Raw genomic sequence first — 144,179 nt, 5'->3', positions numbered from 1 at the left:
CTTCAACTTATGTTGCAGAAATTTATACACCATTTATACCTTATTAATCTGCTCCTCTATCCTATTTCTATTATTATTTTTCCCCACCACTGTCGCCCCCACCAATCCCTCCCCCTAAATTGCTTCCTGTTACTTCTTCCATGTTTTCGATCACACAATCCTATTATTGTTCTGCGATCATCGCTTTCTGCTTTCTTACATTGATGCCACTATCAGCGCGGTTTTTAGACTGTACCGCTTCCACTAACAATCCCTGTGTCATTGTATCATTATTACATATTTTACATCACCTATCGCTGTTTCTTTCTCCACCTGCACCTGCTCCTCTCCCCTTAAACAGTATAGACATCATAAAAAAAAACACATATCTTCAGCTCCCTCGAAGGGTCCTACAGACTCGAACCAATGGCTGAGTTTCTCTCTGCACAAATGCTGCTGGACCTGCTAAACTTTCCCAGCATTTTCTGTTTCTGCTTCAATTTACAGCATCCCCTATTAACGGAAACTGCAGGTTAATTTTCTGCAAAGAATATTGGTCACACACGGACAATTATGAATTCAATATGATGCCGTAAACGGGAGTTTCAATATCTACCAATATGAACGTTCTTTTCACATAATTTTTAAATTCCAGGAAATATATAAAGACTCCTAAAACATTTATGACAGTTTGACAATTCGGCTATATTTTCACGCATGTAATTCTTTTCGTGTACATTTTCAAGTGCTGGATTATGGGCAACGGAGAGCTGGATTTCGGTAGGGACGGACTGTATGCCAGGGGTAGGTTACAGGAAATGAATGACAGGGTCAAAAAATGAGGGAAAGACTTTAAACTACGCGACTGGGCTCGGTGTTTGAAAGTTGGGAGTGGTAGGGATTAGGGCCCGCTCCTGTATGACACCAAGACCGTGGATGCAAAGTAAGTGGTGTTGGAGGGTGTGGGGGTGGGGGGTTGTGTGTGTTTGTATGTTTTTGCTTGGGTCGAGGTGCAAGGGTTGTGGTCGCAGGAGGCTAAGGAGAGAATCGGTTCTTATTGACCCACTGTGAACAGCAGGGTTCAGACTGCCAGAGACGCTAACGCAGCAGAACAAAACAATAACTAAATCTCACCGGAAATAAATCACTGTCAGGTTTCTGAAGACATCAAAGGTGGGTAGCCGCAGCTTCGCACCGAGGGTCACGATGGGGAAAGATGAGACCCTTTAGGGACTGTACCGGAAGGTCAATGCGACGGTGGGAATAACAACGATATGGGTCAGTAGATGAGTTGTGGCGGTTGAGCGCAACCTGGTTAGTGCGGGGCTTATTGACAGAAGGTGCAGAATGCTTGGCTGGCCATTGTTGAAACCGACACTTCTAACTTAACTTGGATTATTTTCTGATCAAGGAGAAGAAGAAAAATATCGTCAACTAAACAGCGAATAAGGGAATGTCAATGGGACAAGTTCAGTGCCGGCACATACAATTATCGCAGCACACCCTCGGTTAGACTCCTTAACGTGAACGTTACCTGTCCCCGTGTCAGACACACAAAGCTGACGGTTGACTGAAAAATGCAGGGTTGGAATGAAACCGTCTGTTTGTTTACCTACATTTAGTGTAATACCGATGCATCAGTAACAATTATAATTGGAACTGAAGGAACGAACAGGTTCCAAAAATCAGTAGATAATTGTGAAGAGCCAGGTTATTTTTGTGGGAACAGCATTTAATTTGCACAGATCTGAGTTTTTTTTTGTCAGGATACTTCTGAACTGGGTGATGTCCTGCATTTCGAAATGTCGGTCTTGAGTCAAATAATTCAAAGCTGCTGACGGAATGTGTGTGCTGAAGAGAGTGTGAATTCGAGCAGTTATCGGACCTATTACCATCGGAGTTTCACCCCATGTATCCGCCGGGACCCATTTGAATGGGTCTCTTCAGAGTTTCTTCATTAAATAACGTTTCAAGAACACCAGATGTCGATGTTTCACAGAGAAATGGGTTACACAGTAATCGAGCAGGTGGGTTAATTTACCCTCACGTGCTTGCAGCTGCTTAAGTTCCCAATTAATTTACATTTCATTTCTTGATATTGTGAATAGCTATGAAACATACTGCTGTGATAGGTTTTATTTCTCACTGTGTGCTTTAGACAACTGTTTGTTTTTTTCACTTTCAATAGCTGAGTAATCGATGTCTCGGTCTCTGCTATTTCAGTCTCGTAGCAGTTGTCCTTCATATGTATTTCAAAATGCTTTGAAATGTTACGAATATTAAATTCCTTAATAAACGTACGCATTGCATTGGATACGTATTTCTGGGTTAACAGCATGAATCAGGCCATCTTGAGCTGTGAACATTGTTTTGTTTCGGGGCTTCATGTCTTGAAATATTTGGATAAAAGTGTTTCCACTGTTTCAAAATGAGACAGTTCACAGTTTTCATTTTAAAAGCGGCAGCAGAAATTCTGCCCTCTCCAAAGGCATGCTTCATTTTTAACTCTGATTTCTTCTTTTTGGTTTTCTCACTGTCGTGTCGTTTCATTCTGGCACTGCCTCAGATTTACGATTAAATTCCCCACTCAATCATTCACATCTTCTCGTAACATCATTTTAGAAGAATTCACTGTAACTGGGTCACGCTGAAAAAAAAAGCACTTTAATTGGACGTTGTATAATGTTCACGGTTACTTGAGTGATCTTCCCTCTTTCTGTACGGAGGACGGTTCCCTCCAGTTAAGTGTAAAGTTAGAGAAAGCAGAGATTAAATTGTATTTCAGCTATTTGAATCGTAGTTCCATCTAGCACTGTGCTTTACAACTGAAAGATAAACATGTTTTTTTTGTGAGGTCTGTCAGGAAGAGCCATCGAATATTTTCCTTTCTCTGTGCATTGTATATGATATAAACAGGTGGAGACATGCATCATTTGTCAACATTTTCAGCTGCTCATTGCGGCTGGACAACTGCACAAACTGAATTGTAACGCTGAAAATCTAGCGGGCGAAAACAATGGAACAGAAAGGTGTACTGGCGATTAACGTCATTGAAAGAAGAGAAACGAGCGTTGGTGAGAGAGAGAACGACTTGTGGTAAGAGAAACATCAGTCTAAAGAATGCGCAAGGTTGGACGTGTGATATGGTCGCAGCAATTACTGAGACAAACTGATCGGAATTTGTTTAAATGATGCTGCCGCGTATAGTGAGGATTCATGGTGGACCTGCTCCCCATGAGTTCAGCTAAGCAAGGCCTCACGTTGTTTTTTTTTTTCCTTATGTTGTTTGTTTTCTTTTCCTGAAGATTAATTTTCGTGTTTTTATCTCAATGTTGGCGATTCAGTGCTGAATTCAATATCGTTCTTTTAAATTCTATCCGACAACTACGTTGAAAAAGTGGCAAAGTTATTTCAAGAATATTATTTATTAAATGCTCATGAAAATGTGCTGAGGGAATTCATCACAGTTGTTATGTCTGCAGGGTGTTGGTTCTGTAACACAAATGCGAACAGGTAATCATTTCTTATTGCCCTAAGTGAACTCTGTTGCTGACATTTTTAGACAGTGACTCTGCTGAAATATGTCCCTGTTTAAATCAGCTCCTCGTATTTTGTTCAATTTGTATTGTTTCCAAAACCCTCACCTACAGCCTTCCTTCCAGCTCGTAGATGTCATTCCCCCTCTTTTACTTACAATTTCACTCAACGTCTCGTTCTCCAAATTCCTCTTCCAATGGGAGCCAAAAGCTCAAACCAACTACCGTGTAAGTCTTTTTATTTTACAGATTGCGTTATCAAAGCACTGATCGAATGCATTAAAACAGGAGAACGATTCAGCTGTAATAAATGATTTCGCTCAGACTTCCCTGCCCTTTGACTGCAGCCCATTTGAGGGTTTAAACATTTGGATTCCCCCATGTAAAAAAAAAATACTGCCTCTCGACTGGTACTGCAGAATCACTCAGTTCTTTCTGTGGCGTTTTACATATTTTTTAAAGGAGTTCATCATTCATTGCTGACATGTTTTCGAATTAAATCCAATTTAAATTTCAAAAAAACAGCGTGAAACATATGATGAAGCAATTAGTAAATTGCACCACAGGTCGTATCACCTCTTGCTTTGGACCGGCATCTTACCTGAAATATTTATGCATAATTTCCCCCTGTCCCAGTTAGATTAGTGGCGATTGTGATCCTTCCCTGAAGAAAGTGCGGTCTTTCCAAATGTATCACTGGGCACCTGCTGGGCATGTCTGTGGCCGATCTCCGTGTCGTTCTTACTTAAATGATATTTCGTTGGAATGTGCTGCTTTATTTCCGAGGTAGGTTCCTGTAAATTACTGTTGTGAGCTGCCTCATAATCAGCTTGGCCTTTACAGTCACAGTGCTTTCTATATGATTCGCAGTCGCTTTCCACTTTGACTGATTCTGGCCATTTGTTGCGAGAAACTGAAAACAAAATATTGTACCGCGAATACAGCGGCTGTGATTCTTGGAATAGTCAGCGTGGTGGGCTGTTCTAAACTGTCCCATGGTATAGTACACGTGAAAAAATAAATGTGATAATGTTCCCTGGCGTGTCATAATTAAATTGTATTTTGCTACTTCACCTGCATCGTCCGCTTATTTATTGTTTGTTTTTTTTCTGAATTTACATCTCAATGTCCCGATCATCAGTCATATTGTGCTTTCTAGTAGAATCAGATGATGACTCCGGAGTGGAAAGAAGGAGGAGAATCTCAATGACCCAGAGCTAGAGAGCCGAAAAATGTCCAGCATTTTACTTTTCCGTATATCTGGCAGATTAATTTTGTTATTAGCTAACCATCTTGTTTGTAGCATTTATCTGTTTCTTTGTGCTGCCTGTTAATATAAAAGAACACAAAGCAGCAATGCTGCCACTTTACATTACCCATAAACACCTGGACTAACTTTCTTACCCGGACTAAATTCAGTGATGAGAAGGTGAACGCTGTCAAATGCCAATCAAATTAATTCCAAAAATGGTGAAAGGTCGATTCTACTGATGGCCATCTAGCAGCGAGCGTTCTCCACACAAGTAGACTAGTGTCTGATGATGGTGATGGTGGTGCCTGGCTGATTTCTCAGCAAATAAGTTCAAAAGAAGCAAGGTGAAACCACGGGTGGAGGCGGAGGATTTTTGGGATGAGGCGGTGGGTAAAGCTTCGGCTGTTATTAGATCATCCAAGATCTCAGTCTGTTGGGGGGCGAGGGCTGCAGGGGTGGGGTGGTTCTGTGAGTGGACATTTCCACGGGGTCACGGTGTGAAGTTGGAGTCTGTGTGTCCGTAGTCATCATTTATTCACCCATAGTCGGTGGGAAGCTCTGGATGGGCCAACATTAATTGAGCATTCCGAAAAGGCCTGATAAGATTGTGTTGAGTGGTCATCCGGCTCCACTGCATTTTATGATTTGAGGTAACACCTACAATGACGTTAAGAACAGTTACAACAATTTGACCCATTGACAGTGTGGATATGGCCCTAGTTTCCAAGTCATCATGGTGAGTTGCGTGCAGGGGAACCTCCAGGTGGTCGTATTGCAATGTACATTTGCCGCTGTACGTCGAAGCGGTATTGAGCATGAGATTCCATGGTATCGTTTAAGCAGGATTGGGAGTCCGACCCTGCATGCTGTTGAAGGTAGCCACTGCTGTTGTGTTGTAGAGTTATCTGCGGCCTTCGTGTACTGCTCCCTTATAGCCAAGTACATAAATGTTTGAACGACAAGTTTGTGTGGGTTCCCCATGTGTGGGTTCCAATGTGGGGATTCCCTTTGAGAGGGTTAAGGTTTTTGGGACGTCATTTTGAAACGCGGCTTTTGTTTAGCGATGATTCTCAGTCAGGTTGAATCTGTTTTGCGAGGGGCCGCCGCAATGGGAAGGGTAATCTTGTGTGGGAATGAGTCACTGAGTTTGAATAGGCGCGCTGCCATATCAGTGTGGGGAGCATTGTGAGATCGGATTGAAGTTCCCGTGTGAGCAGGGGTGTTTGCATGAAGTGATTTCTGTGTGTGAGCCTCTTCCTGTGCGGGATTTGTTTGCACCATTTGGGATGTCCATGTGTGCGGTGGATTTCTCGCTATTCGTGAAATATTTTGCAGATCTCAAGATGTGTTTTGGATCTCTGTAGTATCAAAAGGTCCTTGTTCCCTTGAGAATACACTTCGGTTTTTGAGTTGTGTAATACTCTCTTCTTTTAAAGGCCACGATTTAATCTTCCTCCTGCACAACTTCAGGGATTGTTTGCAGATCAGAAGTTCTCAGCCATGTTTCATTCTCACTATCCTTAAATGGGAGCACTCCATTCACAATGACGTCACCATGGGGAAAAACTTGCCTCCATCTAGTCTGCACAGTATCCACATTGTTTTGAACGCCCAGGTGATATCTACAATGTGTCGCCTCCGCTCATTGGAGAAGAGATCACATTTCACTGACCTAATCAAAAAATGGAATTCCGCCACTTTGAACCACCGTTTCTGCTTCCTCTGTAATATTTTCATATCATTCATTTTGTATGCTGTTCAACACTGCACACAGCACTGCCTTTGAATCTGAACTAATGCTGTTTGCATTTTTATCATGACTGATTTTCTCAAAATCCTTATCCCTGTTAATAAAGCGCAAAACCTACATGCGTTATCAACATAGTCTTCCGGATTCACTAATTTACGGCAATGTAGCAGCCTCTCTCCAATCCACATGTTTATTATACCAATTATTTTGTATATTCGCTCCTCCAGCTCGTTACCAACGTAACCACTTCACACCGTCGAGTCATTGGCAAATTTTGAACTTGTGTGTTTAAACTCAATTATCTGCCATCACTACATACTTGTAAACCAGGCGATTAACGTTGATAAGTTAATTGTTTTTTGATATGATTTGGAATGGGAGTCATCGTACGTGGAATGCTTGGTCAGACTTTTGGAGGATCCCATTTAGAATAATGATTTTATTTACATATGTAAGGCCCTCATGGATATTGACATGGTGACAGCTGAATGGATGTTTCTCCTCGTGGGATAGACTAGAATTGAATTTAATGTTTTAAAAAAACTAAGGCTACTATCATTTTAAATGCAGGTGAGAAGATTTTTTTTCTCTCAGATGGCTCCGAAACGTTGAGCGTATCTTGTTCAAATAACAGTGGCAGCAGGAGCAGTGCACATTTTTTAACATGGATGTAGAATCACACTTTATTTGAAAGGGATTCGAAGTTGATCGGGAGTAGCTTTAATGTGGGATTGAGGCCACCATAATATCAGTCATGATCTTATGGAATGCGGAGCAGGCTCTAGCAGCAGAATGACCCACTGTTGCTCCTAGTTAGTATGTGTGGGGAATATGTTATTGCTGAACTACACCTGCAGCTGCAGTTTCCGTGTGAGAATGAGAGAGGGGGTAGTTCTGTGTGGAGAGAGATCTCTGTGTTTATGATGTTTCTCTGAGTGGATGGTGTCTGAGGATGGGGCTAGTTTCTGGGAATGGGGTGAAGTCATCTCTGTGGAGCAAGGCTGCTTCGGCAGGACTGAACAATAGCGATGAACAGCACTGTATCCTCCTCATTCTGTCTTTCACTGTCCTGTGTACGTCTTCCTCCATTATCTTCATGTGGCCTTATTTCATACCGGGTTTGATTACCAAATCAAAACACTGCCCGAGACCTCTCAACTGCTCAAGTTCTGTTCCCTTGTTCATCTCTGATTTCCATCACTTCAGTATTGCGGAGCGAGGGTTACATATGAACTACAATCATACCTCCTCCAGCTGTCATACAATCAATACAATTTATCAGATTATCTTTCAAAATATGCCTGAACCACCGTTATCCCAGATGAAAGCTGGTTAAGGTACTTATTTTCAAATCAAGCTATAACCTGTCTTCTTGGGAAATAAGGAAGGAGAAAGGAAATTGTAACTTAAAAAATAAAAAAAAAACTGAGAATCCCTGAAAACAAATCTGCTCGTCTGGAAGCATCTGAAGAGAGGGAAACAGTGAAGATGTTAAGAAACCAATGACACTTATTTCTTAGGAACTGGAGAGAAGTGGAATTCCGATGTGCTTAATGTTGTTGCAAAAAAAAGAAAGTCGAAGGGACAGTGCAACAAATTCTGGCGTCGGGGATATGCTAGAGGCTAGGAGAGATTACACTAGAAAGATGCATTGAAACATAAGACAAAGGGAATGACACTCGAATTGCTAATGTTTGCTGCTTTTGTCTAGACGAGGTGTAGATAGCAGAATAAATGCCAGCACTGCCTGAAGCAAAAAGAAATGACGGCAGAAAATGGCAGCAAAGAAATACCAGCTCTGTCTAAATGTAAAAACAATAATCATTACAGACTGGCACGGGCAAAGAATAAAATCAAAAATTAGAACATTTTTCATTGCCTGAAGTTGTTAAATTCAATTCTGACTCCAAGATGCATTAAAATGCCTAATTGGAAGCGAAGATGTTATTCTTCCAGCCTGCATCGACCTTCATTGAAACATCACAACAGACTGAGGACAGAGAATTGATCATGAGAGCAATATGGTGAATGGAAATAGCAAGTCATAGGAAGATCGGGATCATGCCTGACACAGATCATTTTATTTACCGCAAGAACAGCAAGTCTGCTTTCGGTCTCCCCAATGTAGTTGAGACTGCGCCGTGAGCAGCGAATACATGAGAGTACATTGAACAAAGTACATGTAAATCACTGTTTGACCTGGAGGGATTGGTTGAGGCTTTGAAGGTGAAGGGGAAGGAGGTAAAGTTGCATTCAGTACAGCTCCTTCCAATGAACGTGAGAGTGCCCTTGGAAACGCAATAAGGTGTTGGATTGCACCTGGAGTCACAGAGAGTGCTGTTCCTTTAGAGTGTTGACAGGCTAGGGAGGGGTCCATGTGTTTTTTGCTGGCGTAGGCTGCTGGGGTGAAGAATGAGTTCCAGGGAACCATGTCCTATTATCAGGAAGGATGTGTGCAGAATAGCTGGATATGCGTCGGACACTGTTCAGAGGGAAAAGAGTGGAGTTTACTTGGCTGGGGAATAAAAGAGAGTCCTTACTGTAGGGGAATTATGTGAAGTGTTATAACCGAGACAACTGTGGAAATCGGTGGATTTGTAAAGAATATTCGTCGACAACATATAGTCAGCTATTGAGACAGGGAATTCACGGAATGTAGGTATCGGAGGTGGATGATGTGATGGTGAGAAAGGGATGTCATCGGGAGCAAAATTGATTAATGATATGTTTACAGACATTCAGGAGAAAGCAAGAAGTGGCACGAAAACAGCCCTTGCTGTTCCAGAAAAAAAAATAATCCTGGGATTGGGTGGAATTCATTCAGGAACGTACAACATGACCACCCCCGCAAAAAGGCAGATGTAACTGGGGTCCATGCTGGCAGCAAAACCCACACCGACGTTAGTGCAACTGTGACGAGAGAAAAAAAAAACTTTTTTTTCACGCAAAGAGTAGTTGGGGTTTGTAATGCCATGCCGGGAATTGTGGTGGAGGCAGTTTCTATAGAGGAATTTAAACTATGAATAAGTGATTATCAAAATGGAAACAATGTGCTGGGTTAGAAGGAAAAGGCAGGAGATTGACACGAAGGTAAAATGTCCAGAGAGCCGGTGTAGACACAATGGGGCCGTCCATGTACTCCTTTACCGTTCGTTGGTTCTGTGATTCTTATTTTGCGGGAAAAAAATAAAAACAAGTTAATGTTTGTTTCCTCAATGACAGAACGAGTTCAGCCAGGCTGAGGTGGGGGTTTGTGGATGTGGACTGTTCGGGCCTCATTTGGTTGAAAAAACCTAGAGCCCTTAATACGCAATGTTGAGGAAGGAGGTTTAGAGGGATTGGATGTACATAGTGAAGAGTAGCAATTAGGGCCAGGTAACTGGAAAACGTTGAGGTGATGTAGGGCATCTGAATAATCACAAATATAGGTAGGGGTTTTATGAACAGTGGGGAGAAAAAATAGAGACAAATATGAAGGAATAATTTCATCATGGTAGGCACTGCTGGAGACAATGGGTTAAATAGCATAGTGCTTTTTGGGACTTTATATAAAGTAGGTACAAGTGTGCTGTAGAGTTGGGGCAACATGAGGCTGGAGGGATCAGAGGGATTTTCTGCTTTGGAGTTGACGTCGGTAGCAGGCTTGAAGACAATGGTTTGATGTTTGTTTGTGGGGTTTTGGTCCAAATGGGGTGAAGAAGAAGTATCTGAGTTTTGGTGCAGAGATTCCGGAAGGTAGAGGACTGTGTGCCAGGCAATATGCGCATCAAATTGAGTATGTAAACTTCGCTTTTTTGTACAATATGTTAATGTAAATGACTGAGCGCACAGTCACACAAAACTACATGTTTATGAAGTCTGTGATTCTGAGCCAAGCTCATAGGAAAACCAAAAATAATTTAACTGCCGATGTGACTCTACTTAGACACTCGGCCATAAACTGGCATAGTGACTTATAAACTGACATTGTGATGATAAAGTAACCAGAAAGATAGAAAATAAGTAATCACCCCAAAAATGACAAAGGGTCCTCAATCCTGAGCAATAATAAAACTCTATTTTTTGCAAAAGAAACAAAAACCAAGAGATTACCCATGTCCCAAATTAATTGAAGAGCCAGAAATTGTCGCCCTGCTGTATACACTGTCCCAATGATTAGCACGTAATCCATTGAATTTAAATGTTCGATCACCTTCAAACTAGCACTGAGACATTATGTACCCAACTATCTTAAAACTAACTCGCTACCCATTTACTGCCTCACTCCTCCAAAAGTACAAGCTCCCCACCAACGAACCCTCGACAAATAACGTTGACTTCGAGCTTTCGAAAAACTGCCACTCTCGTCCTAGCAACGCAAAAAAAGTATAGAAAGTCACATTCTGATTTGTTCAAATAGAACATGAAATACCACTGATAACATCAAGCTCTACTGACACAAGTCCCATACTGGGACAATGCAATATGTACCAATGATCTGACGGAACACCGGTAAACTGATAATGTGCCAGTTAACTTATTGAGCGCCATAAATCTATGGGCAATGGCAGACTGAGACAAAAAGAACAATTGACTCATATATATCTACCCGTACTACCATCGATGTACTGAAGCGTGTACTCATGTCATATTTAATAAAAACGGTAAATTAAGTGAACTATTCAAATAAAGCGCATAATCACTAGTTAAAAACGTCTTTAGTATTATATGAATCATCCAGCTCATTAAAAACACAGGCACAATAATATGATACGTACAACGAGAGCTGATAATGAACTATCAATAATGAAGTAAATCAACCATTTGGATTAATGTGAACCCATTAACTTTAACGGCTTCCTGATTAAATCTGACTCATCTTGCGAAGGCTGACTGGCATGTCAGCTGGACATATGAATGTCCGACATCAGCAATTGGAATCAACCACCAATTCAAAAAAACAAGCGGAAACTGTGTGAACACAGGCAAGGTCGTGGTACGGCCTTCGCTGGAAGGCCGGGGATGAGGGTGGGCCAACTTAAAGCCGGTTTGAACATTAGGCAGAAGCATTCCGTGGCTTTCGAATGGAGGCTCGGGATTGTTTGGGATTACTGAAAATGTTTCGAACATTACCTTAATTCATTTCTTGGCTTTAAAGTTTGGCTCGGTACGGTTAGGGACCAACAAATAAAATTTCCATTGTCGGCAGAGTCCATAATTGTTCCACTGAACACTTACTTTGACTCTGTCTGTGCTGGAGAATAGATTATTGCTAACGTGTGATTAAAAGAGAGACATTGGCGAAATTGAATTTGAAACACATTCACATATTGGATATGGGTAAACGCCAGGTACTAATCAAAGCAGCAAAACCAATTTGCCGAAATTCCGCCAGGGGGACAGAAAGATAGGAGCGATACTGAATAGTCGTTGATTTTACATGAAGCAGCAGTCCAGTACTGCTCCAAAGGTGTCTGTGTTAGGGAAACTGTCTTATATTTAGGCATTACTGGCATCATCAGCAGTGAAACATTAAATGCTTCAGCATTGTATATAAGCAGTGATCAAGCAAGCCAGCAAATAACAAATTAAGTATTACATTGGGGTTTTCTAATTGATACATTTTAAGGTAAATTGACAGTTGGCAAAATGTAATTCATATAAAGGGAGAAATGCAAATACCATATCAATATAAGGATATCTTGCTGATTCAAATTCATAAATTGACTCGAAGCACATGACTGTTAAAAAAACATGCACCTGATACAATAATTATACCGCACCCGCCACAACAATCAACTCAATGACCAAATCTGCAATTTTCTGAGCACCAAGCAAGTGATTTAGAATTCATCACTTAACCAAGTTACCACGACCCATCAACTCACTCCTCGCTATGAATACAAATGAATAAAATGTAGAAAAGCTACCCTGTGCTCTGAAACTGACCAAGCATCTCAGAAATCCTCCAGTATATGTCACTTTACATACTATCTAGCCGTCCTTTGGAATTTAAATTGATACACTGTCCAGCAGCCCAGAACCATTAAAAACATTCAGGACACAAACAAAAGAGGCTTACTCGTTATCCCAGGAAATCTTTATCCCTCATCGAAATCCTATCAGTAAAGTGATGCCCCTGGTCTGCTCTGGGGAGCTTGGCTACACCGAAGCATTTTTTTGAGAATAATCTCATACCCACAGTAGCTTGAGGGCGGTGTTTTTGAGGATAGGGTGGCATTTGGGTTTTATTTTTTTTTTTGGGGGGGCGATGGTAAATGCTGACATGCTGGCTGCAGATCTTCACAGTCTGAGCAATGGCAATAGTCAGTTAAACCCGCCAAGGTAGACGTTTAAAACAAAAACAGAATTACCTGGAAAAACTCAGCAGGTCTGGCAGCATCGGCGGAGAAGAAAAGAGTTGACGTTTCGAGTCCTCATGACCCTTCGACAGAACTTGCGTTCGAGTCCAAGAAAGAGTTGAAATATAAACTGGTTTAAGGTGTGTGTGGGGGGGGGCGGAGAGATAGAGAGACAAAGAGGTGGAGGGGGGGCGGGGGTGTGGTTGTAGGGACAAACAAGCAGTGATAGAAGCAGATCATCAAAAGATGTCAACAACAATAGTACAATAGAACACATAGGTGTTAAAATTAAAGTTGGTGATATTATCTAAACGAATGTGCTAATTAAGAATGGATCGTAGGGCACTCAAGGTATAGCTCTAGTGGGTTTTTTTTTTATTTATATAATGTAGCACACGTCAGACTGTCTCGACAGTTTACCGACATCTTATTTCCTGACCAACAATCAATGGCACTGATTAGATTATTTGCAGGCGATATTATGTCATTTTTTCCCTTGGATTTGTGCTGTCATCCCGATATACAGCCCCGATTCATTGGCCTGGACATGTTCAATGTTCACAAGCCTTATGCCAATATTATAAGGGAGCAGCCACGAAGCTGCTGGTGCAGACATCACCACAACGCCAGGTGCTTCCTGTCAGTTCTGCACAACAGTAAAACATACAGCGAGTGTTATGTTTTTTTCTGCACATTACGAGCTGTATTGGGATTACACACAAACATCTTCAATACTAATTACTCATCTTGAAAAGAAAACACATTTCATGTTGGAACAAATATCCCTGTGTTCTCTACTTCTCCACAAGACTAACGCTGAATGATGGAAACACGTTTATTTAAATGATTGGCAATATTTCCCGAAGAAGGTGCAACTACAATTTCGGCAGCAAGTAGAGAATGAGTTAGGAGCGGCACAGTTCCGACTGGGTAAATGGGGAAAACCGCCCAAGTAATAATGGTGGTCTCTACACATCTGTTATTGGTGATAATGGTAATCAAGCAACTGCCATTTAAATGAAGCATTTTCTTAAAGTGTGACAAAAATAGGCACCAATAAATTAGAAGACAAGGAGTTGCAGCCGATATTTAGATTTAAGGTTATTTCAATCTCAATAGTTAGCTAAATCGCTAAGTTTAGCTGCATGAATTTTAAATGTATTGACCATCATCTTATATGGAATGTCCGTCAAATTCTCCTCCACAAATCTGAAAAAATAAACTCGTTATGGGACTGCAGACAATCCAATGAAATATATAAGTAGTAGCCGCAAAAAAATCCAGTGCAAACACACGGCGTCATCAATATACGCAGAGTTATTTATCTGCGAATCTTTTAACTGGGTCCTGCGGCCTTGCAGCTTAGAAAGAGAAGTTGTAAATAGATATTTGCGTTGATTGTGTCTGTCGCTTTCCTATGGTGAAAAGTCCTCTCGACAAAATGTACCAGTGTGTCAAGTATTTTTAAATGTTTAATACGTTTAATGTATTTATGAACTTACGGTTTAATGTGCTGCAGTCTGTCTGACATTGACAGCGGTAAACCACACGCTCTCCAGCTCAAACACAGATTATAATCAGGACGCAGAAAATACATCACAGTACGTTTAAAAATTAAACTTTGCAGCTTTCAAACAAACCGAATTTCGTAACTCAAATCCTTTCCTTCCTCACAGGAAAAGGCGGTGGATGGGTCCTCGGCTCGTTTTCTCCATTAATGGGCAGGTTCATTCTCATTGGTTTGTTCGCAGGCGGCAGTATAGAGTTCTCACGTGATAACATCTATCGGTTATTTGGAAGGAAGAGTCACCCCTGTACAAAAGTTTTCAAATACTTAATTGCCGACTCAGCCGGGTTTTCGGAAGGTGTTCGAAGGAGAGCTCGGCATCTGTGCACAGCATTCGGTTCATTCGCAATTCCCATCGCAGGAACCCGCTGTCGGGACGATGCTGCGGTCCTTTCCGACTCTAACTGCGCTGCAGCTTCTAAACTGTGAGTGATTACAAATTGATGTCATCCTGTCCTATATTGAGGCTTCCACTATTATTAAACAATTAATCTTATCAATACACATGTTGATATTTACTGCTTATATTATTGAGATGGTTGGGAAGGCAATTTCAGGAGTTTTTTTTCAATATTAACAATTTTCCCTATTGTGTAGTGGGATATTGATGCATAATAATACGCAGAGCGAAGGAAGCTCGCTATCTGAAATGCCGGAGAATGCAGAAACCCTCATCACATTTAAAACATGTTCGGTTGCGCATTTAAATTATGGTTGCGCAGAAACCAAGGGGCCAAAACTGTAAAGTGGGGCAAGGCGGTGTCCGATTTTTCGACCCGCGAAGGTCCCTGTTCTCTATCGGCGTTCACCTGAGGTCCCTTTACCGGCTGGCTAGTTCGGAGTTAAAAACATTCCCAACTGAGAAAGTTGTACAAATGTAAAGCAGATGGCTTTCCCGAGAGATAGTGTTCCAGTATGGGCTTTATTTATGGAAAAGGGACGATGTAAATTTATTTCTGCCCTTCATTATTATCGTATGAATTGAAGATTGAAGTGTCGAGTTTATTGCTGACATTTCATCCAATGAATATTTTAGGCTGTTCAAGTGATTTCAAAATCGATCATTTTGAATCGTATTTGAAAGGTGTTTCTCCTGATTGGTGGTTGTTTTAAATGTCCATTTGATATTTACCTCAGGCTGATTTAAATCTGAAATAGAACATAAATAACATAGCAGATGCATTTATTGAGTCCCCTGCGTCTATTCCTTACGCACAGCTCATGAAGATTTACACTCTGATCGGACAATAACAGCTGAGCTTGTACGACGTACAGAGCCATCAATATTAGAATAACATGTAGCGGAGTCTTGGTTTACGCCAATTTAATGAGTATGAAACTGCACCTCCTAACGTGTGAGCCACCCCACACATTAATGTCAGTCGACGTCCCGTCTGAATTATGTGTGATATAGAGGCAAATACTAAAGCGTCTATAACAGTTGGTTCAGCCTTGGAGTGATTTGCAAGTTCGATAAATAATGTAAATTGATATAAGATTAAAGAGCACAATTAATATGATAATGTTTTCTATTGGTGATTAAGTGCATTCTCCAAAGATATTGTTACTGCAACCCCTTTAACTCGTGGAAGATGGCATTTATCAATGTTCCTGATTAATTTGTCAGTACATCCTTCCAAGTTATGACCACCTTGTAAAAAGGTTAAAATTCGCATTTAATTGTTTATTTTGAAGGGTTATGTCAAAAGTAGGTTGGTTCAAATTTATTCCATATTCTATTTTTTTTTTCACGGTCCCATGTGGGGTTTAATGAGGTATCGAGTCTTGTGCCTTTATTTCCTTGCACCTGCCTGAATTTTTGTTCACTTTTATGTCGATGCTTTGTTGCAGCTTTTTTTGCTGTTCCAGTGTGTCTTTTTTGTTACAATTATAAATCCCTAATTAGCGACAGTAAATGCTGGTTTACTGAAATGGAAAATCGCTGCACTCTTGTCAAGTAAACGGTAAAAGGCATATGGTTCTCTAAATCAGTTTCCATTATTTAAAAATAAATCAATGACTCTATATGCCAGATATTGTAATTTTTTGAGGAGCATGTCTTTTAAATCAAAGAACTGCTGGAGGCATGTTTTATATATTGCTCCAGAAATTATCTTCACATATCCAGGGCTGACAAAATGCTTTGTCGAAAACTGGAGTAGTTTTCCCTAAATGCTTGAATAGTTAGGGTTGTGGAGGTGAATTCTGAAGAGTTAATTTAATTGTGATTAAATCTGAGCTTGTAGACACTTTGCGCATGTGTCTACTTTTAAATCCATGAAGATCAACCGGCCACATTTTCCTCATTGCTTTTGGAGACCGGAAACTAGGCTATTTTTTTTCACAGCTAATTAACTGAATTACATATGAAACTGAGACTTGGATGACAAAAAGTCGAAACCTATCACACTCCCAACATTTAACTTTTATCTTGACGTCTGTGCCTCTTGTACAGAAACAACAGACTTGACATACAATTCTAACCTGGTAATTGAAATTCAGCGGAGAAGTAGCGGAGACTGACGCTGTTCGAATGGAACGTATCAGAGTCTGGAATGTAAATTAACTCAATGAGTGCAGAATCCGAGTCAGGGCTGAACTCACCGATGAATGACCCAATGCACATACCTCATTAACTCACTTTCCTCAGTTGAAATACGGGTCAAACCTACTTGTGATCAAGTGAAATAAGAAGGATGCAAATGTTTTTTTTTTCAGCATTTGCGGGTTGGACACGACTTTTGAACAGAATGTAATAAAATATTAATCATTGTCAGCATTAATATTGCTTGCATTAGCTTTTGCCATGAGTACAATTGTTTAATCCTATCTCCAAACAGTTACATAGCTAAAAATCTTCTTATCTTTACGTATTTGCTCTGAGTTTTGGTTAGCTTTTATTTTCTCCTAAACAATGACCTTTTGATCTGAAGTTGGTGTTTCTACTTCATACTTTTTGCATGTAGAGTCAATAAATTATTAAATTCTCTCCTCCACCTTCCACGTTCCCGATAACTTTGATGCAGAGTTAAGGGGATCTCGGGATTTTTTTTCAATTAATTTGCACCGAGGCGAGGATTTTTTTTTTTTTTGCTGCTTTGACGGGCGAAGGCACGAAAATAAATTCTGGTTTACTGAAAAGGAATAAATTCGAGTATTGTTATCAGATACATTTTTCATTTTCTGAAAAAAACATTTATATTGGTTATTTACTTAAAATTTAATAAAACAAATCATAAAGAAGCTTAAATTCTAAAATCCTAACTGTGTCACTAATTTAACGAAGTTTTCCTGCAGAGCGCAGAAAGGAGGCAGAAGATGAAATTTCTATTATCCAGAATAATTTTCACAAACCAAGCGCTGATCAGGTTCAATTCCCCAGAAGGGGTCCTATTGTGTTCAAATTTGGAATATGTGGGATTAGACGGAGCGAGATTTTAAAGGGATAAAACAAAAAAAAACTGCGGATGCTGGAAATCCTGAACAAAAGCAGAATTACCTGGAAAAACTCAGCAGGTCTGGCAGCATCGGCGGAGAAGAAAATAATTGACGTTTCGAGTCCTCATGACCCTTCAAACTTCTGTTGAAGGGTCATGAGGACTCGAAACGTCAAGTCTTTTCTTCTTCTCCAATGTGGCCGGACCTGCTGAGATTTTAAAGGGTTTATTTAACTTGTAGAAATTTCATTGAATGCATATTACGGACTGTTTTAATTTCCGTTCATTACATCAAACAGGAAAATTAATAAATCCAATATTAATAACTGCAATATCTAAATAGTAACTTGCATGTGCTTGACAAAAACTTTGAATACAGGACCAAGTACTTATCACATTTCGATTTAATCCGGAATCCAACTCAAATACCTGGTCAGTTAGTTATAATTTCTCCCCTGCTGCTCTTGCACAGACAACGAAGAGTCAAGTGCAAATGTTTCTAAACCCAGTTTGCTGGAAGCCGAACGCCTTTACTCTTAGAGAAGCATGTATAATATTTTGGGATGTTAGTTCACTGGCTGAACGGTCAAAACCTTTTAAATTAGCGGTTCCTGCCAACTGAACCCGCACACGCATTTTTCAAAAAAGATGTTTATCTGTGGCAGAGATTTCTGAATGCTGTGTGCTATAATGAGCTTAAAGATTTCAAATAGACTTATGGACAATGACTGTTAATTTTTCAAAGTTAAATTGTAAATTGAAATCGATCAATGTTGTTTGTGATGGGATAATTATGGTTCTAATGACTATTATTTGCACACTGAAAGCTGAGGAGAGCACCAAATCTCACATTTTCCCAGGAATTAACCTGTGAACATAATTGATTATTTGTTTTATATTGGGGGGTGGGTTGTCAAATATTTTTTAATTCAAATGAAGTTTACTGAGGCAGACATTTATGCGAATATTATTTAGGTGAAAATGAATGTCTGCCATTTCCAAATGCTACATATTTATTTTTACATAGAATCTTGTTGTAGTTAATGAGATATCAGATCTGAATTCTCAAACTCGTTTCCTTTTATGTTGCTTTATACCAGGCTTTAGGACGCATTCATATCTTGTGCATGTTATACATGAGGTACTTAATGAGGAGATGTTTGGACTGCCGATCAAGGGGGTTGTTATGACGTGGCTGGTGCGCAGCTTCTTTAGTATTTTTGTCATTGCCATTGCCAAGGCAATCAAAGACTACTCCAACAAACTCCTGAGTTATATAGTCTAGGTAGGCGCTGGCTTTGTACAGGGATTACAGAAATCATGCAAGTGTTTGCAGAAATCCAACTGAGGGCGGGAATCAATGTGAGATGTTCTATAACACGTTTAGCAGGGAATATAAATATGGTCGAAAATCCTCCTGGTTAAAGTAAAAACCCGAACCCATTTTAACGCTCAGTCAATTGTGTGAAGCCAACAAATAGAAAGTGACCAAGAAACATGCAGGTCACATGTCATCGGGCACCGAAGGTTGGTGATGTAAAGATATCATCGATAGTATGTTAGAGGGACTTTAGAAGGTGATCTGTGTAATGGGTATTCTCGGGATCTCCTGGGTAAACGGTGACCAGTTAATAACATGAACTTGCTGCTGAGCCAGTACTGGATGCTTCATTAGGATTGGAAAACAGATGAAATCACAAACCGCGGGATTATTTCTTCCGAAACTGGACGGGAAATCTACCCTCAGATAATGATGCAAACTTGGGTGTTTGTGAAATATTTTAGCATCAAGTTTCTGCAAACCTTATGTTCAAAAAAGGACAAAATATTCTCGCTGTTGCTTTTGAGAAATAACTTTTCTGGCCGTTTCATTGTTTCCTTACCCCATGAAACTTTAATTCTCAACATTTCATTTCATTTCAGGCAGAACTGGGAGCAGTCAGGCTGATCCATCAGGTAATAACTCTGAATTTTCGTATTATTTGAAATCTTCCTGTCCACTCGACGTCAATTAAAACTAACAGTCAGAGACAATTCAAGTACCAATTTGATCAACGATTAACTCGCTCTCCCAGTGCCTTTCAGGGAGGAATGGAAAGTTTCCTGCACTCCGGTAATCTTTCATAATTAAACACTGTTGAGGGACAATTGCTGCCTAATGCAGAGCGACCATGACTAGGGAGGTGAAGCTCAATAACAACTCAATAGCGAATTCGCGAATTACATCCAACCAGAGATGTAGGTCACATGACGTTACATTTCCGGTGTTTGGGGAGGGTGGGGCTGTCTTTCAGGAGGAGTTTCCAAGTTGCCCCCTTGCTGGATCTCAGTCAGTTAGCGCTTACAGTCACGTCCATTTCCTGGTCTCTGGGGGCTGGAATATACTCTGAACATATCGACCGACTGTCCCAGAAGGGGCATCTCTCCCACTTATTACCGATTCGTTTAAAGGGTTGAGTACAATTGTAACCTTGCGTTTGACACTTTTGATATAGTTCAATGGGAAATTGTGCGCAGGTCAATAAAGCAGATTCTCCTGCTCTGACCTGCAGAAAGTGGAGACCGGTTAGTTGGGGCTCGTGGATTTACTAGGTTATAATTCTGCTCATTTTACTGTATTTTACAGAGGCAGTGAAACTGAGACTGGCGAATGGGAGCGGTCGGTGCGTAGGAAGAGTGGAGATTCACTACAGGGGGCAGTGGGGGACTGTGTTTGGTATCATCTGGGACCTGCAGGACGCCGCTGTTGTGTGTCGGGAGCTGGGCTGCGGGACCGCGGTGTCTGCACCGGGCAGTGCTCACTTTGGGGAAGGTTCCGGACCTATTGTGACGGTGGCTGTTCGGTGCAGCGGGAACGAGTGCGGGAGTGTACATCAGCTCGCTGGGATCAGTATTCCTGGTCACACAGCGATGATGCCAGCGCGATCTACTCAGGTAAAATATACTTTCTGCTCTCATCGCACGTCGGACCTGATTTATTTGCTCTGGAATAATGGCGGAAATGCTATTTTGGGACTGCTCACAGCTGATAAATGAGAGTTAAGGCAGGACAGTCCATTTGGACTTAATGTTTATTCAGTTAGAATGTATGAGTAAAATAAATTCATTTCAAAAATTGTGTTAATTTTGCAAATAAGCTCACATCGCACTGGCACGTTGTGCCCCGCTTTGTATGGCTGCTGGCTTCTTGCTGTGACCTTCCGAGGAGGGGGAATAATGTTGGGAAAATCCCGCAAGCAATTACCCTCTCCCTCCCCAGTCACATGGATAGTTAGGGATGCTGTTGCTGGATTCAGTGAGAGCGATTGTGGAGCCCGGTTGTTCAGTTCCCGGCTCTTAGTGTATTGTTTGTTCTCCCTCCCTTTATAAATTCCCTGGCTAACGAAACCGCCAGAACTTTAGAGCACGCGGCAGTATTTGATCCAAGCTCATGTGTGAACTCTCCCAGGGAGCAGGGAATTTCCCCAAATGAAGTTGAAAATTCCCGGGCTGTTCACATATAGCTCAAGGCGCCAATACATCTGCAGGGACGGCATGTTCATGTCTGCCGTACCTCTGGTTTCCGAGAGGCCGTAGGCCGGAATATTTGGGCTGAAATTTTACACGTTGAGCAATGGGAATTGGGGAGGAAGCTTTCTGTGCGTAGAGTGTAAGTCACGGGGCAGCATGGGGATTAGCTGCAAACAGCATCCCGATGTTAACTGGACATACCATTCGTTTCAAAATGTAATCGATATTGAGATCGAAAGAAGCACATGATTTCAAACAAATATGTTAAGTGCAGTGCACGACACAATTGCAGTGATTAATCTTAACAGCGGTATGTTACTGGATGAAATGCGGAGAGTTCTCCAAACCCGCCCCCAAGAAATCCGGGCACATGGACTTCGCCTGGTCATCATCAGAACTGATTCATCAGCAGCTTACCACATTGTTGGATTCTATTGCACAGGCAGCAATTGTAAAACTGAATAAGTCTTTTAAAACTAAACTCAAGGGAGATTAAACGGAAACTGCACTTTCTAAGTTGCTGATCAATGACGAATTATCTTCAACTGTTTCCTTGATGTCCCACTTTACATCCTATGTTCAGAAGAGGAGTTTTTGACCATGATTGTTCAGTGGTCATCTCTATTCACAATTCATCAAATTAGGAAGCAACCCAGGAACACACAGAGCAAATCCAGGACAGCATCCGTAACTAAAATGATAAACTACAAGTAAGAAGTGAACACTGAGCAAATAGACACGTTCTTTTGAGAGCATTTAGCATTTCAGTTGGTTGCAAACGGTAAGATGTGGAAACAGTGCAGTGCAAAATTGTTTTATTAATTTTCTTCTTTTCTTTTTTTGTTACGTTTTTTTCCATTTAAATATTCTCATGGTGATTTTCAAATTGCTTTGGGCTGTATCTCTATTCTAAACAGGGAGCTATGGAACCCGCTTGGTTGGTGGTTGGGACCAGTGTTCCGGCCGGGTAGAAGTGCTGCACGGAGAGCAGTGGGGGACGCTGTGTGATGTTCACTTTGCTTTAGAGGACGCCAGTGTGGTGTGTGAGCAGCTTCAGTGCGGGGCGGTAAGGGAAATCCCCAGAAACTCTCCCTTTGGGCAGGGAACCGGCCCGGTGTGGAAGGAAAATCACAGGTGCCGCGGGAACAAATCCCGATTGTCGGAGTGTCCGGTTACATCCGGGGAAAATTTTAACTGCTCACTTGGAAATGACGCGAATGTCATGTGTTCGGGTGAGTCCTCTTTTTCTATTCAATCATGGAGCAAGATAATCTTTGCAGCACAGAAAGCAGCCTTTTGGCCTATCCAGTCTGTGCAGGTTCTCTGCAAAATTATCTCACCCAGTCACACACCCGATAATTTACAATAATCCTGCATTATTTTGCATTCAAATATCTGACATTTATATTTTTAAATATACGATCCATCTTCATCCACCAGATTTTCAGGCAGTGCATTTCAGATCCTCGCAGCCAATTTCTTAGACGCTGCTCTTCATATCTTCATCCATCATATTCTCTGGCAATGAAAAGCAGGTCGTCATCACCAGCATTTTAAGAGAGTGCATTTCAGATCCGCATCCTTCACATTCTCCAACAGTAAATTGCAGATCCTCAAACACCACAATCTTAAACAGTGCTTTGCAGATCTACATACGCCACATTTTCAGACAGTGCATTGCAGGTCCACATCCACCCCAGTCTCAGAAAGTGTATTTCACATCTTCATCCATCGCTTTCTCAGAAGGTGCATCCCGTATGCTCATCCAACACATTTCACGAAAGTGCATTGCAGAACCTCATGCAGATATTCTCATCCATGTGCATTCCAGATCCTCAACATCAACATTCTCAGACAGTGCGTTGCAGATCCTCACCCACTACATTCTCAAGCAGTGCATTACAATCCACATCCATCACATTCTCAGGCAGTGCATCGCAGATTCACATCACCAAATTCTCAGGCAGTGCTTTGCAGATCCTCACCAACCACATTTTCAAGCATTGCATTGCATTCCACATCCACCACGTTCTCAAGCAGTGCATTGCAGATCCACACCAGCCACATTCTCAGACAGTGTATTTCAAATCCTCGTCACCAACAATCTCGGAAAGTGCATTTGAAATCCTCATCCAACACTTTGTCAGATAGCGTACAGCAGATCCTCACCTACCACATTCTCAGACAGGGCATTGCAGATCCTGACCCACCACAATATCAGACAGTGTATTGCAGATCGCCGTCCAGCACATTCCATACATTGCATACCCGGTCCTCATCACTCACATTCTCAGTCAATGCATTACAGATTCTCATCCATCATAATTTCAGACAGGACATTGCAGATCTTAATACAGCACATTCTCAGGCAGTGCACTGCATATCCTTATTCACGACAATTTCAGGCATGCATTGCAGATCCTCGTCCACCACATTATCAGACAGTGCATTGCAGAACCTAATTACTCACGCCATGCAAAATAAGCATCCTTACGTCACCATTTCCTTTGCCTATTACAATAACTCTGTACTGGTCGTTCTTGATCCTTCCGCCAATGGGACCAATTTTTCAGTATCATTTTGTTCAGAGCCCTGAGGTTTTTAGCATTCCTTCTCCAAATGGAATATTCGCAGCTTCTCCAAACTATGGAGTAAAAGTAAGGTTATCATCTCCGGACACACCTTTTGAAGCATTTCTGCTTCTTTTCTAACGTCTTGAAACCCTCCCTAAAGTATATAGTCCATAAATGGACGGATTACTCCAGTTGAGGCCGAACTGAATCATCAAAACTTCCCAGCAGTGTACTCCGTGCCTTGATTATGAACCAAAGAGCTTGTAAATTTAATAGCCTTTTCGCAACCTGCGCTGTAAACTAAAATAACGTGTACAAATGCACCCGAGGTTCCGCAGCTGCTGACATTCCTTTAGAAATGATCCCGTTCTTTATTAATACTTCTTTTCGTCCTTTGTTTGACAATCTTGCTTCACTTGATGACATTCTCACTTCTCAAGCTCAAGGCCTGGTACAAGCCCGACTCAAGTTATTTAGCAAAGAAGTCCAGGCTGAGAATGAAGTGCAGTGCTGAGGGAATGCTGTCATCTAAAATTTGTCGTGCTCCAGATGAGAGGTAAAATCGATGCCATGCCTGCATTTTTTAGTGAAGGTTACTAAAAATATTAACAATGACTCTACTTTGAGGGAAACCCGGGAGTCTTCCCCGGTGTCCTATCCAATATTATCCCTCGAACAACAGCAAACAATGCAGCTCATCTGGTCATTATCAGACGACTGTGCGATTTTACTGCGCCCATTATGGCTTCGGCGTTACTTACATTGCAGCAGTGACGACAATTCACAATGGAATTAAATGACTGTAACTTGCGTTGAGACGTCTGGTAGTTTTGAAAAAAAAGTTATCTAATTAAAATATGAATTTCTTTACTTCCGTCAAAAGTGGACAACCGATACTTCCCTGAACTGAATTTCATCTGGTACTTCCCTACCCGTTCTAACTGCTTCTCAGTGTCCGATTGAAATTGATCCTTTTCATATTTTACAACAATTGAACATGCCCTGTACTATGAAACAAAATTGAAATTGTTCCCCTTACAATCAAGTCTGGGTGAGGAAAATATATTAACGGAAAATCAGAGTTTACCGCCAGCTGGAATGTTCTGTTTCTCCGGCCTGGAGAAACGAAACGTTGGACATGACATTATGTCCCCTTTCAAACAGCAATTCCATCTCCAAGCAGCGATTTTTCTTTTATTCCACAGGTGTTAACATTTCTGACAAGGATCTTTCGTGGCCCTTTGCCGAAGTTCATTTAAAAGTTCATCAAAAAAATATCCACCGCATTAACCTGATTAACACTCTCAGTAACATCATCAAATTACTCCAGCACGTCCGGCCAATGCCATTGTCTCTTAAGTAATCCGGCCTGGATTGTTAATTAACCCAGAATGTTTCAATGGTCTCTTACCTCTGCCCCAAGGTATCTTTCCAAGAAAAAAAAGCTTTCCCAAAGCCAAAATTAAACTTTCTGGTCTGTAGTTACTACGCTTAACCTTACCCCCTTTCTTGAACAAGGGTTTAATATTTGGAAACTACAACTATCGGCATTGAAGAAGGATTGGAAGATTATTGCCATTATCTGGCGATTTCGGCTCTGACTTTGGTTATGCTCCTTGAGTACATCTCAGCAATTCCAAGTGTCCCCCCAAGTGCAACATCAGTTACCCAAGCTAATTCCACCTCGTTATAAATAATTAGCAATTCCATTGTTTCATCTGCCTAATCTTTGACCATCATTGACCTTCATTATAAGACTGTAAGATCCACTTTAATGTTAGTGGGACTCTTTTATACACTCTGGATATTGTATATTAATCGTGGATAACAATTGCATTATCCAACTTCAATATTACATGAACTTTTTTCTGCTTCATCTTACTCCCATCTATTTTAACACCCAGGGAGCTTTGGAGTTTTTGCATATTCCTGCACTTGTCTAAGCCAATTGTCCATTTCGATCGTGAGTCATTTTCAGAGGTGACCTGCGCCTGCACGTCAAGAAAATTATTTACCACAATGTATGTTCAGACACCTGAGACTCTGTTACAATCCCTGTCACCCTTTTCTTGAATAAGACTGCACTATTTCCTCCGTTAATGCCATATTTCGTTTCTAGTTTCCTGAGCACTTTTGTTTGTCTCTTTAACATTATCTGCCCGTTCCAAAATCCCTGCCAAATTCGTTCAGACCGCCCAGCAAATAAACCAGACGGACATCACCCCCGGATTTTTTCTTGTGAAACACATGAAAACACCCATTTGTCCTTTCTTCACAGAACTGAGTCTATAAGTCCATGCCAACAGATCAGAGAGTCACATGAACTTGAGTAGCCTTCTCAAGCTGCATTTCTACCGCGAACTTTCATCAGTTCTATCCCTAGTACGTTGTGCTGCGATATTTGAATATTATCAATATATTCCTCCGCTAACAGCAACTTGCTAGAATGTAGGCAGCATCATTAAACTTCATCTGCAGGAGTACATCCTTCATTCTACCTCTGTCATTGCGCCAGTAACGGAGCACGAATGCTGGCTGCTCACCGTCCCGGCCCGGAGAGCTATTCAGGCTCCTAGTGATATGCTTCAACTTAGCACCAGGAAGAGAACATTTAAGAGACCAATTATTGCCCAGGTTACACTGAATAAAATGTGCATTATTTTGCTGAACTTTAATCGTTGTTCTCAATGGTTTTCTTCTTGTAGATGAAAGCTGGTCACTGAGATTGACGAAAGGGGGAAGCCGCTGTGATGGTCGGGTGGACATTTATCACAACGGTCGCTGGGGCAGAGTACAGGACAGCCTCTGGGACCTCAATGATGCTAACGTAGTCTGCAGGCAACTAGGATGTGGTGTCGCAATTGCCGCTTATACCTTTGCAAAGCATGGAGAGAGTGAAGGGCCTGTGTGGGTGAATGATGTCCAGTGTGGAGGAAACGAATCGCATCTCCGCAACTGCAGCTCATTTGCAATGAATTCGTCTCTCAATGGGAGTATCGGCGTCGGGGTTCTGTGTTCAGGTGAATAAATAGTTCTCTTTTATAGGAATATTAATAGAAATATCTAATAAGGAGGAAAGTGTGAATGTACTTCACTTGTTGCTCGAGTGCTTTTAATCTAACTGCTTAACATTGGAGGTTTAACACGTAGAGGGTGGGCACCGACAGAACTGATCAACAAGCAGGACATGCATTTTTGCTGCGCATTTATTACCGGCGGAATTTTCAATTTTCTATCAGACAGGAAGTTCTGACTGCACGGTTGGGAGAGTGTGTTCCAGTTGTTGGCGCGGGGTCGGGGCATGGTTTGAGGGGGAGGCGCGGTGTTGTCGGGAGGGGCCTTACAGCTTGGTGCGAATTTGTGTGTGACATTAACAATGTTTTCACAGAATTGCTGTTCATGAACTGATCAGGGCGACAGGCCGATCATGGGGTATCTGGATTATTCCATCCTTGAAATACCGAGGCACTTTCAGCAGCAGAATGCTGAACTTCTCCCAAATGTCTGTCTAAAACGCCAACTTGGTTTCTTTTTCCACTGATGCTGCCAGACCCCCTGAGGAATTACAGCATTTTTACATGTTATCAATATAAAACAGCGAGATATTCAGAAATCAAGTGAAATAAGAGTTCGAGATGCGTGCAGGGGGGGAAAAGCCGTGTACAATTCATGTTCATAAGTAGTTTGAGTAGAACGGTGAATACGAAAAGTTCAATTGACGTTGAAATAGCGCACACAGCATTGATCACCCAATAGGTGAACTGCAAGCCAGAATATCGTAGGAGTCAGGTGTCGGAATATCTGAATTATTTGTGCACTCCACATTATTTACTTCAAGTAATTTGAGATACATATTTTCAACCATAGAATCAGTTTCCTGTCACAGTCAAGCTAAATGTTTTTATTACATTTGCTGGATAATAACGAATAGTTTAAACTGAGTTATGAGATTACTGCGTAATCAAAGAATCATGATAAATACTGTATTTTTTGGACCAGAACACAAACAGACGGTGGAAGACGGCTGTCAGACGGTGGAAGCCCATGTACAGGCCGAGTGGAGATTTATTACAACGGGACCTGGGGCTCAGTTTGTGATGATTCCTGGGATCTGACAGACGCTGACGTAGTTTGCAAACAGCTGCATTGCGGAAAGGCATTGGACGTGACACTTCTTGCCTCTTGGGGACAAGGCTCAGGTCCAGTTTGGCTGGAAGGCTTGAACTGTTCAGGGGAGGAATCGTTTCTCTGGCAATGCCCCTCGGGATATTGGGGTTCGCACGACTGTTCTCATAAAGAAGATGTGAAGATCATGTGCTCAGGTAAGGGTGACCTAAATGAACTCATTTTCTTTATAAGAGAACGTTCACACAGATGGCATTTTACTGAATGGCGCAGAAACCGCGCATGAACTGTCCATTCGGCTCAACGCGTCTGACTGCTGCTTAATCTGCTCATGAGTCTTACATGATTTCATCTGGCCCGAGCTGAGTTCCACTCTGTTATTCCCTTCGTGTGTTTATCAAATATCACAGTCAAGGCATCGGTACAATTCAACCCACCAAACGTCCATGAATTTATTCTAATCAGTAGTGAAATAATTTCGTCATTGACACGCCTATCCTGCAGTCTCTGAAGGTCTGCTTGCAGTGAGTGGAATCTGTCTTGGTGTTAACTGCAAGCCGTAGTTCATTTTGAATATTTACTTCAATTCCAATTAGCAAATGTTATATGTTAATCTTAAGCAAAAGTGTCCCCCAGCATCAATTCATGTGCACACTACGCCCCGACTTCTGCTATTATAAGTGATATCCTGCATTGTTTCCTGTTGGATCTTCTTTTTCTACCGTGTCACTAATTTCATATTCCCTGATCTCAGCCTTAATTCAGCTGTGGAATAAATTTTCGAAAGTTATTGGTTTTTTTTTTCAAAATCCATGCGGATTACATACACATGATTATCTCTGTATAAAGTTTCTGAAACTGCTTCAAGTAAAACAATGAATTGGAAAATATATAATTCGCTCTTTTGAAATCTGTGTTGATTATCCTTGATTGTATAATTGAATTCTACATGTTCCTCTGTTACATTTCTGAAATAATTATCTCTATTCAGTAAACACATCTGGCACAACTTGGGTGGAGGGGGCACTGTTGACATGATTCCATTTATCACTGAAAATATCTGGAGATTTCTTCTTTCGTTGATAGAACACAAAGAGCTGCGGCTGGTGAATGGAAAGCATCGTTGTGAGGGGAGGGCGGAAGTGTTTTACAATGGGATCTGGGGAACAGTGTGTTCGGCAGCACTGGATCGCCATGATGCTGAGGTGATCTGTAAACAGTTACAGTGTGGCCCCCTGGTTTCTATAGACTATAACGCTCGGTCATTCGGAGAAGGATCCGGACCTATTTGGCTCGATGAGATGGAATGTAATTTTCACGAGTCGGCCATTTGGCAGTGTCGGACAGACCCGTGGGGACAAGACAACTGTTATCACAGAGAAGATGCAGGAGTTTCCTGTTCAGGTATCAAAATAAACCATCGAATGTGCGGGTATTATTTCACACGTTGATGTCCAAATGATTCAGCACGTTTCCTTACTCACAGTAGGAAAGATAACGAAGGGACAACCGGACAGTGAGAAGGATTGCGGTCGAGAATCAGGTGATTACTCCGCTTTATTACACCAATTAGCTGAGTTGTATACCTGTATTTTTCCGCTGAAATAATAGTGATTGATTCTCTTTGACAGATTCAGATGTAGGTTTGCGTCTGGTTGGAGGTAACACCAACTGCTCCGGGCGAGTGGAGATAACGTGCAATAATACCTGGGGCACGTTCTGTGATGACTCCTGGGATATGGCCGATGCCAATGTTGTCTGCAGGCAGCTGAATTGTGGATCTGCTCTATTGGCTACAGGAGGGGCCGCTTTTGGCCAGGGTGAAGGTGATATCTGGTTCGATGAGGTGAGATGTACCGGAAGCGAGTCCTTTCTCTCCGATTGTCCTTCCTCAGCATCTGCTCAATCTGACTGTGATCACAAGGAGGATGCCAGTGTGATTTGTTCCGGTAAGGGTAGTTCTTAATGGTGTGGTCTGGGGCCGGGATAGTAGTGGTCGTTTATTGTTCGCTGAATATAACTGATGAATTCGTAAATTATGAACAACAGATGTATTTCTAAATTAATGCTCTATCATTTTTTTTTGTAGAATACCCCAAGGTCCAGATTTGTCGTCGCCTGCTTCTCCGTACACACCCACAGATAGGTCTAATTAAAAAGTAATATTCCTGTAAAGGCTAATACACCGACTGGACTGCTATTATTGACATTTACGTGTTTTTAAAAAAAAAATTCTGAAGTTAATCTGAGTGTTTCAGAATGATGGACTGTTTAAAAATAAACGGCATTCAGCGTCTCTTTTGAATCTGTCTCTAACATTTCATTAAGGTCATGAAGATGAAATTACTTCCATCCCTCTTGTGATCGGTATAACTCTCGGGATCCTGTTGATCTGTGAGTTCATCGCACTAATTGTGCCAATGCAGAGACAATCATCAAGGAAAGGTGAGACTCAAATCTAACCACTGACTTCACCTTAAATCTCGGATATTTTTATTTTTCGTTTAAATTCATGAATGAGATTACAGCCTCACTGGCAGCCCTGCATTCATTGTCCATCCATAATTGCCCTTTAGAAAGTGATGATGAGCTGCTTTCTTGAACCGTTGCAGTCCATGTTGCGTAGGTAACCCCACAGGGCTATAAGGGAGAGAGTCCAGCGACCGTGCAGTAATGGCGACATATATCCAAATAAGGATGGTGAGAAGCTTGTCGGGTGATTTCCAGGACGTGGTTTTCCAATGTGTCTGCTTCCATTGTACTTCTCGATGTTTGTTTATGTGGTTTTGGAAGGCCCTGTCTAAGCAGCCTTGTTGAATTCTTCATTTGTAACTTGTAAATTTTACACACTGATGCCACTGTGCGTCGGTGGTGGAGGGAATGATTGCTTGTGGATATGGTGCCAATAAAGCGGAAGGCTGTACTCTGGATGGTGGCAAACTTCTTGAGTTTTGTTGTAGCTGCACTCAAACAGGCAAGTGAAGTGTATTCACTAACGCTCCTGATTGTCCCTTGTAGATGGTTTAAAGGTTTTGCCGAGTCAAAAGTTGAGTTACCTCTGAACTTTTGTCACTACCTCATTTATTTCACAAGCCCAGTTCAGTTTCTGTTCAATGGAAACCCCCGGAATGTTGTTAGCTGGGGATTCACGGACAGCAGTGCCACTGAAACTCAAAGGCTGACAGTTAGATTATACCATGTTAGAGATGGTCATTCCCTAGCACTTGTGTCGCGAATTGTACTCGCCACTTTGAATGTCAGGCCTGTGTATGGTCCATGTCTGTCTGCACCTGGACACAGCCTGCTGCAGTAGCTGAGCTGAACATTGTTCCATCATCAGCGAACATTCCCACTCCTGACCGTCAGATGAAGACATGGTCAATAATGAACCAGGTTATGATCGATGGGCCTAGCACCCTTAGCTGAGGTGCTCCTGTATTAGTTTCCCAGGACTGAAAGGTGATTTACCTGCATCAACAACAACTCCCTTGTGTTGTGCGCACTCTGACTCCAAGCAGCGAAGAGTTTTCTCCCGAATCCTATTGGCTCTAATTCTTTCGGGCCTTTTCATGCTTCATATCTTGGTGAGGATTCACTTTAACTTTTTCCACACGTTGTCACTTGTCATGGTGGAAACTAATATAAGCCGATTTTAGCCAGCATTCTCGTTCAAAGCACTTGGTGGAACAGCAAAATGTCACATTTAGATGGAAGAGTCATTGACTGTCCACATTCTCAGTCCTACTAGATCCACCGCTACTGCGGCTCAAGATGAAACTAATTGTTGTAGCCATAGAACAGAAGGTTATCGGAAGCAGTTTACACATGATGCCCAGTAATTTTGTATCAGGCAATCGACTTCTATCCAATCAGTGTCCGTCCACTCCTTCCGTTTCCTTGCCCAAATGGCCAACTTTGAGCTCTCTAGCCAGAATCGATCCACAGTTTTGAGACGTGAGACTCTTATAGGATCTTCGGCACCCATTTATCAATATTGTGTACCCTTACATAACTAACTACTCCGATCTGAACAATAATCACGCAAATGTTCGATGCGCACTTCAAATTAATTTTAACGCTGATGTGATACAGAAAGGAAGCGTGAGCTCCTCGCGGGTCTTTCCAACCTAATGATGTCATCAGAATTCAGCGATTTTTCCCCTGCTTCTCTTCAGCTGAAATCCCCGTGTGCCTCACCACCGAGTGATCAGCTGGAATTGATTTCTCCCGAAAAAGCCTCTTTTCGTCTTTTCTAACATTAATTAAACTGGGCCATAGTCTAGTGGAGTTGAACACGTGTCCATGCGGTTACACACACACACGCACATTCACACACACAGACACAGTCACACACACCGTCTATCTCTCTCTGCCTCTCAGTCTCTCTCTCTCACACACACACACACACACACAGACACACAGACACAGTCACACGCACATACCGTCTATCTCTCTCTGCCTCTCAGTCTCTCTCTCTCTCACACACAAACACACACACACACACAGAGACACAGTCACACACACATACCGTCTATCTCTCTCTGCCTCTCAGTCTCTCTCACACACAGATATATGGATACGCACTCTCTCGAAAAACACATACTTAACAAAAGATCCTTCTTAGCCAGCTCACTGACTATCTGCATTCACTTTCACCATCTTCTTTGTGTTATTATTTGCAAACGTTTCATTATTAAACAATGGTAAAACACAACAAATTGTTAATCTCTCTGCCTTTCCTCCATCAGGTTCTGTCACTGGCGGTTGGGGTTCACCGACTGCTATGTACCAAGCAATTTATGAAGAAATTCAAGATATTCCGCCTGTCAAGGATCCTGCTCTGACCCGTGGCTCAGGTTTGTAACTCCCATTGCAACGCCATTCTGCACTGGGAAATTCTGTTTCCGTTTACCTGCTTTCTAAGTCAGTACAATGAATGGGCACGACTGGCATTCAGCTCACTTTCCTCATGTGAAAGCGCCCTATATCCGTGTGTGTCTGTTATGCGTGAAGAGTAATGAGCTTCTCAAAATTCCCAAAATTCTGTGTTGATCAAAAGGTGTTTTGCCGTTTATTTGAAAATAGCGAGCAGATCGCTGTTTCCAACTTACGAACAGAATGCTCCCTGGCTCCATTCGATATCTGACTGAATAAATTATACAGAGAGAGGATTACTGAATAGACATTGCAAACCACTCACACCAACTATGACAGTTTAAAGGGCCCCTGTTCTCAGGGGCAGAGATTGAAATTTGGGAATATTTTATCCAATATTATGTATATCTGTATTGGAGAAAAAAAATCAAACCGTGTCCAAAGGAATATGTTTCAATAACTAACAAGGATATGTTAAACACTATGGCAAACTGTGGGGAACAACAGCACATGAAAAAAAACAAAGAAATGACGATAACATAGGGAAGAATAACAATGGTGGGAAGCGGCGGGTTGGCAAAGCAGGAAAGGGGAGAATATGAAGAAAGATGACCAATGTAATTACGGTGATAATTACGACTAATCAATGAAATGATCTTGGATTGTCTAGTAAGTTAGCACAATGTTTATAGTTAAAACGGACGTGCGGTTCAGAATTGCGTGACCGTATTCCAAAAGGAACTGAAAGAATAAGATCCAGCATTCATGAAACATCAGAAACATTAATCAATATTTTTCTGTTAGTATTTGCCAGGGGTAAAAGATAAGAGGACATGACGTTGGGAAATAAGGATAGGAATGACAAAATTACATTTAAAATTAATTTAAAAATAAAATTATAAAACACTCACCAACAACTGCACAGTTTGCTTTCATTCATTACAGAAAAATATTATAAGATAGCAGAGGCACATTTACAGTGATTAACCAATTCATTTCAAGCGGTGGTAGTGCCACGATCCTGGCGGATAACTGTCATTTAATCCAACGTTACATAGGAAGATTGAAAATATCCCGGGAAGAAAGGTCCGTTGTCTCAACGTTGGGGGGAGAAAAACGAGTGAAATTGATACGAATGAGGAAAAGAGTACACATTTGCATCAAAGCAAGTGAAGCAAATACTTCATAATGAGATCTCTCACTTTCAGAACCTCACCAAAACCTTCAAAAGGTTAGCAGCATAGATAAGCTTAGCAGTGAGGACATAAATTCTGTGGATACATAATTTTTCGGAAATGTCCACTTATTGCCCAGTGGGTGTGAGTATTGCTTCTGAGTCAATCCCTTTCGGGATCCAGTTCCGCTCCAGTACTTGGAGAGAAGTATCAAGGCTGACACTCTGGTGCTGAAATGAGTGGCTGATGCCCTCTTGGCAGTGTTCTCTTTCAGAGGCGTTGTTTAAGTGGTGGCCAAAATGTCTTCACCTGGAGATTTGAGTGTTGCCCTTGGTATACTGACAAGTATGTATCACTTGATCAAAATCACAAAGCCAGATTATCTGCTAATGAGCACATCGCTGCAATTGCCCCTGGAAGATTGCTGTGGCCAAATTGCCTGTCGCCTTTCCCATATTTCAATGGTGACGATACATCACTTGGATCCATTAGCTGCAAACAGCTTTGGACATCTGGACATCATGAAATGCACTGGTTGCTCTTATTCGTTACTTTTAAATGGAGTCACCTATAAGAATGTGTAGCCTGCTGCCTACAAGACAGAAAACAAAGTGTGGAATACAAGGTAGTTATGTAGAGGAAATAAAGTGGGAATGGGTTTTCAAGACACTTCCCTGCTAATATCACTGTTGTTCAAAATTTATCTGAACGATTAGGATGAAAACGGTATTTTTTTCTAAATTTAACGATTGACCAAATTGTGATGGGCTGGGAGGTAGTGAAAGAGTTTTAAAAACAGCCATTAATAAATTTCCGTCAATGGACATACAATTCGCAAATGAATCTCCACATAATTAATTGTGGGGATTGACAATCAGGTATGTAAACTAAGAATGAATTTTCCATCTGTAACGCTGAATCGGAATTAAATATTAACGTCGTGGGCTACAGGAGTTCAGGAAAACAAATAAAAAATAAAATCGATGCAGAATGATCAGAATGTGAAAAGCCAAACCAAACAGTATATTTTGGTTCTTGATAGATGGATTTAAATAACAATATTAGCCAGGTGAACCTCGATCGAACAATAGTTAGAGGGAATTTGTGGGAGAATTTACAGTCCAGTTCAGCAAATTTGAAAAGATATGTAGTTGATGAGGGTCACGGCACCTCACAAGGATGGAAACCATGTTACGAGCGAAAGTTATCCAAACATGCTGAAAAGAATGATCATAAAATGCTTTTTGGCCTCTTTTTGATTCCATTGCCCATGAGTTCCTTTCTCTTCCGTAAAATGGGATGGATTTAAAGCCTATGCAAATGAAAAAGAATGGTAGTTTTGTGGAGGGGGTGGGGGAGGGGGAATGTGGATAAGGAAACTACGCCCAGTGACCCACTGAGGGTAAAATTGCCTTTTCGAGGTCACCCTGAAGATTTAATGTCCATCCCTGGATGCCGTGATAAGCTGATAATGGTTTTTCCCATTGAACACTCCAGTACATTTGGCGAATATTCTGGAAAAATTGACGTAATGTAATAAACACACCGGCATTGCGACACGGACCATGAATTATTTTGACCTCTACTCCAATGGGCTGAATGTTTCTGCAGCGTGATGACGCTATAATGACATACATACTTGCTCCAAGAACCAGAGATTTTATTCCCCCCTCTCTTTAACAGTTTCTGCTTCCATTGACTCTCACAACCATATCGAATACTACACCAGCCACATTTTGGATGACCAAGGTCGTGGATCGGAAAATCCTGACGAGAACTCCTCCAGTGTTCAGGGTGGGTAAACTTTTTGCTCCGGCCATCTGGTTTTCATCCGTCACACTCAGTAATATCTACACTCGAATATGAACTATTAACAAGGACGAATATACCATTAAGTTGCACAGACCATGAGATCAGCTATTACAGTGACGTTAGATAAAAACGCTTCTAAAATACTTTCAAGCTGATCCATTTTCAGGTGATTGCACTCAATAATATAAAGGAGAGAAATAGTTTTATTTAGAGAACATATCATGTTATAAGTTTCATCACAAGGCCCAGTAATCTATGAAATGTGAAATGTGCATGCAAGACTGGCGAGATCATTGAGTCGGTGAGACACGGGACATCAAAACAAAAAATAAAAATACTGAGAGGCGATTTGTTCCAAAAATTCTCCACGTTTTATCTCCCTCCCCGACATGCGCAACAGAACCTCTGTCATCCCCTCTGATTGAGTCTATCTATTCATTGTTAGCAATTACTGTCAATGAAGATGGTTTGTTCCCCGCAGATCTCGGCGATTACGACGATGCTGAGACCACAGACAATGATTCTCAGAGCGATCACTTGCTGCTGGAAGGTGTTGATGGTGATTTCTTCAGACCGGAAAGTGCCGGCGGTGATCTGTGAACTCTGGGTGAGATAGAGATTAATTTCCCTTCTCAGCCTGTCGATCTCCATTGTTGGTGACTTTCTTCCTCTCTGTTCATATCTGTTCTGAACTGGACCATCTTCAGAGTCTGTCACTAACGGGACACGCGCTCATTGAATGGTTGGGTACAGAGATTGTTGGGAGGGTTGTGCACACCATCCATCATCACCACTTAGTTTATGCAGGTTTGTGTTTGGTTGACTGCGGCCAACCACGGTCTCAGATAAGTCGAGGGGATGGCTGTGTCTCTTCAGGGAAGCGTTGGCGTCATCCCTGAATTGTTTTTCCTTCTCCTGGGGGAACCGAACCTACACCACCTCCCGCCAATGATGATTATTCTGATTTATCCTTCACTCACCTGCCCACCGAATGAACTGGGTCTGTTTGAAAGTTCATGCTCTTGTAGCCACAGTGTTGACGATACATGGCCTCAATAACCACAGCGATCTTGCTGTGTGCTGTATGTGACTCCAAACAACGGCCAGTTTTGTTTTCTGTTTCCCTTGGATCCCAAAGTCATCAGTTTGGCTCCGTGATCATTGATGCCGCACTCGGTCACATAGCACGTTGATGTCAAAGGCTGTCACTGTCACCTCACCTCGGGAGTTTAGCTTCCTTTCCCATGTTTGAGCCAAGACCGAAATGAGTAGTGACCCCGGCAAAACTCAAAACTGATGGTCGCTGACCAGGTGCTTGCTAAGCACGTGTCTCTTTGGATTAAACCTTCCATCATTTTACTGATGATGGAGAGTAGACTGATTCGGCGGGATTTGGCTTCAATCATTACTACAATTAATGCTGCTCGCTGTGATTTGTCTCACTTGTTTAGACCCCATGCGGGAATACCTCCAGTGCTCAAAATGAAACATTCGACTTTCCGGTACGTCTTCTGTTGCCTCACAGCGATACAACACAGCCCAGGCAATAATAAACACCATTCCTTCTCTTTCACTCCAAATAAACAAATTCTAAACTTTTCATGCTGCTCTCACACACCCGCACACACACGCACTCACTTGTACACACGCACTCACTCGCTTGTGCACACACGCACACTCACTCACTTGTACACACACACACACACACACACACTCACTCGCTTGTGCACACACACACACTCAATCGCTTGTGCACACACACACACACTCGTTTGTGCACACACACACAGACTCAGTCGCTTGTGCACACACACACACACTCACTCGCTTGTGCACACACACACACTCACTCGCTTGTGCACACGCACACACACACTCGCTTGTGCACACACACACACATACACACACTCACTCGCTTGTGCACACACACACATACACACAGACTCACTCGCTTGTGCACATACACACTCGCTTGTGCACACACACGCAGACTCACTCGCTTGTGCACACACACACACGGACAGACATTGGAAATGCATCCGCTCTCAGCCCATTATTTACCGATAATATGTTCACCTCAAGTGCATAACACTCAGCCCATTTTTGGGCACGCCTTATCGGTTCATCCAATCCCTGAAATGAATGACAATGTCCACCATGAAAAATTCACAAGCCCGCACATTCTGTCGCCAGAATGTCGTGAGGGTGTTGCTCCAGCTTTACAACATATACATGAAACTAGTAAAACCAATGCTCGATTAAATGTTCCAAGCTTCTTGCGCACAGTTGGGGAGTATGCAGCCCTCTCTGGTTTTTACAATATCATTAGCTAGAATTGTTCCGATGCTTTTAATGATACTGAAACTATCAATGAAAACGTGTTGGTTTTTTTCACGAAAAACAAAGAAAAACAAAACTAAGTGATTTTGAAATAGTCCGATCAAAAAAGAATACTTGGCATTTATTTAGATGATGGTGGCAATAGTTTCAACCCTCTCTCTCAAGTAATATTTTTTGCCCATCTTTCAGGTAAAGGATATCGACAAAACCAAGATGCGATGCCCCAGGTGTGAGAGTCACTGTGCAAAATCTGAGGGAATACCCTTAACCTTTCCAATTATATGTCCCTCTCGAAGTTGCTTCACTTTCTGATATAAACATGTTTTGAAAAACATCACACTTCACCTTATGTTGAGACATCTAGTTTCATATTTTAACCTATAACTTATCTTTAAAAATATGAATACTGTCTAATCAGAAATGAAGGAAAAGGGGATTTTTTCCCTGCATTTCCTTCTATATAATAAAATGGTACCACACTCCGCTGTTTCCACAATACAACCCAACAGGAGAATTGAAGACCGATGACCATCCATTACAAGTTTATATCAGCTTCATTATGTAATTTTCCAAATGCCTTAAAAGAAGGATTAAATCAAGGAAATAAATGGAATAACTGTTTTACATCCATTTAGCGTTCATTGTCTCTAGACTGCCACATACGGGGGACAGAGAGAGCTGCATTCTTACAGCAGCTCACCACATCATCATGTTGCTTTACAGCACTACACTTAACTCTTGGGTTATTGACTGTGGAGGGAGGCAGGAAAACATTCAACATTCAATAAGTCTCCAATACTTGTTTTTCTACAAGATAAATAATCAGTTATCCATCATCGGAGCTAATAGTTGACTGACTCAGGAGAAACAATTCATGTGTAGTTTCACCCAGCAGCTCTTATTGTAGTTCCATGAGGTCGACGATTGAATCTGGCGTAACCACAAATGAGGGCCACCATTATAATAAATCAAAACACAAAAAGATAGAAAAAAATGTTCAACAAATGATGAAACATAGACTGAGAGAGATACAGTGCTTATGGTTCCTGCTTGTGACAGGGTCAAGGGCTGGAGTGATTTAGTAAATCCGCGGCACTGGCACTGTTTATGTGAACTTGCTGAGCTCTGTCCACTCAGGGCCATAACTCTTCCTTGTCAGTAAGACTGGTGGAAAAATAATCGCATTTGAAGTTTGTTACCAACCTTCCAGCTGGTGGATCCTAATCACCAGCAGTGTGGCATTTTGCCCTGTGTTCACCTGTAGCGAGACACCAACAGTTGATATCAAGCCATTCTTCCCTGACACTCACGGGGCGCAACATACTGTGAATTTATGAACAGAACACCCTAATTCCCCCCCATGCAACAATCTACTCAAGTTTCTTCCAAATTCCCAAAACTCCCAAGAAGCTGCAAGATTAGTTCACTGGGATCCAATTATTTACCATCCATATCAATTATTCCGAACTGGGGAATAATGAAAATATTTCCAAATTTGCAGATGACACAAAAAAGGTTGGAGAAGCAATTTTCAGACGGATGCAACATTGTCCAGCAGAGGATAGATTGGTAAAGGTGTGTGTGTGATTCTGACAGTGTCCAGCAGAGGATAGATTGGTAAAGGTGTGTGTGTGATTCTGACAGTGTCCAGCAGAGGGTAGATTGATAAAGGTGTGTGTGTGATGCTGACAGTGTCCAGCAGAGGGTAGATTGGTAAAGGTGTGTGTGTGATTCTGACAGTGTCCAGCAGAGGGTAGATTGGTAAAGGTGTGTGTGTGATGCTGACAGTGTCCAGCAGAGGGTAGATTGGTAAAGGTGTGTGTGTGATTCTGACAGTGTCCAGCAGAGGGTAGATTGGTAAAGGTGTGTGTGTGATTCTGACAGTGTCCAGCAGAGGGTAGATTGGTAAAGGTGTGTGTGTGATTCTGACAGTGTCCAGCAGAGGGCAGATTGGTAAAGGTGTGTGTGTGATTCTGACAGTGTCCAGCAGAGGGTAGATTGGTAAAGGTGTGTGTGTGATTCTGACAGTGTCCAGCAGAGGGTTAGATTGGTAAAGGTGTGTGTGTGATTCTGACAGTGTCCAGCAGAGGGTAGATTGGTAAAGGTGTGTGTGTGATTCTGACATTGTCCAGCATAGGGTAGATTCCTCCCCCTAAATTTGGCCCTCCCACAAATTTCCCCCCTGCAAATTCCACCCCCTGCAAATTTCTCCCCCCCCTGCAAATTTCTCCCTGCCGCAAATTCCCCCCTGCATATTCCTGCTGCCGCAATTTCCCCCGCAAATTTCCCCCCACAAATATTTCCCCCTGCAAATTTTCCACCACGCAAATTCTCCCCCCGCAAATTTTTGCCTGCATATTCCCCCCACCCGCAAATTTCCCCACCGCAAATCTCCCCCCGCAAATTTTTCCCTCTGCAAATTTTTCCCCCGCATATTATCCCCCTCGTAAATTTTCCCCCTGCAAATTTCTGCCCTGTAAATTTCTCCCTCACATATTCCCCCCACAATTTTCTCCCCCGCAAATTCTTCCTCCCCACAAATTCCCCCCACAAATCCCCCCGTAAATTGTCCCCACTGCAAATTTCCCCCCCCACAAATTTTCCCTACGCAAATTTCCCACCCAAAATCTTTCCCCCCACAAATTTCTCCCCTGCCGCAAATTTCCGCCCTGCAAATTCCCGCCCCCACAATTTCCCCCCGCAAACTTTTCCTCCCGCAAATTTTCCCCCACTGCAAATTTCCGCCCCCCGCAATTTCCCTCCGCAAATATTCCCCCTGCACATTGTTCCTCCCACAAATTGTTCCCCCTGCTGATACCTGCCTCGCAAATATTTCTCCCCCCCTGCAAGTTTGCCCCCCCGAAATTTTCCACCCCGCAAATTTCCCCCCCTGCAAATTGTTCCCCTTGCAGATATCTGCCCCGCAAATATTTCTCCCCCCCCCAGGAATTTTCCACCCAACACCCGCAATTTCGCCCCACCATCAAATTTTTCCCTGCACAGATTATTTACCCCCGCAAATTAAGCCCCATCACAGGTTATTCTGCCTGCAAACTTCCTCCCCCCCAAAAAAATGTTCCCCCTCCCCTGCAAATTATTCAGTCCTGCAAATTGTCCCCCTCCAAATCACAGCCCCACCACCACCCCCCTCAAAAATTTTCCCCGGCAATTTTTCCCGCCCCAACAAATTTGGTCCCCCCCCCTCAGAATTTTGTCTGCACTCCCCCCCCCCAAATTGTCCCCCAAAATTACCCACCTGAACCTTTTGCCTTTTCCCCCTCCACACATTTTCCTCTCTCTCTCTGTCCATCTCACTCCCACCTCTCATTACCTAACCCTACCTCCTAACTCCCCTCCTCTCTCCCTCACTCCCCCAACTCTCCTCTTGTCTAACTTCCCCCTCTCTCTCCAGCCCTTCCCTCCCTGTCCTTCTCTCCCCCCCTCCCCTCAGTCTATCTCTGCCCTCTCTGTCCCATCTGCCTCTTCTCTCTGTCTATTTTGCCCCCACCCTCTCTCTCTGACTCCCACACCCTCTCTATAACCCCTTCTAACTCCTCCTTTCTAATTACCTCCTCTCTGCCTAACTCCCACCTCTCTATCTAATCCTCCCTCCCTCTCCCTCTAATTCCCCCTCTCTGTCTACTTACTCACCTCTCTCTGCCAAACTCCCCTCTCTGTCCAACCCTCCCCTCTCTCCCTGTCACCCCCTTTCTCCCTGTCGAACTATTTCCCCACCCTCCAGTCCATCTCCCCTGTCGCTTCCATCCTACTCTCTCTGTCTAATTGCCTTCTCTCTGTCTGACTCCCACCACCATCTCTTTAAACCCCTCCCTACATTTCCACATCTAATTCCCCCTTCCGTGTCTAATTGCCCCCTGTCTAATTACTCCCTTAAATTTCCCCCCTCTCTCTTAATTACTCCCTCAAGTTTTCCCCTCTCTCTAGCTAATTCCCCCTCTTTCTCGCTAATTCCCCCTCTCTCTCTCTAATTCAGACAGAGCGAGAGGTGGGCAGACAGAGAGAGCGAGAGAGATGGGCAGACAGAGAGAGCGAGAGAGATGGGCAGACAGGGAGAGTGAGAGGTGGGCAGACAGAGAGAGCGAGAGAGATGGGCAGACAGAGAGAGCGAGAGAGGTGGGCAGACAGAGAGCGAGAGAGGTGGGCAGACAGAGAGAGCGAGAGAGATGGGCAGACAGAGAGAGCGAGAGATTGGCAGACAGAGAAGCTGCTGTGATGTAGATGAAAAGAAAGATCCACGCAGAGACAGAAAGAGGTTGAGAGGCTGAGAGACAGCGTGAGATGTATAGAGAAATAGAGGACACGGTGGGGGTGGGAGATTGGAAAGAACAGAGTGACAAAGTTTCGGAGAGAGAGATACAGAGAGATTTGTAGGAAGAGATGTAAAGGGAAATTTGTCACAATTCAGAGAGGCCGAGGTACAAAGGACACGGAGAAATGGGGGTGGAAAGAAAGATGTGGGGATAGAGTGAGGAACATGGAGGGAGGAGCAGAGATAGAGGGGCAGGAAGAGGTGGAGGGATTGGACTCGATGGGATTATATTGGACTCTCTGCAGCACCGTGTCTCATCCTGGATCCCCCTGAGTAACACCCCCATTCCCCAACCCCCCGACACTGACCCCAATCGTCGGTGTGAACGTTCCACACGTCCCTTCTCCGGATAGAAGAATGAGGGACAAAGACATGGATATGTTTTTATTATTGTCTTTCTCTCTGGTTATAGCTCCTGTCGAGGACTCCTGACGGTGAAATGATTCTCTCTCTGCATCGTCTGAAGCTGCAGTTTCCAAATCCATTCTCCCTGGCGGGGAGAGAGATTGAGAGAGGAATGGAAATTGAATAAAATAAAGCAAAGATTATTGAAACAAAAAAAAACACAGCAAGATCCCAGGACTCGTCTCATTCACATCCACAATCTCGGTTAGTGGGGTGAGGTGAGGGAAACATTTTATACACACGTCCCCTATTATTAAACCCAGACACTGGGGGCAAAAGATTCCAAATGAGATGAAGATGCACAAACACTGATCGTTCCCCCCTCACTGTCCCTCTCCCATTCACTGCCCCCAACCCCTCTACCTGCTCACTCCAGGGCTGCTGCTGTTTGCACACCAAATATTCACATTGCACTTTCCACTTCTAACACTGTCACCTCTCTCCCTCTCTCGCTCTCTCTCGATCTGGTTCTCTCTCCCTCTCTCTCTCGCTCTGTTTCTCTCCCCCTCTCTCCCTCTCTCTCTCGCTCTGTTTCTCTCCCCCTCTCCCTGTACCTATCTAGCCTCCCCCCCATCTCTGCTCCATCTTTCCCTCTCTCCTGCTCAATAACCCGTCGCTATCTCTGTTTCCCTTCTCTTCCTCGGGATCGATCTTGATTGAAATGCACTCTGGAAAGTTTCCGTCTCACCTTTTTAAATAAAGATGCACTGTGGCCATGTTTAATATTTATCGATGATTTACACAGAGAAATGATGGGGAGAGCAATCCTCAATCAGCCCTTCAGTGAACTGAATTCGGGGAGGGCAGCCACGGTCGCAGTGCAGGACAGGCTGCAGGACAGTTACGCACAGCAAGATCCCACAAGCAAGGTGATGTTAGTCAGGTCCCCTTGCTCCTCTCCCCCAGAAAAGGCTAATCTCCCTCTTTAAAACTGGGGGCGGGGGTGGGAGCTGATTATTTTGCAAAGCGTTTGAAGCCTTCAGAGAAATCAGTGAGTGGAATTCAACACCCTGCCCCCAACCCCTAACCGACCAATTCACCATCTGGCCTTCAACACAGCAAATATAATAATAAATAAATAATCTACACATAAACAAGCCTTTACACAGTGTCACATTTAGAACTTCAATTCCAGGGCCTCAGAAACATTGGAAAGTCAACACATCAATGTTTACAATAGCAGTGCACAGCAGGATCCCACAAACAGCCCCACGAGGGACAACGCCACACTGGAGAAACCCCAAATCCTGTCTGTCTGCCTGTCTCTCTCATAATGAACCCTCTCCCAATCTGTCCCCCCTCCACTCTATTTCCCTCCATCTCCCCTCTTTCCCACCTCCCTCTCTCTCTGTTTCTCACTGCCAGAATATGGAGAGGCAGAGAGAGAGAGAGAGAGAGAGAGAAAGAGAGAAAACCACAGTCAGGGCCTCAATAAACTCAATTCAAAATGGTTCCCGTACATTTCATTCAAGCCTCAATTCATCGCAGTGTCTAAAACGGCAGCATTATTCAGGGAAACAGCCTCACGTGAACCAGTTTCACTTCAGGTCCCTCCCACCTGCTTCACCAGTTGGGGAATTAATTTACAAAGTGTGCTCCCTGCTGCTCATTCAGGAAACCCTGTTTGGTATTTGCGCACAGAAAGATCCCACACACACTGCATCCTTCTCACAGTCAGGTCCAAGTGTTTTAGGTTGAGAATTGATGAACAATTGAAAGCAGGGACTTACCTTTCAATAAAACAGCACAGACTGGCCCTCAGTGACACAGTTTCTTTTCACAGATCCAACATTCTGACAGGCAGGTAGTGAGGGTCTACTCTCCAGAGACTGGGAGCTGGGCAGTGACTGCACGCTGGAGACCCCCAGATCCTCGTCTCTTCCCTCCCTGCCCCTCTCTCTCCCTGTTTCCCTCCCTCTCCCCTTTCTCTCTCCCTCCCTCCCTGATAACTCACAATCGAGAGAGAGAGAGAGAGAAAGAGACAGCAGGAAAACGCATCTTATTTCAGCCTCACATTCATCCCTCTGCCTCCAACACAAGCTTTATTCCCCCATCACACCCGGCTCCAAGTTAAGGACTTCCATTCCCGCCCATCGAGAATGCTTCATAGGTCACCGATTCATTTTTTAAAGTGCTGTCGTTTGGCGGGGGGAATTGTACACAGAAAGATCCCAAAATGGTGGCACTTTTGAAATGGAGTTCTCTGGGAGTTTCTGAATGTGGATTTCTCTCTCTCTCTCTCTGCACGATTGTTGTGACGCTGACAGCAGCCCATTGGCTGCACAGTGCGATCCCACAAGCAGCAATGTGATAAGAGCTGAAAATGCCCCCAGTGGCCTGTGGAAAGGATTCATTAACTCCCCCACCCCCCGCCTTCTTCTCTGCCCACACCCCCTCCCCCTCACCACTTTCAAGTTTAAGATGTTTAATTTGAGCCCTTGGCCACTGTTTTGTTGTCCGTGAATTAATAGTTTCAAATAAAAAATGTTGTGTGGACAGAGACCGCAGGGCACTGTGCGCACAGCAAGATCCCATCAGCAGCAATCTAAACATTTCCAGATGGGAAACAGCCCTTATCCCTCCTCCCACCACCTACCCCCTCCCCCCTTCCACCACACCTACTGCAAACCCCCTTCCCCACACCACCAAACCCCCCGCACACCCCCCCAGCCCACCATGTGCGTGTGGGTACCCCACCCCTCCTCCCAAGTCTGGAGACATCCCCTTCAGTCCCCAGCAAGGGTTAAACTCCCTCTCGAAACGGAGGAAGCTTTTTAAACCGATCACCGAGCTGGGATTTCTCTCTGAACGTCACACTTTCTGCAAGGATCTGAGTGGGAGCTGGGCAGTGACCTTACACTGGAGACCCCTCCCCCAAACACACCTTGTCCCTGTGTCTCTTCACCACCCCCCTCCCCTCCCTACCCCAACCCCACACCCTGAACTCTTCCTGTTTTGCTCTCCCTCCCTCTCTCCATCACTATCTCTCTCCGTCCATTCGGGGGAATGGAGAAAGGGAGAGAGAGAGAGAGACAGACCCACAAACAAAAGCTGTAAACACTGATTAAAATGGTTCCCCCTGTCCCCCCCATCAGTCTCCAGAAGGTGCTAAACTCCCTCTTTCAGTTTGGGAAGGGGCTGCTCATTCCTTTGGGACACTATTTAAAATTGCCGTCCCAGGAGTTATTTTTACATCTCATTCTATCTCAGAGGGTGTGAGTGGAGGTGGGCAGTGACTACACACTGGAGACACTCAGACCCTGTCTCTCTTTCCCACACCCCCTGAGAGAGAGAGAGGGATAGACAGATAGAAACAAAGCTGGAGAGAGAGAGAGAAGGTAAATCTAAGTCAGAATCTCAGTAAACTGAACAGTAATGGCCCCTGTGAATCTGATTGAACAGATTCCACTCCATCGCACACTCTCCCCACCTGTCTTATTTTGGAATAATAACAAGCTTTTAGACAGCTTCAGATTTCAGATTTTTAATCTCCTCTTTGTCACACACCAAAGGGTTAATGAGTTTGTGACTAATCACAAGGCCGGGATATTTTAACCCCAGGGTTTCAAAATCCAGCAGCCCATCATCTACCAGAAACCGCTTCATCGATGACCCAAAAACCAGGGTCCCTCCGAGATTAAAATTAAACCTCGGGGCCATAAAGAGACACAACTCACGTGGGTGGGTGGGGGGTGTGGAACAGGCCTGAATCCATCCATCCAAGCTGGGGAAAAGCTCCTGCCCATGGATTCATAGTCACATTGCTTTCTTCAAACACCAAATTCCTGGGGAGAAGAGAGAGGGAAAAGAATTGATTAAAACACAAAGTAAGAACATTTCTAAACAAAATAGCACAGCAAGAGCCCAGGATTCCACGCCCCACCTCCCCCCGCTTCACAGTTACACAATCTCTTAGCAAGATCCAAATACAAAAATATCCCAGTTATAAACCAGAGGCTAAAACAGATTGAGAGACCTTTCCCTCCCCCTGTGTTTCTCTCTGTATCTCACTTCCCATCTCACTCACATCTCTGTCCCCCTCACTCACTCACTCACTCTCTGTATCTCAGATATGGAAATTAAACCTCGGTTGGGTAAATAAACAGACACAACTCAGGTGGGTGAAGCCTGTGGACCAGGCCTCAGTCTATCCCTCTCTGGAAGAAGCTCCTTGTCCTTGTCCCAGACTTTCCCTCTTTGGATCCTCACCTTCCAGTTTTCAGAATACAAATTTCTCTGGAGAAAAAGAGATAAAATTGGTTAAAACAACAAAAACGAGGACATTTTCACTCTCTCAGCAAATTCCCAACACAAACAAATCACAGTTTGAAAGCAGGTTGAGACACACAGAAAGACACACACACACACACACACACACACACACACACACACACACACACACACACACACACACACACACACACACACACACACACACACATTGAACCAGAGTGGGGAGGCTGGTCACTCTCTCCAGAGAGAGAGGGTACAGGGAGTTTGTTGTTTTGGGACTGGTTTGGGAATATCCTGATCCACAGTTATCCTGAGTGAGCTGTATACAGACTCACCCCCTGATCCTCGGACATGTTTGCAATGTCTCTCATCTATCCCCTAGGAGCCCTGTCCATTGAATGTTAATCCCAGGACAGGACACCTTGCTGATCCTGTCCATTGGATGTTAATCCCAGGACAAACATGGTTTCAACAAGGGCCTGTCTTTATCTTTGGGTTAATTTTAAATCTATATTTCTTTCCCCGGTTTGGTTGTGTTACTCCAATTCCAAACCCTGATTTCACACAAACTCCTAAAACACTGTCAATAATCGCAGTCCCCAACCCTCTCTCCCTCTTACCCCAACCCTCTCTCCCTATCACCCCAACCCTCTCTCCCTAACACCCCAACCCTCTCTCCCTAACACCCCAACCCTCTCTCCCTCTCACCCCAACCCTCTCTCCCTAATACCCCAACCCTCTCTCCCTAACACCCAAACCTACTCTCCCTAACACCCCAACCCTCTCTCCCTATCACCCCAACCCTCTCTCCCTCTCACCCCAACCCTCTCACCCCAACCCTCTCTCCCTCTCACCCCAACCCTCTCTCCCTAATACCCCAACCCTCTCTCCCGATCACCCAAACCTACTCTCCCTAACACCCCAACCCTCTCTCCCTATCACCCCAACCCTCTCTCCCTCTCACCCCAACCCTCTCACCCCAACCCTCTCTCCCTGACACCCCAACCCTCTCTCCCTATCACCCCAACCCTCTCTCCCTCTCACCCCAACCCTCTCTCCCTCTCACCCCAACCCTCTCTCCCTTTCACCCCAACCCTCTCTCCCTCTCATCCCAACCCTCTCTCCCTAACACCCCAACCTTCTCTCCCTAACACCCCAACCCTCTCTCCCTATCACCCAAACCCTCTCTCCCTAACACCCCAACCCTCTCTCCCTATCACCCCAACCCTCTCTTCTCCTCACCCCACCCCTCTCTCCCTCTCACCCAAACCCTCTCTCCCTAACACCCCAACCCTCTCTCCCTAACACCCCAACCCTCTCTCCCTATCACCCGAACCCTCTCTCCCTCTCAACCCAACCCTCTCTCCATCTCACCCCAACACTCTCTCCCTCTCACCCCAACCCTCTCTCCCTCTCACCCAAACCTACTCTCCCTAACACCCCAACCCACTCTCCCTCTCACCCCAACCCTCTCTCCCTAACACCCCAACCCTCTCTCCCTCTCACCCAAACCTACTCTCCCTAACACCCCAACCCACTCTCCCTCTCACCCCAACCCTCTCTCCCTAACACCACAATCCTCTCTCCCTCTGTATCCAACCATCTCTCCCTCTCACCCAGACACTCTCTCCCTCTCACCCCCACCCTCTCTCCCTCTCACACCAACAATGGAGAAGGGATTCCCTGCATTTTAAAAATGGAGGAGGGACCTCCCTCCATTTTAAAGAAGGAGATGGGATATCCGTTCATTTTAAAGAAGGGGAAGGGATCTCCCTCCATTTTAAAGATGGAGAAGGGATCTGCCTCCATTGTAAAGATAGGGAAGTTTTCTTCCTCCATTTTAGTGATGGAGAAGGGATCTCCCTCTATTTTAAAGATGGAGAAAGGACCTCCCCCCATTTAAAAAAAATGGAGAAGGGATCTACCTCTATTTTAAAGACGGGAATGGATCGCCCTCCATTTTAAAGATGGAGAAGACGTAGCCTAGTGGGTCAGCAGCAAGGCTTTTGATAAGATCCCACAAGGGAGACTGAAAGTGAAGGTAAGAGCCCATGGGATCCAAGGCAATTTTACACATTGGATCCAGAATTGGCTGAGTGGCAGGAAGCAGAGGGTGATGGTCAAGGAGTGTTTTTGTGACTGGATTCCTGTGTCCAGTGGGGTTCCACAGAGATCGGGGTTGGGTCCCTTGCTGTGTGTGGTATGTATAAACAATTTATACTTCAATGTAGGAGAGTTGATCAGCAAGTTTGTGGATGACACGATAATTGGTGGGGTGGTAAATAGTGAGGAGGAGAGCCTTAGATTACAGGAGGATATAGACGGGCTGGTCCGTGGCAAATGGAATTTAATCTGGATAAGTGTGAGGTGATGCACTTGGGCTGGATAAACAAGGCACAGGAATACATGATGAATGGTAGGACCCTGAGATCTCATGAGCATTAGAGGGACCTTGGTGTGTATGTCCACTGGTCCCTTAAGGTAGCGGGACAGGTAAATAAGGTGGTTAAGAAGGCATATGAGATACTTTCCTTTATTAGCCGAGACATAGAATATAAGAGCAGGGAGGTCATGCTGGAACTGTATAAAACGCTGGTTAGGCCACAGCTAGAGTATTGTGTGCAGTTCTGGAATCCACATTATAGGAAGGATGTGATTGCACTAGAGAGAGAGCAGAGGAGATTTACCAGGATGTTGCCTGGGCTGGAGAATTTTACATATGAGGGGAGCTTGGATAGACTTGGATTATTTTCCCGGGAGCAGAGGAGATTGAGGAAGGACATGATTGAGGAGAATAAAATTATGAGGGGCATTGATAGGGTAGACAGGAAGGAACTTTTCCCCTTGGTGGAGGGATCAATAACCAGGGAGCATAGATTGAAGGCAGGGGCCAGGAGGTTTAGAGGGGAAGTGAGGAAGGATTTTTTCACCCAGAGGGTGGTGGGAATCTGGATCTCACTGCCTGAAAGGGGGTTAGAGGCAGAAACCCTCAGAACATTTCAGAATATTTGGATGTGCCCTTGCGATACATTGGCATATAAGGCTTTGGGCCTAGTTCTGGAAAATAGGATTAGAATTGTTAGGTTCTTGTTCGATCGGCACAGAGTTGATGGGCCGAAAGGCCTTTATCTGTGCTGTCGACCTCTGTGACTCTATGACAGAGATATCCCTCCATTTTAAAGACGGAGAAGGGATCTCCCTCCATTTTAAAGATTGAAAAAGGATCTCTGTCCATTTTAAAGACGGAGAAGGGATCTACCTCCATTTTAAATATTGAGAAATGATCTTCCTCCATTTTGAAGATGGTAAAGGGATCTACATCCATTTTAAAGATTGAGAAATGATCTCCCTCCATTTTAAAGATGAAGAAGAGATCTCTCTCCATTTTAAAGATGGGGAAGGGAAATCCCTACATTTCAATTTGGACACAAACACTCTCAAACACACAAACACCCAATTGCACAGATATATTTTTTCTCATACACGCAGACACACACACACATACCCTCTCACACACAGACACACTCACGCACATCAATTCTCTATTTCACACACAAAAGCTCTCTCTCACGCTCACACCACACAGGTATATTATTTCTCATACACACACTCTCTCTCTCACACACACTGACAATGACATATTCTTTCTCATACACATGCACACACAGACATAGTCTCAATCACACAGATGCATTCTCAAACACACACACATCCTCTCGCTTACAGACACTGACTCTCTATCTCACCAACTGACACAAACACTCGCAGATATATTTTTTCTCATACACACAAACACACACAAACTCACACACACATTCACACACACATATATTCTTTCTCACACAAAGCACATACCACATACATTTTCTCTCACAGATACACCCACACAGTTATATTCTTTCTCATACACACACACAAACACACACAAACAGACACACACACTCACACACACTAACTCACACAAATACACGCTCTCTCACACACACATATATACATTCTCTCTCATATACATACAAACACACACACACGCTCACACACTCACACACACACACACCAACTCACACACATACATGCTCTCTCACACACACAAACACATGTATACATTCTTTCTCTCTCAAATACACACAAACACACGCACACACTTGCACAGATATATACTTTCTCATATATGCAGGCACACACACACGCACTCACACACACATTCTCTCTCTCCCCCCTACACACACACACATACACACACATTGTCCCTCCCTCTCTCTCTCAAACACAGGTGCACAAACTCTCACAAACACATAAGTTCTGATACAGAAATCCAAACACTCTCTCTCTCAATTTTACTCCTGCAATCTCTCACACACAGTCACACACACAATCTCACACACAATTCCTCTCACACCCATTCCCTCTCACACACAATCTTTAACATGCAGTCCCTCTCACACACAATCCCTCTCACACACCATCTTTAACATACAGTCCCTCTCACACACATTCCCTCTCACAGACAATCTTTAACATACAGTCCCTCTCACATACAATCCCTCTCACACACAATCCCTCTCATACACAATCCCTCTCACACGCAATCCCTCTCACACACAATCCCTCTCACACACAATCTCACACGCTCGGTCTCACACAATCGCTTTCACACTCTATCTCTCTCACACGGTCTCTCCCAAACACACACACCATCTCTCTCTCTCACACATACAATCTCTGTCTCTCACACGCACTCTCTCTCCCCTCATCATCTCGGCCTACACCCTCTCTGCCAACCGCATGCATTCTATCCCAAACACCAAACTCTCTCTGCACCATCCCACCCACTATCCCCCCATGCTCTCTCTTTCCCATGCTCTCTCCAATTTTGGATGAGCGAGAGATGGTGAGAGAGGATGGAGATCCCTTCTGAACCCATTTCTCAGTCTCTGTTTCTCTCTGGGAGTGTTTGATGGGGACAGTATGGAAGGAGCATTATTCTATATCTAACCCTGTGCTGTATCCATCCTGGGAGTGTTTGTTGGGGACAGTATAGAGGGAGTTTTACTCTGTATCTAACCTCGTGCTCTACCTGTCCTGGGAGTGTTTGTTGGGGACAGTATAGAGGGAGTTTTACTCTGTATCTAACCCCGTGCTGTACCTGTCCTGGGAGTGTTTGATGGGGACAGTGTAGAGGGAGCTTTACTCTGTATCTAACCCCGTGCTGTACCTGTCCTGGGAGTGTTTGATGGGGACAGTGTAGAGGGAGCTTTACTCTGTATCTAACCCCGTGCTGTACCTGTCCTGGGAGTGTTTGATGGGGACAGTGTAGAGGGAGATTTACTCTGTATCTAACCCCGTGCTGTATCTGTCCTGGGAGTGTTTGATGGGGACAGTGTAGAGGGAGCTTTACTCTGTATCTAACCCCGTGCTGTACCTGTCCTGGGAGTGTTTGATGGGGACAGTGTAGAGGGAGATTTACTCTGTATCTAACCCCGTGCTGTACCTGTCCTGGGAGTGTTTGATACGGAAGGTATAGAGGGAGCTTTACTCTGTATCTAACCCCGTACTGTACCTGTCCTGGGAGTGTTTGATGGGGATAGTTAAGAGGGAGCTTTACTCTGTATCTAACCCCGTGCTGTACCTGTCCTGGGAGTGTTTGATGGGGACAGTGTAGAGGGAGCTTTACTCTGTATCTAACCCCGTGCTGTACCTGTCCTGGGAGTGTTTGATGGGGACAGTGTAGAGGGAGCTTTACTTTGTATCTAACCCCGTGCTGTACCTGTCCTGGGAGTGTTTGATGGGGACAGTGTAGAGGGAGCTTTACTTTGTATCTAACCCCGTGCTGTACCTGTCCTGGGAGTGTTTGATGGGGACAGTGTAGAGGGAGATTTACTCTGTATCTAACCCCGTGCTGTACCTGTCCTGGGAGTGTTTGATGGGGACAGTGTAGAGGGAGCATTACTCTGTATCTAACCCCGTGCTGTACCTGTCCTGGGAGTGTTTGATGGGGACGGTGTAGAGGGAGCTTTACTCTGTATCTAACCCCGTGCTGTACCTGTCCTGGGAGTGTTTGATGGGGACAGTGTAGAGGGAGATTTACTCTGTATCTAACCCCGTGCTGTACCTGTTCTGGTAATGTTTGATGGGGATAGTAAAGAGGGAGCTTTATTCTGTATCTAACCCCGTGCTGTACCTGTCCTGAGAGTGTTTGATGGGGTCAGTGTAGAGGGAGATTTACTCTGTATCTAACACCGTGCTGTACCTGTCCTGGGAGTGTTTGATGGGGACAGTGTAGAGGGAGCTTTACTCTGTATCTAACCCCGTGCTGTACCTGTCCTGAGAGCATTTGATGGGGACAGTGTAGAGGAAGATTTACTCTGTATCTAACCCCATGCTGTACCTGTCCTGGGAGTGTTTGATGGGGACAGTGTAGAGGGAGATTTACTCTGTATCTAACCCGGTGCTGTACCTGTCCTGGGAGTGTTTGATGGGGACGGTGTAGAGGGAGCTTTACTCTGTATCTAACCCCGTGCTGTACCTGTCCTGAGAGTGTTTGATTGGCACAGTATAGAGGGAAACAAAAACAGAATTACCTGGAAAAACTCAGCAGGTCTGGCAGCATCGGCGGAGAAGAAAAGAGTTGACGTTTCAAGTCCTCATGACCCTTCGACAGAACTTGAGTTCAAGTCCAAGAAAGAGTTGAGATGTAAGCTGGTTTAAGGTGTGTGTGGGCTTGGGGGGTGGGCAGAGAGAGAGAGAGAGAGGGTTAGGGTTAGGGTTAGGGTTAGGGCTCTCTCTCTCTGCTCCTCTCTCTCTCTCTCTCTCTCTCTCTCCCCACCCCCCAACACACCTTAAACCAGCTTATATCTCTACTCTTTCTTGGACTCGAACTCAAGTTCTGTCGAAGGGTCATGAGGACTCGAAATGTCAACTCTTTTCTTCTCTGCCGATGCTGCCAGACCTGCTGAGTTTTTCCAGGTAATTCTGTTTTTGTTTTGGATTTCCAGCATCCGCAGTTTTTTTGTTTTTATCACAGTATAGAGGGAGCTTTACTCTGTATCTTGCGCCTGCTGCGTCATCTCTGGGAGTGTTTGATGGGCACCTTATAGAGGGTGCTTTACTCTGTATCTAACCCTGTGCTGTACCTGTCCTGGGAGTGTTTGATGGGGACAGTGTAGAGTGAGCTTTACTCTGTATCTAACCCCGTGCAGTACCTGCCCTGGGAGTGTTTGATGGGGACAGTATAGAAGGATCTTTACTCTGTATCTAGCCCCTGCTGCATCATCTCTGGGAGTATTTGTTGGCAACATTCTCATCAAAATCAAAAACAATCCACAAATAAGGGCTCACAAATTGAACATGAGTTTCCTTGTTTGATTCTCCCTGTTCTGTGCTGATTCTCTGATAGATTCCTGGTGTTTACCCTCCACATGAGCAGTCATCATAACCCCGTCTACCTGTCCTGCTCCCAACTCGGCATCCGACTACAATAAGGAAAGTGATACAGGAGCGTCTCAGTGAGTGAGACAGGTGAGTCTTGAGCCTGACCTGGGTGTATGTGAGTGACCCGGGTTAATCTGACACTCCAGGGACAGTTTAGACAGTTTGAGTGCATCGCAGCTTTGCCAGAATGAGACCTGGATTCCAAGGTTTAAATTGCAAAGTGAGATTGCACAAACTCGGGTTGTATTCCCTGAAATTTAGTAGCATCAGGGGTGACTTGATCAAATTGTCAAATCCTGAGAGGAACTGAGGGGGGAGATTAGGGGAATGTATGAGCTCTTGTCCTGAGTAACAAGCTTTGTGAGGCATCTTATCGAATCCCTTTTGAACAGACAAGTATCCTTCTGTCATTACAGGTTACCTGTATGTTGCAAAGTTATTCTGATAATTTTCATTCCACATTGGAGCCCAGAATCTGTCAGTGGAAGGGAGTTTCTACAGAGATAGGAAATGGGATTGATGAATAAAGGTGCAGTATTTTGTTCACTGCATTAGATTGTGTCTGTTGCAGTTTCACAAGAGTTTACATTTTCATGGGAAAGGGATGGTTAACCGATGTCAACAATTCAATTTCTTCAGACTAGTGAAAACGCAAGAGAAAGAGAGAATATACAAACACTGAAACAAACTGGCAACTGTATGAGGAAGGTTTCAATTCTCTGCATGTTTTAATGTGATTTCCTGAACTAAAAATTGAAATAAACAGGAGTTTAAATCTCACACTGGGATGCCATACAATTTTGGTCCTAATAGCCTAAAATAAAAAATAAAAATCCACAATTAAAAATTTCTTGTTCAGAGCAAAGGGAATTTGACTCTCTATCAAACCCCATACTGTATTTGGGTTGGGAGTGTTTGATGAACAATGTAGTTAAAGCTTTAGTTTGTAACAAACTTCTGCAAACGGCAATTTACACAAAGTCTCTTGTTAATGCTTCAATCTGAGGCTGATAGATTTTTGTTAGACAAAGGGGTAAAGAGATATGGAGTTAGATCAGAGATCAGCCAGGATCTCATTGAATGTCGGAAACAGAGTGTGGGGAGAAATGGAATCTTCCTCTTCCCATGTGTTATTATAAATATCCTTCCTTCAATCTCAGTCTCTCTTTATTCCTTTCGATCTGTGTCTCTCTCTTCTCACCTGTTCGGTCTCTCTCTCTCTCTCTCTCTTTCTTCCTCTTTCCCAGAATCTAGATAAGTTACACAAACACCAGTCAGCCGTTTAGGTTTGCTCACAGTGGCCATTATATGTTCCCACAGCACTGGGACATTTCTGACAGAGTTGACTCCTCAGGAATGTGACGTTGGTACTTTCAACGTGACAGAGACACAGCTATGGAGACACTGAGACACTGATCAAACACTCATCCCCGAAACACCGCATTGTCCACGGGTTCCAGGTCATCACCACACGCTGATTTAAAAAGATTTTCACTACATCTCCCCTTCATCCCTTTCCAAAAACCTTCACTCTGTCTCTCCCCCTGTCACCAATGAACCAATTTTTTGAATTTGACTCTGTATCGAACCCCATACTGTAATGGGGTTGGGAGTGTTTCATGAACAGTGTAGTCAAAGCTTCACTCTGAAACATTGGATTGAGGTTGAGGGGTGATTTGTTCAAACGCTTCAAGGTAATAATGGAAATGAAGAGAGTGGATAACAGTGGTAAAGATGGAGAAGGGATCTCTCTCCATTTGAAAGCTGGGGAAAAGGATATGTCACAGGATAATGTTTTTTATACCAGGCATGTTGAAAAATATTTGGAACTTTACCCTTTTCTCCAGCTGATGAACTTTTAATTTGAACACTTCTTAATTTCAACTCGAATTCAAAGATGAATGAGGCTTTTTAATCTCATAACTCAAGTGTTGAGGGAGGGTTATCCTGTATCGACCCCCATGCTGTACCTGTCCTGGGAGTGTTTGATGGGGACAATTTAAGAACAACTTTAATTCCTATCTAACCCTGCGCTGTTGAATAACGGATGCAGATTCAGATAAATCGGAGGTTTCATTTCTGTGTCACTTTCTGTATCTTGAAGCTTCCATCTGGAGCTGGAAATCTGTCAGTTGATGAATGTGGTCTTGAAAATTTCATCCTGAATTGTGTGAGCATTAGTATTGTGGAAACGTGTGAAGAAAGTGTTTGCATTCACACATTCCTACATTGTGAAACAAAAACAGAATTACCTGGAAAAACTCAGCAGGTCTGGAAGCATCGGCGGAGAAGAAAAGAGTTGACGTTTCGAGTCCTCATGACCCTTCGACAGAACTACATTGTGAAATGTAAGTTACCTTTGAAACAATAGGGTGTAGGGCCAGGGAGTCTGAATGGACAACAGGTTTTGAATGATAAAAGAGTGAATTTTAATGATGTCCTTTGAAGGAGTCGTTTACTTTAAATGTCCCAAGACAATGAAATGCTTCAGAGGAAATGTCTCGAGACAATGAAATGGTTCCCAATGTCTGACTCACCTTCCCAAAACTTCAGAGACATGAAGGAGGCAGAGATATTGTAAGATACAGATCATGAGATGCCAGAGAATCACAGAATTGAAGTTGTGGGGCCATCTCCTGTTTCAGAATGTCAGTTTTAATGTTTTACTCTCTGAACCTTGGTTAATGATTCAGAAAGCAGAAAGTTCCAATCCAATCTGTAACCTGCACTTCAAATTCCAAAGAGATATGAACGCTTTAAGTAAATGGGTGAAATAGTGAAAGATGGATTTCATTGTAGGCAAATGTGTGGCTGCTCAGTTTAATAAGGATGGAACACATTTCATTATAAATGGTGAAAAGCTGCAAACAGTGAGTGTCCAAAGATCCCTACCCATTTGTGTCAAGACTAAGAAAACATCAAATAGTTCCAAGGAGAAATTCAATTTGATACTTGGGATAAAGCTGGTTAAAAACTCACACTACACATTCCATGAATCAGCCTTTGTAACCTGCACTTCAGCACATCACAAGAAAAATGACATGTTCAACTGTTCGTGATTCCAGTCTGTAACTCACTCCCAGGTATCTACTGTTCTGTATATAAACTCCCTGAACCCCTCGAATAGATTCCAGTCTGTAACTCACTCCCAGGTATCTATTATTCTATATATAAACCTGCTGAAGCCCTCGATTAGATTCCAGTCTGTAACTCACTTCTGGGTATCTATTATTCTATATATAAACCCCACAAAAACATCAATTAGATTCCAGTCTGTAACTCACTCCTGGGTATCTATTACTCTAGGGTAAACAAGGTTGGATGGTGTAATGTCCTCTTTCTCTTTCCATGTGCTATGACCAATATCCTTTCTTCACTTTCTGGCTCTCAGTCACCCACTTGGTCTGAGAGTCTCTATTTCTCATTCACTCGATCTGTGTCTTCTCTCCCTGCCTCTCTTCCTCTGAGAATCTAGTCTACAAACACCAGGCAGCCATTTTAGGTTTGTTCACAGAGGCCATTTTATGTCCCCACAGCACTGGGACATTTATGACAGAGTTGACCCCTCATGAATGGGACATTAGTACTTTCAACGTGACAGAGGCACAGGTATCTCCCTCCATGTTAAAGATGGAGAAGGGATCTCCCTCCATTTTAAAGATGCAGAAGGGATCTCCCTCCATGTTATAGAATGAGAAGGGATCTCCCTCCATGTTAAGGATGCTGAAGGGATCTTTCTTCATTTTACTGGCAGAGAAGGGATCTCCCTTATTTTAAAGACGGTAAAGGGATCTCCCTCATTTTATAGATGATAAAGTGATCTGCCTCCATTTTAAAGATGGAGAAGGTATCTGTCTCCATTTTAAATATTGAGGATGGTTCTCGCTCCATTTCATCAGCTCTCTCTCTCCCTACCGCTTTTGCCTTTCCTCGACTCGTCTCTCTGATTCTATCTCTCACCCCATCTCTATTTCAGACACTCTCTCCCCTCTCTCTGTCTCATTCTCTCACCCCATCCATTTAACTTTCACTCCATCACTTCGCTCTATCTCTCTCTCCCGCCCTCTCTCTCTGTCTCTCTCTATGTCTCACTCCCAATCTCACTGTTGCTATATCCCTCTTTCTCTCTCGCCCCATCTCTCTGCCTCTCACTCTCTCTCTGTCTCTGTCTCTCACTCTATTTCTCTGTGTGTCTCTGACCCTCTCTCTATCGCCCTGTCTCTCTCACCATCACCACGTCTCTCGGTCAAAACTCTCTCTGCCTCGCTCTGCCACTCTCTGTCACACTCGGTCTCTCTCTTGCCCTGCCTCTCTCTTTCTTGAAGAGTTTTGTCTCTATTTCTTAATCTCACTCTGTCTCTCTCTCACCATCTCTCTCTCTCGGTGCATTTCTGTCTCTCTCCCTCTCTCTGTCTCTCACTCCATGAGTCTCTCCCTCTCCCCACCTTCCCCAGTCTCCCTTTTGGAGAAAATTTGGGTGTGAAGCTGAAGGGAAAATATTTTCAGGGTTACAGGGAAATGGCGGACGGGCGAGACCAGTAAAACTTTCCTTGCAGAGTGTGGAAAGTAGATTGATGGGCTGAATGGCCTCCTTCTCCCTCTCCCTCCAGCGCCCTGTCTGTGTCGTTCTCCCTCTGTCTCACTCTGTATTTCTCACACCCATCTCTCTTTCTCTCTCTCTCTCTCTCTCACTGTCCCTCTCACCCTCTCTCTCATCCTCTCCCACCCTCCCTATCTCTCTCTCTCTCTCTCGCTCACTCTCTCTCTGTCTCTCTCTCTCTGTCATTCCAACTCTCTGTCACCCTCTTTCCCTTTCCCTCCAGGCCCCTGTCTCTGTCATTTTCCCTCCGTCTCACTCTTTATCTCTCACACCCGTCTCTCTCTCACTCTCTCTCTCTCTGTCTCTCATTCTCAATGTTCCTCTCTCCCTCTCTCTCTCCCACTAACCCCATCCCCATCCCTCACCCCTGCTCCCTATCTCTCCCTCTCTCTCCATCTTCTGTTGCTCTCTCTCTCTCTGTCACACTCTATCTCTCTCTCTTGCCGGCTCTCCCTCTCTCTCTCCTTCTCACCGGCTCTCTCTCTGTCTCTCTCTCTCTCACTGGTTCTCTCTCTGTCTCTCTCTGTCACACTCTATCTCTCTCTCTCACTGGCACTCTCTCTGTCTCTCTCTGTCACAGTCAATCGCTCTCTCTGTCTTTCTCTCTCTGTCTATCTCTGTCACCCTGTATATCTCTCTCTCTCTCTCTCGCTGGCTCTCTTTCTCTCTCTCTCTCTCCCTCTTTGTGTCTCTGCCTGTCTCTTTGTCACACTGTCTCTGTATCTCTCTCTCTCTCTCCGTCTTGCTGGCTCTCTCTACCATTCCCTCTATTTCTCAGTGTCTCTGTCTGTCTCTCTCTCTCTCTGTCACTCTGTATCTCTCTCTCTCTCTTTCTCTCTCGCTGACTCTCTTTCTCTCCCTCCCCACTCTTTCTCCCCCCTCTCTCTCTCCCCCCCTCCCTCTCTATCTCAGTGCCTCTGTCTGTGTCTCTCTGTCACGCTGTCTCTCTCTCTCTCTTTCACTGGCTCTTTCTCTCTCTCTCTCTGTCTCTCCCCCCTCCCTCTCTCTCAGTGTCTCTGTCTGTCTGTCTGTCTGTCTCTCTCTGTCAGACTGTATCTCTCTCTGTCCCCCTCTTGCTCTCTCTCAGTCTCCCTCTCTCAATCTCACTGGCTATCATTCCCTCGCTCTCTCTCTCTCCCCTCACTCTCTCTCAGTGTCTCTGTCTTTCTGTCTCTTCCTCTCAGACGGTATCTCTCTGTGTCCCCCACTTGCTCTCTCTCAGTGTCTCTGTCTGTCTGTCTCTCTCTGTCACTCTGTATTTCTCTCTCTCTATCTCTCATTCCCTCGCTCTCTCTCTCTCCCCTCACTCTCTCTCAGTGTCTCTGTCTGTGTCTCTCTGTCACGCTGTCTCTCTCTCTCTCTTTCACTGGCTCTTTCTCTCTCTCTCTCTCCCTCTCTCCCCCCTCCCTCTCTCTCAGTGCCTCTGTCTGTCTGTCTCTCTCTGTCAGACTCTATCTCTCTCTGTCCCCCTCTCGCTTTCTCTCTGCCCCTCTCTCAGTGTCTCTCTCTATCTGTTTCTCTCTCTTTCAAACTGTAGCTCTCTCTGTCCCCCTCTTGCTCTCTCTCAGTCTCTCTCCCTCTTTCTGTCTCTCTCACTCGCTCTCTCTCTCTGTCTCTCATTCTCAATGTCCCCCTCTCCCACTCTGTCTCCCTCTTACCCCGTCCCCATCCCTCACCCCTGCTCCCTCTCTCTCCCTCTCACTCTGTCTTCTGTCGCTCTCTCTCTCTCTTGCCGGGCTCTCTCTCTCTCTCCCTCTCTCTCTGTCTCTCTCTCTTGCTGGCTCTCTCTCTGTCTCTCTCTGTCACACTCTATCTCTCTCTCTCACCGGCACTCTCTCTGTCTCTGTCTCTCTCTGTCACAGTCTATTTCTCTCTCTGTCTGTATCTCTCTCTCTCTGTCTCTCTCTGTCACCCTGTATCTGTATCTCTCTCTCTCTCTCTCTCTCTCTGTCTCTCTCAGTCTCTCCATTTTAAAGATAGGGATCTCCCTCCATTTTAAAGATGGAGACAGGATCTCTCTCTGTCTCTCTCTCTCTCTCTCTCACTCCAACTCTCTGTCGCTCTCCGTCCCTCTCCCTCCAGGCCCCTGTCTCTGTCGTTCTCCCCCTGTCTCACTCTGTATCTCTCACACCCGTCTCCCTCTCTCTCTCTCTCTCACTCCAACTCTCTGTCGCTCTCCGTCCCTCTCCCTCCAGGCCCCTGTCTCTGTCGTTCTCCATCCGTCTTACTCTGTATCTCTCACACCCGTCTCCCTCTCTCTCTCTCTCTCACTCCAACTCTCTGTCGCTCTCCGTCCCTCTCCCTCCAGGCCCCTGTCTCTGTCGTTCTCCCCCTGTCTCACTCTGTATCTCTCACACCCGTCTCCCTCTCTCTCTCTCTCTCACTCCAACTCTCTGTCGCTCTCCGTCCCTCTCCCTCCAGCCCCCTGTCTCTGTCGTTCTCCCCCTGTCTCACTCTGTATCTCTCACACCCGTCTCCCTCTCTCTCTCTCTCTCACTCCAACTCTCTGTCGCTCTCCGTCCCTCTCCCTCCAGCCCCCTGTCTCTGTCGTTCTCCCCCTGTCTCACTCTGTATCTCTCACACCCGTCTCCCTCTCTCTCTCTCTCTCACTCCAACTCTCTGTCGCTCTCCGTCCTTCTCCCTCCAGGCCCCTGTCTCTGTCGTTCTCCCTCTGTCTCACTCTGTATCTCTCACACCCGTCTCCCTCTCTCTCTCTCTCTCTCTCACTCCAACTCTCTGTCACTCTCCGTCCCTCTCCCTCCAGTCCCCTGTCTCTGTCGTTCTCCCTCTGTCTCACTCTGTATCTCTCACACCCGGCTCTCTCCCTCTCTCTCTCTCTCTCTCTCTCACTGTCCCTCTCACCCTCTCTCTCATCCTCTCCCACCCTCCCTCTCTCTCTCTCTCACTCCAACTCTCTGTCACCCTCTGTCCCTCTCCCTCCGGCTCCCTGTCTCTGTCGTTCTCCCTCTGTCTCACTCTGTATCTCTCACACCCAGCTCTCTCTCTGTCTCTCTTTCTCACCGGCTCTCTCTCTGTCTCTCTCTGTCACACTCTATCTCTCTCTCTCTCGCTGGATCTCTCTGTCACTCTGTATCTCTCCCTCTCTCTCTCTCTCTCGCTGGCTGTCTCTCTCTCTCCCTTCTGCCTCTCTCTCTGTGTCTCTGCCTGTCTCTTCGTCACACGGTCTCTCACTCTCTCTCTCTCTCTCTCTCTGTCTCGCTGGCTCTCTCTTCCATCCCCCCTCTCTCTCAGTGTCTCTGTCTGTCTCTCTCTCTCTGTCACACTGTATCTCCCTCTCTCTCTCTCTCTCCCTCTGTCTCTCTCTCTCTCTCTCCCTCTGTATCTCTCTCTCTCTCTCTCTCTTGCTGGCTCTCTCTCTCTCCCCCCACCTCTCTCTGCCCCCTCCCTCTCTATCTCAGTGCCTCTGTCTGTGTCTCTCTGTCACAATGTCTCTCTCTCTCTCTTTCACTGGCTCTCTCTCTCTCTCTCTCTCTCCCCTCCCTCTCTCTCAGTGTCTCTGTCTGTCTGTCTCTTTCTGTTAGACTGTATCTCTCTCTGTCCCCCTCTCGCTCTCTCTCTCAGTCTCCCTGTCTCTCTCTCTTGCTCTCTCTCACCCACCCTCTCTCTCAGTCTCTCTCTCTCGCTGGCTCTCTCTCTCTCTGTCACTATCTCTCTTTACCCCCTCTCTCTCAGTGTCACTCTCTAGCTGTTTCTCTCTCTCAGACTGTATCTCTCTCTGTCCCCCTCTCGCTCTCTCTCAGTCGCTCTCTCTCTTTCAGTCTCTCTCTCTCTCAGTCTCTATCTCAGTTTCTGTCTCTCTCAGTCTCTCTCCCTCTCTGTCTCTCTCAGTCTCTCCATTTTAAAGACGGAGAAGGGATCTCCCTCCTTTTTAAAAACTGGAAAGGGATCTCCCCACATTTTAAAGACAGAGAAGGGATCTCCCTCCATTTTAAAGACTGAGAAGGGATCTCCATCCATTTTAAAAACAGCAAAGGGATCTCCCACCATTTTAAAGATGGAGAAGCGATCTCCCTCCATTTTAAAGAGAGAGAAGGGATCTCCCTCCATCTTTAAAACAGAGAAAGGATCTCCCTCCATTTTACAAACAAGTAGGGGATCTCCCTCCAGTTGAAAACAGGAAAGGGACGTCCCTCCATTTTAAAGATGGAGAAGGGATCTCCCTCCCATTTAAAGATGGAGAAGGGATCTCCCTCCATTTTATAGAATGAGAAGTGATCTCCCTCCATTTTAAAGATAGAGAAGGGATCTCCTTCCAATTTAAAGATGGAGAAGGGATCTCCCTACATTTTATAGAATGAGAAGGGATCTCCCGCCATTTTAAAGATGGAGAAGGAATCTCCCTCATTTTAAAGACGGTAAAGGGATCTCCCTCCATTTTATAGATGGAGAAGTTATCTGCCTCCATTTTAAATATTGAGGATGGTTCTCGCTCCATTTCATCAGCTCCCTCTCTCCCTACCGCTTTTGCCTTTCCTCGACTCGTCTCTCTGATTCTATCTCTCACCCCATCTCTATTTCGGACACTCTCTCCCCTCTCTCTGTCTCCCTCTCTCACCCCATACATTTAACTTTCGCTCTATCTCTCTCTCTCACCCTCTCTCTCTGTCTCTCTCTATCTCTCACACCCAATCTCACTGTCGCTATATCCCTCTCTTTCTCTCTCGCCCCATCTCTCTGCCTCTCACTCTCTCTCTGTCTCTGTCTCTCACTCTATTTCTCTGTGTGTCTCTGACCCTCTCTCTATCGCCCTGTCTCTCGTACTATCACCACGTCTCTCTCTGTCAAAACTCTCTCTGCCTCGCTCTGCCACTGTCTCTCTGTCACACTCGATCTCTCTCTTGCCCTGCCTCTCTCTTTCTTGAAGAGTTTTGTCTCTATTTCTTAATCTCACTCTGTCTCTCTCTCACCATCTCTCTCTCTCGGTGCATTTCTGTCTCTCTCCCTCTCTCTGTCTCTCACTCCATGAGTCTCTCCCTCTCCCCACCTTCCCCAGTCTCCCTTTTGGAGAAAATTTGGGTGTGAAGCTGAAGGGAAAATATTTTCAGGGTTACAGGGAAATGGCAGACGAGTGAGACCAGTGAAACTTTCCTTGCAGAGTGTGGAAAGTAGATTGATGGGCTGAATGGCCTCCTTCTGTGTTGTAACCGTTCAGTGATACACACGCAGGTTAACTTTTCATTCTCGAATAAGCTTCACTCTTTCCTCCATTGTAGGTTCCAGCACTTCCACCTCACAATTTGGACAAAAGATCTCCCTCCATTTTAAAGATGGAGAAAGTGGCTCCCTCCATTTTAAAGATGGGAATGGATCTCCCTCCATTTTAAAGACGGGAATGGATCTCCCTCCATTTTAAAGATGGGAATGGATCTCCCTCCATTTTAAAGACGGGAATGGATCTCCCTCCATTTTAAAGATGGGAATGGATCTCCCTCCATTTTAAAGATGGGAATGGATCTCCCTCCATTTTAAAGACGGGAATGGATCTCCCTCCATTTTAAAGATGGAGAAGACGTAGCCTAGTGGGACATCAGCAAGGCTTTTGATAAGGTCCCACAAGGGAGACTGAAAGTGAAGGTAAGAGCCCATGGGATCCAAGGCAATTTCACACATTGGATCCAGAATTGGCTGAGTGGCTGGAAGCAGAGGGTGATGGTCAAGGGGTGTTTTTGTGACTGGATTCCTGTGTCCAGTGGGTTCCACAGGAATCGGGGTTGGCTCCCTTGCTGTGTGTGGTATGTATAAATGATTTAGAGTTCAATGTAGGAGGGTTGATCAGCGAGTTTGCGGATAACATGACAATTGGTGAGGTGGTAAATAGTGAGGAGGAGAGCGTTTGATTACAGGAGGAAATAGACGGGCTGGTCAGTGGCAAATGGAATTTAATCCAAATAAGTGTGAGGTGATGCACTTGGGCAGGACAAACAAGGCACAGGAATACATGATGAATGGTAGGACCCTGGGATGTAATGAGCATTAGAGGGACCTTGGTGTGTATGTCTATCGGTCGCTTAATGTATCGGGACAGGTAAATAAGGTGGTTAAGAAGGCATATGAGATACTTTCCTTTATTAGCCGAGACATAGAATATAAGAGCAGGAAGGTCATGCTGGAACTGTATAAAAGGCTGGTTAGGCCACAGCTAGAGTATTGTGTGCAGTTCTGGAATCCACATTATAGGAAGGATATAATTGCACTAGAGAGAGAGCAGAGGAGATTTACCAGGATGTTGCCTGGGCTGGAGAATTTTACATATGGGGAGATATTGGATAGACTTGGATTATTTTCCCAGGAGCAGAGGAGATTGAGGAAGGACATGATTGAGGTGAATAAAATTATGAGGGGCATTGATAGGGTAGACAGGAAGGAACTTTTCCCCTTTGTGGAGGGATCAATAACCAGGGAGCATAGATTGAAGGCAGGGGGCAGGAGGTTTAGAGGGGAAGTGGGGAAGGATTTTTTCACCCAGAGGGTGGTGGGAATCTGGATCTCACTGCCTGAAAGGGGGTTAGAGGCAGAAACCCTCAGAACATTTCAGAATATTTGGGTGTGCATTTGTGATACCTTGGCATATAAGGCTTTGGGCCTAGTGCTGGAAAATAGGATTAGAATTGTTAGGTTCTTGTTCAATCGGCACAGATGTGATGGGCCCAAAAAACCTTTTTCTGTGCTGTAGAGCTCTATGACGCTATGACAGAGATCTTCCTCCATTTTAAAGATGGTGAAGGGATCTCCCTTCATTTTAAGGATGGAGAAGTGATCTCCCTCCTTTTTAAAGACGGTGAAGGTATCTCACTCCATTTTAATCATTGAGAAATGATCTCCCTCCATTTCAAAGAAAGAAAAGTGATCTCCCTCCATTTTAAGGATGGAATAGGGACCTCCCTCAATTTTAAAGATGAGGAAGTGTTTTCCATCCATTTGAAAGATGGGGAAGGGATCTCCCTCCATTTGAAAGATGGGGAAGTGACCTCCCTCTATTTAAAAGATGGAGAACAGATCTCCCTCCATTTTAAATACGGTGATGGATTCTCCCTGCATTTAAAGATGGAGAAGGGATCTCCCACCATTTTAAGAATGAGGAAGGGTTGTCTGTCCATTGTAAAGATAGAGAAGGGATCTCCCTCAATTTTAAGGATGGAGAAGGGATCTCTCTCGATTTCAAAGATGAAGAAGGGAATTCACTCAATTTTAAAGATGGTAGAAGGGATCTCCCTCTATTTTAAATGTGGAGAAGGGATCTCCCTCCATTTTAAAGATGGAGAAGTGATCTCCCTCCATTTTAAAGGTGGAGAAGGGATCTCCCTCCATTTTTAAGCTGGAGCAAGGATCTCCCTCCATTCTAAAGTTGGGAAAGGGATTTCCCTCCATTTTAAAGATGGGATAGGGATCCCCCTCCACTTTAAAGATGGAGAAGGGATCTCCTTCCATTTTAAAGATGGATAAGGGTTCTCCCTCCATTTTAAATGTGGGGAAGGGATCTCCCTACATATTAATGTTGGGGTAGGGATCCCCCTGCATTTTAAAGATTGATAAGGGATCTCCCTCCATTTTAAAGTTGGAGAAAGGATCTCCCTCCATTTTGTAGTTGGGAAAGGGATCTTCCTCCATTTCAACGTTGAGGAAGGGATCCCCCTCCACTTTAAAGATGGAGAAGGGATCAATGCCATTTTAATGATGGAGAAGGGATCTCCCTCCATTTTAAATGTGGGCAAGGGATCTCCCTGCATATTAAAATGGGGTAGGGATTCCCCCTCCACTCTAAAGATGGAGAAGGGATCTCCCTCCGTGTTAAGGATTGAGAAGGGATCTCCTTCCATTTTAAAGTTGGAGAAGGGATCTCTATACATTTTAAAGATGGAGAAAGTATCTCCTCCATTTTAAAGATGGGGAAAGTATCTCCATCCATTTTAAAGTAGGAGAAGTGATCTCCCTCCATTTTAACGATGGGGAAATTATCTCCGTCCATGTTAAAGATTGAGAAGGGATATCCACCCTTTTTAAAGAAGGAGTAGTCATCTGCATCCATTTGAAAGTTTGAGGATGATTCTCGTTCCATTTCATCCACCCTCTCCCTCTCTCCCTATGTCTGTTTCCTTCTCTCGATTTCGCTCTCTGACCGTCTCTCTCATCCCATCTCTTTTTCTTCTCTCACTACATCCCCCTGTATTTTGCTTCACCTCTTTTCTATCGCTCAACTGGCAGTGTCCCTCTCTCTGCCATTTTGCTCTCTCTCCCTCCCTGTCTCTCTCTGTCTCTCTCTATCTCCCTTTCCCACACCCTCAGTCTCTCTTTTGCACCATAATAGGATGTGAGGCTGAAGGGAAAATATTGTCAGGGTTACGGGGAAATGGAGGATGAGTGAGACCAGTGAAACTTTACTTGCAGAGTGTCAACAGAAATTCGATGGGCTGAATGGCCTCCTGTGTTGTAACCACTCAATGCTGCAAACCCAGGTTAACTTTTCATTCTCAAATAAGCTTCACTCTTTCCTCCCTTGTAGGTTCTAGTAATTCCACTTTGGGGAAGGGATCTCCCTCCATTTTGAAGATGGGGAAGCTTCTCCCTCCATTTAAAAGATGTAGAAGGGATCTCCCTCCATTTTGAAGATGTAGAAGGGATTTCCCTCCATTTTAAAGATGGAGAAGGGATCTCCCTCCATTTTAAAGGTGGAGAAGGGATCTCCCTCCATTTTAAAGATGGAGAAGGGATCTCTCTCCATTTTAAAGACCGAGAAGGGATCTACCTCCATGTTAAAGATGGAGAAGGGATCTCCCTACAATTTGAAAAAGGAGAGAGATCTCCCTCCATTTTAACAATGTAGAAGGGATCTCCCTCCATTTTAAAGATGGATAAGGGATCTCCCTTCATTTTAATGATGTGGAAAAGATCTCCATCCATTTTAAAGAAGGAGATGGTTATATCCCTCCATTTTAAAGATGGGGAAAGGATCTGCCTCCATTTTAAAGTTTGAGAAGGGATCTCCCACCATTTTAAAGATGTAGAAGGGATCTCCCTGCATTTAAAGATGGGGAAAGAATATGTAACAGAATAATGATGTTTATGGCCAAGCACTTTGAAAAATATTTGGAGTTTTACCCTTTTCTCCAGCTGATGAATTTTTAAATTGAACACTGGTTAATTTGAACTCAAATTTAAAGGTGAATGATGCTTTTCAATCTCATAAGTCAAGTGTTGAGGGAGCTTAACTCTGTATCGAAACCCGTGCTGTACCTGTCCTTCGAGTGTTTGATGGGGACATTGTAGAGGGATCTTTACTCTGTATCTAACCCCGTGCTGTACCTGTCCTGGGAGTGTTTGATGGGGACGGTGTAGAGAGAGCTTTACTCTGTATCTAACCCCGTGTTATACCTGTCCAATGAGTGTTTGATGGGAACAGTGTAGAGTGAGCTTTACTCTGTATCTAAGCCCGTGCTGTAACTGTCCTGGGAGTGATTGATGGGGACAGTGTAGAGGGAGCTTTACTCTGTATCTAATCCTGTGCTGTAACTGTCCTCTTAGCGTTTGATGGGAACAGTGTAGAGGGAGATTTACTCTGTATCTAACCCTGTGCTATATCATTTCTGGGGGTGTTTGATGGGAACAGTGTAGAGGGAGATTTACTCTGTATCTAACCCCGTGCTGTACCTGTCCTGGGAGTGTTTGATGGGGACAGTGTAGAGGGAGATTTACTCTGTATCTAACCCTGTGCTATACCATTTCTGGGGGTGTTTGATGACAACATTTTCACCCAGAACGAAAACATTCCACAAAGCAGGGCTCAGAAATTGAACATGAGTTTCCCAGTTCTGTCGAAGGGTCATGACGACTCGAAATGTCAACTCTTTTCTTCTCCGCCGATGCTGCCACACCTGCTGAGTTTCTCCAGGGAATTCTGTTTTTGTTATGAGTTTCCTTGTTTGATTCTCCCTGGTCGGTGCTGATTCTCTGATAGATTCCTGGTGATTACCCTCCACATGAACACTCATCCTAATCCCGTCTACCTGTCCTGCTCCCAAACACAGCATCCGACTACAATAAGGAAAGTGATACAGGAGCGTCTCAGTGAGGGAGACAGGTGAGTCTTGAGCCTGACCTGGGTGTATGTGAGTGACCCGGGTTAATCCGACACTCCAGGGACAGTTTAGACAGTTTGAGTGCATCGCAGCTTTGCCAGAATGAGACCTGGATTCCAAGGGTTAAAATTCAAAGTGAGATTGCACAAACTCGGGTTGTATACCCTGAAATTTGGTAGCATCAGGGGTGACTTGATCAAATTGTCAAATCCTGAGAGGAACTGAGGGGGGAGATTAGGGGAATGTATGAGCTCTTGTCCTGAGTAACATACTTCGTGTGGCATCTTATCAAATCCCTTTTGAACAGACAAGTATCCTTCTGTCATTACAGGTTACCTGTATGTTGCAAAGTTATTCTGATAATTTTCATTCCACATTGGAGCCCAGAATCTGTCAGTGGAAGGGAGTTTCTACAGAGATAGGAAATGGGATTGATGAATAAAGGTGCAGTATTTTGTTCACTGCATTAGATTGTGTCTGTTGCAGTTTCACAAGAGTTTACATTTTCATGGGAAAGGGATGGTTAACCAATGTCAACAATTCAATTTCTTCAGAATAGTGAAAACGCAAGAGAAAGAGAGAATATACAAACACTGAAACAAACAGGCAACTGTATGAGGAAGGTATCAATTCTCTGCATGTTTTAATGTGAATTCCTGAGCTAAAGATTGAAATAAACAGGAGTTTAAATCTCACACTGGGATGCCATACAATTTCAGTCTTGTTATCCTAAAATAAAAAATAAAAATCTACAATTAAAAATTTCTTGTACAGAGCAAAGGAAATTTGACTCTCTATCGAACCCCATGCTGTATTTGGGTTGGGAGTGTTTGATGAACAATGTAGTCAAAGCTTTAGTTTGAAACAATCTTCTGCAAACGGCAATTGACGCAAAGTCTCTTGTTAAAGTTTCAATCTGAGGCTGATAGATTTTTGTTAGGCAAAGGTGTAAAGAGATATGGAGTTAGGTCAGAGATCAGCCAGGATCTCATTGAATGTCGCAAACTGGGTGTGGGGAGAAATGGAATCTTCCTCTTCCCATGTGCTATGATAAATACCCTTCCTTCAATCTCTGTCTCTCGGTCTCCCTCTTGATTTGTGTCTCTCTCTTCTTCTCACACGCTCGGTCTGTCTCTCTCTCTCTCTCTCTTCCTCTTTCCCAGAATCTAGATAAGTTACACAAACACCAGTCAGCCTTTTAGGTTTGTTCACAGTGGCCATATTAAGTCTCCACAGCACTGAGACATTTCTGACAGAGTTGACTCCTCAGGAATGTGACATTGGTACTTTCAACGTGACAGAGACACAGCTATGGAGACACTGAGACACTGATCAAACACTCATCCCCGAAACACCGCATTGTCCACGGGTTCCAGGTCATCACCACTGGCTGATTTAAAAAGATTTTCACCACATCCCCCCTTCATCCCTTTCCAAAAACCTTCACTCTGTTTCTCCCCCTGTCACCAATGAGCCAATTTTTTGAATTTGACTCTGTATCGAACCCCATACTGTAATGGGGTTGGGAGTGTTTCATGAACAGTGTAGTCAAAGCTTCACTCTGAAACACTGGATTGAGGTTGAGGGGTGATTTGTTCAAACGCTTCAAGATAATAATGGAAATGAAGAGAGTGGATAACAGTGGTAAAGATGGAGAAGGGATCTCTCTCCATTTTAAAGATGGGGAAAAGGATATGTGACAGGATAATGGTTTTTATACCCAGGCATGTTGAAAAATATTTGGAACTTTACCCTTTTCTCCAGCTGATGAACTTTTAATTTGAACACTTCTTAACTTCAACTCGAATTCAAAGGTGAATGAGGCTTTTTAATCTCATCACTCAAGTGTTGAGGGAGGGTTATCCTGTATCGACCCCCGTGCTGTACCTGTCCTGGGAGTGTTTGATGGGGACAATTTAATAACAACTTTAATTCCTATCTAACACTGCCCTGTCCAATAACGGATGCAGATTCAGATAAATCGGAGGTTTCATTTCTGTGTCACTTTCTGTACCCTGAAGCTTCCATCTGGAGCTGGAAATCTGTCAGTTGATGAATGTTGGCTTGAAAATTTCATCCTGAATTGTGTGAGCATTAGTATTGTGGAAACGTGTGAAGAAAGTGTTTGCATTCACACATTCCTACATTGTGAAATGTAAGTTACCTTTGAAACAATAGGGTGTAGGGCCAGGGAGTCTGAATGGACAACAGGTTTTGGATGATTAAAGAGTGAATTTTAATGATGTCCTTTGAAGGAGTCGTTTACTTTAAATGTCCCAAGACAATGAAATGCTTCAGAGGAAATGTCTCGAGACAATGAAATGGTTCCCCAATGTCTGACTCACCTTCCCAAGTCTTCAGAGACATGAAGGAGGCAGAGATATTGTAAGATACAGATCATGAGATGCCAGAGAATCACAGAATTGGAGTTGTGGGGCCCTCTCCTGTCTCAGAATGACAGGTTTAATGTTTTACTCACTGAACCTTGGTTAATGTTTCAGAAAGCAAAAAGTTCCAATCCAATCTGTAACCTGCACTTCAAATTCCAAAGAGATATGAACACCTTAAGTCAATGGGTGAAATAGTGAAAGATGGATTTCATTGTAGGCAAATGTGTGGCTGCTCAGTTTAATAAGGATGGAACACATTTCACTATAAATGGTGAAAAGCTGCAAACAGCGAGGGTCCAAAGAGTCCCTGTCCATTTGTGTCAAGACGAAGAAAACATCAAATAGTTCCAAGGAGAAATTCAATTTAATATTTGGGATAAAGCTGGTTAAAAACTCACACTACACATTCCATGAATCAGCCTCTGTAACCTGCACTTCAGCACATCACAAGAAAAATGACATGTTCAACGATTCGTGATTCCAGTCTGTAACTCACTCCCAGGTATCTATTATTCTATATATAAACCCCCTGAACCCCTCGATTAGATTCCAGTCTGTAACTCACTCCCAGGTATCTATTATTCTATATATAAACCCCACAAACCCCTCGATTAGATTCCAGTCTGTAACACACACCCAGGTATCTATTATTCTATATATAAACCCCCTGAACCCCTCGATTAGATTCCAGTCTGTAATTCACTTCTGGGTATCTATTATTCTATATATAAACCCCACAAACCCCTCCATTAGATTCCAGTCTGTAACTCACTCCCAGGTATCTAATATTCTATATATAAATCCCACAAACCCCTCGATTAGATTCCAGTCTGTAACTCACTCCCAGGTATCTATTATTCTGTATATAAACCCTCCAAACCCCTCGATTAGATTCCAGTCTGTAACTCACTCCTGGGTATCTATTATTCTATATATAAACCCCACAAACCCCTCGATTAGATTCCAGTCTGTAACTCACTCCCGGGTATCTATTATTCTATATATAAACCCCCTGAACCCCTCAATTAGATTTCAGTCTGTAACTCACTCCCGGGTATCTATTATTCTATATATAAACCCCACAAACCCCTCGATTAGATTCCAGTCTGTAACTCACTCCCGGGTATCTATTATTCTATATATAAACCCCCTGAACCCCTCAATTAGATTTCAGTCTGTAACTCACTCCCAGGTATCTATTATTCTATATATAAACCCCACAAACCCCTCGATTAGATTCCAGTCTGTAACTCACTCCCGGGTATCTATTATTCTATATATAAACCCCCTGAACCCCTCAATTAGATTTCAGTCTGTAACTCACTCCCGGGTATCTATTATTCTATATATAAACCCCACAAACCCCTCGATTAGATTCCAGTCTGTAACTCACTCCCGGGTATCTATTATTCTATATATAAGCCCCCTGAACCCCTCAATTAGATTTCAGTCTGTAACTCACTCCTGGGTATCTATTATTCTACATATAAACCCCCTGAAACCCTTGATTAGTTTCCAGTCTGTAACTCACTCCTGGGTATCTATTATTCTATATATAAACCCCCTGAACCCCTCGCTTCGATTCCAGTCTGTAACTCATTCCCAGCTATCTATTATTCTATATATAAACCCCACAAACCCCTTGATTAGATTCCAGTCTGTAACTCACTCCCAGGTATCTATTATTCTATATATAAACCCCCCAAATCCCTCGATTAGATTCCAGTTTGTAACTCACTCCCGGGTATCTATTATTCTATATATAAACCCCACAAACCCCTCAATTAGATTCCAGTCTGTAACTCACTCCCGGGTATCTATTATTCTATATATAAACCCCACAAACACCTTCGGTCTGCCCGCAAGCATGACCCAGACTGCCCTGTCGCTTCCATTTCAACACTCCACCTTGCTCTCATGCCCACATATCCATCCTTGTCCTGCTGCATTGTTCCAGTGAAGCTCAATGCAAGCAGGAGGAAGAGCACCTCATCTTCCGACTAGACACTTTACAGCCTTCCGGACTGAATATTGAGTTCAACAATTTTAGATCATAAACTCTCTCCTCCATCCCCACCCCCTTTCCGATACCCCACTTTTTTCCCCAATAATTTATATCGATTTTTCTTTTCCCACCTATTTCCATTATTTTTAAATGCATTTCCATCCTTTGTTTTATCCCCACCTTTTAGTCTATTTCAATCCCTTCCCCCCACCCCACCCCCACTAGGGCTATCTGTACCTTCACCCCACCCAACCCCCACTAGGGCTATCTGTACCTTCACCCCACCTCACCCCCACTAGGGCTATCTGTACCTTCACCCCCACCCCACCCCCGCTAGGGCTATCTGTACCTTCACCCCACCCCCACTTAAGCTAACTGTACCTTCACCCCTCCCCACCCCCACTAGGGCTATCTGTACCTTCACCCCAACCCACTCCCACTAGGGCTATCTATACCTTCCCCCCACCCCACCCCCACTAGGTCTATCTGTACCTTCACACCCCCACTCCCACTAGGGCTATCTGTACCTTCACCTCACCCCACTCCCACTAGGTCTATCTGTACCTTCACCCCACCCCACCCCCACTAGGGCTACCTGTACCTTCACCCCCACCCCACCCCGACTAGGGCTATCTGTACCTTCACCCCCACCCCACCCCCACTAGGGCTCTCTGTACCTTCACACACCCACCCCCACTAGTTCTATCTGTACCTTCACCCACACCCCCCCCCACCCCCACTAGGGCTATCTGTACCTTCACCCCACCCCAACCCCACTAGGGCTATCTGTACCTTCACCCTACCCCACCGCCACTAGGGCTATCTGTACCTTCACCCCCACCCCACCCCCACTAGGGCTATCTGTACCTTCACCCCCACCCCACCCCCACTAGGGCTATCTGTACCTTCACCCCACCCCACCCCCACTAGGTCTATCCGTACCTTCGCTCCACCCCTCCCCCACTAGGGCTATCTGTACCTTCACCCCACCCCACCCCCACTAGGGCTACCTGTACCTTCACCCCCACCCCACCCCCACTAGGGCTATCTGTACCTTCCCCCCACCCCACTCCCACTAGGGCTATCTGTACCTTCACCCCTACTAGGGCTATCTGTACCTTCACCCCACCCCACCCCCACTAGGGCTATCTGTACCTTCACCCCCACCCCACCCCCACTAGGGCTATCTGTACCTTCACCCCCCTCACCCCCACTAGGGCTATCTGTACCTTCACCCCCACCCCACCCCCACTAGGGCTATCTGTCCCTTCACCCCACCCCACCCCCACTAGGTCTATCTGTACCTTGCTCCTCCTGCTTTCTAACCTTAATTAGTACATTCCTTTAGATAATATCACCACCTTCAACACCTCTTTGCCCTTTTGTCTGTGACTTATTTTGGTTATCTCCACCTATCACTGGCCCTCTACCCAGCTCTACCTGTCCCCCGACCCCCCCCCCCCCCTCTTCAACCAGCTTATATTTCACCTCTTTTCTATTTTTATTTAGATCTGTTGAAGAGTCATTCGGACTCGAAACATTAACCCTGTTCCTCTCCGCAGATGCTGTCACACCTGCTGAGGTATTTTTATTTTTGTTGTGGATTTCCAGCATCCACAGATTTTTGCTTTTATCCCAGTATCCTTTGACTGATTCTGAAAAATGTCAATGACTTATGGTTCCCCCCTGCTGATTAATGGTTCTTTATGTTATTTACCATCATTACCATCACTGAACATCCCATTATCTATATCCTGTGGGTTACCATTAACCATAAACTGAACTAGACCAGCCACATAAATACTGTGGCTACAAGAGCAGGTCAGAAGCTGGGAATAGTGCAATGAGTCACACATCTCCTGACTCCCCAAAGCCTCTCCAACATCTATAAGGCACACACCGGTCATGTGATGGAATGCTCCACAGTTGCCTGGATGAGTGCATCTCCAAAAGCACACAAGAAGCTTCTGGGTTAAAGCAGTAGCTTGATTGGCACCCCATCCACAAATATTCACTCCCTCCAATACCGACACACAGTGACAGCATTGTCTACCATCCACATGATACACTGCAGGAATTCACCAAGGCTCCTTAGACAGCACCTTACAAACCCACAACCACTACCATCTAGAAGGACAATGGCAACAAATAGATGGGAACACCACCACCTAGAAATTCCCTTCCAAGGCATTCAACATCCCAGCTTGGAAATATCTGACTGTTCCTTCACTGTGGCTGGGTGAAAGCGCTGGGACTCTGTTCGGACAGCACCGTGGGTAGAGCTACACGACATGGACTGCAGCTGTTCAAGAAGGCAGCTCTGCACCACCTTATCAAGGGAAAATAGGGATGGACAATAATGCCGGCCCTGCCTTCCAAGCCAATGTCCCGCGAGTTAACATAAAAATGATGTTTTGCTCAGATAAAAGAATATGTTTTATACCTTCCTTGACCATTTTTTCAGGATAGGGGAAGTACGCTGTATTGCCCTCATGAGTGATACCCTGAGCTCATCGTCTCAGACTTTGTTCAATGGTGCAAGTTCCTCATGAAATCCAAACCTTTATCAGTGACCGTTTTCGAGGCCATTTGAACAGTCATGGTTTTCTCTCTGTGGCTGCTCCTGCTTGGAATGAGTTTCTTTTATAACAAAGGATTGGATGGTTAAGTTGCTTATAACATTGAAATGATGTCGGCCTAATGCAAAGGATTGCAGAGCACTGAGGGAACAGTTTACAAAATAAGTAGTATAAAGTTATACAGAGCGTGAATAAAATATAAGTGCAAAGCAGTGATCAGTTTTTAAATATAAGGAGATGATCTCTCTTTTTGCATTCAGTTAATACATGGCCTTGAGTGATAAAAACAAGTCTAAAAGGATTACATGGTTACAATATTAGCCACACATTATTACAGCAGTTACCTTTAATACAAAGAATGCATTGAGACAAATGTTTTCCCTAAGTCACTGCTAATGAAATCTAACTTCATGTAGAGCACAGCTGTTTTTATTCATTCCTCCTATTACATGCTGAAGTCCTCTATTGGTTATATTTTATAATGATAATGTACTGTTTATTTAATTCATGAATATACTTTGTTTCTGTGTAAAGTGAACAAAAGCTAATCATTAAACACAACTTTCCCTGCAGAATTTAAAGTTTGGTTTTGAGAGAAAGGAAGGAAGAGAGACACAGAAAGGGAAAGAGAGAGAGAGAGGCACCTAAAAAGACAGGCAGATCAATGCATTGAAAGAGAGAAATTGACAGGATAAAGAGAAAGACAGAAAGTGTGGTGTGCGAAAGAGAGAGCGAGATAGGGAACGAGCAAGAAAGAAAGAGAGAGGTAATGTGTGAGAGAGGGAGAGAGCGAGATAGAGAGCGAGTGAGAAAGAGAAAGAGAGAGGTAAGGTGTGAGAGAGGGAGAAGGACAAAGAACAAAGAGAGAGAAAGGAACAGAGAAAAAGAACAAGGGGGTCACTGAGAGAGAGTCTGATAGAAAAAGAGCCAGAGGGAGAGAGAGAGAAAGCGAGAAAAAGAGAGGAAGATGAAAAGAGAGAAAGACGAGAGGGTCAAAGAAATCTAAATCAGAAACTCAGAAAGTGAGTTGTGAAAATGTGGCCTGTCTTGTGATCTTGTTTGTGTAGAAATGAGTTACAGCATTCATTGGGCAGAGAGTTCACTTTGAGGGGTAAATGGAATGCACAGCGGCCATTTCAATCCATTTTACTGTGTTACTGATCGTGCATTTCTGTCTTTGTCTCTCTCTCACTGCCCCTCCACCTTGTGAGGTGTGTGTGAGAGAGCGAGAAGGAGGGAGAGAAGTGAGTGAGAAAAGTCAGAGGGACTGAGTGAGTGAGAGCAAGAGAATGAGAGAGAAAGGGTGAGGAAGACAGGGACTGATAGAGAAATGGGAGGGAGTCAGGACCGAACAGGGAGAGAGGGGGAAAGAGGCGAGAGTACTGGGGAAACGAGGGAGAGGGGGTCGATAAAAAGAGAGTGAGGGGAAAAGAGAGAGAGGGAGAGCGATAGAACAGGCAATCAGAGAAGGGGAAACAGGGAGAGTGAGAAAGCGAGTGAGAGAAACAGAGAGGAATGGGAATGAGTGAAGGGTTAACAGGGAGAGAGATGGAAAATGGAGTGAACTGTGGGTGGGGTGTTGAAGAGAGACAGGACCTTGAGGATCTCCAGTATGTAGTCACAGACCCAGCTCCATTCTCAACCTTCCAGAAATAGTGACTTTGAAGAATTAAATGTCGGGTTGTTGATATTAAGAAGTGCCCAAATTGATCAGTTTCTTCCAGTTTAAATACGGAGATAACCTTTTGTGGGGGCTGAAGTGGTGCGGGGGTGGGGGGTCAATTTCTTCACCCCTCCTGAACATTAACCGTGGTGACACTGCCCCTAGTGAGATTTACTGAAGAACTGATTGTGGATCGCTTCCATTCCAATGTCCTTCCCTCTCCATCCCCTCACCTCTCTACATGAATCATATGTAAATAAAAACATGGCCACAGTGTCGAGTGTTGTTATTTATAACTGCGAGACAGCAAAATCTTCAGGGTGCATTTCGATCAACATTCACCCCGAGACAGGCAGGATAAGGGATAGAGACATCCAGATATTTATCAAGACCAGGAGCAATAGATAGATGAGCAGAGATGGATGAGCTGGATAGATACAGAGAGAGGAGGGAACAGAGAGAGAGAGAGGTAACTGTGCTAGGAATTGAATGTTTACTGTTAATTATTACTGTACACACAGCACCAATCCTGGACTGAGAAGACAGAGGGAGTGAAGGAGGGGGAAGGGCAGGGGAGGGTGGGGGTGTGGGTGGATGGCGATTAGTGAATGTGTTCGGGTCAATCCTGGACTGTGCGGGCACATGGCCGACATGGAATAGGAGAGGGACATTCCTGGACTGAGTGGGTATAGAATGATATCAATGGTGACAGGGCTGGCATGGAATAGGAGAGGGACAATCCTGGACTGAGTGGGTATAGAATGATATCAATGGTGACAGGGCTGGCATGGAATAGGAGAGGGACAATCCTGGACTGAGTGGGTATAGAATGATATCAACGGTGACAGGGCTGGCATGGAGTAGGAGAGGGACAATCCTGGACTGAGTGGGTATAGAACGATATCAATGGTGACAGGGCTGGCATGGAATAGGAGAGGGACAATCCTGGACTGAGTGGGTATAGAATTATATCAATGGTTCGGTTCAGTGGGCAGGAAAGTGACAAATGAAATTCAAACCGGAGGAGTGTGAGGTAATTGAATCTGGGAGGATAACAAAGCAAAGGGAACACTCAATAAACTGGGAGGATATTGAGAGAGGTCGAGGAAGTGAGAGATTTGGAGTGAATGTTCACTGGTCCCTGAAGGTGGCAGTACAGGTGGATAAGGTGGTAAAGAAAGCGGACAGAATGCTTTCCTTTATTGGATGAGGTATTGAGTACAAAACCAGGGATGTGATGATAGAAATGAATAAAAATAATTGTTTAGGCCACAGCTGGAATTTTGTGAACAGTTCTGGTCATATTACAGGAAGGACATATTTGCCCTGGAGAGAGTACAGAGGAGATTTACAGGAATGTTGTCAGGGCTGGAAAACTGCACCTATGAGGAGATTGGATAGGCTGGTGTTGTTTTCCTTGGAACGAGGGAGTCCGAGGGGTGTCCTAGCTGAGATGTGCAAGATCATGATGAACTTTTCAGGTCTAGAGAAGGTTCAGGGCCCTGAGCTGTTAACCCAAACTTCTCCACAGATGTTTCAGGATCAGCCTGTCCAGCATTTTCAGATTTATTTCATTTTATTCTGTTTGTATTTCACCCCCATCGCTTTGGCTTTTATTTCCTGTGAAACTATCAGCTTAGTTTTTATTGATATTTGTGTACGTTTTATTCAGTCATGTAAAGCTGAGAAATCAGACAGAAATGGTGCTTAATGTCTAGTAAACGATAACATGGTTAATTAACAATAATCCAATGAGTGAAACAAATCGTTATTATTTCTCAATTGTACTCATTTCTCACTATAAAATGTGGAACAATACAACATAATTAACAGACAGAAACTATTTGTTTACATTGCACATTGTGGCTGTGTTTGTAACACTGACAGTGAATGTGAATCTGAGCCGCTCTGTTACAGTTCTCAGTTCCGGACAGTAGATGTCCCCACACTCCGGAACAATGAAGTTTACAGATTGGAGAAGAACACAAAACAATAATTGTTCACATTGTATTGGACAGGGGGAATTTGGGATTAATAGGGAAGAAGACTAGCTCTAGTTCCATTAAACAGGAGACACAACACCCAATAATTGTTCACACTGTATTGGACAGGGGGAATTCAACAACTGATGCTTTCTTTCTGAGGGATGACAGAAAAGCATTGATACTTTCAGTCCAATCCCTTGGTTACAGAATCCGCTGGAACCTCCTCAATAGGATCCTCTCTCTGGGACACCCCATGTGGTGGGTGTTTGTCTCTATTGGACAGTGGGATCTATCCCAGCTGAACAGACCCTGTACCCACCCTGAACCCACACAGGGTCACCCTGTACCCACCCTGAACCCACACAGGGTCACCCTGTACCCACCCTGAACCCACACAGGGTCACCCTGAACCCACATTGGGTCACCCTGTACCCACCCTGTACCCACACAGGGTCACCCTGTACCCACCCTGAACCCACACAGGGTCACCCTGTACCCACCCTGAACCCACACAGGGTCACTTCCCAGCAGGGTCACTGGGCAGTGATACTGAGCGGGAGCCCTAGGGGGCTTTACCCCCAATCCCAGGAATCCTGAGTGTAATTGTCAATGTCCCACTGCAGCCCAGACTGATCCCCACCCTGGGCCCCTCCCTGTCTGTACATTTCCCCAGTGCCCCATTGGGGAACATTCAGCCCCGGATATCCTGCAGAAGCAGCGCCTGTGGGGGGGGCGGGGCCGGGCTGAGTCACGTGACCCGGTGGCTGGGCCTCTGATGTCACAATGGGAGATGACGCTCACTCAGCTCGAACAGGAATGTTTATCAATCCCAAGGTTCACATTATCACTCTCAGTCCAGGTCTGGTTCCCTGCAGCGTCTCCAGCTGATTTTTCCCATTGAAACTGAACCGATTGCCGCACAGGCTGAAAGAGATGGAAGATTAAAGAGGAATAAACAGATTGAACAACAGTGTCAATAACAGGGAGACTGGAGTTAATGGGACAAATCTCCTGCTCACTGGCTCAGCAGAGACCAGACATGAGGCTGAAGATGGCCAGCGGGTCCCTGTCATGTCCTGACTCGCGGGCCTACGTGGGAATTGCCCCAGAGGTTTAAATTTCCACTGGGTAATAGCCCTGCTGCCCGGGACCCTGTGTGAATGTCTCTGACTCTGGGTTAGAATCGGAGACTTGGGACAAATCCCCAGGACTTACCTGGGTAGTTACCCAGGAAATGTTAGACTGTAAAACCTGGTCTAATACCTGGGTAACTCCACAACCCAGTCCCCCAATCACCCCCCACTGACCATCATACTACACCCACACTCCCCCATTAACCCCTCCAACCACCCCCACCAACCCCACTCCCTCCTGACCCTCCCAACTCTGTCCTTGACCAAATCTGACCAAACCCCCGGCTTTACAGCCCGATCCAACAACGCGGCTGACCCAGCCCCATTAGCCGTCACCCTGACCGCATTAACCCCCCCGACCCCACCGACCCCCCCACTCTCCCCCTGAGCCGACTAGACTCTGCTCGGATGGAGCTCCCCCGGGGGGAGGGAGTCACTGCTGAAGGTCCCGGGAGGAAAATGAAGCAGTTTCAGTTTGGGAGAATCTTGTTGAGCAGCGGAGATCCGCTTTTCATTGCTGCTGTTTGATAGATTCAGCACCATTTATATTTTAAATCCCATTTATATTTTAATTATTACACTAAACATTAACACAAACACTCACTCGATCACATTCAGAGTCCTGCAGGTCAGGATGAGGCGGCGGAGAGCGGGGACAGATCGGTCTGTGAAGCGGTTAAATCTCAGGTCCAGATCCGTCAGTGACCGGTTTGTACTGAGAGCGGAAGCGAGATCCTCGGTACAAGAATCACTGAGACAGGTATCCCTTAGACTAAGGATCAGGGGGAGAAAAATAACAGGAATCTGGGTAAATCCACAGTGTTTTAATGAATACTATTAATAATAATATACAGTAAGAGGCAATCCAAAAGCACAACATCCATTTATAAAGGAAAATGAAAACACTATAAATGCTGCATATTAAATATAAATATAATATTGGAAATACTCAGCAGAGCCGGCAAGTATTTGTGAAGAGAGAAACAAAGTTAAACATAGAAACTAGGAGGAGGAGGCCATTCGGCCCTTCGAGCCTGCTCCGCCATTCATTATGATCATGGCTGATCATCCAACTCAATAGCCTGCTCCCGCTTTCTCCCCATATCCTTTGATCCCTTTCGCCCCAAGAGCTATATCTAACTCCTTCTTCAACACATGCAATGCTTTGGCCTCAACTACTTTCTGTGGTAGTGAATTCCACAGGCTCACCACTCTCTGGGTGAAGAAATTTCTCCTCATCTCAGTCCTAAATGGTCTACCCCGTATCCTCAGAGTGAGACTCCAAGTTCTGGGCTCCCCCACCATCGGGAAAATCCTTCCTGCATCTACCCTGTCTAGTCTGCTTAAAATTTTATATTTCTCTATGAGATCCCCCCTTATTCTTCTGAACTCCAGCGAAAATAATCCTAACCGAATCAATCTCTCCTCATATGTCAGTCCCGCCATCCCAGGAATCAGTCTGGTAAACCTTCGCTGCTCTCCCTCTATAGCAAGAACATCCTTCCTCAGGTAAGGAGACCAGAATTGCACACAATATCCCAGGTGTGGTCTCCCCAAGGCCCTTTATAATTGCATCAAGACATCCCTGCTCCTGTACTCGAATCCTCTCGCTATGAAGGCCAACATATCATCTGGCTTATCTGCCGCCTGCTGTACCTGGATGTTTACCTTCAGCAACTGGTGCACGAGGACACCCAGGTCTCGTTGCACATTCCCCTCTCTCAATTTATAGCCATTCTGATATTAATCTGCCTTCATGCTTTTGCTACCAAAGTGGATAACCTCACATTTCTCCACATTATCCTGCATCTGTCATGCATTTGCCCACTCACCCAGCTTGTCCAAATCACACTGAAACATCTCTGCATCCTCCTCGCAGCTCACCCTCCCACCCAGCTTTGTGTCATCTGCAAATTTGGAGATATTACATGTAGTTCACTCAGTTAAATGATTAATATATATTGCGAATAGCTGTGGTCCCAGCACCAATCCCTGCGGTACCCCACTAGTCACTGCCTGCCATTCGGAAAAAGACCCATCTATTCCTACTCTTTGTTTCCTGTCTTTCAACCAGTTTTCGATCCATCTCAAATCAGTACCGCACTTTACTGTTACACGCTAATATCTTAGGCGGGACTTCTGGAAGACCAAATAAACCACATCCACTGGCTCCCCTCTCATCAACTCTACCAGTTACATCCTCATAAAATTCCAGTACATTTGTGAAGCATGATTTCCCTTTCGTAAATCCATGTTGATTCTGCCCAATTGCGCCACTGTTTCCCAAGTGCTCAGCTATTAAATCTTTTATAATGGACTCTAGAATTTTCCCCGCTACTGACGTCAGGCTGACTGGTCTATAATTCCCTGTTTTCTCTCTGCCTCCCTTTTTAAATAGTGGGATTACATTAGCTCCCCTCCAATCTGTAGGAACTGTTCTAGTGTCTATAGAATCTCGGAAGATGACCACCAATTCATCCACAGTTTCTCTGGCCACTTCCTTAAGTACTCTGGGATGGAGATTATCAGGCCCTGGGGATTTATCGGCCTTCAATCCCGTCAATTTACCCAACACCATTTCCCTACTAATGCTGATTTCTTTCAGTTCCTCCCATTAACTAAATCCTATGTGCCCCAACATTTTTAGTATGTTATTTGTGTCCTCTTTTGTGAAGACAAAGCCAAAGTATGTATTTAGTTGGTTGGCCACTTCTTTGTTCCCCATTATAAATTGCCCTGTTTTTGACTGTGAGGGACTTACATTTGTCTTCAACAATTTTTTTCTCTCCACATACCTATCGAAACCTTTACAGTCAGTTTTTATGTTCCCTACAAGCTTACTCTCGAAATCTATTTTCCTCTTCTTAATCAATCCTTTGGCCCTCCTTTGTTGAATTCTAAACTGCTCCAATCCTCAGGTCTGTTCTTTTCTCTGGCCAATGTGTATGCTTTTTCCTTGGATCTAATGCTACCTCTAATTTCCCTTGTAAGCCATCGTTTGGCCACCTTTCCTGTTTTACTTATGCGCACGACAGGAATAAACAATTGTTGTAGTTCACCCACGCGCTCTTTGAATGTTTGCCATTGCTTATCTACCGACACCCCTTGAAGTAACGTTTTCTCAATGCATCATAGCCAACTCGTGTCTCATACCATTATAGTTCCCTTTGTTAAGATTCAGGACCCTAGTCTCAGAATCAACTACTTCACTCTCCATCTTGATGAAGAATTTTATCATATTAAAGTCTGAGCTGTTAGTAGAACTGGGAAATACCAGTGAATTGACAGGGTTTAAGCTATGGTGTTTGGGTGATTTGGGGCAAGGAGAGAACAGAATGGAATTTGTGGTGTGATTAAATGACAAAAGGGATGATGGTGCAAGACAACAGCGCAGTATCTCCATGTCACTCGGTGGGGGGATATGGGATGGTGCTTGACTCAGGAATGAAGTTTGTGGTCGGGATGTGGATAATGGCTGTGATCTTGCTGGAAGCTATGAAGACAACATCCCTGATTTACTGATGTCTCCCTGGGTCGCTTCTCCAGGCTGCTCGGGCTCGGAGGGAGGTCTTGTTCCCTCAGGACAGGAGGAGGAGATCGGCCCAGTCAATCCGAGCAAGCCTGGGGGGAGATTGCTGAGGAGGTGAGCAGGTGTGGGGCACGTGGTTGCAGTGACACAAAATGATCAACACCCTGATGTGTTCTGGCAAGGTGAGTGCAGCAAACACTGTTAAACGTACAGTCTTATACGTGACTAAGGATGCCCACGGAGCAGCATTGACTGTCAGAGACATGTCAGCCTCTCTGTGGAAGGCCGCGGCCAGTGAGAGTTGACTCCTGCGCTGCCGAGACTGAGTGGCCACATGTAGGAGGCATCTCTGTGATGACATGATGGGCAGCCAGGCTGACATCAGCATAGACCAATGTGTATCTTAGATGGGTGAGTAGCCGTAGAAATGTACGTGCTTGTAGAAGAGAGTGCATGATGTCAGCGAAGGAGGCACTAAGAGTGCTGGCGTCCAGATCTTGCCATCCTTACACCAATAAAAGATGAAGTGCTGCAGCTGAGAGGCCTGAAGACAGGGCGGATGGTTGGTGGAGCTCAGAGATCGAGTGGTTTAATGTGGTGGGGGATGTGATCCCAGGAGTAGAATCAGATAGGTCAGATTCAGATCAGAAAAACTGAGGTAGAACATTAGCTAGGGACGTTGTGATACGCATGGAGTTACAGGAGGAGCAAAGTTTAAAAAGTGTCCAGCAAGGGAAATTGATAGGGTTAAACTGTTTATACATCAATGCAAGGAGTATTACAAACAAGGTAGATGAGTTAATGGCACAGGTAGACACATGGCAGCAGGATGTCATTGCTATAATGGAGACCTGGCTAAAGGAGAGACAAAACTGGCAGCTAAATATCCCTGGTTATAGAGTCTTCAGACATGCTATAGAGTAAGAGATTAAAAAAGGGAGCGGGGTAGCACTAATGGTTAAAGAATCAATACCAGTTGTGAGAAGGGATGATGTATTAAATGGGTCAACAAACGAGGCTTTATGCTTTGAGCTTAGAAGTAAAAAAGGAGCAGTCACACTACTGGGGGTATAGTACAGAACCCCAAATACTGAAAGGGAGATAGAAGAATAAATATGGAGGCAAATTTCTACTTGTAAGAACAAAAGAGCAATAATAGTAGGAGACTTCAACTATCCTAAAATCAACTGGGATTCAAACAATATAAGGGGCACTGAGGGAAAAAAAATCATGCAGTGTGACCAGGAAAATTTTTCAACCAATTAGCGACAAACACAACGAGAGGAGATGCAATTCTAGACCTAGTCTTGGGGAACGAAGAAGGGCAAGTGAATGTAGTGACAGTTGGCGACCATATCCGGGACAGTGATCACATTTCAGTTAGATTTAGCATTACAATGGAAAAAGACAGAGATAAGGCAGGAGTTAAAGTCTTCAACTGGGGGAAGGCAAATTTTGCAGAAATGAGAAGGGACTTGGCTGAGGTGGACTGGACAGCACTGCTGGAAGAAATAACAATGGAAAATCAGTGGGAAGCACTAAAAAGCAAGATCCTAATTGTACATAGTAGGCATGTCCCCTACAAACATGAGTGGTACTGCCAAATCTAGACCTCCCTGGTTGTCTAGAGGAATACAGGGAAAGATCAAACAGAAAAAAAGAATGTGTACGATTGGCAGAAAGAACTAAGCACTGCAGATAACCTAGGTGAATATAGGAATATAGGGACGAAGTAAAAAAGGAAATAAAGAAATCAAAGAGAGGACATGAAAAAAGATTAGGAAGAAAAGTTGAAGATAACCCAAAGATGTTTTACCAACACCTTAATGCTAAAGGATTAGTTAAGGAAAAAGTGAGACCTATCAGAGATGAAGATGGAAACTTGTGTGTAAGTGCAAAGGCTGTGGGAGGGGTTTTGAATGAATATTTTGTCTCCGTGTTTACAAAGGAAAGGGAGGATGTAGATATAGTAGTCCAGGAGGAACACTGCGAGATATTGGATGGGATAGTCACGAAGAGAGAGGAAGTGCTGGAAGGGTTGAAGTCCTTACAAGTTGATAAGTCACCAGGGCCAGATGGATTGTTTCCGAAGCTGCTGAAGGAAGTCAGGGAGGAGATAGCAGATGCTCTGAGGATGATTTTCCAATCTTCACTAGATACAGGGGAGGTACCAGAGGACTGGAGAAAAGCAAACGGAGTCCCATTGTTTAAAAATGGATCAAAGGAAATGCCAAACAATTATAGGCCAGTTAGTCTTACATCGGTGATGAGCACATTAGTAGAATCAATCTTGAGAGATAAGATTAACTGTCATGTGGAAAGCCATGGTCTAGTCAGGGATGGTCAGCATGAATTTGTTAAAGGAAGGTCTTGCCTCACAAATTTGATTGAATTATTTGAGGAAGTGACAAAAAGGGTTGATGAAGGTAGTGCAGTTCATTTTGTGTACCAGGTCCCACATGGCAAATTGGTCAGGAAAGTAAAAGCCCAAGGGATTCAGGCTAATGTGGCAAACTGGATAAAAAGATTGGCTTTTGTAACAGGAAACAAAGGTTAATGGTCGATGGATGCCCTTGTGCATGGAAAGTTGTCTAAAATGGTGTTCCACAGGGCTCGGTAATGGGATCCTTGCTGTTTGTGTTATATATTAACGATTTGGACGTGAATGTGGGGGGCACAATTGGGAAATTTACAGATGACACGAAGATTGGTCCAGTAGTGGATAGTGTAGAGGATAGTCATAATCTCCAAAGCGATATAGATGGGTTGGTGGAGTGGGTGGTAAAGTGGCAGATGGATTTTAACATAGAGAAGTGTTAGGTCATACATTTAGGAAGGTCAAACAGTTACAGGGATCACATAATAAATGGGAATATACTAAGGTGGGTAGATGAAGTGAGAGATATTGGCGTACAAGTACACAGGTCCCTGAAGGAAGCAGTTCAAGTAGACAAGGTTGTAAAGAAGGCATATAGAATGTTCTCCTCCATTGGTTGAGGAATAGAATATAAAAGCAAAGATATAATATTGGAATTGAATAAACACTGGTGAGGCCACAACTGGAGTATTGTGTGCGATTCTGGTCACCACATTACAGGAAGGACGTAATAGCTCTGGAGAGAGTGCAGAGGAGGTTTACAGGAACATTGACAGGATTAGAAAAGTGCAGCTATGAGGAGAGGTTGGATAAATTGAGGTTATTTTCCTTAGAACAAAGAAGGATGAGAGGTGACTTGATTGAAATGTACAAAATTTTGAGGGGAATAGATAGAGTGGAAAGGATAAAATTGTTTCCCTTCATGGAGAATTCTAAAACCAGGGGGCATAGATTCAAGAGAAGTGGCAGAAAGTGTAGGGGGGGGGCATGAGGAAGAAAATTTTTACGCAGAGGGTAGTGGAAGTCTGGAATTCGCTGCCCAAGTTGGTGGTAGCGGCAGAAAATTTAAACTCTTTGAAAAAGTACCTGGATCTGCACCTAAAGTGTTGTAAGCTGCAGGGCTATGGGCCGGGTGCAGGAAGGTGGGATTAGAATGGACACTTGGGTGTCCTCAGCCTGGCATGGACAAGATAGGCCGAATGGCCTCCTTCTGTGCTGTAACTTTTCTATTTTTCTATGTTTCTAATGAATGGCACAGGAGAGCCTCTGGGGTCCACAAAACATAATGCTTCTCTATCCATCACTGGGCACAGATTGTAGTCTGAAGAACGTGTTGGAATATGAACAGAATAACTAGGAGCAGGAGTAGGCCATTCAGCCCCTCAAGAATTCTCCGTCATTTGATAAGATGATGGCTGATCTGATTCTGGCTGATCTGATTCTGGCTGATCTGATTCTGGCTGATCTGATTCTGGCTGATCTGATTCTGGCTGATCTGATTCTGGCTGATCTGATTCTGGCCTGAACTCCGCTTTCCTGTCGGTCTGCAGTAACCCTCATTTCTCTCGTCAATCAAAAATCTACCTTAACTCAGCCTTGAATATATTCAGTGACCCAGCCTCCATTCACCTCTTGGGAAGAGAATTCCATAGACTAACTAAATTTCTTCTCATCTCAGTATTAAATGGGAGACCGCTATTTTTTAAACAGTGTCCCTAAGTTCTCCACCCACAAGAGGAAAGATCCTTTCAGCGTTCACCCTGTCAAGTCTCCTCAGGATCTTATATGTTCAAAAAGATCACCTCTCAGCCTCCTGAACACCAACGGGTATAGGCCCAATCTGCTTAACTTCTCATCATAAAATAAACCCCTTCACCCCAGCAATCAGTCGAGTGAATCTTCTCTGAACTGGTTCTAATGCAATTATACCCTTTCTTGAGTAAATAGACCAAACCTGTATAGTTTACTCCAGATGCTGTCTGACTAAGGCCCTGTATAGCTGCAGCAAAACTTCTCTACTTTTACAATGCATTCCCCTTGCAATAAAAACATATGAAATAGGAGTAGGAACCAGCTATTCAGCCCTTCGAGTCCGCTCTGCCATTCACTGAGATCATGGTTCATCTTCCACTTCAACAACATTTACTTGTGTTAACCACATGTTCCATGATGCTTTCAATGTGTAGAAATCTATAAATCTGTCTTGAACATACTAAATGACTGACCCTCCTCTGGGGCTGTGAATTCAAAAGATTCACCACGCTCTAAGTAAAGAAATTCCTCCATATCTCAGTCCTAAATGGCCTGCCCCTTATTCTGAGACTGTATCCCCTGGTTCTAGACACCCCCAGCCTGGGGCAACCTCCTACCTGCATCTACACTGTCAATCCCTGTAAGAATTTTGTATGCCTGAATGAGATCACCTCTCATTCTTCTAAACTCCAGAGAACAGAGGCCCACTCTATTTAATTTCTCCTCAGCACGCATTGCTCCAGGAATTATTTTAGTGGAAACTTCATCGCACTCAGTCTAAGACAAGTACATCTTTCCTTAGGTAAGAAGACAAAAACTGTATAGAATGCTCCTGTCACCATCTCACCAAGGCGGTGAGACATCTTTACTCCTAAACTCAAATCCACTTGTAATAAAAGCCAACATACCATTTACCTTTTTAACTGTTTGCTGTATCTGCATGTTAGCTTTAAGTGACTCCTGATCAAGGACACTGAAATACCTTTGAAGATCAACACTTCCCAGTCTCTTACCATTTAACAAATGGTCTGTATTTGTTATTTCCTGCCAATGTGGATAACATCACATTCCTCCATATTATATTCCATCTGCCAAATTTTTGGCCACTCTCTTATCCTCTCCAGATCCCCTTGAAGCTACTTTGCATCCTCCTCACAACTCACACTTCCACCTAATTTCCTGTCACCTGCAAACTTCTAAATATTACATTTAATCCCCATGTCCAAATCATTGATATACATTGTGAATAGCTGTGACTGTGATCCTTGCCCTATCTCACTGTACCACATCCACGGGTCTCCCCTTATCTATTCTACTGACTGCATCCTCAAAAATCCCCAACAGGTATGTTACACATGATTTCCCTTTCATAAATCCATGTTGAATCTGCCCAATCCTACCATTATTTTCTAAGTGTTCTATTATCACATCCTTTATTGCAAAATCTAGCATTTTCCTTCCTCCTTATGTCAGGCTAACAGATCTCTAGTTCCCAGTTTACTCTCCCTCTTTTCTTAAACAACAGGGTTATATCTTCCACCTTCCAATCTGCAGGAACCATTCCAGAGGCTACAGAATTTTGAAATATGATCACCAACGCATCTCCTATCTCTGCAGCCACTTCCTTCAACACTCTGGGATGTAGATCATCCGGGTCAGGGAATTTATCTACTTTAGGTCCCAATAATTTCTCTAATACTTTTTTAAACAAATATTCATATCTTGCAGTTCCTCGTTTACATTAGTCCCTGATTCTCCTTTATTTCTGATCGATTTTTAGTATTTTGCTCTGTGAAGACAGACACAAAGTATTTGTTTAATTTCTCTGCCATTTCCTTATTCCACATTGTAATTTTTCCTGACTTTGCTTGAAATGGATCCACATTTATTTTTACTAATACTTTCCTTTTTACATACCTACAGAAGCATTTACAATCAGTCTTTGTGTTTCTTGCTAGTTTACTCTCATATTCTATCTTTTCTTTCTTCATCCATTTCTATGCAGTTTTCTAAAATGCTCCCAATTTCCAGGCTTTACTTTTTCTGGCAACTTTATACATCTCTTCCCTTGATCTAATTCAATTCTTGATTTCTTTTGTTGGGACACGTTCATTGCTGGGATTTTGTGCATCAAAGGAATGCATTTTTGTTGTAAACACGTCACATTTCAAAGCCTTAAATGGAAGCTGGGGGTAAAGACACCACTGAGATTCACACTCAGGATCTTCGGTTTACTAGACAGTCATTGAAACTGCTTTATCCACAGCATCCACATGAACGCCAGCATACCAATTGTCTTCCTAATCACTTGCTCCACTGCATGCCTAGCGATCCATAGACTGGGACTCCCAGATCCCTCAGCACCATACAGTCTGCAGTCTTTATCCATTCACGTAAGACACTACTTTTCTATTCTTACAGCCAAAGAGGTTAAATTCACATTTTCTCACATTAAACTCCATCTGCCATTTTTTTGCCCATTCACTTCACCTATCTAAATCCCTTAATAGACTCTTTATGTCCACTTTACAAGTTACTTTCCTACCTTTGCACCATCGGCAAATTTAGCTACCATGCATTCAGTTCCTTCACTCAAGTAATTTACACAGGTACTTTAGGCCCCAGCACTGACCTCTGTGTCACTACAATAGTACCAGTTTGCCAAACCAAAAATGGCCCTTTACCCCAACTCTCTGTTTGCTGAGTTAATCAAGCGTCTATACATACTAACATGCTACCACCTGTATAACAAATTCTTATCTTGTTATCTTTGTTATCTTTGATGTGACACCTGATCAAATTGCTTTTGGAAATCCAACTGCACCAAATCTACACATTCTCCTTTACCAATTTTCATGCTACTTCCTCAAAGAAATCTAATCCATTCACCCCATGTGATTTTCAATCCACTGGGCCTCCCATGAATCTGGGGAATTTTGAAAGATCACAACCAGTGCATCTACTATGTCTGCAGCCACTTCCTTTAAGACCGTATGATGAAAGTCATCAAGACAAGGGACTTGAGAACCTGTGGTTCTAATAGTTTCCATAATAGCTTTTCCGAATAAACCTGGATGTTTGAAGTGCGTCCTTCCTTTTTACCTCTTGATTTTCAACTATTTTTTGGGATGTTTCTTTTGTCTTCTACAGTGAAGAGAGACACAAAATACCTATTCAACGCTTCTGCCATTTCCTCATTCCCATTATTAATTTCCCAGCCTCACCATCTAAGAGGCCAATGCACACTTCAGTATTCATTTCCTATATAAATATTTGGAGAATATATTAAACCCATTAACGTCCCAAGTGTCAGCGGGTTTTCGTGGCCCATCCAACCTGACGTTGGGGGAGCAGCCAATCGGCCAGGAAACCTTTACATTCTTGATGAAACCTTATCCAAGGGAGGGATGGAATCTCCGTTAGGATTTATAATAAAAATAAATACCTGGCTGTGTGTGTTTTGTGTGAGAGCTGCTTTCAGGAGCTTGATTGTGCTGCAGGGACAGTTTGGCAGCATCTTTTGTGCTTTGTTTTATTATTTGGAGGTCTGCAGCTCTCGGAGGCATCTGTCTGCCTTCAGGGAGCTGACTGGAAGCGCTCACCAGCACTTACAGTGAGGTCGGTGCCGCCCTCTTCCCTCCCCCAGCGGCAGTGCTGAGCCTTTCCCCGGCTCCGCTTCACACTGGCTGCCTCTCCATTGGCCAAGCAGCGTAAGATCATGGTCGCGGGGCTGATCGGGCAGAAGCGCATTTCACACCCGCTCCCAGGCTCCCCGATCGTGCACCCGACAAGGGAAACATTCAGGACAGCTTCATGTCTCAGTTTGATGGGTTTACATTAGAACTGGGAAAAGCAGCGTCTGCACTGGTTTTAAGTGACAGTAAATTGGGGGATTGCAACAAGGAAATGCACCGATTATTAACGTGACAAAACTGGTGAGGGTACAAAACAAATCACGGCTTGGCCTAAATTGCCAAGTGGTTATGGTACTGGGTTTGTAACCCCAAGATCAAGAGCTCAAATCTCACAATGGCAAACTATGAAACGATGTAACTTCATCTGAAACAGATGGAAACGTGTTTGTACTCGAAAGAGTTACAAAACAAATCACGGGAGTCCACACCTTAAACTTGTGTGTGGACATGGGGGGAGGATGGTAAAGGACTACAGTTTGTGGTGGGGAGAAAGATAATGGCTGTGAGGTCAGTGCACAGTGTTAGCCTCACAGCTTTATTTGTGACTAAGGATAAACGTGAACTTGGTCAAAAGCTTTTGCCCACCCAGCCACTGGCAATGCCCAGCCAGCAGCATTGGCTGTCCGAAGCTAATATGAGTAACAGTGCTCAAAATAAGACCATAAGACATAGGAGCAGAAATTAGGCCATTTGGCCCATCGAGTCTGCTCCGCCATTCAATCATGGCTGATAAGTTTCTCAACCCCATTCTCCCGCCTTCTCCCCGTAACCTTTGAACCCCTTATCAATCAAGAACCTATCTATCTCGGTCTTAAATACACTCAATGATCTGGCCTCCACAGCCTTCTGTGGCAATGAATTCCATAGATTCACCACTCTCTGGCTAAATGAGTTTCTCCTCATCTCTTTTCTAAAAGGTCTTCCCTTTACTCTGAGGCTGTGCCTTCGGGTCCTAGTCTCTCCTACTAATGGAAAGCTCTTCACCACGTCCACTCTATCCAGGTCTTTCAGTATTCTGTAAGTTTCAATCAGAATCCCCCTCATCATTCTAAACTCCATCGAGTAGAGTGCCAGTGTCCTCAAACGTTCCTCATATGTTAAGCCTTTTATTCCTGGGATCGTTCCTCTGGACCCTCTCCAGGGCCAGCACATCCTTCCTGAGATACAGAGCCTAAGATTGCTCACAATATTCTAAATGTGAACTGACCAGAGCCTTACAAAGCCTCAGCAGCATATGCCTGTTTTTATATTCTAGTCTGCTCAAAATAAATGCCAACATTGCATTTCCCTTCCTAACTACCGACTCAATCTGCAAGTTAACCTTAAGAGAATCCTGGACCAGGACTCCCAAGTCCCTTTGCACTCCAGATTTCTGAATTCATTCCCCATTTAGAATGTAGTCTATACCTCTACTCTTCGTACCAAAGTGCATGACCTCACACTTCCCCACGTTCTATTCCATCTGTCACTTGTTTGCCCATTCTCCTAATCTGTCCAAATCCTTCTGCAGCCTCCCTGCCTCCTCGATACTACCTGTCCCTTCACCTATCTTTGTATCATCATCAAACTTAGCCAGGATGCCTCAGTTCCTTCATCAAGATCATTAATGTATAAAGTGAAAAGTTGTGGTCCTAACACTGACCCCTGCAGGAACTCCACTAGTCACCAGCCACCATCCTGAGAAGGACCCCCTTATCCCCACTCTCTGCCTCCTGCCAGACAGCCAATATTCTATCCCTGCTAGTACCTTGCCTCTAACACCATGGGCTCTTATCTTACTGAGCAGCCTCCTGTGCTGCACCTTGTCAAAGGCCTTCTGGAAGTCCAAGTAGAAAACATCCATTGGCTCTCCATTGTCTAACCTACTCGTTACCTCCTCAAAGAATTCTAACAGATTTGTCAGGCATGACCTCCCCATGCTGACTTTGCCTGATTTTACCATGCACTTCCAAGTATTCTGAAATCTCAACCTTAATGATGGACTCTAAAATCTTACCAACGACCGAGATTTGCCTCATTCCCTTCTTAAACAAAGCAGGGTGGGGGGTGGTGGCGGTTACATTAGCGATTTTCCAGTCCTGTGGGACCCTTCCTGACTCCAGTGATTCCAGAAAGATCACGAGTAATGCCTCTACTATCTCTTCAGCTATCTCCTTCAGAACTCTGGGGTGTAATCCATCTGGTCCAGGTGATTGATCCACCTTCAGACCATTCAGTTTTCCTAGCACCTTCTCCTTGGTAATGGCCACCATACTCACCTCTGCCCCTGACTCTCTTCAACTTTGGGGATGTTACTCATGTCTTCCACCGTGAAGACTGAAGCAAAGTACCTATTCAGTTCCTCTGCCATTTCTTTGTTCCCCATTACTACTTCTCCAGCGCCATTTTCCAGCGGCCCAATGTCCACGCTTGCCTCTCTCTCATCTTTTATATATCTACAAAAACTCTTGTAATCTTATTTTTTATTATTGGTACTTTACTCATATTTAATCTTCTCCCTCCTTATTTCTTTTTTAGTTGTCCTCTGTTGGTCTTTGTAGGCTTCCCAATCCCCTGGTTTCTCACTGCTCTTCGCCGCATTGTATGCTTCCTCTTTAGCTTTTATGCTGTCCCTGACTTCCCTTGTCAGCCATGGTTGCCTCGTCCTCCCTTTAGTATGCTTCTTCTTCCTAGGGATGAATTTTTGCTGTGTCTCCCAAATTACTTCCAGAAACTCCTGCCATTGCTGTTCCACTGTCTTTCCTGCTAGGCTCATCTCCCAGTCAATTCTGGCCAGCTCCTCCCTCATGCCTCTATAGTTGCCTTTATTTAACTGTATTATCGTTACATCTGATTCCATCTGTTTCCTCTCAAATTGCAGGGTAAATTCTATCATATTATGGTCACTTCCTCCTAAGGGTTCCTTCACCTTAAGCTCTCTTATTAAATCTGCCTCATTACACATCACTAAATCTAGAATTGCCTGTTCCCTAGTGGGTTCAACCACAAGCTGCTCCAAAAAGCCATCTCGTAGACATTCCACAAATTCCTTTTCTTGGAACCCACCACCGACCTGATTTTCCCAGTCTACATGCATGTTGAAATCCCCCATGATCACTGTAACCTTGCCTTTCCTACACACCTTTTCTATCTCCTGGTGTAGCTTGTGCCCCACATCCTGACTACTGCTCAGAGGCCGGTACATAACTCCCATTATGCTTTTTTTTTACCTTTGTGGTTCCTCAACTTTACCCACACAGATTCTACATCATCTGCCCTACGTCATTTCTTGCTATCCATTTAATTTCATTTCTTACTAACAAAACAACCCCACCCCCCTCTGCCAACCTGCCTATCTTTTCAATAGCATGTATATCCTTGGATATTTAGCTCCCAGTCCTGATCCCTTGCAGCCATGTCTCTGTGATGCCCACCACATCATACTTGCCATTTTAATCTGCGCCACAAGCTCATTTACCTTATTTCGTAAACTGTGTGTATTCAGATACAACAACTTCAGTCCTGTATTTCCCGTCCCCTTTCTCATTGTTGTCCCTTTATCTGATGTGCTTGAAGTTAGATTCCTAGCCCTTTCCAAACACTCTGTCCTATTATGTGTTCTGGAAACTTTAATAGCCTCTCCTGGGCTCTCCTTTCTGTTGTTTTTTTCATAATTTTGCATGAAGTTGAATCCACACCCAGCACCCCCCCACCCAAAAAAAGAAAACACACGCACACGCTAACCTGCTGCTTTGTTTCCCATTACTCATACTTCTTGGTATTTTTCCCTGCCCTCCCACCCACTTTTTTGGTTTACAGTCCTGTTGACCACCCTATTTACGCTCTTTGCTAGAACATTGGTCCCAGATTGGTTCAGGTAGAGACCATCCCAATGGTACAGATCCCGCCTCTTCCAATACTGATGCCAGTGCCCCACGAAATGGAACCCCTCTATCCGGCACCACTCCTTTAGCCACGTGTTTACTTCCCTTATTCCCGCGTCCCTATATATTGTTAAATATGAAGTTATTCTAAACACAATCTCACACTGTCTGGTACTTACTGCAGTTTCTGTATTTTACAGTCTGATCCCCTCAGAGCTACAGACAGTCGTTTCACTCCTGAATCTCCCAGTTTGTTACCAGCCAGGTTCAGATCTGTCAGTGAGTGATTAAACACAGAGGCAAGATCTTCAGCACAAGAATCTGTCAGAGTGTTATACCCTAGACTGGGGGGTGGGGGGAGGGTTCGAGAGAGAAAAAAATAACAGGAATCAGAATAAATTTCCAGTTTCTTTACAAAGAACGTAACTGATTAAAATAATAATATACAGTGTGAAACATTCCAGAAACACAACTACAAAACATAACAGCAATCTATAATTGATGCTGTGGATGTGAAATATAAAGGAATATTCTGTAAATAGTCAGCCTGGGAGACAGTATCTGTGACGGGACAAACAGAGCCCAGAGTCCCGCAGGGGGGCGCGCGCGTGCCTGACCCAAGCAGGCGGGGCATCGCGCGATGATGATGTCAGACCAGCGTCCTGACGTCATCGCGCACCCGGGCGATATTGGGCTGGGCGCGCACGCGCAGACGTTGAAGAGTTCCCGCGGACAATGAGGCGGGAAATTAAACCCATTCACGTCCCAATTGTCAGCGGGTTTTCGTGGCCCATCCAACCTGACGTTGGGGGAGCAGCCAATCGGCCAGGAAACCTTTACATTCTTGATGAAACCTCATCCAAGGGAGGGATGGAATCTCCGTTAGGATTTATAATAAAAATAAATATCTGGCTGTGTGTGTTTTGTGTGAGAGCTGCTTTCAGGAGCTTGATTGTGCTGCAGGGACAGTTTGGCAGCACCTTTTGTGCTTTGTTTTATTATTTGGAGGTCTGCAGCTCTCGGAGGCATCTGTCTGCCTTCAGGGAGCTGACTGGAAGCGCTCACCAGCACTTACAGTGAGGTCGGTGCCGCCCTCTTCCCTCCCCCAGCGGCAGTGCTGAGCCTTTCCCCGGCTCCGCTTCACACTGGCTGCCTCTCCATTGGCCAAGCAGCGTAAGATCATGGTCGCGGGGCTGATCGGGCAGAAGCGCATTTCACACCCGCTCCCAGGCTCCCCGATCGTGCACCCGACAAGGGAAACATTCAGGACAGCTTCATGTCTCAGTTTGATGGGTTTACATTAGAACTGGGAAAAGCAGCGTCTGCACTGGTTTTAAGTGACAGTAAATTGGGGGATTGCAACATGGAAATGCACCGATTATTAACGTGACAAAACTGGTGAGGGTACAAAACAAACCACGCTTGGCCTAAATAGCCAAGTGGTTATGGTACTGGGTTTGTAACCCCAAGATCAAGAGCTCAAATCTCACAATGGCAAACTATGAAACGATGTAACTTCATCTGAAACAGATGGAAACAGGTTTATACTCGAAAGAGTTACAAAACAAATCACGGGAGTCCACACCTTAAACTTGTGTGTGGACATGGGGGGAGGATGGTAAAGGACTACAGTTTGTGGTGGGGAGAAAGATAATGGCTGTGAGGTCAGTGCACAGTGTTAGCCTCACAGCTTTATTTGTGACTAAGGATAAACGTGAACTTGGTCAAAAGCTTTTGCCCACCCAGCCACTGGCAATGCCCAGCCAGCAGCATTGGCTGTCCGAAGCTAATATGAGTAACAGTGCTCAAAATAAGACCATAAGACATAGGAGCAGAAATTAGGCCATTCGGCCCATCGAGTCTGCTCCGCCATTCAATCATGGCTGATAAGTTTCTCAACCCCTTTCTCCCGCCTTCTCCCCGTAACCTTTGAACCCCTTACCAATCAAGAACCTATCTATCTCGGTCTTAAATACACTCAATGATCTGGCCTCCACAGCCTTCTGTGGCAATGAATTCCATAGATTCACCACTCTCTGGCTAAATGAGTTTCTCCTCATCTCTTTTCTAAAAGGTCTTCTTCCCTTTACTCTGAGGCTGTGCCTTCGGGTCCTAGTCTCTCCTACTAATGGAAAGCTCTTCACCACGTCCACTCTATCCAGGTCTTTCAGTATTCTGTAAGTTTCAATCAGAATCCCCCTCATCATTCTAAACTCCATCGAGTAGAGTGCCAGGGTCCTCAAACGTTCCTCATATGTTAAGCCTTTTATTCCTGGGATCGTTCCTCTGGACCCTCTCCAGGGCCAGCACATCCTTCCTGAGATACAGAGCCCAAAATTGCTCACAATATTCTATTGGTGGACTGACAAGAGCCTTACAAAGCCTCAGCAGCATATGCCTGTTTTTATATTCTAGTCTGCTCGAAATAAATGCCAACATTGCATTTCCCTTCCTAACTACCGACTCAATCTGCAAGTTAACCTTAAGAGAATCCTGGACCAGGACTCCCAAGTCCCTTTGCACTCCAGATTTCTGAATTCATTCCCCATTTAGAATGTAGTCTATACCTCTACTCTTCGTACCAAAGTGCATGACCTCACACTTCCCCACGTTCTATTCCATCTGTCACTTGTTTGCCCATTCTCCTAATCTGTCCAAATCCTTCTGCAGCCTCCCTGCCTCCTCGATACTACCTGTCCCTTCACCTATCTTTGTATCATCATCAAACTTAGCCAGGATGCCCTCAGTTCCTTCATCAAGATCATTAATGTATAAAGTGAAAAGTTGTGGTCCCAACACTGACCCCTGCGGAACTCCACTAGTCACCGGCCACCATCCTGAGAAGGACCCCCTTATCCCCACTCTCTGCCTCCTGCCAGACAGCCAATATTCTATCCCTGCTAGTACCTTGCCTCTAACACCATGGGCTCTTATCTTACTGAGCAGCCTCCTGTGCTGCACCTTGTCAAAGGCCTTCTGGAAGTCCAAGTAGAAAACATCCATTGGCTCTCCATTGTCTAACCTACTCGTTACCTCCTCAAAGAATTCTAACAGATTTGTCAGGCATGACCTCCCCATGCTGACTTTGCCCGATTTTACCATGCACTTCCAAGTATCCTGAAATCTAATCCTTAATGATGGACTCTAAAAACATACCAACCACCGAGGTCAGGCTAATCGACCTGTAATTTCCCGTCTTTTGCCTCATTCCCTTCTAAAACAGAGGGGTTACATTAGCGATTTTCCAGTCCTCTGGGACCCTCCCTGACTCCAGTGATTCCAGAAAGATCACCACTAATCCCTCCACTATCTCTTCAGCTATCTCCTTCAGAACTCTGGGGTGTAATCCATCTGGTCCAGGTGATTGATCTATCTTCAGAGCATTCAGTTTTCCTAGCACCTTCTCCTTGGTAATGGCCACCATACTCACCTCTGCCCCTGACTCTCTTGAACTTTGGGGATGTTACTCATGTCTTCCAACGTGAAGACTGAAGCAAAGTACCTATTCAGTTCCTCTGCCATTTCTTAGTTCCCCACTACTACTTCTCCAGCGCCATTTTCCAGCGGCCCAATGTCCACTTTTGCCTCTCTCTCATCTTTTATATATCTACAAAAACTCTTGCAATCTTCTTTTATATTACTGGTACTTTACCCTCATATTTAATCTTCTCCCTCCTTATTTCTTTTTTAGTTGTCCTCTGTTGGTCTTTGTAGGCTTCCCAATCCCCTGGTTTCTCACTGCTCTTCGCCGCATTGTATGCTTTCTCTTTAGCTTTTATGCTGTCCCTGACTTCCCTTGTCAGCCATGGTTGCCTCGTCCTCCCTTTAGTATGCTTCTTCTTCCTGGGGATGAATTTTTGCTGTGTCTCCCAAATTACTTCCAGAAACTCCTGCCATTGCTGTTCCACTGTCTTTCCTGCTAGGCTCATCTCCCAGTCAATTCTGGCCAGCTCCTCCCTCATGCCTCTGTAGTTGCCTTTATTTAACTGTATTATCGTTACATCTGATTCCATCTGTTTCCTCTCAAATTGCAGGGTAAATTCTATCATATTATGGTCACTTCCTCCTAAGGGTTCCTTCACCTTAAGCTCTCTTATCAAATCTGCCTCATTACACATCACTAAATCTAGAATTGCCTGTTCCCTAGTGGGCTCCACCACAAGCTGCTCCAAAAAGCCATCTCGTAGACATTCCACAAATTCCTTTCCTTGGAATCCACTACCAATCTGATTTTCCCAGTCTACATGCATGTTGAAATCCCCCATGATCACTTTAACCTTGCCTTTCTTACATACCTTTTCTATCTCCTGGTGTAGCTTGTGCCCCACATCCTGACTACTGCTCAGAGGCCGGTACATAACTCCCATTATGCTTTTTTTTTAACCTTTGTGGTATCTCAACTTTACCCACACAGATTCTACATCATCTGACCCTACGTCATTTCTTGCTATCGATTTAATTTCATTTCTTACTAACAAAGCAACCCCGCACCCTCTGCTAAATGGCCTATCTTTTCAATAGCATGTATATCCTTGGATATTTAGCTCCCAGTCCTGATCCCTTGCAGCCATGTCTCTGTGATGCCCACCACATCATACTTGCCATTTTAATCTGCGCCACAAGCTCATTTACCTTATTTCGTAAACTGTGTGTATTCAGATACAACACCTTCAGTCCTGTATTTCCCATCCCCTTTCTCATTGTTGTCCCTTTATCTGATGTGCTTGAAGTTAGATTCCTAGCCCTTTCCAAACACTCTGTCCTATTATGTGTTCTGGAAACTTTAATAGCCTCTCCTGGGCTCTCCTTTCTGTTGTTTTTTTCATAATTTTGCATGAAGTTGAATCCACACCCAGCACCCCCCCACCCAAAAAAAGAAAACACACGCACACGCTAACCTGCTGCTTTGTTTCCCATTACTCATACTTCTTGGTATTTTTCCCTGCCCTCCCACCCACTTTTTTGGTTTACAGTCCTGTTGACCACCCTATTTACGCTCTTCGCTAGAACATTGGTCCCAGATTGGTTCAGGTAGAGACCATCCCAATGGTACAGATCCCGCCTCTTCCAATACTGATGCCAGTGCCCCACGAAATGGAACCCCTCTATCCGGCACCACTCCTTTAGCCACGTGTTTACTTCCCTTATTCCCGCGTCCCTATATATTGTTAAATATGAAGTTATTCTAAACACAATCTCACACTGTCTGGTACTTACTGCAGTTTCTGTATTTTACAGTCTGATCCCCTCAGAGCTACAGACAGTCGTTTCACTCCTGAATCTCCCAGTTTGTTACCAGCCAGGTTCAGATCTGTCAGTGAGTGATTAAACACAGAGGCAAGATCTTCAGCACAAGAATCTGTCAGAGTGTTAACCCCTAGACTGGGGGGTGGGGGGAGGGTTCGAGAGAGAAAAAAATAACAGGAATCAGAATAAATTTCCAGTTTCTTTACAAAGAACGTAACTGATTAAAATAATAATATACAGTGTGAAACATTCCAGAAACACAACTACAAAACATAACAGCAATCTATAATTGATGCTGTGGGTGTGAAATATAAAGGAATATTCTGTAAATAGTCAGCCTGGGAGACAGTATCTGTGACGGGACAAACAGAGCCCAGAGTCCCGCAGGGGGGCGCGCGCGTGCCTGACCCAAGCAGGCGGGGCATCGCGCGATGATGATGTCAGACCAGCGTCCTGACGTCATCGCGCACCCGGGCGATATTGGGCTGGGCGCGCACGCGCAGACGTTGAAGAGTTCCCGCGGACAATGAGGCGGGAAATTAAACCCATTCACGTCCCAATTGTCAGCGGGTTTTCGTGGCCCATCCAACCTGACGTTGGGGGAGCAGCCAATCGGCCAGGAAACCTTTACATTCTTGATGAAACCTCATCCAAGGGAGGGATGGAATCTCCGTTAGGATTTATAATAAAAATAAATATCTGGCTGTGTGTGTTTTGTGTGAGAGCTGCTTTCAGGAGCTTGATTGTGCTGCAGGGACAGTTTGGCAGCACCTTTTGTGCTTTGTTTTATTATTTGGAGGTCTGCAGCTCTCGGAGGCATCTGTCTGCCTTCAGGGAGCTGACTGGAAGCGCTCACCAGCACTTACAGTGAGGTCGGTGCTGCCCTCTTCCCTCCCCCAGCGGCAGTGCTGAGCCTTTCCCCGGCTCCGCTTCACACTGGCTGCCTCTCCATTGGCCAAGCAGCGTAAGATCATGGTCGCGGGGCTGATCGGGCAGAAGCGCATTTCACACCCGCTCCCAGGCTCCCCGATCGTGCACCCGACAAGGGAAACATTCAGGACAGCTTCATGTCTCAGTTTGATGGGTTTACATTAGAACTGGGAAAAGCAGCGTCTGCACTGGTTTTAAGTGACAGTAAATTGGGGGATTGCAACATGGAAATGCACCGATTATTAACGTGACAAAACTGGTGAGGGTACAAAATAAATCACGCTTGGCCTAAATAGCCAAGTGGTTATGGTACTGGGTTTGTAACCCCAAGATCAAGAGCTCAAATCTCACAATGGCAAACTACGAAATGATGTAACTTCATCTGAAACAGATGGAAACGGGTTTATACTCGAAAGAGTTACAAAACAAATCACGGGAGTCCACACCTTAAACTTGTGTTTGGACATGGGGGGAGGATGGTAAAGGACTACAGTTTGTGGTGGGGAGAAAGATAATGGCTGTGAGGTCAGTGCACAGTGTTAGCCTCACAGCTTTATTTGTGACTAAGGATAAACGTGAACTTGGTCAAAAGCTTTTGCCCACCCAGCCACTGGCAATGCCCAGCCAGCAGCATTGGCTGTCCGAAGCTAATATGAGTAACAGTGCTCAAAATAAGACCATAAGACATAGGAGCAGAAATTAGGCCATTTGGCCCATCGAGTCTGCTCCGCCATTCAATCATGGCTGATAAGTTTCTCAACCCCTTTCTCCCGCCTTCTCCCCGTAACCTTTGAACCCCTTATCAATCAAGAACCTATCTATCTCGGTCTTAAATACACTCAATGATCTGGCCTCCACAGCCTTTTGTGGCAATGAATTCCATAGATTCACCACTCTCTGGCTAAATGAGTTTCTCCTCATCTCTTTTCTAAAAGGTCTTCCCTTTACTCTGAGGCTGTGCCTTCGGGTCCTATTCTCTCCTACTAATGGAAAGCTCTTCACCACCTCCACTCTATCCAGGTCTTTCAGTATTCTGTAAGTTTCAATCAGAATCCCCCTCATCATTCTAAACTCCATCGAGTAGAGTGCCAGGGTCCTCAAACGTTCCTCATATGTTAAGCCTTTTATTCCTGGGATCGTTCCTCTGGACCCTCTCCAGGGCCACCACATCCTTCCTGAGATACAGAGCCCAAAATTGCTCACAATATTCTAAATGTGGACTGACCAGAACCTTACAAAGCCTCAGCAGCATATGCCTGTTTTTATATTCTAGTCTGCTCGAAATAAATGCCAACATTGCATTTGCCTTCCTAACTACCGACTCAATCTGCAAGTTAACCTTAAGAGAATCCTGGACCAGGACTCCCAAGTCCCTTTGTACTCCAGATTTCTGAATTCATTCCCCATTTAGAATGTAGTCTATACCTCTACTCTTCGTACCAAAGTGCATAACCTCACACTTCCCCACGTTCTATTCCATCTGCCACTTGTTTGCCCATTCTCCTAATCTGTCCAAATCCTTCTGCAGCCTCCCTGCCTCCTTGATACTACTTGTCCCTTCACCTATCTTTGTATCATCATCAAACTTAGCCAGGATGCCCTCAGTTCCTTCATCAAGATCATTCATGTATAAAGTGAAAAGTTGTGGTCCCAACACTGACCCCTGCGGAACTCCACTAGTCACCGGCCACCATCCTGAGAAGGACCCCCTTATCCCCACTCTCTGCCTCCTGCCAGACAGCCAATATTCTATCCATGCTAGTACCTTGCCTCTAACACCATGGGCTCTTATCTTACTGAGCAGCCTCCTGTGCTGCACCTTGTCAAAGGCCTTCTGGAAGTCCAAGTAGAAAACATCCATTGGCTCTCCATTGTCTAACCTACTCATTACCTCCTCAAAGAATTCTAACACATTTGTCAGGCATGACCTCCCCATGCTGACTTTGCCCGATTTTACCATGCACTTCCAAGTATCCTGAAATCTAATCCTTAATGATGGACTCTAAAAACATACCAACCACCGAGGTCAGGCTAATCGACCTGTAATTTCCTGTCTTTTGCCTCATTCCCTTCTAAAACAGAGGGGTTACATTAGCGATTTTCCAGTCCTCTGGGACCCTCCCTGACTCCAGTGATTCCAGAAAGATCACCACTAATCCCTCCACTATCTCTTCAGCTATCTCCTTCAGAACTCTGGGGTGTAATCCATCTGGCCCAGGTGATTGATCTATCTTCAGAGCATTCAGTTTTCCTAGCACCTTCTCCTTGGTAATGGCCACCATACTCACCTCTGCCCCGACTCTCTTGAACTGTGGGGATGTTACTCATGTCTTCCACCGTGAAGACTGACGCAAAGTACCTATTCAGTTCCTCTGCCATTCCTTAGTGCCCCACTACTACTTCTCCAGCAACATTTTCCAGCGGCCCAATGTCCACTTTTGCCTCTCCCTCATCTTTTATATATCTACAAAAACTCTTGCAATCTTCTTTTATATTACTGGTACTTTACCCTCATATTTAATCTTCTCCCTCCTTATTTCTTTTTTAGTTGTCCTCTGTTGGTCTTTGTAAGATTCCCAATCCCCTGGTTTCTCACTGCTCTTCGCCACATTGTATGCTTTCTCTTTAACTTTTACGCTGTCCGTGACTTCCCTTGTCAGCCATGGTTGCCTCGTCCTCCCTTTAGTATGCTTCTTCTTCCTGGGGATGAATTTTTGCTGTGTCTCCCAAATTACTTCCAGAAACTCCTGCCATTGCTGTTCCACTGTCTTTCCTGCTAGGCTCATCTCCCAGTCAATTCTGACCAGCTCCTCCCTCATGCCTCTATAGTTGCCTTTATTTAACTGTATTATCGTTACATCTGATTCCATCTGTTTCCTCTCACATTGCAGGGTAAATTCTATCATATTATGGTCACTTCCTCCTAAGGGTTCCTTCACCTTAAGCTCTCTTATCAAATCTGCCTCATTACACATCACAAAATCGAGAATTGCCTGTTCCCTAGTGGGCTCCACCACAAGCTGATCCGAAAAGCCATCTCGTAGACATTCCACAAATTCCTTTCCTTGGGATCCACCACCAACCTGATTTTCCCAGTCTACATGCATGTTGAAATCCCCCATGATCACTTTAACCTTGCCTTTCTTACATACCTTTTCTATCTCCTGGTGTAGCTTGTGCCCCACATCCTGACTACTGCTCAGAGGCCGGTACATAACTCCCATTATGCTTTTTTTTTAACCTTTGTGGTATCTCAACTTTACCCACACAGATTCTACATCATCTGACCCTATGTCATTTCTTGCTATCGATTTAATTTCATTCCTTACTAATAAAGCAACCCCGCACCCTCTGCTAAATGGCCTATCTTTTCAATAGCATGTATATCCTTGGATATTTAGCTCCCAGTCCTGATCCCTTGCAGCCATGTCTCCGTGATGCCCACCACATCATACTTGCCATTTTAATCTGCGCCACAAGCTCATTTACCTTCTTTCGTAAACTGTGTGTATTCAGATACAACAACTTCAGTCCTGTATTTCCCATCCCCTTTCTCATTGTTGTCCCTTTATCTGATGTGCTTGAAGTTAGATTCCTAGCCCTTTCCAAACACTCTGTCCTATTATGTGTTCTGGAAACTTTAATAGCCTCTCCTGGGCTCTCCTTTCTGTTGTTTTTTTCATAATTTTGCATGAAGTTGAATCCACACCCAGCACCCCCCCACCCAAAAAAAGAAAACACACGCACACGCTAACCTGCTGCTTTGTTTCCCATTACTCATACTTCTTGGTATTTTTCCCTGCCCTCCCACCCACTTTTTTGGTTTACAGTCCTGTTGACCACCCTATTTACGCTCTTCGCTAGAACATTGGTCCCAGATTGGTTCAGGTAGAGACCATCCCAACGGTACAGATCCCGCCTCTTCCAATACTGATGCCAGTGCCCCACGAAGTGCCCCCTCTATCCGGCACCACTCCTTTAGCCACGTGTTTACTTCCCTTATTCCCACGTCCCTATATATTGTTAAATATGAAGTTATTCTAAACACAATCTCACACTGTCTGGTACTTACTGCAGTTTCTGTATTTTACAGTCTGATCCCCTCAGAGCTACAGACAGTCGTTTCACTCCTGAATCTCCCAGTTTGTTACCAGACAGGTCCTGATATGTCAGTGAGTGATTAAACACAGAGGCAAGATCTTCAGCACAAGAATCTGTCAGAGTGTTATACCCTAGCCTGGGGGGTGGGGGGAGGGTTCGAGAGAGAAAAAAATAACAGGAATCAGAATAAATTTCCAGTTTCTTTACAAAGAACGTAACTGATTAAAATAATAATATCCAGTGTGAAACATTCCAGAAACACAACTACAAAACATAACAGCAATCTATAATTGATGCTGTGGATGTGAAATATAAAGGAATATTCTGTAAATAGTCAGCCTGGGAGACAGTATCTGTGACGGGACAAACAGAGCCCAGAGTCCCGCTGGGGGGCGCGCGCGTGCCTGACCCAAGCAGGCGGGGCATCGCGCGATGATGATGTCAGACCAGCGTCCTGACGTCATCGCGCACCCGGGCGATATTGGGCTGGGCGCGCACGCGCAGACGTTGAAGAGTTCCCGCGGACAATGAGGCGGGAAATTAAACCCATTCACGTCCCAGTTGTCAGCGGGTTTTCGTGGCCCATCCAACCTGACGTTGGGGGAGCAGCCAATCGGCCAGGAAACCTTTACATTCTTGATGAAACCTCATCCAAGGGAGGGACGGAATCTCCGTTAGGATTTATAATAAAAATAAATATCTGGCTGTGTGTGTTTTGTGTGAGAGCTGCTTTCAGGAGCTTGATTGTGCTGCAGGGACAGTTTGGCAGCACCTTTTGTGCTTTGTTTTATTATTTGGAGGTCTGCAGCTCTCGGAGGCATCTGTCTGCCTTCAGGGAGCTGACTGGAAGCGCTCACCAGCACTTACAGTGAGGTCGGTGCCGCCCTCTTCCCTCCCCCAGCGGCAGTGCTGAGCCTTTCCCCGGCTCCGCTTCACACTGGCTGCCTCTCCATTGGCCAAGCAGCGTAAGATCATGGTCGCGGGGCTGATCGGGCAGAAGCGCATTTCACACCCGCTCCCAGACTCCCCGATCGTGCACCCGACAAGGGAAACATTCAGGACAGCTTCATGTCTCAGTTTGATGGGTTTACATTAGAACTGGGAAAAGCAGCGTCTGCACTGGTTTTAAGTGACAGTAAATTGGGGGATTGCAACATGGAAATGCACCGATTATTAACGTGACAAAACTGGTGAGGGTACAAAACAAACCACGCTTGGCCTAAATAGCCAAGTGGTTATGGTACTGGGTTTGTAACCCCAAGATCAAGAGTTCAAATCTAATAATGTAACTTCATCTGAAACAGATGGAAACGGGTTTGTACTCGAAAGAGTTACATTGGAGTGACACTTTGGGGCTTGGCCTAAATAGCCAAGTGGTTATGGTACTGGGTTTGTAACCCCAAGATCAAGAGCTCAAATCTCACAATGGCAAACTATGAAACGATGTAACTTCATCTGAAACAGATGGAAATGGGTTTGTACTCGAAAGAGTTACAAGCCCTGAGGGGCTTGGCCTAAAATAGCCAAGTGGTAAAAACTTGGCCTAAATAGCCAAGTGGTTATGGTACTGGGTTTGTAACCCCAAGATCAAGAGTTCAAATCTCACAATGGCAAACTATGAAACGATGTAACTTCATCTGAAACAGATGGAAACAGGTTTATACTCGAAAGAGTTACAAAACAAATCGCGGGAGTCCACACCTTAAACCTGTGTCACTCATGGGGGGAGGATGGTAAAGGAATGGAGTTTGTGGTGGGGAGAAAGATAATGGCTGTGAGGTCAGTGCACAGTGTTAGCCTCACAGCCTTGTCTGTGACTCAGGATAAAAGTGAACTTGGTCAAAAGGACTTGCCTGCCCAGGCAGCAGCATTGGCTGTCAGAAGCATGTCAGCCTCTCTGTGGAGAGCCCCGGTCAGTCAGAGTTGACTCCTGTGCTGCTGTGACTCAGTGGGTGTAAGCAGGAAGCATCCCTGTGTCTCCATGATGGACAATCAGGCTGTCACCAGCGTAGGCTTGTGTATGTCTCTGATGGGTCAGTAACAATGGACAGTAACATGCTTGTAGGAGAGAGCACACAATGTCGGGGAACGATCCAAGATGGGTGGCTACATCCAGATCTTGTCATCCTTAACCCAATGGAAGGTGAAATGCTGGAGCTGGGAGATTGGAAGCAGGGTGGGCAATCACTGACGGTGAGATGGTTGTGGAGCTGAGAGAGTGAATGGTCTAACAGATGGACACAGGAGAGCCTATGGAGTCCACAAAACATTGTGATCATGTATCAGTCCCTAGTCACATGGAGTAGTCAGAAGGAAATGTTGGAATGTGCATTGCCCTATAATCACTCTCCTCCCTCTCACAAATCAAGGGCTGTGATTGGGGGACAGCCGTTGCCCTCTGAGGAGGAGGAGAGGACCTCTGGGTGCACCGTCACATTATCCTCCCACACCCTCGGCTCAACAATCTGTTGGACTGACATCCCATAGACTGGGGGTTAGAGAGAGAGACATAACAAGAGGCAGAGGAAATGCAGTTTCATTTTCATTAATAACATTATCACTGACATTAATAATAATGAACAGTGTTTATTCATTTTTCTAATAACACTGCTGAAAATGTACTGTTAGACATTCCGTTATTATCAACATAATCTCACACAGTTTGGTACTTACCTCAGTCTCTGTATTTTACAGCCCAAGTTTCTCAGAGCCACAGACAGTAGTTTCACTCCTGCGTCTCCTAGTCGATTATTTTCCAGGTCCAGATCTGTCAGTGACTGGTTTGTACTGATCACAGAGGCAAGATCCTTGGCACAAGAATCTGTGAGATTGTTATTCTGCAGACTGGAGATAAGAGAGAGAAAACCAACAGGAATCAGGGTAAATCTCGGGTGCCTGAGGGAACACTATTAATGACAATAGTAATGTACAGTGTGAGACGCTCCATTACATAGAGGGAAAATACTATTGATGATGAAAATCTGAAATATAAATAGGAAATGCTGGAAATACTCAGCAAGTCAGACACTATATGTGAAGAAAGAATTCGAGATAACAGTTTGAATTTTAAGCTCACCCGCCAGTGGGTTTTTAAGCAATGGGTGAGAGTAAAATTTTTCGGCTGCGCTTCCCACCAGCCGAGACCTCTCAGCGATTGACGCTGCGGTGGGCAGGGCCTCAGACGGACCACCCACCCTCGCCCCAGTTGAGGCCCTGAAGTGGCCAATTATTGATCACCTGAGGGCCCTTTCCCACCCAGCATCAATTTTTAGGTTGGCGGGAGGAGTTCCTGGGTCTGGTGGAAGCCCAAAAATAACCAGGTTCAGGCCTTTGGTGGAAGGGGCTAGGGGTGGGGAGGTGTCTCCATCAGAAGCCCCCTTTTAACCTCGGGCATTCCCCATCCCCCCTTGCCCCCAGCTGCCCCACCAAGGTCCAGTGGCCGCAGGACCTCCTTCCAACCCTCAGTCTGCCTCTTCCCTGACACCTCAATCGCCTACTGTCCAGCCTCCAGCCCTCCCCCATCCTCCCCATCCTGAGACCCCCAAAACTTACCTTTTCCTGGACTCCCAGGACTTAGGCTGTGGGGAGTGCATGCAGTCTCAGTCCTGTCCACAGCAGCTTCAGGAATTGCATGAACTAGAGAACTGCCGTCCAATCTGATAGTCTGGCAGGTCTCAGAGACAGGACTTCCTCCCAAGTGAGGGGTGGAAGTCCTGCCTGCAGCCAATTCACACTCATTGGAGCATGAAATCTCCGTGGGACAGACAGTGTTAGCGGAGATGTGTTCCCCACCGAATCTTTGGATGGCAGGATGGGAAACACCACCATCCTAAAAATCCTGGCCCAGGTTTCGGTTTGTTGAGCCTTCATCAGAACCAGGAAAAAGCCAGGACTTGACAGGTTTTAACCGACAGGGAAATGGGGGAGAGGGAGGTAAGAAAGGAACAAAATGGAAGTGCAGGAGTGATTAAATGACAAAGGGATGATGGGGCATGAAGGACAGCAATCATTAACTCCTGGTGTGAGACTTTGCTTTTTGAGAGCCAAGTTGCAGCATGAAATGTGGTCAAAGATCTGTTTCAGGTGACTATTAACACCTGAGCAGGAAAGCTGGTTTGGCGTCTGCTAACATTATAATCAGACAATGGGACAGATAAGCCTGTGTGGGTCAATCATCAGCAGGAACAAGCTGGCCTTTGTGCCTCTTGATTAAAGATAAAAAACTGTTTAAAGTGAGTGAGAACATAAGTTAACAAGATCAGCCAAGTTGGTCACCAGAGAAAGAGCAATCACCATTTTCTGCAGAGGGCTGTATAAGTATGAACTGAGATCTGCAGTATAATACACACACCTGCAGCCAGAGACAGTCACTGGAAGCAGGATCTACATCCTCATCAGAAGACCAGCCGAGGGTTGATTTTAAGTGTTATACAAGGTGTTTTGGGAATAGCTAGCTCAGAGAGGGGTAGTCTAGGAACTTGATGTCTCATATATATCACATGTGCGACTAAGTGTAAGCTTACTGTAAATGGAAGTAAAGTGGGAACAGTTCAGCACAGATTGAGAGTTGATTCTGAATCACACATTTGTGTTGTTCTGTTGGGTGTTGAACCACGTCATACTCGCTGTAATTCTAGGGTGACGACCTCAAAGGGATATTTTCCCTGGTTGCAAGACACAACCACAGCATCCCCAAGTCCTTGCCCGGGGTCACTAGAGGACATGGAGCATCAGTGATCAGGGGATGGAGTTTGTGGTGGGGATGAGGATAATGGCCATGAATGCAGCACACAAGGTAAAGCTGACAGCTTCACTTATGACTTATGATAACAGTGAAATTGGTAGGAAGATCATCTCCACCAAGCCACTGGCAATGCCCAGGCAGCAGCATTGGTTGTTAGAGACATTCAGCTTCTATGGAGGGCCCAGTCAGAGTTGAATTGTGACGACCAAATGGCTCCATGCAGGACCCATCCCTGTGGTATCATGATGGACAGTCAGGCTGCACCAGCTTAGGCTCATTCTGGACTTTGATGGAAGTGAAGCGCTGGAGCTGGGAAGCCTAGATGCTGGGCAGCAATCATTGATGGTGAGATGGATTGTGGAGCTGAGAGAGAGAATGGTCTAATGCTTGGACATAGGAGAGCCTCTGGTGACCACAAAACATAGTGTTCACGTGTGCATCACTGTTCACACACAATAATCAGTCTAGGCGAGTGCGCCTCTTTGATGGACGAGTTCCATGAAGATTTCTAAGCTTGCAGATGAAAACAGCTGACGAGAGGGCCTGAGTCAAGATGGGTCACTGTGTCCCAGATCTCCTCATCCTTACACCCATGGAAATTCAGACACATGAACTGGGAGATCAGGAGGCAGGGTGGGCAATCACTGATGTTGAGGTGGGTTGTGGAGCTGAGAGAATGAATGTCCTAATGGATGGACACAGGAGACCCTCTGGTGAGCACAAAACAAACATTTCCCTAGAAACACTATTTTTTCTTTCACAGATCGAGGGCCGTGACTGGGTGACAGCCATCCACCTCTGAGGGAGAGAAGGGGACCTCAGTGGGTGCACTGACACATTATTCCCTCACCCTTCACCAGTGCAGGTACTATCACGTTGGGAGATAGTCACATTCCATTAGTAAAGGAGTCACAATCTGGTGAACAGCACAGACACGCTCGAGCAGCTGATGGAGACAGTAATAGCCAAGGTAACTCACACTCGGAGGGTTATGGGAGGGAAAGTCAATGTCAATGTTCAGGCTGATGACATGTCACCAGCGTCTTCAACCAGGCAGCAGATGTTGGAACTGCAGCATGAGGTATGTGAACATCTGGCAGAGCTTAAAGAAGCTATGTGTAACCAGACACAAAGGATGTAGGAGTTAATCCAAGCTATGAGTATTGCTGTGTCTCCTCTACTGAGAGATTGGTGACCTTGATGGACAGTCAATCCAGCATGCCAACGATTGGAGATACACACTGACCTGCATGTCATCACCATCTCCATGAGCAATGGCTGGGTGAGAGGGTTGAGGTTACCAGAGTCACCACCAAGTCCTCGGACTCCTCAGATGAGCAGGGAGGGTCCAGTGTGCCCTGAAAGTGTATAGGAGCGACTGCCTGCAGCATCTGGGGGCTCCTCTCAGGGTGCTCCTGGATTTGGCAGCGGGTCCTCCACTGGTCTGACTGGAACACCAGCACCTCACAAACCCACGATAACAGAGCCGATTCCAGTATCTGTGCAGGAGGCCCTCAGTATGCTTGGACCCTCCAGACCTCAGGGAACCAGAGGACAACCACCATGGTCATTGAAATCATCGGAGGAGAAAGGTCAGCACCCTGTCTCCACCTCAGCTGACAGCGCAAGGGGAGTGCAATGTAGGAGCCCCCATCATCACTTTCAAAGATTCATCTCATTGCACTTGGGTTTCACAGGGTTATATTTTGTTGTGACATATCACCTTGCTGTGTATGTGTCTTCAATGAATTTAAAGATGGTGCATCACAAAATTAACCTTTCACCATTATTTTAAAGAACACTACTGGGCCTTTAACAGTTCACTGGCTCCTGGAAAGGGTGAGAATGGAAGGGCAACACAGAATGAGTGCAATTCATTTCCAACATTTTTGCCTCATGTGCTAACGGTTCCAGGGAAATGTTCAGGACATTCAAAGAAACAGCAACAGAGCTGTACAAGGTGGAAGATTAAATATATTAAATGGGCGTCTAAGTAAAGACTCATATGGAACACGTCTGTGTGTTGAATCTCAAGCTTCACTTGCACATTGTGACCAGGTGACAGTGCAGGGACGGGGATATAGTTCCAAGTCAGGATGGTGTGTGACTTCGAGGGGCACTTGCAGTTTCTGATGCATCTGCTGACCTTGCCCTTCCAGGGGGTAGAGGCCACGGTTTTGGAAGTTGCTGTTGAAGGAGTCTTGGTGTGTTGCTTCCGCCATTGTGGGTCGGTGGTGGAGGGAGTGGATGTTAAGTTGGTCAATGGGATGCTGTTCAAACATGCTGATTTGCCCTGGAAGGTGTCGAGCTTCTTGATTGTTGTTAGAGCTGCACTGATCCAGGCAAGTGGAGAGCATTCCTTCACAATCCTGACTTGTGGCCTTCTAGATAGTTAAGAGATTTTGGGGTGTCAGGAGGTGAGTTAATCACTGCAGAATTCCCAGCCTCTATGGGGTGGGAGGTGGGTGGAGTGGTGGTGAGGTTAGATTCTCTCTTGTTGGAGATGGTAATTGCCTGGCTCTTGTGTGGTGCATTTGTTACTTACCACTTACCAGGCCAAGCCTACAAATTCTCCAGGTCTTGCTGCACAAGAACAAAGAAATAGGATCCAGAGTAGCCTGCTCAGACAATATGATCATGGATGACCTAGGGCTTCAACTCCACTTTCCAACCCACTCCCCATGTTGCTCAATCCCATGAGGGACCAAAAACCTGTCTCTCTCAGCCTTAGAATTATTTATTCAACGATAGGGATCCACAACCCTCTGTGATAGAGATTTCCAAAGATTCATAACTACTTAAGTGAAGCATTAGCACTTAAATTTCAGTAGCCTATACTGAGACTGTTTCCCTGCAGAGAGAAGTTAGGGAGCTCGGTATGAAATTAGCAAGCGCGGCCTGAAAAGCAGTAATCTCTGGATAACACCTCGTGTCCCACACAAGTGAACATAGAAATAGCAAGGTAAGCAGGTGCATTAGTGGCTGGAAAGATGGTGCAGGGGAAAGGGATTTAGAATTGCTGGGACTTTGTAACCAGCTCTGAGGGAGGTGGGACATCTACAAGTCAGATGGATTCCACCTAAACAGAGCTGGAGCTGAGTTCCTGGTGATTTGCTCCTGGTATTGAGGAGGGTTTAAACTAACTTGGCAGAAGTGTAGGAACCAGGATGTAATATCAGAGAGGAATACAAGGGAATACAGGGAGAAATTCTAGCACTAGAGTAGGAAATAGTAAGTTATTAAGTCTGTACAGAGTAAGGGAGAAGACAATATAGTCTAAATCAGGGTTACAGAGCATGTTTGTGAATGCATGGAGTGTGGTAAATAAGATTGGTGAGTTCCAGGTGCACATACCATGTGGAAACATGGTGCTGTGGCAGTAACAGAGGCCTCACTCAGCGAATGGCAGGGCTGGAAAAATAGGTTAGGGAGAAAATGGAATGGGATGGTTGGAATGATTAAGCAGAATATTTCAGTGCTGGAGAAAGGGGATGATCCAAAGAGGTCAAGGACAGGATTAATATGGCTGGATCTATGGAACAAAAAAGGTGCAATTACATTGCTAGTCTATAGGCTACCAAATAGGGGAAAGATGGAGAAGAACAAATTTGCAAGGAAATTTCAGAGAGGTGCAAGAATTATAGAGTAGTTATAATGGGGAAATTTAATTATCCAAATATAGACTGTGATAGTATTAATGTGACAGGCAGAGAGGGGCCAGAAGTCGTAGAGTGACCAGGAAATTGTTCTACAGCAGCGTGTTTCCAGTGTGAGAAAGGATGCACAGCTTGACATGATTCTTTGGAATGAGATGGGCCTAGTGGATCAAGTATAAAGGAGTGATCACTGTATCGTAAGGTTTAGGCTGACTATGGGATAAAACAAAGAACAGTCCAGAGTAAGAATAATTGATATGGGGAAAGCCAACTTTAATGGTCTAAGAGTGGGTCTGATCCAGTTAAATTGGACTGTTTGAGCCAATAATCGTCAGATGTGGTTGGACTCCCCCATTGAGGATGGGTATATTGGTGGAGCCTTTTCCTCCAGTGAGCTGTTTAATCGCCCGTCACCATTCACAACTGGATGTGACAGGTGTACAAAACTTTGACCTTATCGGTTGGTTGTGGGATCACCTGCTTCTTCCATTGGTTGGCCTGCAACTTGTCCTGGGATTGCAGAGCGGCCGACCTTGCTGGGAGTGGGAGGGGAGCTGCAGGGGGCAGTGGGAGCTGATGATTGCACCGTTTCAGCTGCTGTCAGGCAGCAGTGTGGGGGGGAAAGGTAATTGTGACATCACAGGAAGCCAGTGCGTTGATAGACAGGTAAGTGCCCAGTGCAAGGGACAGTGTTTGTGCTTAGACTGGTGTGGGAGTTAAGGTAGATCTATAAATAAAAATAACTGAGAGTTTGAAATTAAAAATCCCGAAACTTTAAAACCTTAAAATTAAAATTTAAACATGCATTAAAAAAATAATTAAATCAAACACCCAATAAACATACTTGTGTATTCAAGAAACATATAACTTTTAGTTGTCAGTGGTACTCACATTCAATAAGCACAGTAAATTGTAGCACACATAGGAATAAAGTCATTCAGTTAAGTGAACTAAATAACATAGGTTAGAATGGCAGGACAGGTGTTACATTGCAGCTGTGGGATGTGAGAACACTTGGGTTCCAAGGTGATCCATGACAAACATGCCTGCAGAATCTGTAAGCAGCTAGAGGAATTCCAGACCAGGCTTATTGACCTGGAAACATGGCTCTGCTCAACAAATGAGAGGGAGAAATGACTGGGCACTTTGTTCCTAAAGATGGTCACACCTCTTAGAATAGGGTCACCTGTTTTGGTCAACAGTGAGGGACAGGATGACGTGGCTGTGGGTAAAGCAGGTAAAGGGACCAAGCATACAGCAGCGGAGGAGACTCATACTCTGCAATTATCAAACAGGTTTGAGGTGCTCACAACCTGTGTGGACGAAAGCGAGGCCTGCAAGGTGGATGAGCAGGCTGGCCACGGTATCATGGTACAGGAAGCCGTTCATGTGTGAGGGAGCAAACAGGAATGTACTTATAATAGGGCATAGTATAGTGAGGGAAATTGACACTTCTCTGTGGCAAGGAGTGAGGGTGCTCCCTGCAACTGGAAAAATCAGATTGGCAGTGTAGCCTGGATGAGGAGTCCTTACAATGCTTTTGAGATAATTTCTTAGAGCAACATATTCTGGAACAAACCAGGCAGCAGGTTATATTAGACTTGGTATTGTGTAATGTGACAAGTTTAATTAGCGACCTGAAAGTGAAGGCACAACTAAGCAGCAGCTACCACAATATGATTGAATTTTACATCCATCTTGAAAGGGAGGAGAATGGGTCTGAGACTCCTACCTTAAATTTAAATAATGGCAACTATGTGGACATAAAAGCTCAGCAAGCAGAAGTGAGCTGGGATACTTAGCTTTAGGATATGTCAATAGAGAAAAATTTAAGTGGATATTTCAGGATATTTAGAATAAGTATATTCCTACGATAAAGAAAAAAATCCTTAACTTATTTAGTTAACCATCCGTGTTTAACTAAAGGAGTTCAGGCAAGCATCAAACGTAAGGAAAATGCATATAACAGTGCAAAGATGAGTGGTAGGACAGATGAGCTGTGTTCAGAGCTGGAGAGGAACTTGCAGTGGGAGGGGGAGGATCCAATTGTCGTAGACCATGGAAGTACCAATGACATAGGCAGGAAAAGGAACGAGGTTCTGCTTTCTGCGATATTACCTGAGCCATGTGCAAATTGGCAGAGGGCAAATGAAATTAGAGAGACGAATGCGTGGTTCAAAGACTGGGGGGAGGAATGGGTCCCAGGTTGTGGGGCACCAGCACCAGTACTGGGGAAAGTGGGGACTGTACCATGGAACGGTCCACACCTGAACCATGCTGGGGTGAGTGTTCCTGTGAATTGTGTAACTCGGGAAGTAGAGAGGCTTTGAACCATACAGGGTGCATGGGCAAGGGTGGGAGTGTGGGTGGGGGCAGTGAGTGAGGGATCAAACTTGGCCAGATGTAGCAAATCAAGGGGTAGCATCAAGACAGGAAAACAAAATAGTAATATGAGAAATGAGGGACAGAGAATGGCAGGAAAGGCCTAAGGGAAAGGACAGAGAATACACCAACAGTCAAGACGAGATGTTACAAAGATAATAAAGGCAAAACTATTGGCTTTGTACCTGACTGCATGGAGCGCTCATAACAAAGTAAATGAATTGACAGAGCACACTGAAGTAAATAAATATGACCTGATAGCCATTATGGAGACGTGGCTGCAGGATGACAAGGATTCAGTCCTGAATACTGAGGGTGCATGACATTGAAGAAGAATAGGAAGCTCGGTAAAGGTGGAGGGGTAGCACTGGTAATCAAAGATAGCATTGGTGCAACAGTTAGAGATGACCTTGCTTCAGGAGATCAGGATATCGAACCGGTTTGAGTGGGGATGAGAAATAGTAGGGGAAAAAGTCACTAGTGGGAGTGTTCTACAGGCCCCCTAACAGTAACCACAATGGAGGACAAGAAGAAATATTGGGTGGTTGTGTTAAAGGGGCGGCAATAATCATGGGTGATTGTAATCTACATATAAACTGGAAAAATCAGACTGGCAGTGTAGCCTGGATGAGGAGTCCTTACAATGCTTTCGAGATAGTTTGTTAGAGCAGCATGTTCTGGAACCAACCAGGGAGCAGGTTATATTAGACTTGGTATTGTGTAACTTGACAAGATTAATTAGTGACCTGAAAGTGAAGGCACAACTAAGTAGCAGCGACCACAATATGATTGAATTTTACATCCAGCTTGAAAGGGAGGAGAATGGGTCTGAGACTAGTACCTTAAACTTAAATAAGGGCAACTATGTGGGCATGAAAGCTGAGCAAGCAGAAGTGAACTGGGATACTTAGCTTTAGGATATGTCAATAGAGAAACATTTAAGGGGATATTTCAGAATATTCAGAATAAGTATATTCCTACGATAAAGAAAAACATCCTTAACTTATTTAGATAACCATCCATGGTAACTAAAGGAGTTCAGGTAAGCATCAAACGTAAGGAAAATGCACATAACAGTGCAAAGGTGAATGACAGGACAGATGATTGGTCAGAATATAAAGAATGGCAAAGAATGACTAAAAGGTTAATCAGGATAAATAAATTAGCACATGAGAGGAAGCTAGCTAGAAATGTAAAAATGGGCAAGAGTTTCTACAGGTACTTAAAAGGGAAAAGACTAAGCAAAGTGAGTGTTGGTCCTCTAGAGAGTGACAGTGGGGAGTTATTTGTAGATAATAAGGAAATGGCGAATGAAATGAAAAACTTTTTATTTCTGTGTTCACTATAGGGGATACAGCAAAAAACATTCCAGTAATAGCTGCAAATCAGAAGGTGAAAGGGAGAGAGGAACTTGGTGAAAATTCAATCACTAAGGAAGTGGTACTGAGCAAACTGATGGAGCTGTGGGCTGACAAGTCTCCTCACCCTGATGGACGACAACCTCACATCTTAAAAGAGGTGGCGAATGAGGTAGATGGTGTGTTGGTGCCAATTTTCCAAAATTCACTAGATTCTGGAAATGTTCCATCAGGTTGGAAAGTTGGAAATATAACCTGTCTATTCAAGAAGGGAGCGAGACAGGAAACAGGAAACTATCGGTATTTGTGGTGGGGAAGTTGTTAAAGTTGATCATTAAGGGGTTATAGCTAAACACTGAGAAAAACTCGGGTAATCAGGTAGAGTCAGCATGGTTTTGTGAAAGGAAAATCATGGGCAGAAAGGGAGGGGGTTTGGGTGGGGTCAGGCGCGATCCTGATGGGCACCCCAGATCGAGGCTGTGCCACCATTTTAGGTGGGCGGGACAATTAAAGCCCGCCCAGTGTGACGCACGCCCCCAAAGCGCTGAACGCTCCCTGTGGGGGCAGCGGGAGTGGGGCTGGGGTTGGATTCCCTGAGTCGGGGCCTGCGCTCTTTCACACATGCACGGGTGAAAGAGGCAGAAATCACCCTCGGGCACGGAGCGGCCTCACGCAGATTACTTGCTGAATGAAAGTTTTTATTAAAGACACAAAAAATTATTTAGACAGGTCCCCTCATGTGACAGCGTTTATCAAATGTTTAAAAATGTTTCATTTAATTAATAAACCCTTCATGAAACCTCATCCCGCCCACGGATGGGGTTTCATGGAAAATGTGAAGGCCACCTGGACCCTTTGCCTGCCCTCCCACCTTAAGGCTGGACAAGAAGCATTCTGAACTACTTTAATCACTTTCTTAATGGCCTCAATAGGCCTTTGACAGTTTGGCTGCTCACCCACCAAACTGAAAATCTAAATAGCGCGCAGTGACGCTGAGACTCCCGTCCGATGTCACCGTGCGTCATTTTATGCATCAGCGAGCAGGCCCCACCCACGCTCACTGACCCGAAAATTCTGCCCATATTTAACCAGTTTATTGGGAATTATTTGAAGGAGTAATATGCACTGTGGATAAAGGGAGCTTGTAGACATACTGCACTTGAATTTCCAGAAGGTGTTTGATAAGGTGCCATGCCAAAGGTTACTGTGGACAATATATACTCGTGGTGTAGGGGGTAACATATTAGCATGGATAGGAGATTGGTTGGCTGGCAGAAAGCAGAGTATGTATAAATGGGTCTTTTTTCTGAAAAGCAGGATGTGTCGAGTGGAGTCTCACAGGGATCTGTGCTGGGGTCTCAACCTTTTACAATTTACATCAATGATTCACATGAAGGGAGTGATGGCATAGTCACTAAATTTTCAGATGACACAAAGAATAGGTTGGAAAGTATGTTCTGAAGAGGATAGAAGGAGGTTGCAGATGGATAGAGATAAGTTGAGTGAGCAAAAATTTGGCAAATGAATTATAACGTGGGAAACTGTGAAGTTGTTCACATTGGCAGGAATAATAAAAAAGTAGAGTATTATTTAAACAGAGAACGACAGCAGAATTCCGAGGTGCAGTTGGATCTAGGTGTTCTAGTACAAGAGTCATAAAAAGTTAATATGCAGGTACAGCAAGTAATTCAGCAGGCTAATGGAATGCTGACCTTTATTAAAGAGGAATTGAACAGAGAGGTAAGGATGTTATGCTTCAGTTACACGGGGCATTGGTAAGACCGTACCATGAATAGTGTGTAGTTTTGGTCTCCTTATTTAAGGAAGGATGTAAATGTGTTGGAGGCAGTTCATAGGAGGTTTCCTAGATTGATACCTGGAATGAGTGGGTTGTCTTATTAGGAAACGTTGGACAGACTGTGCTTGTTTCCACTGGAGTTTAAAAGCGTGAGGGGTGATTTGATTTAAGTATATAAGGTGCTAAATGGTCTTGATGAGGTGGACATGGAAACGATTTTTCCTCCTGTGGGTGAGTCCAGAACTCGGGGTCACTGTTTTAAGGACAGATATGAGATTTTTTTTTTTCTCTCAGACAGTTGTGAGACTGTGGATCTCTCTGCATCAGAAGGTGGAGGAGGCGGGGTTATTGAATATTTTTAAGGCGGAGCTGGATAGATTCTTGTTAGGCAAGGGAATCAAAGATTATCAGCAGCAGATAGGAATGTGACATTCGAAACAGAAGCAGATCAGCCATAATCTTATTGAATATCAGAGCAGGCTTGTGGGTCCAAATGACCTACTCATACTCCTATTTCTTATGTTTTTACATAATTTCTGTATTTTACTACCCAGATTCCTCAGAGCTGCAGACAGTAGTTTCACTCCAGAATCTTTCAGTTTATTATTACTTAGGTCCAGGTTTGTCAGTGACTGGTTTGAACTGAGACCGGGGGCAAGATCCTTAGCACAAAATCTGTGAGAGTGTTGTTACACAGTCTGGAGATCGGAGGGAGGGAAAACAGTGGAAATCTGAGAAAATACAGGCAGTGGTGAAATTGGACATGGATGGTGTTGCAGAATAGTCAGCACTGCATCGGTCATCTGCGATATGGATCTACTTCAATAGACCTGAATATCAGGTGTTCCTATAGAGGCCAGAAAATGTGGTTTTACCTGTTTTACTTCCCTGCCATTTCCATGTCCATTTTCACCCCACTGATTAATATTAATCCTATTACTGATACTCATAATAACGTACATAGAGCTGTTAATAACCTAATTCCTAACACTAATAATAATAATATACAGTGTCAGACATCCGGTTATTATAAACACAAACTCACACAGTCTGGTACTTACTTCAGTTCCTGTATTTTACAGCCTGGATTCCTCAGGGCTGCAGACAGTAGTTTCACTCCTGAATCTCCCAGATTATTTTCACTCAGTCTGAACAGAGAAGTGAGAACCACATTAAAACAGGCTGAATTTTCACAATGGAGGCAAGGAACAGGAGCTGGGGTTATTTTGGGTCAGAAACACACAACCAGTGGGAAAGTGATTACAGTTATGATTTTTACATGGGGACATGATTATTTGTCATGGAGACAGATTTCCTGTTCACTTGGCAGCCATCACTGAGGTTGCTGGTTGTCCCGAGGGAGAGATCAGGAGTTTGTACCAAAGCCTTCCACAGCACCAGAGGGAAGTGAGATGTCACAGGGAAGCCCGAGGCTTGGCACCCAGGGCAGGGAATCCCCTCACTTTATCGCTGCCAAACTGGAGGCCATGAGGGAGGGGGCGGGGGGCGAGCTCCTCTTCCCCGAGGGTGGCAGGAGGAAGCCGCCTCATCATGCAGCAGGGGCTCCGCTTTGTTCAGTGTCCCCTCCCTTCACCTCCTCTCTCACAGCCTGCTGTTCCCTCGATGGGCTGTGTCATCCCAGTGCCTCATTGTCCTCAAGGTCCACACCTCTCTGGAGAGCCATGTTATGGAGAATGCAGCAGAGACACTGACAGAGACACTTGCAAGAGGGGATTGGAGGTCACCACCCGACTGGCCCAGGCACTGGAATCACATCTTCAGAAGCCTGATGCCCTGTTCAATGGTTGTCCAACCATTGTGCCTCTTTCTGGGACTCCCACAGAGAGCTCAGTAACATCACTTTGAGGAATATCCGTTATCCTCTAGGACACACACTTTGGAGGATGAAGTATCCTGGCAGCTGCCAGGAAAGTGAGGGCACACATGGAGGAAGTTTTTGTTGTGGTCACAGACGAGCCATTGAGGGAGTGGAAGCCCTTCCTGTATGGATCTCCCTGACCAGTCACTGGGTGCCTTGATGGCCAATGGGTACAATCAGTGATACCCTGGCCCTGGGGGAATCCCTGTGTCCCTGCAAGGCCTCCCTGTTATTAAATGAATGCGCTGTCCAGCTCTGGCAAAAAGTGAATCCATGACCTGTGAGATGGCCTGGTGAGCAGCCACATGCGACATGTCTCTAAGGTCCACACCTGATCCTTGGAAGGAGCCAGAAGTGAAGGAGTTCAATGCCACAATAACTGTGACCAGCGCTGCGAGGTATTCAGCATTGAGGGCACAGATGTATGTGGCCACTGCCTGAAGGGTCACAATATCCACCATCACTGGGCCTTGACAGCTCCGTCTTCAGCAATAGTTCCTGCATTGAATGTTTGGCCTCTGTTGCCTTCCTGCCCCTCTTTCCTCTCCCGTGCCCTTCTGATGCCTGGGGTTCTGCCCTTCCTGCAGAGGGTTTTGCCCCTCATTCAACATCTGACAGCTGGAGCCTTCCTTCTGGGAAGGTGGCCTCTCAATTGTTCTTGGCAGCATTTCTCCCTACTCTTTTCCCTCGGCACTGCTGGGACTGCCAATGCCATTCAAATCCTGAGTTTCCCTCCGCACTGCTGGGAGTGCCAACCCCATTCAAATCCTGAGTTTCCCTCGCACTGCTGGGAGTGCCAACCCCATTCAAATCCTGAGTTTCCCTCCGCACTGCTGGGAGTGCCAACCCCATTCAAATCCTGAGTTTCCCTCCGCACTGCTGGGAGTGCCAATCCCATTCAAATCCTGAGTTTCCCTCCGCACTGCTGGGAGTGCCAACCCCATTCAAATCCTGAGTTTCCTTCCGCACTGCTGGGAGTGCCAACCCCATTCAAATCCTGAGTATCCCTAAGCACTGCTGGGAGTGCCAACCCCATTCAAATCCTGAGTTTCCCTCCACACTGCTGGGAGTGCCAACCCCATTCAAATCCTGAGTTTCCCTCCACACTGCTGGGAGTGCCAAGCCCATTCAAATCCTGAGTTTCCCTCCGCACTGCTGGGAGTGCCAACCCCATTCAAATCCTGAGTTTCCCTCCGCACTGCTGGGAGTGCCAACCCCATTCAAATCCTGAGTTTCCCTCCACACTGCTGGGAGTGCCAACCCCATTCAAATCCTGAGTTTCCCTCCACACTGCTGGGAGTGCCAACCCCATTCAAATCCTGAGTTTCCCTCCACACTGCTGGGAGTGCCAACCCCATTCAAATCCTGAGTTTCCCTCCACACTGCTGGGACTGCCAATCCCATTCAAATCCTGAGTTTCCCTCGGCACTGCTGGGAGTGCCAACCCCATTCAAATCCTGAGTTTCCCTCCACACTGCTGGGAGTGCCAACCCCATTCAAATCCTGAGTTTCCCTCCGCACTGCTGGGAGTGCCAACCCCATTCAAATCCTGAGTTTCCCTCCACACTGCTGGGAGTGCCAACCGCATTCAAATCCTGAGTTTCCCTCCGCACTGCTGGGAGTGCCAACCCCATTCAAATTCTGAGTTTCCCTCTGCACTGCTGGGAGTGCCAACCCCATTCAAATCCTGAGTTTCCACTCTCCCTGCCACTTCCACAACACCACGGAACCCCCTTGCTAAGTACCTGCCCCACTGGCATTATCGGACTGTGACAGCCATGGCTGGCTCCCACTCTGTGCCCACTCTCCTTCAGATGAACTGATAAACTCTCCGCTCCTTTAGAAGTTTAAATCTCAAACCTTATTATGTGCTGAACAAAGTTCTCAACTGTCTTAATTGAGATTCCTGTCCCAACCCGCCTCCTCTTGGTGATTCATGATGAAACGAGCATCAGCATCTTGAAATTGACACACTGCCGGTGTCAGTATTCTTGGCACTTTCGCCTGCTCCCTCCATTGCCTCTGTTTCCCTCCTTCGGGGGACCCGAAATGTAATTACATTGAATAAAAACTCAGATTAGATTCAATTGTTTTGCCCAATATCACAGGAAACATGGAAGCAACATCAGAAATCAATGCAGAGATTTTACTGTGACTGTAAATTAAATCTAATGGGGCTAATTTGATCTTTTGTGGATAGTGTATGATGGGAGATATTGGATCACCCACCCATACTACAGCTCACCCGATTTTCCTTTCACTTGAACGGAAAAGGAAACAGTGAGCAGTGTAAACTGGTGAACAATTCACTATCACTAATTTGACTACTGGTGAATTCCACTTTCACCCCTCTCAATGTTTATTAGACAGAGAGTTGTCTGTGTGCAGCCTCTAAATGTCCCCCAGTTTGCTCTCAATCCCTGATGATCAGAATTACTCTCCTGAATTTCAGTGACTGACCCGCCAAGTTTGAGGAAACTTGTCTCATTTCTGTTCTTCCTTAATTCTGGGCTTTTATGAGAATGACCCAATTTTCCAAGAATTAAAGGAGAGATTCCATGTCCTTCATAACTCTGTGCATTACATTACTCTGCATACTACCTCGGAGTGAATTATATTGTGAAACTCTGCTAACTGTTGCTTTAAAATCCATCCCCCTGGATTTTATATAACAAGGAAATATTATTCTCTCCCCTTAACAAAGTTGAAATGTCCCTGTTCTCCTAATTGACAGGGAAGGGGTGTCCCCCAATTTATTTAGCATTAAACAGGCTCTGCCTTTACTGCAGGTGAGACTATTGCTATAGTTCAGAGAAATTTCCGGGATTTCCTAATCCCTCCGAATCCACACACATGGGGCTGAATAATCCGCTCCTGTACGGAGGGGGAGGGGCAACTTGACCCGAAAGTGGGCGGATCTCCGAACCCACCATTCAAACTTGGCGTATGATCCGTTGATTGATCCAATTGCGAACGTAGGGCGGGTTTCAGGCCAACAGGGGGCGAGCATCTGCCCAATCAGTATTGGAGGGCGGCATATTCAGCCTTTGAGGTCATTGGCCTTGACCTGAAACGAAGTCACAGTCAGTAATTTAATGGGCCCTCTGGAATGGGGCAGTGTCAGGGGACGCAACAAATGCTGGCATTGTTCACAGCTTGGAGGCTCACTTGGACTTCAGCTATTTCCAAGCTGAGTGTTTATTTATGAGTTCTGCTGTCTCCAAACTTTTCCACTGAGCAGAGCTGGCATTCTTTTTGAACCGTTGCATGGAGGAGTTGTCTAGTTGCTGCATGTTTTCCTTCAGAGATGTCTGTACCATTGGAGCGAGGGGAGAGGCAGGGGAGAAGGGCCAAACCAGCCCCTCGGTTTAATGAGGACTCACTCAGAGCCCTCCTACATGCAGTGTCCAACCAACATGAGCAGCTGATGCCATCCGGTGGGAAGAGGAAGAAGCCAAGCCAAACCCGTGCTGCCTGGGAGCAGGAGCTGAAGAGGTCAGCAATGTTGGGCTTGTCAGGAGAACCTGGCCTCAATGCCAGAAGGGCCTCATTGACCTCATGAAGGTGGCCAGGGTGAGGAAGGCCTCAGTATGAGCAATCTTGTGCCAGTGTGCTGCAGGGCACAGTCACGAAGGCAGGAGGACAGAGAGTTTGGCTGGGCCTCCAAGACAACATGATGAACAAAGGCTTCACTGCCAGTGACAATGTCTGAGTGTCTTTAAGGCTATGGTCCAGTAGGAGGGTGGGAGTTTGGTAGAATGTGAAGGTGAGATATTTGCACAGTATCCAGGCTGCCAGGCACTTTACTAATAGAGGGTCCAGCATGCCATTCAGTAATCTGAAATTGTTAACAAGTGGATATTACACATTCAGGAGGTGTGAGCCCACAATGTCCATTTTATAGCCCTATATGATAGACAACAAATAAATACAACACACAGAACACTAAGCAGACGTAAAAAATGATACTAATTTATCTGGGTTTGAAATGGAACCTGTGCTCCTTAAATTTAGCACTCCCAGCAGTTACTTGTCACATCCTGCCAATCAGAAAAAAGACCCAATTATGCATAGCCTCTGTTTTCTGAAAGCCAGCCAATCTTCTATCGATGCTAATATGTTAATCCCTACACCATGGTCTTTATTTTATGCAATAACCTTTGATGTGGCACTTTATCAAATGCCCCTGGAAATCCAAGCACAGTATGTCTACAGGCTCCCCTCTATCCACTGCACATGTCACTCCTTCAAAGAACTTCATTAAATTGGTTATACATGATTGCCCTTTCACAAAACCATGTTTACTCTTCCCGATTACCTTGAGTTTCGCTAAGTGCCCAGCTATAACCCCTTTAACGTTCGACTCTAACACCTCCCCCACTTCAGACGCCAAGCTAACTGGTTTCCTACTCGTTTCTTGCTTTCTGCCTCCCTCCCTTCTTGAATAGAGGGGTTATATTTGCTACTTTCCAATCCGATGGAACCTTTCCGGAATCTAGCGAATATTGGAAAATTAACACCAGCACATCCACTACCTCATTAGTCACCTCTTTTAAGACCCCAAGATGAAGCCCATCAGGATGTGGAGTTTTGTCAGCCTGCAGCTCCATCAGTTCACTCAGCACTGCTTCCCTAGTGATTCTAATTTCACCAGGTTCCTCTCTCCCTTCCATGTCTTGATTTCCAGCTATTACTGGATATTGTCAAAGTGTGCTAACTGCTATTGTAAAATCTATCTGCTGGATTTTATGCAACAAGGAAAGTTTATTCTGTCCTGTTACAAAGTTGACATGTCCCTGTTCCCCTAGTTGATATGGGAGAGGTGTTTCCCACGTTATTCCTCATTAAATAACAGCGATATTTACTGCAGGTTCAGCTTTTATTACATTTCAAGGGAATTTATGGGAGTTCCCTGCTCCCGGCAGTTTCACAGACATGGGGTGGATTATCAGAAAATCCTGTTATATACCAACTGTCAGTTCTACCAGAGACTGTCCACTCTGTGTACGAACCAGTCAATGGTACAGATTCCTGAAAATACCTCCCAGTTGTCCAGCGTGTGTCTGCATTCTGGGTATAAACGTGCAATGGGAGAATCGAACTTATAGATCAGCAGCAGGTTTCCTCATTAAATGAACAGAAATGGGAGCAAATTTAAATAATCAGAATTCGAAAGGTCTTCTTTCGTAATTATCTAAATTTAAGATATTTCACCCTCCCACCAGAAACAGTTTGATTAATTATGATGATATATCGGACTGATTTCCCCTTGTGATCAGTACAGCTTACAGTTGATATGGTTTATAATTATTAATACTTGTTATTTTTATCTCCACTGGTGTTTATTATCCTTAGACTATCTATATTCTGTTCCCTTTGTAAATAATTAGCACTATTTCTTATCAAAATCCCACGCTTATACTATTTGATTCACAATGAAGTATACTAACAATTTGTTCACAAAGGCATTATTCTTATTTTCCAATTTGGAATTTTACACTCATCTTATTTTGTGAAGTTTTTTTTCTGACTCTGCCTCTTTTTTCTTGAACTGGAAGTTATCTATTTTTTTCATTTATAAGATAGTAAATTTTACTTCAGTAATGAAAATATGAGCTACAGGACCAAACAGGCAATTACCTCAACTTCTGGCATTTGTACAGAACGTTTTCCAGCCGCTGGAGTCCTTCACACTGAATGTAACATTGGTTTAGATCGAGGTGTTTTATTGTATCACAGAATCCAAGGACATGAGACAGGACGGCACAGTCAATCGGTGTCAGTCGCAATCCACTAAATGCAAGTGTTTCCACAGATCCCACTGTGGCCTGAGCCAGTGCTTTATTCTGAGACTCAAACAGGTAGTGGAATGTGTTCAGGAGGTTCCTTTTACCAGTTTCAGTCGCTGTGTTTCCAATCTGACCTTTAACCTTCTCCTTCACCCAGTCAATCACTCGACAGGTTGTTTGATGAAGAAATGGACTCAGAAACTCCTCTAGGGGCCGAGCTGACTGTGGGGAGGAGAGACCAGCAACAAAACGGAGAAATATCTCAAATCTCCCATCTTCTTCACTGTCCGCTTCACTGAGGAGTTTCTGGATGTCCTTAGGATCGGGCGTCAGGAATTGTGCGAGTGCAGCTACAAACTCTTGGATGGTGAGGTGTGGGAACGTGTAAACCACACTCTGGATAGAATCATCTCTCTCCAAAAGTTCCATGAGGAATCCAGACAGGAACTGGGAAGGTTGCAGATTGTACTTGATCAAATCTCCATTTCTAAACACAATCTTCTTCTCAGAGACTCCTGTGAAGGCCATCTCACCAAGCTTCAGGAACACATCACGGGGGCTTTCAATCTCTCGGCCATGGTTTTTCAGAATGTTGTAAATATAGTAGGAATACAGTTGGGTGATGGTCTTGGGAACTTGCTGCTGTTTCCTGTCTCTTTGTGTAAAGAAGGGACCTAGTGACAGACCGAGGATCCAGCAGTAGGAAGGGTTGTAGCACATGGTGTACAGGATCTCGTTCTCCTCCACGTGTTTGAAAACAGCTGCTGCCACTGCCTGATCTTCAAAATACTTGTTGAAATATTCCTTCCGTTCATCACCAACAAATCCCAGGATTTCAGCCCAGACACTGATCTCAGCCTTTTCCAATAGATGTAATGCAGTGGGACGGCTGGTCACTAGCACTGAACATCCTGGGAGCAGCTTGTGCTGTATTAAACTGTACACAATGTCAGACACTTCACACCAGCATTCAGGATCAGTGCACATGAACTGAGGCTCTGTATTTCTCCGATTGTCAGCAAAATCAATCCTGTCCTTGAATTCATCCAAACCATCGAATATAAACAGCAATCCCTCTGGGTTCTTCCAGAGCTCTCCCAGAACTTTCCCAAAGTAAGGATACTGATCTAGTATCAAATTCCTCAAATTTATTCTACTGTTAATATTGTTCAAATCCCGGAATTTAAAACTGAAAACAAATTGAAAGTCTGGGTATATTTTCCCAGTGGCCCAATCATAAACTATCTTTTGTACCATTGTTGTTTTTCCGATCCCTGGGACTCCACTCACTGCTGCTGAACTCCCAGATTTGGATTTTCTCAGGGAAAAACTGCTCTGGAACAATTGATCAGTTCGGATTTTTTCCAGTTCTCTCCGGAGATGTTTCTCTCTCCACTCTTCATGGTCTCGGCCTCTTGCCAGCAGTTCATGTTCTACAAGTGTCCGATCTCGAACATTAGAAATGATCGTTAGCTCAGCGTATCGATCAATCAGCTGGAAAATCTTAACCTTCTCCTTTATTAGGATAGTGTTCACTCTCAATGTTTCAGTTTGAACCCGGAGGATCTCCTTGTGTTTCTGTTGAACACCTTCAATTAGAGTAGACAGAAAATGTTAGTTGTAGTAACATAAAAGGCTTCTCAATATGATCTTGCTGAATAGATAGATTCATTTTACGGTTTCAATCAAAGTTTGTGCAGGAATTAAAGCTCAATTATTGGAAACCTCGCTTGAAAGTGAGCAATGGCCAAGGAAAATTTAAAGTCGTCACTTGGTTCTAATATTTACTGAACATGGAGATTTTATAAAGGTGATATTTTCTCTGATGGTTAACACTTTCTGACCTGCCCTTACTCTGGACACCTCATTACAAATCCACAAAGGCCCTGGTTATTTGGTGGTAGATCTGGTGTCAATCAGTTTATGAAATCCTCAGCAAAGCCAATCTTCTGCAGCAATGGTAAATAGGACATTGGATTTGAGTGGGAGAGAGGGTGACTGTAATTGTTCAGGATTCCCACTGTTATTGTAACTTGCCTTCAGCAAGTTATCTTTGATACCACTGTGCACAGGAAGAGCAAGAGTCCTTCTGGTATTCTATCAGGCTGTGGGCAGGTTATCTGAGATATTAGGGCCAATTGACTCAGTTGACTGGGCAGCCAATGTGGATCAGGTTGGTGCCAAAAGCATGGGGTTCGATTCCACTCCAGCTGGGGTGGATCTTGGACCTGCCTCCTTGCCCTACCATAGTTTATCTGTGAGTCAGACCTGCCTTCGGGCAGAGAACTCAAGAAGAATAATTATTTTCCTGTTGTACTGTGTTTCAGAAATCGCTAACAATTTTTCAGGAGTTTTACACATGCATTCATAGATTGTGATTTTATAATAGTCCTGTCATCTTACTGATTAGAACTAGAAATCGAACAACTACCTAATTCACTCCATATAACATTATAGCAGTAACATTTACAGTTCATTTGAACTGTTTACAAATAATTAATTTTGCTCCAATTTCAACAATGTAGTTTTGGGAAAGTAAAAAAAAATATTTTAATTATTGCATTGGGTTCAAACACAACCCGTGAATTGTAGGATAATTCTTTGAGTAGAATAGTGAGCTCCCTCTTTCACCGCCATGAGGAAATGGGTCAGTAGATTCCCAGTCACCCTGAATATTCCCTTCTCCTCACATTTCTCCACATTAATGTTCTGTTGTGTGAATATCTGTAGATATTCTCATTTCGGATCAAAAGCTTTCTGACCTCTCATTCTGTTCCGTGATATAATAAAAATGTAATGTTTCAAATTTCTTTAACATTATCTGTACAATTTAAAAAGGGACAAATAGTGGCAGGGATAATAAGGGATGTTCTTTATGATCACTGGGAAAGGGAAGAGGCCATTAGAAATTCACAACACAACTTCAAAAAAATTAGCTTGTGTCCAACAAATTTGGTGGAGTTTATTCAGCAAGTTATTAGGATAGGGCATGGGAGAAATCTGGTGGACATTGTCACTCTGGACTTTCAGAAAGCCTTCGATAAGCATCCTCACACTAGGTTACTTCCTTTGATGGAGTGTGAGTTAAAATTTGAAACATTGGATTAGGAAGTCTATTCAATCCCGAACCACAAATTTAATTGGAAGATATGTGACAAGTGATCTCTCCCGAGGGCTGGTCCTACAACCAAAACTTTTGACAATCTGTATTCATGAGCTGGACAAGGGTGGAAATATGAATCAGGAGCACAAGTAGTAGAGTGTTAGGAGTACAATATATGTGTTTTCAGATGACAGAAACATCGATTTAAGATTAAGGTAGTAGAGGGCGATCAAATCCAATAAAAGGTTTAGATATGCTACACCTGTGGACACACATTGGCAAACAGTGTTCCATTCAGATAACTGTACCTCATACATATTTATTGGGCCAATATTGAACCCAAGCATCATTTGCCGGGAACAATACTGAGACAGGGTGAGAGATAAAAAAAGATTTGGTGCTACTGTGTACAGATCACTGATGGTTGATGATCAGTGCAGAAAAACTGTAGTTAAAGCTAACAAAGTATTGAGTTTATATTAATGGAACCAATCAGTATCAAACAAACGCTATCACATTGCCTGCACATGTTCCTGGTCAGACCACATCTCAATAGTGTGCGCAGTTTCGGTTACCCCTACGTGTTGGATAATATAGTGTCATTGGAAAAGTTCCAAAGGAGAGCTGCAGGAATGATTCCCAGCTAAGGAAACCTCAGCTACTTTGACAGGCTCAAGGATTATAATTTGGTTAATTTCAAGCAGCAAAGATTTACGCTAATTGACAGAGGCCTAGTAAATACATGATGCCTGAATAGAGTCCTGATTGATAGATTATGCTAGTTTATCAAATTAGGGAGGACTAGTTTAAACTACGTTAAGTGTAGGAATAGGCAGCATATTCAGTGTTTATTTTCTCTGCCCGGAGAACTGTGAGCCTTTGGAATGAGTTTCCAGTTGCTATGGTCGGTGCTGATTCTGAAGAGGGAGCTGCACCAGTTCATGACTTGGACAGAGATCATCTAGAAAGTATCTGTCTTATAGGTAACAACTGGACAACGTGATTTCCTGAATTGGATTTGATCAACTGAGGAGGTCAGAGAAGAATACGAGGGAACGTTTTCCCACACTGGCTCTGGGCTTTTCTATTGTTGCCTCTACCAGGAGATTGCATGATCCTTGAGAGTGACAGGGGTGGGGGAGGGGGAGGCAGCAGCGGGAAGAACTGTTTAGTCATCATGGTTGAGCCATTGTGGTATGGAATTGGCTTGAGGGACCTTCTGCGATCTTCCTGCTCAGCATTTGATTTGTTAATGATGGGAATGATTTATTGGATGCAGGGAACCTGTAACATCTGGCTCAAGGCCCAGCTCTTCACTGTGAGCCCAGAGAATCAGTGCACACACAGGTTTGCATTCTGATTCACAGCATAGTGGGATTCTGGCAGGTGTGTGTAAAATATCAGAATAGCAAACAGCAGCTGGACTTAGTCAAAAATGCAATGCCCACATATTTACAGAATACTACAGAAATCATATCATATGAACTGTAAATTGGATATGTCCATAGTTGAGGATCAATGACAAATCCTCATCATGTTCAATCTCCTGTTTCCCAGCACTTGATTTTCTGATTTCCAGAATCTGAGAATCTCTAAAACAAAGGTTCCAATCATTCGGATTCTCAGAAAGGAGGCGATGGTATTGTCGCTGAACTAGTAACCCAGCGACCCACAGTACTGCTCTGGGAGCGTGGGTTCGAATCCCGCCATGGTGGATGGTAGAATTTGAATTCAATAAAAATCTGGAATTAAAAACCTAATGATGACCATGAAACCATTGTCGATTGTTGTAAAACCCCACCTGGTACAACCCATCTGCCGCCCTTACCTGGTCTGGCCTACATGCACCTTCAGACCCACAGCAATTAGCTCTTTGCAGTTAGCTCTGAAATGGCCTCGCACACAGTTGGAACACAAAATAGGAATGAAACCAGACGCAGCACCCACTGTTGACCGAGGAAACAACAACGACAATTGCAGCCCTGTCGACACTCCAAAGTCCTCCTTATTGGCAGAGCTGTCTCAAAGGCTAGTCAATCTTCATGGAGATAATGTCCCATATTATCAGATAATATCCATCCTTGTCCCTGGGTCTGGGATAATACAGGTGTCCTGTCAGCAGAGGTGGCGACACAGTCGTATTTACCCTGGGTGTCCTCAACATCGACACCAGACCCCAAGAATTCTCATGGCATCAGGTCAAACATGGGAAAGGAAACCTGCTGAGCACCACGTACCGCTCTCCCTCAGCTGAATCGGTGCTGCTCTATGTTGAACGAAGGAAGCACTGAGGGTGGCAATGGCACAGTACTCTGGGGGGAGGACTTCAATGTCCATCACCAAGAGTGGCTCGGTAGTACCACTACTGACTGAGCTGGCCGAGTCCTCAATGACATAGCTGTTAGACTGGGTCTGCAGCAGGCAGTGAGAAAACCAAGAAGAGGGGAAAAATATGCTTGACCTCATCCCCACTAACCTGCCCGCCTTTGATGCATCTGTCCATGACAGTTTCGGTAGGAGTGATCATCGCACAGTCATTATGCAGACAAAATACCATCTTCACATTGAGGATATCCTCCTTTGTGTTGTGTGGCACTACCACCGTGCTAAATGGGATAGATTTCGATCAGATCCAGCCAACTCAAGACTGGGCATCGATGTGGGCCATCAGCAGCAGCAGAATTATACTCGAACACAATCTGTAACCTCATGGCCCGGCGTATCCCCCACTCTACAAATACCATCAAGCCAGGGGTTCAATGAAGAGTGCAGGAGGGCATGGTTAACAAGTAGCAAGTAACATTCACGCCACACAAGTGTCAGAAAATGACGATGTCCAATAAGAGGGAATCCAACCATCGCCCCTTGATGTTCAATGGTAGTACCGTCATTGAATCCCCCACTACCAACTTCACGGGGGTTACCATTGACCAGGAGCTGAACTGGACTAGCCACAAAAATACTGTGGCTACAAGAGCAGGTCAGAGGCTAAGAATCGTGCAATGAGTAACTCATCTCCTGACTCCCCAAAGCTGTCCACCATCTACAAGGCACAAGTCAGGAGTGTGATGGAATACTCCCCACTTGCCTGTGTGAGTGCAGCTCCCACAACACTCAAGAAGCTTGACACCGTCCAGGACAAAGCAGTCCGCTTCATTGGCACCACATCCACAAACATTCACTCCCTCCACCACTGACACACAGTAGCAGCAGTGTGTACCATCAACAAGGGGCACTGCAGGAATTTGCCAAGTCTCCTGAGACAGCATCTTCCCAACCCACGACCACTACCACCTATGAGGTCCAGGGCAGCAGATAGATGGGAACACCACCACCTGGAGGTTCCCCTCCAAGTCGCTCACCATCCTGACTTGGAAATATATCGCCATTCCTTCACTGTCGCTGGGTCAAAATCCTTGAACTCCCTTCCTAACAGCACTGTGGGCGTACCTACACCACATGGACTGCAGTGGCTCAAGAAGGCAGCTCACCACCACCATCTCAAGGGCAACTAGGGATGGGCAATAAATGCTGGCCCTGCCAGCGAAGCCCACATCCTGTGAATGAATTTAAAAAAGTGAAATGGTTTTAAATGTCCATTTCATCTCTTACCTTTCAGGTGACTGGGTATTTCAGATAAATCTCTTCCAATGTTCATGTAATCAAATGGATCAGAACCTGTTTAAAGCAATTAACTTTCATGAAATCAGATCTGTGTAATGTTATAGCAAAATCTGCAATGTTTGAATCTGAAATTGAGATCACTGTGTGATTTTACCGTACCAAGTTCCTGTATTTCTTTTATTATTTTATCCAACTTTGGGACCCCATGATGCACTTTCACAAAGGATTCCCACATCACCCTTCGGGCCCGAGAGCCTTTCTCCATCACCAGACTTAGGAGAAGCTTGGAACTCTCCGCCCGGTCTCCCTTATCCGTGAGCTCGGTGACTTTCTGCAAAGAATAATAATGAATATATTGAGGATCAGAGTGAAAGATAAACACCGAGAATGAGGAGGAAAGGATCTGCTCAGTGATGGCATTTCCAATTGTTTTGAGCACAATAAACAGTCACTGGGCCGAGAACTGATGCATAATGAACATTCACTAAAAATCATCTTCATCTCATTTCAGTCATTAACAGCAAATAAATGTGAATAAACTAAGCCAGAAGTCTGAAATACATTTTGGGGAGAGTGAGGAATCATTGACAATCTGCAGTATTTTAATGTGATCTGTGTGATGAGTTTTCTTTGTCAAATTATTGATTGAGAATATGATCCACTTGTTTCCTCACACTGACTTCTTGCTGTCACAGTTTCTCATTTACTCAGCAAGAAAATAGCAGCAAATCAGATCTCTTGTGGAAGGGAAGGGAAGATTCTGGTCATTAAGTTATATTAACAGAAGAATGGGAATCTTAAAATGAAAACTGGCAGAGAAATCACCATTGACTGAATCAAACCAGTACTGTTGATTTATCTGTCAGGAGAATCAACCAATAATAATGGTGAAAAATCCAATCAATCCGATCAATTTCCCCCTCAGTAACTGAAAGATCAGAAGCTTGATATTTTTGCAAATTTGCTACGAGTATGAAAACTTGGTAAGGAGTGAGAAGTGGATAGGTTTTTGAGAGTGAGTTGGACCCAAGATAACTGAACACTGTGGTGGTGTGAAGGAGAGGCTGATCATAAGGCAAGAGTCAGAGCAATGGACAATTCCAATGGGTGGTTTCAGGACTTGAGTTGCTTACAAGGAACGAAAGGGTCAAGGTCATTAAGTTATTTGAATAGAAGAATGTGAAATTTAAATTGAAGGCATCTGAGTACTGGGAGATATTATAGGTTTGTGAGCACACAAGTGATACCTGGGACCTGGAGTGCAACAGGGTAAAGACAGCAGAATCCGAGTAGTTTAACATTCCAGAGGTTGCAAGTTTACCTTGGTTACCTCCACACTCAACTGTTCCAAATACATGGATGAAGGTTCAGGAGAAGTGTTGTGATAGGGGTAGAGACTTGCAGTGTTATGTGGAGAGAAGTAGGACATTTATGCGCTGGCAAGTTTGCAGCAAATTGAGTTCAGCTTGAAGCTGGACACTGAAATCACAGATAGCCTGGCTAAGCTTTAGTCAGTGACCAGGGGGAGAAATCAAATCAAGTGGTAAGAAGATGGAGTTTGTGGCAGGGATAGCAGACAATGGGGTCAATTTTTCCAATGTCTAACAGTAGGAAAAGGGAGTTACGTTCCACACCAAGACTATAGAGGCAGGAAATTACACAGTGAATGAACTCAATTACCTGATGTTCACCCATGAGGGGTGACTGTCAGAGCGAGAAACAGGGACAGGAATTTTAAAATATTCTTTGACGAGATGTGGGCATCACTGGCTAAGTCAGCATTTGTTACTCATTTTTAATTACCCTAGAGAAGGAGGTGGTGAGCGACCTTCGTGAACTGCTGCAGTCCATCTGGTACCGGTACACCCACAGTGCTGCTGGGAAGGACATTCTCGTTTTGACCTAGTGACAGTGAGGGAATGGCGATAGAGTTCCAAGTCAGAATGGTTGGAGGGGAAGTTGCGGATTGAATAGTTTAGTTTGCTGATGCTTCCATGAGGAGTGATGGGTCACATCAAGAGGGCAGAGAAAAATAATTTATTCCAGTTGTGTGCAGTTTTGAACACTCCATTATTGAATGAAATATAAACACTGAAGGAACTGTCCTGCAGATTCATCAGGATATTACCAGGGATGAGGAGTTATTGTTAATGTGGGTATTTGAGAATTTAGCATTCAAGGTGAGCAGATTAAAGGATGAACTGATCAATGTCTTCAAGCCTCTGAAGCACGAGATAAAATCACAGCATCGATGGGGGAAACATTTTTTTTTTCTGACCCACAGATTTTTCTTTTGGCTTTTTTTTTGGGTTTTGCACATTTTCAGCTCTCCCCTGTTTTCAAATGTCTTTTGTTTAACCCACAGGCTTATTTTTGTCATCTACCGTTTCTCAATTTACAGTTTAGAAGTTTCCTGGTAGTTCATTGCTTTCCCACTATACCCTCCCTGTTCTCTCTTTTTCCCAGCCTCATCAAACTCTTTGCTTTTATTGTCAGTCCACACTAGAGATAAACCTGAATCATTCCCCTATCCTTTTACATATAATGATGGATCTGCCGGGTGTTTTTAGTTTCATATCATTGTGTCAGATTCACAATATTTACTGTTCGATCCATTTTCCTATTCCTATTCTGTTCCATTGTTTTGCTGATGACTGAGAGTAGGCTGATGGAATTGCAATTGCTGGCTTAGATTTGTCCTGCTTTCATGGATAGGTTATTCCCATGCAATTTTACACATTGTCAGGTACATGCCAGTGTTGCACTGAAACAACTTGACTAGAATTGCGGCTAGTCCTGGAGCACTAATCTCCAGCATTACAGCCGGGATATTGTTGGGGACCTTGTATCCAGTGAGCTCGGTTGCTCCTTTACATCATGTGGAGGGATTTAAATTGCCTGAAGACTTGTTTCAGTGATGATGGGAACCAGAACCTAGTGGATGAATCATCCACTAAACACTTCGGACTGAAGATCGTGGCAAAAGCTTCAACCTTATCTTTTGCACTCATGTGCTGGGCTCCCCATTATTGATTATGTGAATGTTTGGGGAATCTTCTCCTCCAGTTAGTTGTTTAGCTCTTCACCACAATATTACTGGTCTAGCAGGAATGCAAAGCGAGATGCACTGTTGGTTGTGGGATCACTTGCTTCTGAATATCACAGAATCACAAAGTGCAGAAGAGGTCCTTCGGCCCATCGAGTCTGCATCCAAACATGAGAAACACCTGACCTACCTTCCTAATCCCATTTACCAGCCCATAGCCTTGAATGTTATGATGTGCCAAGTGCTCATCCAGGTACATTTTAAAGGATGTGAGGCAACCCACCTCCACCACCCTCCCAGGCAGCGCATTCCAGACTGTCACCACCCTTTGGGAAAAAAAGTGTTTCCTTACATCCCTCCTAAACCTCCTGCCCCTCACCTTGAACTTATGTCCCCTCATGACTGACCCTTCAACTAAGGGGAACAGCTGCTCCCTATCCATTCTGTCCGTGCCCCTCATAATCTTGTACACCTCAATCAGGTCACCCCTCAGGTCTTCTCTGCTCCAACGAAAACAATCCAAGTCTATCCAACCTCTCTTCATAACTTAAATTTTTCATCCCAGGCAACATCCTGGTGTATCTCCTCTGCACCCCCACCAGTGCAAAGACATCTTTCCTATAATGTGGCGACCAGAACTGCACACAGTACTCTAGCTATGGCCTCACCAAAGTTCTATACAACTCCAACAGGACCTCCCTACCTTTGTAATCTATGCCTTTTTCACCACCCCACTAACATGCCTCTCCTATTTCAGAGATCAATGGACACACACGCAAAGGTCCCTTTGTTCCTCAGAACTTCCTAGTGTCATGCCGTTCATTGAATACTTCCTTGTCAAATTACTCCTTCCACAGTGTATCACCTCATACTTTACAGGGTTAAATTCCATCCGCCATTTATCTGCCGATTTGACCATCCTGTCTATCTTCCTGAAGCCCAAGACACTCAACCTCACTGTTAACCACCCGGCCAATCTTTGTGTCATCCACAAACTTACTAAACCTCCCTGCTACATAGTCATCTATGTCGCTTATATAAATGATGAATATTAGGGGACCCAGCATCATCCCTGTGGTACGCCACTGGACACAGGCTTCCAGTCACTAAAACATCCTTCTGTCATCACCCTCTGTCACCTACAACTAAGCCAATTTTGAATCCACCTCGTCAAATTACCCTGTCTCCCATGTGCATTTGCCTTCTTTATAAATCTCCCATATGGCTTGTCAAAGGCTTTGCTGAAATCCCTACAAACTACATCAACTGCACTACCCTCATCTACACACCTGGACACCTCCTCAAAAAATTCAATTAAATTTGTTAGGCATGACCTCCCTCTGACAAAGCCATGCTGACTATCCCTGATCAAACTTTGCCTCTCCAAGTGGAGATAGATTCTCTCCTTCAGAATTTTCTCCAATAGTTTCCCTACCACTGACGTGAGGCTCACTGGCCTGTAGTCCCCTGGCTTCTCTCTACAACCCTTCTTAAATAGCAGAACCACATTAGCTGTTCTGCAGTCCTCTGGAACCTCCCCCGTGGCCAGAGAGGATTTAAAAATTTGGGTCAGAGCCCCTGTGATCTCCCCCCTTGAATCCCTCAGCAGTCTGGGACACACATCATCCGGACCTGGAGATTCGTCCACTTTTAAGCCTGCCGACACCTCCAATACCTTGACATTCCCGATAGCAATTTGCTCAAGAACATTGCAGCCTCTCTCCCTGAGTTCGATACCTTCATCCTCATTCTCTTGGGTGAAGACAGATGTGAAGTATATATGTTATGGTGATGTGTTGTAGCCTCACCCAGGTTGGCATCTCATGTTTATAGACCCCTGATGCTGATCCTGCAACTCTCTCCTACACATTAATTGAACCAGGGTTGAGCCCCTGGTTTGATTGAAATGGTGAAGTGATGGATATGCCTTACCACAATTCTGCAGCTGATGGCCCACAGCGTTTTGTGGACAGTGAGTTTAGAGACAGTAGATCTATTGTGTATCCATCACATTCAGCACAGTGATTCTATCGCACAACACAATGAGAGGTGTCTTCAATTTGAAGATGGTTCTTCATTTCCTACGAGGACTGTGCGATGGTCACTCCTATAGTGTCATAGACAGATGCATCTGCAATAGGTAGATGGGTGAGGACAAATAGGGTTTCACATCCTGTTTGTTCTCTGGCCAACTGCTGCAAGCCCAGTCTGGCAGATATGTCTTTCAAGACCCAGAAAGCACTGTCATTAATGGTGCTACCGAGCCATTCTTGATGGGAGAAATTAAGTCACCACCTAAAGTGAATTCTCTGCCCTTGCTTTTTCTAATTAACCTGGAGGAGTCCAAATTCATCAACTGAAGGAGGGCAATAATCAGCAGGTGGTTTTATTGCCTATCTTTGGCCCCATGCCAAGAGATTTCCTGGGGTTCTGAGTCTATATTGAGGACTCTCTCTGGTTACTGTATACCCCTAGGCTGCCATCTCTGGTGGATCCATCTAGTGGGAAAGGGCATACCCAGCAATAGTAGCAGAAGAGTCTGGGATGTTGTTTGATGGTCATATTGACAGGATTATTCTTATGTCAGGCTGTTGTTTCATTAGTCACATTTGTTACAAGTCCTTAAATGTTAGTGGGGACTTTGCATGGTCGACTGAGCTGTGACTGAATCCAATGCTGGGTGCTCTTATTACACCTTTTTATAGCTGTGTTGCATGCTGATCTAGACCATTTCAGTGGGCAGTAAAGAGTCAGCCATGTTGCTGGGTGTCTGGAGCCATAAACAGGTCAGGATGTGTAAGAACAGCAGGTTTCCTTCCCTAAAGGACATGAGTGACCCATATGGCTTTTGACGACAATTCAATATTATCTAATTACCTTAGATCAAATTCACAAATTGTCACAGTGAGATCTAAGCTCAGGTCTCTGGAGTATGAGTCCAGGCTACTAGTTTGTTAATTCAGTAACATAACCACAATGCTGCTGTATTTGTATGTGGTAAGTGTTATATGCTTGGAAGGTTCAGGTCACTTTGGGTCTACGGTTCCCAAAGCTCTGAGGCTTTCCTCACCTCATGCTTGGTTCTGGTGTGGACTAATTATTGGAGGTTGATTTATCACCATTATCAGCATGTGACTGCCTGGGTGTTAGAAGATGATCTAGATAGATCTTGGTTTTCTATCATCCTTACATTCTGCAACTTCTGTAATGTTTAAATAATCCAAACTCATTGTAACCCTCCCACTTACCCGATGTTCTTGTCCATTGAAAATCTGCTCGTATGTTAACAATGAGCTGACTCCATCCACCCCTTCTTCAATCGCCTGGTCTAGTCTGTCCCAGTAAAATTTTGTCAACTGGAACAGCTGGAAATCATCCCACTTTGTCAAGAACTCAGTGATTCTGGAGTTTGGATCTGTGAACACAAAATGGAGAAAAACAAACATCACTGAATTTCTAGCCACGTTGTTCTATTTCCAGGAAGTGACTGAATCCTCCTGTGAGACACATTATCAAACAAAGTGTGAAAATCCAGAAACATTAAGTGATAGCATAGCTGATTTGTGACCTAATTCCTAACCTTGCCCCAAATCCCTTCATACCCATGGTTAACAAGAAGCTATCAATCTCAAATTTAAAACCAGCAATTTTCTTTATTGTTTGCTGGATGTGGGAGTCATTGGCAAGGCCAGAATTTGTTGTCTATCCCAAATTGCCCCAGAGAAGGAGGTGGTGAGACACCTCCTTGAGGCACTTGCAGGTTATGGTGCTCCCATGCATCTGTTGCCCTTGTTCTTCTTGGTGGTAAAGGTCATGGATTTGGAAGATGGAGTCAAAGGAGCCTTGGTGAGTTGCTGCGGTGCATCTTGTAGACACTACACACTGCTGCCGCTGTGCGTAAGTGGTGGAAGGAGCTAATGTCTTTACATTGAGGACACCCTCCATCTTCGTGCTAACTGGGATAGATTTCAAACAGATCTAGCAACTCAAGACAGGGCAACCTTGAGGCGCTGTGGGAGATCAGCAGTAGCAGAACTGTACTCAGCCACAATCTATAACCTCATGGCCCGGTATTTCCCACACTCTACCATTACCACCAAGCCAGGGGTTTAACGCTGGTTCAATGAAAAGTGCAGGAGGGCACACCTGGAGCAGCATCTGGCATACCTAAAACTGAAGTGTCAACCTGATGAAGCTATAACACAGGACTACTTGTGTGCCAAGCAGCATTAGCAGCAAGTAACAGACAGAGCTAAGTGATTCCACAACCAATGGGTCACATCTAAGTTCTGAAATCCTACCATGTCCAGTCAAGAATGATGGTGGACAATTAAACTACTCACTGGAGGAGGAGGCTCCACAAATATCCCCATCCTCAATGATGGGGGAGTCCAGTACATCAGTGCAAAAGATAAGGCTGAAGCATTTGCTACAATCTTCAGCCAGAAGTGCTGAGTCGATGATCCATCTCGGCCTCCACCAGATGCACCGAGCATCACAGATGCCAGTCTTCAGCCAATTCAATTCACTCCATGTGATAAAGAAACAGATGCAGACACTAGATACTGCAAAGGCTATGGGCCCTGACAATATTCCAGCAACAGTATTGAAGACTTGTGCTCCAGAGCTTGCCGCGCCCCTAGCCAAGCTGTTTCAGTGCAGCTACAATACTGGCATCTACCCAACAATGTGAAAAATCACTTAGGCATGTCCTGTACGCAAAAAGCAGGACAAATCCAACCCGGGCAATTACCCATCAGTCTACTCACAACCTTCAGAAAAGTAAAGGAAGGGGTCTTCAACAGTGCTTTCAAGCGGCAATTGCTCAGCAATAACCTGCTCACTGACACTCATTTGGGTCACCCAGGGTCACTCAACTCCTTACCTCATTACAGTCTTGTTTCAAACATGGACAAAAGAGCTGAGCTCCAGAGGTGGGATGAAAGTGACTGCCCTTGACATCAATGCAGCATTTGACTGGCTGTGGCATCAGGAAACCTTATCAAAACTGTAATCAATGGAAATCAGTGGGAAAACCCTCTGCTGGTTGGAGTCAGACCAAGCACAAATGAAGATGGATGTGGTTGTTGGAGGTCAGTCATCTCAGCTCCAGGACATCACTGCAGGAGTTCCTCAGGGTAGTGTCCTAGGCCCAACCATCTCCAGCTGCTTTATCAATGACCTTCATTTCATCATAAGGTCTGAATTGGAGATGTTCACTGATGATTGCGCAATGTTCAGCACCATTCGCAACTCCTCAGATACTGAAGCAGTCCATGTCCACATGCAGCAAGACCTGGGTGATATTCAGGCTTGGGCTGACAAGTGGCATGTAACATTTGTGCCACACAAGTATCAGGCAATGACCATCTCCAACAAGAGATAATCTAGCCATCGCCCCTTGACATTCAATGTCATTAGCATTGCTGAATTCTCCACCATCAACATCCTGGGGGTTACAATTGACCAGAAAGTGAACTGAACTAGCCACATAAATACTGCGGCTGGAAGAGCAGGTCAGAGGCTAGGAATGCTGCAGTGAGTAACTCAGCTCCTGACTCCCCAAAGCCTGTCCACCATCTACAAGGCACAAGACAGCAGTGTGATGGAATACTCTCCACTTGCCTGGATGAGTGCAGCTCCATGAATACTCATGAAGCTTGACAGCATCCAGAACAAAGTAACCCGGTTGATTGGCACCCCATCCACAAACATTCACTCCCTCCACCACCGACACACAGTGGCAGCAGTGTGTACGATCTACAAGATGCACTGCAGGAACTCACCAAGGCTCCTAAGACAGCACCTTCCCACCCACGGCTGCTACCATCTCAGAGGGCAAGGGCAGCAACAGATGGGAACACCACCATCTGGAAGTTCTCCTCCAAGCCACTCAGCATCTTGGCTTGAAAATATGTCACCATTCCTTCACTGCTGCTGGAACTCCCTCCCTAACAGCACTGTGGATATACCTGCGCCATATGGAATGTAGTAGTTCAAGGCAGGAGCTCACCACCATCATCTCAAGGGCTATTTAGAACTCAGGATGGGCAATACATGCTGGCCTATCCAGTGAAGCCAAGAACCCATGAAAGAATAATTTCTTTAATGTTTTAAGTGGTGGATGGGATGCCGATCAATTGGGCTCTTTGTTCTGGATGGTATAGGTTTTCTTGAGTGTTGTTGGAG

At 44.6% G+C, this 144,179-nt stretch overlaps 2 protein-coding genes across 5 annotated transcripts; one reads left to right on the top strand and one right to left on the bottom strand.

The window, feature by feature from the left end:
• Positions 1-2,995: 2,995 nt before the first annotated feature.
• LOC121292740 (deleted in malignant brain tumors 1 protein-like) lies at positions 2,996-38,902 on the top strand. The gene is made up of 18 exons (XM_041215087.1): positions 2,996-3,053; positions 3,765-3,818; positions 6,204-6,382; positions 13,385-13,514; positions 14,535-14,723; positions 18,963-19,133; positions 20,489-20,796; positions 22,475-22,604; positions 26,651-26,783; positions 27,945-28,267; positions 29,157-29,474; positions 29,702-30,019; positions 30,160-30,198; positions 30,399-30,515; positions 32,819-32,926; positions 35,804-35,914; positions 36,414-36,539; positions 38,462-38,902. Exons 1-17 carry the CDS (start codon positions 2,996-2,998, stop codon positions 36,530-36,532), a joined length of 2,805 nt encoding a protein of 934 aa, XP_041071021.1. The 3' UTR covers positions 36,533-36,539; positions 38,462-38,902.
• Positions 38,903-76,552: 37,650 nt separating this feature from the next.
• Positions 76,553-141,405, bottom strand: LOC121292490 (NACHT, LRR and PYD domains-containing protein 3-like). 4 transcript variants are annotated; one of them, XM_041214499.1, is made up of 11 exons: positions 141,239-141,405; positions 135,104-135,275; positions 134,933-134,998; positions 128,069-129,806; positions 121,611-121,697; positions 109,285-109,455; positions 106,583-106,747; positions 101,551-101,715; positions 96,513-96,677; positions 81,722-81,889; positions 76,553-80,908 (listed from the first exon to the last, which is right to left on the bottom strand). In XM_041214499.1, exons 2-11 carry the CDS (start codon positions 135,207-135,209, stop codon positions 80,821-80,823), a joined length of 2,919 nt encoding a protein of 972 aa, XP_041070433.1. In that variant the 5' UTR covers positions 135,210-135,275; positions 141,239-141,405; the 3' UTR covers positions 76,553-80,820. The 4 variants fall into 4 exon arrangements, with proteins under 4 accessions (XP_041070433.1, XP_041070434.1, XP_041070435.1 ...); XM_041214500.1 differs by lacking the exons at positions 101,551-101,715; positions 106,583-106,747; XM_041214501.1 differs by lacking the exons at positions 106,583-106,747; positions 109,285-109,455.
• Positions 141,406-144,179: the final 2,774 nt, after the last annotated feature.

This window comes from Carcharodon carcharias, chromosome 20 (assembly GCF_017639515.1).
Source record: "Carcharodon carcharias isolate sCarCar2 chromosome 20, sCarCar2.pri, whole genome shotgun sequence".
Classification (NCBI taxonomy): domain Eukaryota; kingdom Metazoa; phylum Chordata; class Chondrichthyes; order Lamniformes; family Lamnidae; genus Carcharodon; species Carcharodon carcharias.
Note: the sequence above shows the minus strand (reverse complement) of the source record. Positions and strands in the feature narration are given on the sequence as shown.

What these genes read in the sequence shown, in the direction of transcription:
- LOC121292740 (XM_041215087.1), top strand. Translation starts at nt 2,996, where the DNA reads ATGGAACAGAAAGGTGTACTGGCGATTAACGTCATTGAAAGAAGAGAA. An exon ending in AACAGGAGAACGATTCAGCT is followed by an intron (nt 3,819 to 6,203) that starts GTAATAAATGAT and finishes CTTCTTTTAAAG; the next exon opens with GCCACGATTTAATCTTCCTC. An exon ending in TTGTCGTCGCCTGCTTCTCC is followed by an intron (nt 30,199 to 30,398) that starts GTACACACCCAC and finishes CATTTCATTAAG; the next exon opens with GTCATGAAGATGAAATTACT.
- LOC121292490 (XM_041214499.1), bottom strand. Translation starts at nt 135,209, where the DNA reads ATGGAGAAAGGCTCTCGGGCCCGAAGGGTGATGTGGGAATCCTTTGTG. An exon ending in AATACCCAGTCACCTGAAAG is followed by an intron (nt 129,807 to 134,932) that starts GTAAGAGATGAA and finishes CTCTAATTGAAG; the next exon opens with GTGTTCAACAGAAACACAAG. An exon ending in TGTAAAATACAGAAACTGCA is followed by an intron (nt 96,678 to 101,550) that starts GTAAGTACCAGA and finishes CCCACCCCCCAG; the next exon opens with TCTAGGGTATAACACTCTGA.